General features: G+C 28.9%; 9 protein-coding genes and 1 long non-coding RNA gene across 25 annotated transcripts; 5 read left to right on the forward strand and 5 right to left on the reverse strand.

Moving 5' to 3' along the window:
- Positions 1-9,955: 9,955 nt before the first annotated feature.
- LOC107169516 (uncharacterized) lies at positions 9,956-12,970 on the reverse strand. Its single transcript, XM_089223329.1, has 2 exons — positions 12,961-12,970; positions 9,956-11,222 (listed from the first exon to the last, which is right to left on the reverse strand). Exons 1-2 carry the CDS (start codon positions 12,968-12,970, stop codon positions 10,363-10,365), a joined length of 870 nt encoding a protein of 289 aa, XP_089079455.1. The 3' UTR covers positions 9,956-10,362.
- A 1,608-nt stretch (positions 12,971-14,578) lies between these two features.
- LOC107169520 (Wnk kinase) lies at positions 14,579-23,491 on the reverse strand. Of its 3 annotated transcripts, none has more exons than XM_015519276.2 (24): positions 23,201-23,491; positions 22,781-22,992; positions 22,598-22,718; positions 22,227-22,543; positions 22,053-22,155; positions 21,593-21,986; positions 21,371-21,528; positions 21,187-21,275; positions 20,901-21,114; positions 20,693-20,822; positions 20,524-20,609; positions 19,539-20,395; positions 18,249-18,450; positions 18,047-18,178; positions 17,500-17,622; positions 17,322-17,381; positions 17,042-17,256; positions 16,769-16,979; positions 16,372-16,692; positions 16,198-16,290; positions 15,420-15,569; positions 15,211-15,320; positions 15,006-15,136; positions 14,579-14,947 (listed from the first exon to the last, which is right to left on the reverse strand). In XM_015519276.2, exons 2-24 carry the CDS (start codon positions 22,984-22,986, stop codon positions 14,781-14,783), a joined length of 4,590 nt encoding a protein of 1,529 aa, XP_015374762.2. In that variant the 5' UTR covers positions 22,987-22,992; positions 23,201-23,491; the 3' UTR covers positions 14,579-14,780. The 3 variants fall into 3 exon arrangements, with proteins under 3 accessions (XP_015374762.2, XP_089080995.1, XP_015374765.2); XM_089224869.1 differs by lacking the exon at positions 23,201-23,491 and adding an exon at positions 23,072-23,191; XM_015519279.2 differs by lacking the exons at positions 22,781-22,992; positions 23,201-23,491 and having other exon boundaries at positions 22,615-22,718.
- Positions 23,492-24,774: 1,283 nt separating this feature from the next.
- Vps39 (vacuolar protein sorting 39) lies at positions 24,775-31,730 on the forward strand. Of its 5 annotated transcripts, none has more exons than XM_015519280.2 (17): positions 24,775-25,440; positions 25,503-25,594; positions 26,020-26,175; positions 26,235-26,341; positions 26,405-26,611; positions 27,863-28,043; positions 28,106-28,359; positions 28,814-28,943; positions 29,010-29,134; positions 29,195-29,320; positions 29,384-29,606; positions 29,713-30,096; positions 30,169-30,317; positions 30,387-30,665; positions 30,733-30,827; positions 30,883-30,948; positions 31,028-31,730. In XM_015519280.2, the coding sequence occupies exons 2-17, from the start codon at positions 25,525-25,527 to the stop codon at positions 31,068-31,070; spliced, it is 2,595 nt and encodes an 864-aa protein (XP_015374766.2). In that variant the 5' UTR covers positions 24,775-25,440; positions 25,503-25,524; the 3' UTR covers positions 31,071-31,730. The 5 variants fall into 5 exon arrangements, with proteins under 5 accessions (XP_015374766.2, XP_015374768.2, XP_015374767.2 ...); XM_015519282.2 differs by having other exon boundaries at positions 25,509-25,594; XM_015519281.2 differs by having other exon boundaries at positions 24,775-25,352; positions 25,421-25,594.
- On the reverse strand, positions 30,814-36,517 carry APC7 (anaphase-promoting complex subunit 7). The gene is made up of 10 exons (XM_015519284.2): positions 35,974-36,517; positions 35,677-35,899; positions 35,376-35,557; positions 34,822-34,931; positions 34,572-34,758; positions 34,302-34,508; positions 34,124-34,234; positions 33,697-33,828; positions 32,440-32,714; positions 30,814-31,267 (listed from the first exon to the last, which is right to left on the reverse strand). Exons 1-10 carry the CDS (start codon positions 36,040-36,042, stop codon positions 31,024-31,026), a joined length of 1,740 nt encoding a protein of 579 aa, XP_015374770.1. The 5' UTR covers positions 36,043-36,517; the 3' UTR covers positions 30,814-31,023.
- Positions 36,518-47,612: 11,095 nt separating this feature from the next.
- LOC107169524 (uncharacterized) lies at positions 47,613-61,499 on the forward strand. 2 transcript variants are annotated; one of them, XM_015519286.2, is made up of 21 exons: positions 47,617-47,876; positions 47,940-48,084; positions 48,171-48,431; positions 50,522-50,653; positions 51,572-51,737; positions 51,858-51,982; positions 52,050-52,174; positions 52,294-52,512; positions 52,830-53,032; positions 55,036-55,224; positions 55,879-56,067; positions 56,160-56,295; positions 56,376-56,511; positions 57,856-58,057; positions 58,829-59,105; positions 59,232-59,344; positions 59,414-59,721; positions 60,441-60,685; positions 60,767-61,000; positions 61,072-61,230; positions 61,298-61,499. In XM_015519286.2, exons 1-21 carry the CDS (start codon positions 47,751-47,753, stop codon positions 61,439-61,441), a joined length of 3,834 nt encoding a protein of 1,277 aa, XP_015374772.2. In that variant the 5' UTR covers positions 47,617-47,750; the 3' UTR covers positions 61,442-61,499. The 2 variants fall into 2 exon arrangements, with proteins under 2 accessions (XP_089079851.1, XP_015374772.2); XM_089223725.1 differs by lacking the exon at positions 61,298-61,499 and having other exon boundaries at positions 47,613-47,876; positions 61,082-61,230.
- Positions 61,500-63,724: 2,225 nt separating this feature from the next.
- On the forward strand, positions 63,725-81,797 carry LOC107169526 (microtubule-associated protein Jupiter-like). Of its 4 annotated transcripts, XM_015519287.2 has the most exons (4): positions 77,483-77,553; positions 77,913-77,990; positions 79,091-79,272; positions 81,365-81,797. In XM_015519287.2, the coding sequence occupies exons 1-4, from the start codon at positions 77,543-77,545 to the stop codon at positions 81,511-81,513; spliced, it is 420 nt and encodes a 139-aa protein (XP_015374773.1). In that variant the 5' UTR covers positions 77,483-77,542; the 3' UTR covers positions 81,514-81,797. The 4 variants fall into 4 exon arrangements, with proteins under 4 accessions (XP_015374775.1, XP_015374774.1, XP_015374773.1 ...); XM_015519289.2 differs by lacking the exons at positions 77,483-77,553; positions 77,913-77,990 and adding an exon at positions 63,725-63,916; XM_015519288.2 differs by lacking the exons at positions 77,483-77,553; positions 77,913-77,990 and adding an exon at positions 72,059-72,213.
- A 268-nt stretch (positions 81,798-82,065) lies between these two features.
- LOC107169517 (beta-1,3-galactosyltransferase 5-like) lies at positions 82,066-83,774 on the reverse strand. Its single transcript, XM_015519270.2, has one exon. It carries the CDS (start codon positions 83,772-83,774, stop codon positions 82,671-82,673), a length of 1,104 nt encoding a protein of 367 aa, XP_015374756.2. The 3' UTR covers positions 82,066-82,670.
- A 355-nt stretch (positions 83,775-84,129) lies between these two features.
- Positions 84,130-86,556, forward strand: LOC149057157 (uncharacterized). The gene is made up of 2 exons (XR_016190788.1): positions 84,130-86,310; positions 86,384-86,556. It is a non-coding gene; the product is annotated as an uncharacterized LOC149057157 (long non-coding RNA).
- Positions 86,557-91,512: 4,956 nt separating this feature from the next.
- On the forward strand, positions 91,513-110,717 carry cic (Putative transcription factor capicua). 5 transcript variants are annotated; one of them, XM_015519272.2, is made up of 19 exons: positions 91,513-92,259; positions 93,598-94,222; positions 97,837-98,242; positions 98,831-99,164; positions 99,230-99,363; positions 99,488-99,737; positions 100,250-100,541; positions 100,612-100,770; positions 100,836-101,043; positions 101,127-101,839; positions 101,913-102,097; positions 104,028-104,713; positions 104,780-104,873; positions 105,126-105,163; positions 105,257-105,390; positions 105,461-105,560; positions 106,096-106,664; positions 106,722-106,872; positions 108,299-110,717. In XM_015519272.2, the coding sequence occupies exons 2-19, from the start codon at positions 93,608-93,610 to the stop codon at positions 108,352-108,354; spliced, it is 5,124 nt and encodes a 1,707-aa protein (XP_015374758.1). In that variant the 5' UTR covers positions 91,513-92,259; positions 93,598-93,607; the 3' UTR covers positions 108,355-110,717. The 5 variants fall into 5 exon arrangements, with proteins under 5 accessions (XP_015374758.1, XP_015374761.1, XP_015374757.1 ...); XM_015519275.2 differs by having other exon boundaries at positions 91,513-92,149; positions 106,722-106,954; XM_015519271.2 differs by having other exon boundaries at positions 91,513-92,149.
- Positions 110,718-112,456: 1,739 nt separating this feature from the next.
- Positions 112,457-120,695, reverse strand: LOC107169515 (spermatogenesis-associated protein 20). Of its 2 annotated transcripts, none has more exons than XM_089223759.1 (12): positions 120,327-120,695; positions 120,155-120,271; positions 119,552-119,771; positions 116,987-117,130; positions 116,578-116,922; positions 116,344-116,523; positions 115,820-116,029; positions 115,014-115,206; positions 113,418-113,586; positions 113,146-113,354; positions 112,892-113,091; positions 112,457-112,835 (listed from the first exon to the last, which is right to left on the reverse strand). In XM_089223759.1, the coding sequence occupies exons 1-12, from the start codon at positions 120,437-120,439 to the stop codon at positions 112,575-112,577; spliced, it is 2,361 nt and encodes a 786-aa protein (XP_089079885.1). In that variant the 5' UTR covers positions 120,440-120,695; the 3' UTR covers positions 112,457-112,574. The 2 variants fall into 2 exon arrangements, with proteins under 2 accessions (XP_089079885.1, XP_089079886.1); XM_089223760.1 differs by having other exon boundaries at positions 120,155-120,261; positions 120,327-120,694.
- Positions 120,696-121,896: the final 1,201 nt, after the last annotated feature.

Genomic DNA, 121,896 nt, shown 5'->3' on the forward strand with positions numbered 1-121,896 from the left:
GGCCTGCTAATTGGACATTCGGACGGGTCGAAAACGTTCGGTAAAAAAATATTACATACACGAGTGAGCGCGAGAATACGACAAGAAACGGTATATTCGGTAAATTTTCAACAGAAGAATAGGACATCATTTGCCAGCTGGTAGTAGGAAATTTTAAAATAATACTTGGTCTTGGATTAAAAACGAACTGTTTTTTTTGTTCTAAAAAGATAGTGTATACGCTTTCATTAAAACACTTATAGGACTAGGACATAGGCACCTACACTAATTGATCTAATAACGCTTTAAAGATTTTGAAAATAAGGTTGGATTCCTTATTTTTATTTACATCCCACAAAAAAATTACAAACCAATTTATTTATCAAAAATTTATTTTCAACATTTTAAATCGAAGACCCAATCTATTCTTAATTGTATATGGCTGTTTAGCCGTATATGTATTATCGAGTGTACCTACTTCGTCATTGAGTAGGTCACGCTCACGATGAATGGATGTGTATTAAATTTGAATTCAATGCACATGAATCATCGCAATTTGCAATGCAATAAAAACGATTCCGAACAGAAACAGTCTGTCGATTGTCAGTCTATTATCTATAATCTATATTCTATATATTACGATAAGTTTATACTGTATACATCATATTTGATTGATTTGACTTTTGAGCCTGGAGATTGAGTCAATACCAATATTCGCCAAATAAAAAGTGGTGTAAATATAGTATAGTTTAAAATTGATTGATTCTTTTATTTGCTTTTAACTACAAATAGTAGTTACTATAGTTCAACGATAACACTTAAATCTTAAAGAATACATATAGCTCATAGATTTTAATATTATTATACAAAATAATACTTAAAGATAATAATAATGAAATACTGTTTTAAAATAATCGATATTATAGTATAACATAAATTAACGGTCAATTAAAATGAACAAGAAAACTTATAACCTTATTTAATGTGTGGATATAATATGCCATTATTATAATAATTTAACTTACTGAGATATTTACCAAGAGCTATAATAATGCATGTGTCGTGATGAGAAGGGAAATGAGGGGATTACATTTAATGCAGAAAGGTTTGAAATAAATTTAATTATCGATACGTCGTTTATAAAATTAATGAATAACAAGGATTATTAATTGGTCACCGACGGTGGCATAAGAAAGTTTAGCCTGAGAAAGAAAATGGTCATGAAGATATGACGTGTGATTTTTACTTGGAATGTGATGATTTGGCTGAATGGATTTATGGCACTTGAGAAGGGATACACCTTTTAGTTGGACGTATATCATTTCCCGCGACGGATACCACACGATTGCGTACGATGTTTCTTTTTGAGAACACGATTGCGTACGTTAAACCATTAACTTTAATATTTACCCCAAAAGTCTAACGATTGCGTACGATTTACTGTGCAACGTTGCCAAATTTATGTTTTTATTTTTGATCAGTAAAATTTAAATTTTGGAAAAATGACTTAAGTTATGATACCACTTAAAAATCTCACTTTTCGATAAATACCTATGTCATAATATAGTATACAAAATAAAATAATAAAAAATAATTAAATATTAAAATAATATAATAAAAAATAGTTATTCAATAATAATAAAAAAAAATTATGGAAGTAACCCCTGTTCTATAAGTTCAAAGCAAATGACAACAGTGCTTCAAAGCTGCAGATAAAGACCGTACGCAATCGTGTTTCACCGTCCCGCGACTCCCTCATAGGGAAAAATTGGTAGTTGGCAAAACTTCTTAAATTAATATAAATATTCTTATAAAATGTCATCATTACGTTTATAATAAAATATACCTTCGTAAAGATGTCAAGTCCTCTCAAATATTGTTTAAATACAGTAAATTAACTAAAATCATTATTCTTTGTTTAAATGTACAATTTTATCGAAATTGTAATAAAAATTAACGTACGACGTACTTACATATAATACTTATAGATTTAATAATTACATTTTTAGGTATCATCATAAGAAGTATTTATAGGTACCTCGTATTATATTTTCAAGCGAAATTAAATTATCAAAATTAAAAATGTTATATTATGTGTACTAAAAAATATTTTGAAAATTATTAAACTGTTTAAAGAAAAGATAATTTAAGTCAGTGGTGCCAATGTGCATTCTGGAGCTTACGGAGTTTCAATATGGGGTTACCAATAGATTATCATCAAATTAAAAAGTATTGTATTTCAACTTGTACAGTGTTGGTTGAGTTCGCCTCATTGAAATTAATAAGTTTAGGATGAAAATATAGGTTGAGCACCACTGATTTAAGTGATAGCTTGAAATGTTTCAAGTTTCTATGCGAATAATATTTTTTGATGGCTTACAAAATAAATATATAAATATATATATTATATACTTAAAATATCTATTATCGTCTATTTTAACGGCAAATGGTTATGAAAAATGTATGAGGCTTTTGATTGATTTTTAAAAAAAAGGGGTAAAGTAGGTGCCGAGGGTACTCCGTCATTGAAAAGTAAGTCACACTGTATTTTATCGTATATAACGTGTTAAATTGTAATTCAATGATAAATATTTGATTAAAATACGAAGACGGTCTGTTAGACATTAAGTGTATTTAACTGTAGGTATACAAATTTATTATAGACATATATGCATATAGTAATTAGTAGTTTTTAAATTAGTATACGCCAAAAACATTGGATTTGATAATGTCCTTGGATGAATAAAAACTATAAAATATTAAGAAAAACGATAATATACATGCAATACTTTAAAAGTTTCAGTATCAATGAATAAAAATATATCTAAAGTACCTACCTACAAAAAAATTTTAATTATTTGTTTCATATTAAATTTTACTATTCAAATATCAAACTTAAAATGTCTGTATTTCTATAAAAACTGTATTTATACGTAAATTTTTGATTATAATACTTCCGAAAAATCGTTGGATTACATTTTTAATCTACTATTGCTAATTAAAAAATGAATGAAATATAATTTATATTTTTTATGCATAAAAATTTAAAGTTGAATATTTTATAATTTGTATTTGTAAAATTATTTTCAAATGAGTTAAATGTTTTTAAAATTTTTAAACGTATATAGGTGTCTATATAAAATGAAAAAATAGACATTTTAAAAAATGTCCAAAATCCGCCAGTAAGTGGATAAGTATTAAGATAGGTGGATAGATTGGTTTTCTTTTTGAATAAATTACAACAAAATATCAAAAACTGATTGAAGAGAAATGGTTAATAGGTATACGTGTTAATATCGAAGAAATTTGGACTTTTGGAAACTCGTTATAACTTGATGTGAGATGTGACTCCCGTAACTTTATTTTATGAATAAAAAAATGCACGAGGAATCTTATATTAAATTTGCAGGGCCGTGGAAATAAATATACACGATACACCACCCATACACGATCAATAATATTGATCAATATTATTGACAAAATATTGACGAACATTATCAACGACCACTATTCACCATATTTGTCAATTCGAGCAATATTATTGACAGTACGTCAATAAAAATCAAAAATTTTTAATTTGTTCAATATATTGATCAATCCTTCAATATAACCCATACACGATCAATATTATTGTCAATATCAAATATTGATCAATATTATTAAACGCACCATCAATATCCGACTACGTCATTTAAAATATTGTGGAGATATACCAAAAATGTATCGTGTAGATATTATATATATGATTCAATGCAAGTATTACTATACACGATCTGCGGAATCCTGATAATAAATTATAAGTACACTATAATATTGTAGTTCCAATTCACGCATTATTGGAGGCTGGAGACTTGTCATTATATTAGATATTAATAATTATTATATTGCGAATCATACGCTATAATTATTTAACTAGGTTATTCGTTTAAATCATATCGGATGTCCATAAATAGCCGGATGATGGCCGGTATTAAAAATAATTCATTAGACATGATGAAATTCGTTGAACCTACAGGGTCTTAGGGCTACAGTCCTTGTGTCAAATCTCAAATGCCTTTAAATATATAGAACAAAAAACTTCAAAATATTTTTAAAAAATTGTCCAGATCCATTAAAAAAGTTGGTAAAAATATTTGTTAAAATTGTCAAGTACCTATATATTTATGGCTATACCTAATATAGTAATATGGTATATGGTTATTCATTTTTGAGTTACACAAGAAAAACAATATCGATTTTATAAAAAACTGCAAGTTTTACCTAAATGTTTTTTTTATTATCAAGAAAAGTACTTGATTTTTTTTTTTAATCTCTTATTGGACTCCAATGTATCAACTTGATCCAATTTGTTACCAAAAACCACACCCTAAGTCAAAAATAAAAAAATTGTATTTTAATACTGCTTCAAACGGTAATTACTGACACAAACAATTCATCACTGTAAAATCAATAGATTCATTGTTTCATAAAAATGTAGGTAGAAGTACTTTCATAAGCTAAATACAGATTCATACCTCAAAAATGTATTTAGATTTAGAGTATATTTGTATGGTTTTAAGTGCATTTAAATCCGGGCTCTATACTCATTAGCCATAAATTCAATTTATCACAATATTATACAAATTAAAAAAAAATTATATAACATATTTATTCATTGTTTTTATTAATGTAATACTTATAGGTAACATGATAGGTATTATAATAATTAATAATTATGTACATTTATGTAAATAAAAGTATTGAATGAAAAAAATATATAAACGAGTAATAATAAACTACTTACCTATAATAAATTTATAAATGAGGTACCTATCAATTTACCATGGATATTAAGTGAAGATGAATCTAAATGACAACCTATAACAGCGGTGTATTATGTGATCTTATATCTATATTATTATACTTTATAATATAGTTTATATGAAAAATTATAGCGAAGTATTTAGTTACAAATAGGTACCCGGTACCCTTAATAGTTAAGTATAATAACTAATAAGAATAATAAATACTTATCCTGAAAAATATCACTGTTGAAACTTGAAAGTATATTTTAGAATACGAATCTACAAACCTATAAAAAGTTAAAAGTATTGAAATACTTTGGTACCACACAGCGCACTGCACTGAACACATTACATTATTGTATGAAACTCAACCTACTTGTATTATAGTATCTATATATAATAGGTACGGGTTGATCCATTATTATTAAACGAAAGGTACAAATTTGTGACCTAGCTAGTATTTTAGAAAATAAACGTTTTTAAAAATACATCCCTACATAGTTTTAAGTCACTTTAAAAATACATATTCTTAAAATAAATTATATTTTTTACAATTTGTTATCGTTAAAATTTCTTAAATTTTTACACCATTAAATGACAACATACATTTTTAATTTCATTGATAAATAATATAGTATTTTGATCTATAAAATCAAATTTAAGAAAAGTGTATAACTGGTTATAATTTATAGCAAGTAATAAATATTATTTTAAAGATATAAGATATAACTATCCCTATAATACTCTCCGTCCAAAATTAAACTCTTATACATTGAAGTAGTTAGTAGTACCTACTCTTAAAAGTATTCTGCTTTGGAATAAGGAATATAATTAATACATTACCATGATGTCATTAAACGAAAAATAATTAAATTAAATTAAAGAGGATAAAGATAAAAAAAAAATGTTTTTTTCAATGACTTAAAATAATGTAAAAAAAATATTTTCAAAAATATTAGCTTCAGTAACGTATTTTCAATTTTGTCGGACGGCGACGACGCGACAAAAATAATCATAAGTTAAACCCAAGTTATTTATAGAAAGATTGTAATAAAAACATTAAAAACACATAATATAAAATAATCTTTCTCAGTACCCGCGTATCAAGTTATTTATGACTTTTTAACATTTTTTTTTTCTGGGGGAGGTCGGGGACCGACCACCCCTCCCCCAGTAAATACGCCACTTTCGCTGAATGAATCTTCCACTCGTCAGTACATAATATTACAAACTACAAAAATGTTTAATTTTAATTTGTCGATGTTAATAATAATAACTAGATCGAAAGCATGAACTTTTATATTCATCGTTGTAAGCTTCATCCCAAATGTTTTATGTGAATTATTCGTTATTCGTGTAATATTTACAATAATCACAAATGATAACAAAATTAATAATAATAATAATAATTAAAAACAAATAGATTTTTAATATGCGGGTACCCGTTTGAGATGTAGTAATTATTAGTCATTACCGCAGTCTATGCATACATGACACATATTCCTGGAATTATATTAGAGCTAATCAATTTTTGATTGAGGGCCAAGAGTCCAGACCTCCAGACGTCCAGTTCGCCTCAACGATCCATGTTCATATTTTTTGTTATTTTGCTCCGCTAAATTTGCCACCACAGCCGCCGTCTCATACTTACTATAATACCCATAACCATAAGGCTGGGACGATAATAGGAAAAAAACCAAAAGGAACCTTTTTTATACTCTTCACATTAACTTAACACAGAATATTGTGTGAATCGTCAAAAGTATAATATATTACATGGCTATAACTCGTTTGCGCACATTTACCTTTTCACTTTAACAGGCTTAGGACTGTCTGTTTCAAACTTTTAAACAGGCGTGATTAAAAATGTATGTGTGTGTGTGTGTGTGTATGATGTGTGTTATATAAATCGTTATAACATCATTAGTCAATATAAAAATATAAATAAATAATAATAAATAACATAAAATATAAATACAAAAATATACTACAATTAATATGAAAAAGTATCGTCATAATTATTATTATTTCAAATTAAATTTGTATGATGGAATTTATTTCCAATATTTTTGATATAAGTTAAGTGGTCGATAGTTTTATTTTTATATTTATTCCACATATCTTGTAAGTATTCTTCTTTATGTACAGTTTCCTTTCTTTTATAATTCATTACATTGTTTTTTATTGAGTTAATTTTTAAATCTGTTTCACTTTGAATTTGCATGAGTATATCTATGACTTGATGTATGTGTGGATGTGGTGTATAAAATTGGCTATTATAATGTTTATGGAAACTTTCTGCGTTATTCGTCGTTAAACGTGTTGCGCAAACGAGTGATTTATTTTCAGGTAAACGACTGATTTCGTCGTGCGCAAGCGAGTCGTCGATTTTCAGGTAAAAAATTTTGAATGTGCGCAAACGAATTGCAGCGATATTACATATGTACCTACACCCTAAGGCAGCGGCCCTCGCTAGGATTTTAGAAAGGGTCAAATGTAATTTTTGAAAATTACTTGCGGGCCTCATATATTTTTAATGATGATAGTTAAAAGTAAAAAATTACAACTGTTTACTATAAATTTAGCGGAGAATAGTAAAAAGAGTATGGCTCTTCCGTCAAAAAAGGTTGCCGACCACTGGTATAGCATATAGTATAGGGCAGAGGTTCCAATACTTTTTACGGTACGACCCATTTTGGAAAATATTCAAATGTTGACGACCCACAACACCTCCTAATAGTCCTAATGGCATTTTTTATATTATTATTATTGATAATCGCCAACTATATTGAGATAACTTTTAATCCTGCAGCGTAATGGTAATCGTCGAAGATTATGATAAATATGATAAAACTAAATTCAAACATCAATGTATACATTCTATAAGATTTAGTCAGGTACATGGAAAATACTGTATCATATTAATTTTAATTTATCCATTTTATTATAGAATGCCTATTATTTTTATTTTTTTATATTCTCGAATAATCTAATATTAAATATTTAACATTATTGAAATATATAAATATTCAAAAACTTAGTATGACCCACCAAAAACGCGACCCACAATTTGGGAACCTCTTGTATAGAGAATAAAATAAATATCTCAACATCCGATATTATAAACTCATAATAGTCTAAGGAAAAATCATCAACTTATGGCAAAATTAATAGAAAATACCCAATACCAAATTAAATGAAATAAAAACTATGCATCCTTCCATGGTCTGTCATCACATTTATAGGAAAGAAGAAGTAATAGTGACCTCAAACAGGCTCGGAATAGGTCATACCAGATTAATGCGTGTTTCTTTGATGAAGAAAGAAGTCGCCCAGGCCTTTAGCTACAGGGGTGGAAAAGCAAGAGGGGGCGCTGCCCTCCCTAAAACCAACTGTCACCACCTCAAAAAATTTAAAAATTTAAAAATTAATATTCTTTTTATTTATAATGTCCCCTCTAAAATTTGGTCTGTATACGGGCCTGGTTCTGTCCATATATCCAACCTATAACTATCCTTTGACAATCAAACACATCTTAACTGAATGCAGGAAGTATAATCTTACCTACTATCATCTAGCCAAAAGCCATCTAAACGCCAGTATTATATCATTGGACAATGTTCTCAGATTCCACAGATGAGATGCAGAATTTAATAGTAAAATATAAAAATGTGTCCATTAAATGTATTTGAAAATGTATAATGTATTAACCCATTATGGATTACTATATTAATTTTATACATATTCTCTTGTCTATGTTATATAGTTATAAGTTTCTACTTAGTGTGTCCCTAAATTAATAATTATCTAGAATTTATTGTAGCTAATGGCGGCCCCAGTCGCCGAGACAATTGTTATACCAATAAAAATAAATATCGGGATTGATGCGGTGAGAAGCAATGGTAAGAATTCCTAAGTTCGAGTGAATAGTTGAGTAGTGCTGGAGGCAGAGAGCTTAGAAAGTAGAATGTCTAATGCATAGAGTATAATGAAATATTGAAAAATACTTCTTTTAACAACCCTGAATAATTTTCAAACTTGAAATTTATTTCATAATCAATTTAAATCACAAATAATACTACATTTTTAAGATAAACACATATGTTTTATACAAATCTAATATTTTGAAAGAGAAAATTTTTTCTCGTAATATTAAGTTGTAATTACTAATTAGTGGTTGTCAGTTTCTCACTTGTCTTTTAAGAGAACCAAAGAAATCACCCAAACAAAAAATATTCATATCATAAAAATGTAGTGCTTGAAATTCTATAAGAGAAAATCCAAATTCTATGCATGGTGGGGGGAGCATACTTAAAAAATGACACATTCACATTTTACCTGTATAATATACATATAAATAAATATATGAAACACAATTTTACATTATTTAATAAAGAGCTATTTTTAAATAAATCAACTTAAATAGTATTTTCTTTATTAAATATTTGTCTTAACATTAAATGATATGAATTCATAAAAAATAAAAATATAACATACATATTATTATAAAAACATAAATTATAATTATATTGACCAATGTTTGGTTATAATTATTAATTGGACCGTTCAGTCTTACCTTACGAGTAATTTGTTAAATGGGAAACTTTTTTAACCACCATTATAGAAAGGTGAAGTCGCAACCACTTTAACCCTTGACTGTCAGTGTAATTATACTGATTATTATTATTATTTTGCTTTCCTCAGCGTTATGGTTGCAATATTCAGGCATAGACAGGATGGGATGTTGAGATAATACAGAATCCCTTGCCTTAACATATATTGGATCTAATTTGTTTTTTTAATCTAAAATTTTACAATTTTGTTTGAATATTTGTTTTAACTTGGTACCTATTAACGACTTTTACGTATTTTCAATATTGTATACATAATCTACATTATTTTAAATTTGCTCCAAACGTTTTTGTTTTTTGCCCTTTAAATTATGTAGCATCCCGTGCCCTTTTTTACCAGTCCACGCTTGGTAATATTTGTATGCATAATAATATGTTCTTAATTGATACATTTATATAATGTAAGTGTTAACTAAAAGGTTCGATTAAAAAATGTCTAAAAGAATCACTTAATGCCTAACTATGTTCTATAGGTAATGAGAAAGTAATTTGTCGCATCATGTGATTGAGCATTTTAACAACAGTAAATAGTAACTTACGATAATAAACTAATACCATATAGTTCATATACACAGATACATTTATTTATTATAAATAATAAGTAATCATTACTTGTCATTTATGCTGACAATGAGTAATATCTACAAATAAGTTATACATGATACACAACTAATATTAATTTTGGACAAATAGGTTTTTGTAAAGTCAGATTCTATTTTATAATATTATAAATTAACATTAATGGATAAATCACTAGAAATATCAATTTTTAATACATAAAAGTATAATCAACCGTGTACTAATTGAAATACAATTGTTAATGTTAAGTCGATTATATAATTTTTAACATATGCCATAATATTCGATCAAACTTTAAATTTGTAATAATGTCAATATGGATACAATACATAAATTTATGTATTGGCCAATAAAAAAAAATAAATACATTTCAACATTTCGAACAATTATTAAGAAATAGACGGTGCAATTTTTCTGTACTTATAGCTTTTACTAGCTGGATTAGCCCAACACAATTTAACATGTTCCTTCATATCTTTAAAATGTTTGTAACAAAATGAACAGTAGGTTTGACTGACTACTTTGGGAGCAATTTTGGGAACTATAGGACCTTGAACCTGGGATCGAGTCATTGGATATGATTGGCTAATCATAACTGGTGATGTATTGCTGACAGATGTTGGAGACGATTGTAAGAATACTGGTCGTGGCTGTAACATTGTATATTGAACTGGATTGTTCGAGTTCTTTCCATGATCACCCAGAAAAATCTGATAAGCAATTCCAGGCACTTGAGTTGAAGGCATAATTAACTGGTGTTGAGTTGAGGCCTGTTCCAAGTGTGAAGTACTTGCAGAAGCTATTGGCCGGGTCATAGGCAATATAGGTCTAGGTTTACGACCGATCTGTTCTTTAGGCTTTTTCACTGTTTTGAAACCAACTTTTGACATGTTAATTTTTTTCAATCGAATGTCAATTGCTGGTGGTGGTGGTGGTATTGGTTCGCATACAATTGTTGGTTGTAATTTAATCTCCTCTTCTTCTTCTTCTTCGATTTCTTCTATTTCATCTTTAACGTCAATAATGGTTTGGTACTCACATTCTTGAATTTCTTCTTTGATTTGATCCGTAAACAATGCATTTGAAGCTTTTACCCACACTCTTTTATCACCATGAACCGCCAACTCATTCTCTTCATGATTCTTATGTGTTAGTGATTTTACAGCTTCATTTGATTCTTCGAAGTCTTCTGTCACTTCAGTTTCTTCAATTGACTGATGGTCGATGTTATAATTAAAATTGTTGTCATCTTAATTAAAAAATAATAACTATTAGTTATAAATTATAATGATATGATGAATTCAAAACAATATTTGGAAGCATTTATATTATATTATTAGCATACGAAAATAGCAGAGCAGCATTTAACTAAAGAAAAAAATCTGTAAATGAACAATACTACATAATAATAATGGATTAAAAACAAATATTATTAAAGCAACCTTGAAAATATGATAAATTCATTAAGTTTACCATATGCAGTACGGATTTCAAGGGGTAGGAGCAAGGACTATAACATAACACATCACTCATACATTTGACTAATTTCAGTAAATTTAATACATACCATAACTTTAAATTTGTTAAGTAAATACATTATCAATCGGTATTATCACTACAAGCTAACTAACTTAATGACAGTAATTTGTTAGGTACACTTATTTGACATAAATGCGTATTAGTATAATTGATCAGGTAATTGCAAGGAAACAATTACCTTCTCAAGAATATTAATACAAAAATATGTAAATATGGTTCGCAAACAGTAGAATTTCAACAGGCCTAAATTCATGATACAAAAAAATAAAATAACAGTTCAATGATATAATATTATAATACTGTGCATTTACTCGGCACAAGTATTGTATAACTTCTTTCCTGAAACATACTCACTCACAAATTATGGATTTAGCCTTAGAGTACTGACATATTGTCATGCGAATAATAAAAGTTATACTTTACCGTTTCAATGGCTGCCATAATTTAATTTATGTTAACAGTATGCTATTGGCAACTGCTTTATAAGATATAAGTACACTTTTTTTTCGATTTAAATCTCCAAAACATCCACGAAAAATTTAAGATTGTATGCTCAAACCAATAGACCTATTAACTAAAATTTAACTTTTCTAAAACTACTCTGTGGTTAATATTCAATAGGTACATTGAGCCAAATGTTAATCGTAAGTAAAATGTAGATCCAACGATCCAAAACTAAATAGTAGAACACTAGAATCTAAAATTACAACTAAATCTTCTGGATCAGGGACTAAACAGTAAATACAAATCAAACCTTATCTATTATCAACCGAACGTTAGATTACAAATCAGACTGATATTGTTAAGGGAGGTATGATTATTCTATCATAGAATATTCTGGAAACGACACTCGCCCCTCCACTTTAATTGCTTTTATTTCGTGGCGGACTGATTGATGTTGTAAGCTTGGCATGATGTTAGAAACGCTTTTAACACTGAAACGGACCGCTCGAGACCAGCCCGCCAAAGTTTTAAAAAAAAGGTCACTGCTTACTGCCTTAGAATAAATAACCATATGTCCATATATAATAAATTTAGTAAATAACAATATAATAATAATGTTATAATAACTATCTTCCTATATAATTTTATGATGCTTCCGTACATATTATATAAACGTATTTATATTATATTAATAAATGTGTATTATGAACATCCCTGTGAACAATTCCCTCATGAATATTTGTTAAATTTATTTATAAGACTTAGAAATTATACTACGTTAACCAGAACCAATCGAAATTTGCAAATTGTATGTAATTTATAAATATTGTTATGTATATGTGTTTTTATTTGATAATGTAGTTAGTAATTTTGTATAAGAACATGGTCTGCAAATAAAATAATGTAAAAAGTACTGTTATTAACTGGTTATACTATTATGTTAAAATTTGTTGTTAAATTATTTCATTATCTAGTTTGTATTTAATTAAATTGTAATTCTCTACCTTCAACCATAGGACATTAATGTTCTAAGCTTTAACACATGCTTGTCTTATATCTTATACCTTTATGGCTTTATATAAGGTAGATAATTAATATTTAATTGTATATATTAAATAAGTACTATTATAGCCTATAATTTATAGGTACACTAATAAATTAATATCTGAAAAAAAAACTGCTTACAATATTATAGAACAAAAAGCTTTAAAAAATATATTATCCGTGATCCGTCCTATATACTCATATCGTACATTATTAAAAAAAAAATTGATGTAATATTATAATTTATAATGCTCTTGTCGCACAATTATCAATAATAATGACTTGTCTTATAAATTATCAATAGGAATGATGTTGTAAGCTTGGCGGTAAGATAAGAAGTTACGAACAATTTCAAGGTCATGAAATATTCTACTCATTAACATTGGCCGCCCGAGAGCGTCGCTTCCATAATATTCTATGATTCTATGGTGCTCCATAAGCCTTATGGCTTACACAATATAGGTCTGTGGATGTCTCATCCATAGATATTAAACATTTTAGACAAGTGGAGTAGTGGACAAACATTTTGCGGGGTAACCCCGTACCACTCCACTCTGCCAATCAAAACTTTAAATACTTATAACTCATAAACTACTCGCCCTAAATTCGATTTTTATGATACTTAGAAAATTATTCTGCTTTGGAATATGAAATTAAAACTCTATGTCGTCATTCAAAAAAGTAAAAAATTATAAGGATAAAAATATTTTAAAATAATGTTATATAATAAAAACGTTGGTTTTTGAACAACTTGAAACTATGTAAGAAAATATTTTTAAAAGCATTAGTAATTTTTGAAATAATGATAATGTTTAATGATAAAAGAATCACTCGGTATACCATAACTTCTTCTTATTGACACACTATGACCTAACTATATTATTAACATTTCAAAAACACATAAATATTATGCTCTATAGTAACACAGATGTTGAACCAGTTGTCAAAAAGGGTTAGGTCGTTTGAAAAATCTTTAAGAATAACTACCTTAAATAAGTTTTATTTAAGAATTTAACAGTTGTCGATTTCTGAATAAAATAATTAACTAGGACAGCAGTTAGCTTTGGCAATCTAAATAAAAAATATAAAATAAAAGAATTATTCTGACTTTCAGTTATTTTAATATTGGAAAAATAAAATAGGTTGGCAAGATATTTCTTTTAACCATGGCATATCAGACACATCTCAATTGGTACCATTGATTATTATGAATCTTCATAAATTATAATTATAAAAATGTATTTAAAAAATGTATACACTTGTGTTTTTCTAATATTTTAGGCTGTATTAAAAACCTTAAGAGTTATGACTTACAAAATCACTTTAATTAGACTAGACTATGTAAATTACAATCTGTAAGTTGTAACCTACAAAATTATAACAATTATTGAAAAACTAATAATCATAAAAAAAATTGATTAAATATCGCAACAATTTCCATTAAATTATGTTTTAAACATAAAATGAGAGATTGTTAATAAATAATATTTTTAGATTAAAGATGTTAGTATTGGTCTTAAAGTAACACCCAAATATGTTATATTATGCAATCACTTGAATAAATGTGCAAATAAAACATATTAGTAGGTTTATGTATTTATAAATTGAATAATTAAATAATATATTTGATGAATACAATTTTCTAAGGAACTTATACAAAATAAAATAACAATTTAATTATAAGCGTTTTAGATGAACGTTGTGAATAGTGAAAAAAATAAGGAATAACAAAATTTTAAAAGTACGCTTAAGAGATTATTATTTTTTCTTTTGTTGTTGACTAATGATTAGAGCCGTGGTGTTGGGATTCGGCTAAGGTAGGTGATAAAAGTTTAACAGACTCCGGTAAGAAGTATAAGCCAGTTGGCGTAAACTTCATCACTCCATTATCTGGAGTTGGTGAGACCGATCTGGAATTTCCACTAGCTTCACTAGGTATTTTTTTACCTTAAATAATAAACAATTTTAATATTGGTGATCAAAAATGCTTAAAATAAATACTTACTAGAATTAGAAAGTGGCGATAAAGCTTCATATAGTATAGTAGGTTGTATACTTTCTGATCTTAACATTTGCATGCAACTTTTTAGTTCATCAAGATGACGTTTACGTAAACACTCTAATTCAAAATATTGCCTAAAACGAAATCCAAATTTACATAGCAACTCGAAGAATAAATAATAAATATATTTAATTTGATTCAGTTTTACCTTTGTAACAAATTTTGAAAATCAAAAGAAGATACATTTAATTTAATAGCTTGGGATATTTCATTTGTATTAACAATGTTCATATCTTTTTGATCCTTAGTTTCATCATTCTAAAAAAATTCATTAAAATCAATAAATATACAGATTACAGTAAAACTATAAAAAACATTCTACTGTTGGAATATTCTGGTTAAACATTTGTAACGTACTGAGTGTGAAACTGATTGATAATTATCACAAGGAACATCTGTTTCCATAGATTGTATCACATGTTGGTCGGTTGATAAGGGTAATGAATGGAGATTGACTGCATTTGAGGAATATTTTTTGTACGTATTGGTGTGAATACTAGACAACTTCTAAAACAAATAATCAAATATTTATTCTTAAAATATTCTGATAATGAAATTACTGTAATAGAATACTCTAAATATATTCAAAAGGAGAAGGAACCTCAGAAATTTACTACAATACACCATTGGGATAGAGACGACCATAATATATCATCACTTTTCAGACTCAGAATTATTCTGTCAAAAACCCACTAAGGTTCCTTCTCATTCAGACTACAGTAACAATAAATTATTTAAAAATACATTGTAATAAAACTTTTGAATTTAACATGGTTTTATGGTTTCATAGTTTTTATACTATTTATTTTATTTGTTAATATTATCTTACTCATTATCATAACAATATAATTTTATGCTAATTCATTTCTTTCATAATATAAGCAAAGGTCACAGAATATCTAGTTTACAATACTATAGTCTATAACTATATTAAAATGGACTATGTACTCTTGTCACTTATTAATTAATCATATCTTTTTTGAAATAGTAATAATAATAATATGATTTAATATCTTTTATGTTAATAATAAGTTGTATAGTAAAAAAAAAATATATTAATACTTTGATACCTACACAATACTAAATTTATTCATATTATATAACTTTTTGTTTAACTATTACTTTAAAACATTACCTTTTCTAAACTATGCAAATCAACTGACTGAGCACGACTAATTTTTCTCTCTTTAGAATCTTCTTTATGACTATTTGAATTACTTTCAAATTCCTGATAAATATAAGGAAAACAATTTAGTTAGTAATGCAGTTAAAAAATCAAGCTAAAGAAATAATAAATTGCTTGAAATACTTGAGTAGATGAATCTTGGTTGTGCATAAAATTTGATTGAACCATAATAACATGACCAGGTAATGGTTGCACGACCATAGTTTGTTGATCTTTGTTTTCTTCTGGCACTATCACACGTTGGAGTGTTTCATTACCCGTCAAAATAGATTGAGCTTGCACTGCATGTACTAAAATTGGTCCAACTTCATCGCCAATGTGTACTTCATCAATTCCAATGGCTACTGGTTGCATAGGCTTAACAACTTCAATAGCAATAGGTATTTTCAATTTAGATGTTGCAGAACTTATTGCATGTAATGTACTTTGAGGTGAAAGTGGCCCCTAAATAAGTATATATAATTATAAAGACTGGACAGTAAATACATATTTGTTATTTAAGAGTTTGGTCAATATATACAAGTATGTTGCCAGCAGGCATTGAAATGGAAGCCAAACGTTTTTGAAGATTATTCATATACGTCTCATATCCAGTATGTCCATGAGGAGTACTTGGATGAGAACCGATAGGTGGAGTACTACTAGATGATAATTCTGATGGTTGGGCTGTAAGTTGGATTAATTTTTGCTGGAGTTCAGATATAGTGAGAGAACCTCCTTTTTGACATGCTCTGAATATAATTGCAATTAGTTAATCAATAGTTTTAGTTTATTGACATAATTTAATACTTACGAATCAGATGGAACTTGGGAATGTAGTTTAGAATCAGCTGTTAAACTAGTATTTGTTTCGGGATTTAAAATATCTTCATTTGTAGTTGAAGAACAAACTGGTAAATTTTTATTATTATTACTTGCCAATGTTATCATTTCAGTCAAAATATTCTTTTGAAGTGATTCTGGACTAAGTAATTCATTTTGTTTTGGTATGTTCTTATCAATGTTATACTATAAAGTAATAACAATTTAAAATATATATATATATAAATTCAACTATAAAATATAATACTTACTTCTTCTAATGTTTGTTCATTAATGACAGGGCTTACTAAAAACCTTGATATTTTCCTAGCCTAAGTAAACGATAATTGAGATTAAAACCAATAAACATAGGTTTTGTAAGCTAATTAAATAAAATTATAAAATTTGGTACCATTTAAAAATATAAATGAGCAATTTTTAAGTACATACTGGTTTTTTCTTCTCGGGCTCTGTTTTTTCATCAACTTCTTTAACGGATTCAGTAACAGTGACATTAAGCTGATTTGTATTTATTGTACTTTCTGAGTCTCCAGTAATTGGAAATCCTTCAGTCTAAAGATTTCAAAGAATATCAATTAAAAAAAAAAAATAGAATACATTCATTAGTTTTAAAATATTTACAATGAGAAAAACTTTGTGAGTAACACCTATGTAAAAATTGCAATAAATAAGTTTATTTTATTAACGCAAATACATTATATTATTAAATTAGATAAATATTACAATTCACTAATTCTTTAATATTACGTTTATTGTTAAACAATTATTGTCAAACTGCATTGTGTAAGTTCATAATTGATATGAAGATAGTAAAATTATCTATTAAAATATTTAATTTTCAAACGTATAAAAATAAGAACATTTCTTTATTTTCCATAACATTTTTTATTTGTAAACATGTTCCCTCTACATTTTCTGTTTATCACCCCTAATAACTAATATTAAATTATATTTTGTTATATAAAAAAAATATTACCTCTTGTTTTAATAAAGAAGGATCAATGTTATTAGACACAGGTTCCATGTCCAATTTCAGTTTATTTACCAAGTCTTTCATCATTTCGGCCACTAAATCTACATGGGATACTTCTAACAAATCTTCTGTGACCTTAAAATAAAATCGTAACCAATATTATTTTATTTGTTTTTATCTTAAGATTTTTAAACGATAAATTTACCAATTTGTTTGCTACATCATAAGGCACAACATCATCTATATTAAACCTGAAAGTCACAGTTTTGTGTTTATTACTTTCTAATTGGCATTCTGCTTGGCGATTATCATACACAGTCAAAAGGTTTAATGATGGACCAGAACTTCGACTCTTTTTTCTAGTTGCAGCTTCTTTTATCACAGATGATTCTTCTAAATTATCAACCCTAAAATTAAAAATAATATATATAATTCAACATGATTATTATTTTATGAAATCTTATTAAAAGTTTTAATAATCCCTCACATATAATTAATTCTTAAATGGAAATAAGTTGTTACCTAATTATGGTCGTTGTAAATATTAAGAGTACACGGAAGATCTATCAAAAAAAGATTGACGGTCGTTGTGAAATTTAAATTATAGTAAAAATTATATAGATAATAAATAATTGAAGACATATACTCATGTTAAAAAATTCTAAATAAATATTTAAAATAATAAACTATTTTACTTAGATTAATTTTTTTATCATATACATTTTTCTTATAGTTAAAAGTATGAATAGGCTATTTTAAATTTTTCCAAAACAATTGGAATCAAATAATTAAAATTTTTATTTTCAGTTTTAAAAAATAAAAGTAGTATTTATGTATGACACATAAACAATTCATTGCTTCAGCTGCGTGCATGAAAATAAACAATAATCTGTTCATTTGTACGTACGTTTTGACCATTTAATAAATCGACCAAATAATATGATAATATTTCAGAAAATTGATTGTATTTGTTATAACATCTATTTGAGATTGATCAGTTCATATTTTAAGACTATTGTTTTTAATTCCAATTAATAAATGTCTGAAAAATCCAAAATATTCAAACCAAGTTAAGAGATGTTGGAGAGGGGGTGTAATTGGGAAAAATGGACTGATCGATTTGATGAATACTCTGTTCCACGACAAAATAATCAGTTTGCAGACAGATTCTCATCAGTGCTGCAATCTTAAATCAACTTTCCGGTGTTAGATTAGATTCTCATATGGTTCTCAATACACCAATCGAATCATTTTGTGAGAAAAGTAATTATTCTCTCGTGAAATAGAAACAAACAATTATTATAACAACAAATTCAAACAGCATTCAAAAGTATTATCACATTATTAGATCGATCAGTATAATGGACAAAAGATTAGTATGTATTGGCTAAAATCGCAAATCACCAATCTCATTAAAAGATGAAATACAGTTAGCAACCTTGTCCCTTAAATCAATATAAACAAATGACACTCAACTCAAAGAACATAATTTTACCTCAAATTTTGTTTAACATCTGGCTCAACAGCATTAATTGATGATTCAATTGTAGATTCTAAAGATTTTACTTCTCCTGGAATGATTTCTTCAGGAGGGATGATTTGATTATTATAATTTGGACATACTTGATTCTCTTGATAAGATTGGATATTTGATAAATATGATTCATTGGATGGAGATTGTGTATTACAATAATTTAAATTATCACATTGGCTAACATTTATTCCTTCTTGACTTCTAACATAAACATTTTGATTATTTTGTATTGCATTTTCTTCATGTATAATAGCATGAAGCTGGATATCTTGTAGGACAAGCCCTTGAACAGAATCTGATGATAATGAAGAAAGATTAGAAACAGTTGATACTGTGGATATTTTTCTTTGTAACTCTTCATCAACTGTTGAAGGCAATTGATTCTGAACAGTATTAATTTGGTAGTTCCATTGTGGATTTTGAATATAAGTGGAAGTATCTTGGTTTATTGCAGGATCAACATTTTGATACATGGTTGAATCTTGATGATAAATATTGTCATTTCCATTTGAAACATAGTTTTCTGGTACAACTTCCACCATATTTTGCATTTGATTAATATCAGAAAGCTGTTTATAAGTCATATTGCTATCTGATGTATAAGCCGAATCTGTAGATGCATTAGATATATTTGATATTTTTCTATAATTATCTTGCTGACTTATTGTATCAACTGATCGAAGTGGTAAACTTTTAGATGGGGACGTCTGTATAAATAATTGGTCTTGATTAATAAGTTCTGTTACATTAATCTCACTGGAGGGTTTAAGTAGATTTTCGGGCAGGGCTGATATGTTATCAAACTTAACTTCTTCTTCCTATAATAAAAACATTGAGTATCAAAATCAATTTTGGTCAATAACAAAAAATTTCAATTTTATCAACAATATTTTATGATTTTAATGAAGAAAAAAAATACATACAACATAAATAATTGTGTAGGTACCTGATTAATATATTTCGGGGGTTGGTACATAACGACAGTCTCTGGTTGTCGAAACTGCAATCCATTAATATCTGAATTTATATCATCTAAATAAAAATAATGTCCATATGTAGTTTCAAAACAAATTTTAACCGTTATTCCAAAAATTAAATAATCAGTCCATATGTACCCTTATATAGTTCTTCGTCAACTGGCACATCTCTTTTGTCATTTTGTTCTTTGTTTAGATTATAAACTTGATTAGTTAACATCTTAGCAATGGTTTTACTATCTTCTTCCAAAATTAATCCAGATTTAGCCTAAAGTAATTAATATTAGTATATTATAATAAATAATTTACAGATAGCTTAACTATTATTCAAAACATTTAATCATACCATTTCAGATGCTACATCATCTGCATTATCATTATTGATATCAAAATCAAATTGAATCGCTTCATTTTCTCTATGTTTGTTGCTACAACGTTTTTTTGGATCAAGAATACGTAAACGAAATTCAATTCGACTGTCTGTCCGGCTAACCATTTCTAATTTAATTCCTGGATCTTCCGTGAAAAAATCATGAGCCAATAATTCTTTGATTGATGGTCTATAAAATTAATATAATTCATAATATACACATTAATTTTCGTTGTAATAAGTTAATAGATGTTTAATCTACCTTTCATCTTTTTTCAATTTAATACATGATTCTATTATATCTTTGATTTCTGGATTTTCAATCTTATCAAAACTTAAAGGTTTAACACCCTAAAAGTTTAAAAAAAGGATTTCATAAATACTTAATATTATGCAATAATATATACATCTATAGTTGTATAAAACTAATAAAACTATTTTCTTACACTTATCACTTTTTTATAAATTTGAGCAGGTCCTGTGCATTCAGTATAAGGATACTCAGAAGTAGCCATTTCCAGCATGCACATTCCAAAGGCGTATACATCAACACTCTCATCATAATGTTCTTCATACATTTCTGGAGCCATGAATTCAGGAGTACCTAAAATGTGCAATTTAAAATTAATATCTTCAAATAAACTAGATACCATATGGTTTCAAATTACCAATAACAGATTTAGCAAACGATCGATTTTTTAAAGTAGCTAGCCCTAAATCTCCAATTTTCACACATCCAGTTGTACCAGTAATAAAAATATTATCACATTTAAGATCTCTGTGTATAATTGGAGGTGTTCGAGAATGCAAGAAACTTAATCCTTTGACAATTTGTCGACACCAAGACTTGAGTACTTTAGGATTAATTTTTTTGAAACGTCGTAAATATGTTTTTAATGTTCCTGATGTCATAAGTTCAGTAACAAGAACTATATATTTTCGTTTAGTCAAAGAAACTTCCCAATAGTCATAAAACCGAACTATGTTAGGATGCTGCAAGCCTTTGAGCATTTCAGCTTCTTCACGAAACCGAGCGCGTTCAGTCTTCGTTAATTTATTTTCCTATAAATTATAAAAAATAAAATTAATCAATCAATCAAAATGCAATATTAATAATTTTTAATTTACCTGGAGCTCACACCAAGCAACTGCAACCCCAGTTTGAGTATCTAAACCTCGGAAGACTGTTTTAAAAGAACCATGCCCAAGCTCCTCATCAAACTTGAGAAACCTAATATTTATTTAGGTTAAATAAATGTAAATATTAAAACTTCAAAAAAATAATTATTAATTATAAATTACCTCCCATCTGGAGAAATTCCAGTAGCTTTTTCTTCGTCGTCATCTGAACGATTGAGTATAGCTGATTTTGTATTCAATATTTCCGTTGGTATCGGTAATGTAATTTGAGGGGAACATGTCTCTTCGATTATTTCTACAGAACAAGAACCTGTGTCATAATAATTTTGGTTGAATAGATATGATTGTTTGGACGGCATATTTGCAGATGATGATTGGCATTCCTTATCAGGTTTGTTATCCACAGTTTTCTTTTGAATAGTTGTTTCACGTCTGAAACGAGGAGATGGTGTTGCAGCTCCTCTGCCTCTCGCTGACACCTATAGAAAAAAAGTATTGAAATAACAATATGAAAATAAATTTAAGATATAAACCTTTCTTAGTGGAGTACTTGGGGAACTCAGACTGGCACGATTTATTGGGGTTTTTGTAAGAGTTCTGTTTGGAGTTCTACAGCTAGCTGCACAACTCGATTCGCCTGTCAATTGGTTTAATCTGTAATTGTTAGTGATCGTTTTATAACTCGATTTCACTACTCCGTGGTTAATCCTAACTACCTAGGAATTCTGTTAACACTCAACACTCTATCTACAGAAGTAGCATTTCTGTGAGCTTCGTGATTGCCATTAATACGATCGTGTTCAACACTGCTTGCTCGCAACTTAGTGGCACTGCAACAGTCGTGTCTGGTGGTGGTTTTGTTCCTCGATGGTGTTTCGTTGTTGTTTTTGGCGACGCGGGACAGCCGATTCCGAAAACTCATGGCTCACTGTGTTAACGAGAAATAAAACGTAATGAAAAAACGTACGTAAGCAATGGTCGACAGTCGGAAAAATCAAACAATTTACGCTAAGAATTGCAAGCGGAAAAAACAAAAACGAACGGTGTGAAATCCGAATGGAGAACGAGAAAATGCCCGTGCTGCAGTCGTCGCTGCAGTGGTTTTCTCGTAACAGGCTAAACACAACAAAGCTTACCTTATATTCACATATTACTACGGTCGCTCATTGAGCCAAACACGTACGGCGCACTAACAAAACCGATGCACAAAAACAGTCGTGTCTCTATTGCGTCGAGTATATTTAGTGACTAGGTATGTTATATATATATATATATATATTTTTCTTTAAATTGAGTTAAATTTTCTCGGCTCTGGCCTATCCCCACAATGTCGCGGAGGCAGATCGGAACTCCACTGCTGAGGACGTGATAATAAACGAAACCTCAAGAGCAGGCCGATTAGGCCGACCGGGACGGCGGAACTGTAGCGGGACGGAACCTCGCGCGGTGAGATACGGCCTACTGGTGCTTAGGCGGGGATGACGGCGGCGGGGCGCGGCGATGAAGTAGCGCCGCCCAAAACAACCTTGGTACAAGTGCTGCCACCACCCGTCGACGGAGTCAATGAACGTGAAATCTCTATGGGAGCCAATTTAATTAATAATAATAATAATAAAAATTGCATATTACACACTTGCAGGCACAGTAACACACGTATGCACTCACACACAAATGTTCACACGCACACACATATACGCGTCATATTATATACAATATGCACACGTCCATCCGCTGCAGTGTAAATGTTAGCGTTTTTTTTTTTTTTTGTATCGATTTTGTTTTTTTCAATTATTTTATTATCTGCAGGCCTGCAGCGGAACGGAAATTTCGGTATAATATAATATTGTATGCTTGAATGTGTAATAATATATGGTTCACGCCCGTCGTCGTATAATATAATATTTTAATATTATATGCGGAAAGAAAACGAACGGCCGCAGAACAAACGGCGCGCACAACGCATTCAACGCAATATTATATTTCCATCGATATATATTATATATAGTCTGTACAAAATAATATAATTGTCTGCGTCGAATTTTTTATTTTTTTATTTACTAGCGCGTTACAATACAAACGCTGTTTTGTCATAGAATTTTTTTTATTTTGTAGGTACAAAGCGCACAAGAATGTCACGGTTCTTGCGCCGTTATCGTCGTCGATGATGTCACCGACTACGCCCACTTTTAGTTTTATCTCTCGGAACTTCGTCTGGCGACGGGACGGTGTCGGTGTAAAAGTGTTATCTGCAGATTTTCCACAATATTATAGTAATATAGTCTAGTCAGTGAATGTTCTGGTCGACGACGTCATACTGAATATTTCCGTATTTAACGACGTCGACGAGAAAATAATGTGCCGTGTCATGACGTGTGCGGTGTGACTGGTGTGAGCAATGAGCATACAACTGTGTAGGCAGTAGGCACAACAGATGTATGGGCACATACCATAGCCAGGATGCATTTTTTTTAAATTTTTTCCTTGGTTGTAGGTATAGCACGAGAAAGCTCATCAATATTCGTAATCTTTCTTGGTTTACCACAGAGTTTACATGACAATAACTTGCTATGTATTATAAATAACACTGCGTCACTTGCAGCAGTGTAGATAATAATTAATGTAATATTATTATATTCGTTTGATTTCGCCAACTTTTATATTGCGTAGGTATGTATTATGTACATAAAATGTTTAGAAAGTTTGTTTATTGTAAAGTCGAGTCCTGCGGTAAATACCTATTTAAATAGAACCATTAAAATTTTTAAATTACATAGTTTTATTATAGATTAGACGCATTAAGTTTTATTATTTAATCTGTTTATCATACATTTACGAACGATATTATGAGTCAATAGTCTGCCATTCTATATTTATATCATTACCATATTCAATATTGGCATAATGTACACACACGCGGGCCATCCGTCATCTAAAAATTAAAAATATGTTTATGGAAAAACCGCGAAAATCGTAAATTTATATATGGAAGAACAAAATAAAAAAATTTTGCTATCCATGGAGTGATGTAACTCCGTTGCTCGCCGACTTTTATCAACGTTATCGTAAATTGATTCACAAGAATTAAATAAATATAAATTATATTATAATTATTAATACAATATCGTCAATATCTCATTATTCTCATTTAGATTTCTCATGTTAGAAATTAGAATGATAATGATAGAATGTTGAGTTTAATATTAGAATTTAGGAAACTGAATAATAGTTAATACCCTATATTATTATTAACTTAAAAGAATTTAGTCGATTTATATTTATATTTATACGGTCAGTAGTTGATTTTTACAATTATAAATATGTCGTTCTAAGTCCAATTCATATTTGATAAATTATAGGTGACCTACAGGTATTCTAGGTATGGTAATCTTTGTTAGATAATGTCTACAAATTATTAATCCTGTGATTTACGAATGCTAGTGATAGTGATTTACAGTTCAAAATGCACGACGTATATGAAGTTGTTAAACTGTTGAAGTATTCTGTTCAAATCGAAAGCATCACTGCTTATGGTAATTGTTTTCATCACAAGTTTTAATTTTTGAAAATAAATCTATTACTTCCATTGAATATTATTCCATCTTTATTATGATTTTTGGATATGTGTTCATCTTTTCATATTTGATGATTTACATAAATCTGCATTATATTTTAGTCTTTTTGTTTTCACACTTGTTAAAAATATTACATTATTACATTATTTGCTTGAATAAACTCTTGCCTTTAATTTTTCCTATAAAAGTTGTTCTTACACAAATGTATAAATATTTCTTCCAATTGTAATCCTAACTATTCATAATTTATGAACTTATACTAATAGGTAACCTCACAACAGACAATATGAATGCTGTGACCATACTATTATATATATATATTATAAATATATTTTATTATATTATATATTTAATTATAATTAACTATATTATTTTGTTTTTAGATAATTATTTGCTGGTTGGTAATCGTTTAGGCCACATATTTTTGTATACTACCAGTCCTAGAGTACAACTAGTTGACTGTAATAAAACATTTAGCAAAAGACCTATTTTACAATTAACTGCAATATCAGAATGTCAAATAGTTATTTGTTTATCAGGTACTTAACTTTTGAATTATAAACCTTTTTTTAACTTTAAATTTTTAATTAAATTTTAGATGAAAGAGTTAGTGTACTTGATGTATCTCGAGATAAAGTAATACATTTGAAGACAACCGGCTTACAAAAAACGAAAGGTGCTAGTTCTTTTACTGTAAATGTGAAGGTAAATAATTTAAATTTAATAAATGACATATGTACACAAAAAAAAAATTAAATATATTTATAGACTCCTGATGGATTGCAAAGTAATCCCAGCAACACAGTAGTTCGCCTCTGTGTAGCTGTTAAGAGACAATTGCAAGTTTACTATTGGAAAGGAAAAGATTTTTTGGAGCATTCTGAAAATATTGACTTACCAGATATACCTCGTACATTAGTATGGTGTGATCAAACAGTAGTTATTGGCTGTAAAAATGAATACTACTTATTTGATGTAAGTTTACTTATACTAATAACTGTACTAATACATATTTTTTATCAGTCGTTAACAGTTCAACACTAAGTTATTAAACTAAGGTACAAATAAGAAAAATTCTGTTTTGTAAAATATTAATATACATAAAGTTTTGTTCAAAATAAAATCTTACATAAAATTATATGAATTAAATATTAATTATCAGTTGGTAAATAATTATTAATGCAAATATTTGATAGTTAAAATCATATAATCATAGGACCTTGCTTAATAAATGTATTATTATTTTATAATTAAACATTAAAACATACATATACTAAAATTGTCCAAAAAAGTTTCACATAAATTCGTAAATTGCATATATATATATACATATATATACTATAAAATATGTTACAGTAAGTTTGAGTAAGAATAACTCAAAAGAAAAGATACAAATGAAATAACTTTTCTGATATTTTACTTCACTATTAATAAATATTTTTGTAGCTTGAAAAAATAATTTTTGATTATTTAGGAAAGCTAATTATATTTCTTTATACAAAAAGATCATAGAAAAATAACAATAAGCTTCACCGAGATTGTAATTGGAAATTTAAACATTCTAAAACTATACATTATCAGTTAAGCTAACAAAACTAATAAATTAATAAATTCCTAAAAGTGTATTATAATTATTAAAAACTTAATTGTATCATTCAAATATAAATAAAAACTCTTATAAGCACCTATTTCATAGAATTAGAACATTCATTTAATATTAATGGAAGAGTAAATTTAGATAGATATATTTATATTTTAAAGTAGATACAAAGTAGACAGTAGGCAAACTATAAAAATTAATAAAAAATCTTTTAAATTTTAGAACATATAATTTATTATTGGCTTGCCAGTTACTATATTTTATATTCTATAGGCGTTAATGTGTTATTTATGTAGGTCTAAAGAATTTAATTTAACAAATAGCAATAAAAAAGATAATAATCATATCTCTTTCAGTATACATTTTATTTATCGCTAATTATACATATATAAATTATAGTTAAATTTTCAATTGTTATCAGTGAATATGATTTATTATTTAAAAATAAGATCCTTTAGTGGCTCAGTATATTATATAAAAATAATATGAGTGACATGTCATATAACCGGTTTGAGCAACACTGGAGAATTTAATTTTAAAATAAAAAGTGGTACTTGATGTTTTCTGATTATGTTAAACTCAGTAGTGTAAAAATATTTGAACCTTACTAATTGTATTTATTTTAGGTTACTATGGAACAAGTAAAACCTTTGTTCCTAACTGGAAAAAATCAAGAACCTATTATAACTAAAATATCTGACACAATGTTTGGTGTTGTCAAAGATTCCCATTTTATTGTTATGAGTACAACAAATGATGTAGCTGAACAGCAATTTATTAAATGGGTAGACACACCATCTATTATTTGTGAGTAAAAGTTAAATATTTAAGAATATGAATATTATTTTTTTAATACAATTTTATTTCAGTATATGATGAACCTTACTTAATCGCAAGTATAAATGATAAGTTGTATGTACAAACTATAGAATCCATTGAAAGTTCAGTGTCACGTCAAGTAATATCAGTTGCTTCTAAAACAATGAATATGTTTTCTTGTCAAAATGGTTTGATTTATGTTTCATCTATGTTGGATGTCTGCTGTTTAAAAGCAGTTCCATTTGCTAAACAAATCAAACGACTTCTTGAAGACAAAGATTTTCAACTTGCGTTAAAATTGGCTGTAAGTATTAACTATAAAGATTACTGAAATATGTTCTTCATAGAATAATACATTTTATATGAAATTTATTTCCTTACAAATTTGGTGCATTTTTCTTGACTTGTGATAAATACCTAATACTAGTCAACACAAGTGACTCTATATTATGTTGTATTAAAAGTTCTGTTAATAGTTATGAGTTATGACATATTTAATTTTTAAATGATGAATATCTATTAACCCTTTGACTACTGTTGTTGTGTATACTCTTTCTTCTAATTAATAATAATAAACTATATTTCAAATTAAATAATTTCATAACATATTGGTAGTCAGTCATGAATCATGATATAGTAATTTTATTACAGCACATAAAAACTATGTTAATATTTTTTTGACTAAGTAATAATTTAAATTGTTGTCAATAAATCATATTTTCATATTTATATTTTTAACATATTATAATGAAATATAGAATATATCTGATGAATCAGTTGATGATAAAGAAAAAAATGTATCTCAAATTAGAACCTTATATGCCAATGATTTATTTGAAAAAAAGAAATATCAAGAATCCATGAGAGAGTTTTTGAAGTTAAATACTGGTATGAAAGTCATATAGTTCTTATCTTAAACTTCATCATAGTGCAATATTAATTTAAATTCTACAGATCCTTATGATGTTATCAGATTATTTCCAAATTTATTACCACAAAGTGATTCATATTATGGAGAAGAAATACTTGAAAAAGAAATGGAAATAAAAATTGTCGCATTGATTGAATACTTAACCGAAGTAATTACATGAATATAAAATTAAATTAATTATATTTCAAGACTTAAACTTAACTTTTAGGTACGATTCAAACTTTTAAAAGAACCCAATGTTAAAAATCAATCAGATATTCTTGAAATAAATAGTAATCACCAAGAACAGTTACTTCAGATAATAGACACTACGCTTCTAAAATGTTATTTACAAGTAAGTTATATAGCTACAAAATATAATGACCAAACTAATAATTTATACATTTTTATGTTGTAGACTAATGATGCTTTAATAGCGCCTCTTTTAAGACTTAATCATTGTCATTTATTAGAAACTGAAACAACATTAAAAAAGTATAAAAAATACAGTGAATTAATAATTTTGTATCAAACCAAAGGATTACATAGTAAAGCATTGGAACTCCTACAAAAGCAGTCAGATGACTCAGATTCTAATCTCAAAGGACCTGAAAGAACTATTCAATACCTACAAAACATTGGTGATTACTGATTAACTACCATAAATGTTTATTAGTTATTATTAACTATTATATTATCAGCTGTTTTTTAAATACATTTTATAATTTTCAAATATTTGCATAATAGGTTCAAATAATATTGATATCATTCTACAGTTTTCTGATTGGGTATTAAATAAATATCCAGAAGAAGGACTTACTATATTTACAGAAGATGTTGCTGAAGTAGAAAACTTACCTAGACCTAAAATATTGGATTTTTTAATTAGAAATCACAAAAATCTGATTATACCTTATCTGGAACATGTAATACACATTTGGAATGATACCAATGCTATATGCCATAATGCTTTAATACATCAATATAGAGAAAAGCTTCAAAAATACAACACCATGTCAATGCAGGTTGATGAACAAACTGCACATAACACTAAAATAAAACTTTTGGAATTTTTAGAACAATCAAAGTATTATACTCCTGAAACAGTATTGGTACATTTTCCTTTAGATGGTAATGTTAAAATTGTTTTGATAGTATTTTACGATTATAGATCTCTAACTATTATAAAATATAATGTAACAGGATTTTTTGAAGAACGTGCTATAGTATTGGGTAAACTAGGTCGCCATGAACAAGTCTTGTCTATGTATGTCACTGTGTTGAATGATGTTAATCGAGCGATTGAGTACTGTGATAAAGTTTATAAATCAAAAAATGAAAACTGTGATCAAGTAATTTTAGTGAAACAACTAAAAATTATAATACATTATTTGTTTTTACATTCAAAAAATTATTTATAGATTTACGTAATATTGTTGAGACTGCTTATTGACCCTCCAGATAGTTGGTTAGCTGGATTAGGGGGTGCATCAAAACCAGCACCTAATTTAGAGAAAGTTATAGAAATTTTAAATAAAAATGCTGCTGATATCGCTACTCCAGATGTATTAAAAGTGTTACCAAATGAAATACCTATTCATCGTATTAGTAATTTTCTAGTAATTGCTCTGGACAAAGCAATTGGCGATAGAAGACTTTATCAAGTCAATCGTGGACTACTTTATGCTAAGCTTTTAAAAGTAAAAATTATTTTTTTTATTTAATAACTATGTACTTGAAATTTTAATATTTAATATTACCTGTTAGATTCAACAACAGAGAATATTTTACGAGTCACAAAATATTACCTTGACGGAATTCAATATCTGTAGAGTATGCAAAAAACGATTTGGAAATCAAAGGTACTTTAATTAATTAAATAATAAAAACAAAATATACATTATCTTTATGTTTCAGTGCGTTTGTTAGATGCCCAAACGGTGAGATAGTCCACTATTCATGTCATAATCACAAGGCAGATCAGTAAGACAATAAGTAATAACTTAACTTAGTTATAATATCTGAGTTAATTTGCATAACTTAAATTGCCATAAACAATTAGATGGATGCGTCCGATCCAGACCCTTCATGATCTGAATCCATAAATGTATCTTCTTCGTGTACAGCATTATTGAATGGCGTTGATTCATTTTCAGCATTATTAACACCACTAAATGTCGCATCTAGGAGTGACCCATTTAAAACGGGTCCAGTCGAATCTGCAGATGTAGCTGTTGAAGTATTACACGGTTTTCCTAAACTCTCTAAACTCTCCATAACTCGTTTATTATTAGGATCGAGACTAAAAAAAAACAAATAAAAAATTATTATGTGAATTTTATTTTCTAAAATAAGTTTTTTATTTAATAAAATCTAAATAAAAATATGTATTTTAAAAAGTGAATATGTTTATATAACATCAATCTTAGAAAATAATTAATAAAAAGAAACCCTATTGTTATCTGATGAAATATTCTAATTAACTATGTTTTTATATTTATACATTAAGTATTCAATATCTATTTAAATTATTAATAGAATTAAAAATTAGTTATACTTTTTTAAAAGAATGTCATATTATTAAAATTTATTAAAACATAATATTTAATGTAAAAACTAATAGAATATTGAATAACTGTAAAAAATATGTGAGCGACTAGCAATACTGTGGTTTAATTAAGTGCAGCTCGCTCTATAAGGTGCAAACTGCAAATAATTTTCCTGACCAATAAAAATAAATTAGGTTACTTATTTTTCCATCAAAATTATTTTTAATTTCATAAATATTTGAAGAAAATAATATCAATGTATCTAATATCTATACATTGAGGATTTTGTGTATGTTAGCATAATAATAATAAAATAACTTGATCATTGCATAAATACAAAAGCAGACTGGGGCATGATATAACTAACTTTATTAATAAATCATGAGCAGGTGAAAATAATTACTACATTAACCGATAAACCATTTGTGGCACATAAGATTTAAGAGATTGACATAACTAAACAAGTTATTTTGTTGTAAATCGAACCCAGTGGTTCTTAAGCATTTTTGGTTCACGGCACATCATTATACATCACAAGTTTTTGCGGCAAACTCAACACAAATGTAATGAAATAAATTACTGTTTTCAATATTTTTACCAGCATAATTAAAAATATCAAAAACTTCTAACGTCACACCTAGTCGATCTCTCGGCACAGTCTTGTGCCGCGTCACACCAGTTGAGAACCACTGCTCTGACCTATCTTGTCATGATAATATTTATATTAAGCTTATGGATGCAACATTGCATAAAAATCTTAAAGCCAACATAACTGATACCATTATTACATCTCTTTTTCAATGTAAGTTTCTTTTATAGTAAGAACAATTATTTCTCTATCAATTATGTTGACCTAAAAATGTATGTTTTATGAGGAGGATTGTCAAATGTTTGAAATTAAACGCATACAAATCAAATTAATTACTTGAGTGCAGAATAATAGAAGTCAAATGCTTTTTCTAATTGATTTTGTTTGACACTTAAGTCACCTAGCATTTGATATAATCTACAAGTCGGTTGATCTAATGCTTGCTTATGCAATACAGCAACAGCTGGACTGAAATTTCCTTCTTGTTCAAATATCTGAGCAATCATATATATTGCTGGGAGATAGTATTCATCAACATTCAATGCTCTTTCCAAAAGTATTTTTGCTTTGCCAACTGTCATTGGATCTTTCATGAGTATTGATGCATATAACTAAACAATAAATATGAATTATATGACATATATTAGGATAAATTTATAAATGCAAATAATTCTATAGTGATGTGAGTCTCATAAAATTTTAACAAAAAAGTATATTTACAAAAAAAATGTACGATTTACATTTTTTTTACCATTCAAACAGTTAAGTAACGACTTTATTTGAATGTTTTTGTATTTTTTATCGAGATATTAGGATTATAAGTTATAATTTATAACACAAATCAGGATTTTTATAAAATGATAATGACAGATACATGATACAAATTATTGTGATACTTATAATAACCTTCTTTATACATAGTATAGTGAAAAAATTCAATAGGTACACTAAAAACTGAATTTTAATAAAACTTTACCAATTCTACCATAGGTTTGATAAAATTACTAAATTACCATAAATTTTTTTTATGGAAAATCCACATCACTAGAATTCTATAAATATTTACTTAAGAGGATACTACACGGCATTATTGGTCTCCTTACAAGTGCATAACATACCAAAGTTACACTCAGGAGGTAATGTTTAACTTAGTTGAAAAATTAGAGTGGATAGACCTTGTAGATACAACTTGATAGTAGGAACATTATCTGTGTTGTATTTGGGTTTGTTTTACAATAATTCAGTTTAAATGAGCTATGAGCATTTTATAAATACGCTATATAATATGTGTAAAACATACCTAAAAAATTGAACAGTTGTATAAAACACAAACACAGATAATTTTCTAATCTAATTATCTTTTAGTTTTATAATAGGTTGATTCACTCAACACTAATAAAGTTAAACATGAACTGATGAGTGTTAAATAATAATGAAATTGATATTAATTGAATAAATTTTCAACCTCTGAGTAAAATAAAATATGAAAGAAAATTGATATGAAAATGAAATTTTTTTTAATGTTCATTTAAATATTTTTTATTTTTTAACTAAATAAAATTATATTTAATAGGTAAATAAATTAATACTTACTGTTAGTGCTTTTGGGTGGTTGTTCATTTGTTTACAACAATTACTAGCAGCAGTTACAGCATTTCTCATTTTATGCAATGCTATATAACAATCTACCATACCTTTATGCGGATCGAAAAGATAAGGAGCAATCTAAGAAATAATAGACACATATTAATTCTAAATAAAAAAAGAAATCCGAATGCCGCATATACGAAACGGACAAACGGGAAGCAGGTGTATCCAACATTTTATCAGAAGTCCTACACCCAAACAATATTAATCATTTGATAACATTTATAATTAAGTCCAAGCTTATAAATTGTATATAACCTGTAAATAATTGTATATATATTATGTAACCTATTGTAAACTAACGCCAATGGCCTTTGACGCCAAGGCTTAATATAAATAAAAAAAAAAAGAAAAAGAAAATTTAATTACATACATCATTAGCTTTACGGAATTGTAAAATAGCATCAGAATACTTTTTCATACTTGTTAATATCATTCCGTGTAACAAAAGTGCTTCAATATTTTTTGGATCAACAGAACAAGCCTATAAAAACACATAATTCTTGATGTAGGGTAAATTGATATATTTATTTAAAAATCATTATAAATACCTTTTGTGCTAAGCACAGAGCTTTAGAATAATTACTATTACTATAACACACAAAAGCAAGAACTATCCACATATGGGAATCAATCGATGATTCATCTGTATAACTTGTTGGAAGCAATTTTTCTAACTCTCTATTGTGTTTTTCCATGTATAAACACATTGCTAGTGTACAAAGGCCATCTTGCATAAGTGGATTTAACCTGTAAGCCTACAAAATACACTGTAATAAAATATATTTTACAAAATCAAACAAGTAATCACTGTAACTAACTCTTTGTAAGTAAATAAGTGCATTTTTGCGATCTCCATAAAAATAATATGCCCTTCCTATAGCTACTAATAATCTATTACTGTTGCATAAAGGTGAGTTATCATCCAACTGTTTTAATGTAGTGATTGCTGCAGGATACTCAGTCTGTTGAAACAGATAAGCATGGGCTTTTATCCAACCGCTAATCCTAAAAAATATATACACATACAATAGGTGATATAGTTCCAAATATTAATTATTAAATACTAACCATTCAAGTCCATTAATTCCAACCATTTCTAACATCATAGCATTCACTTCTGTTCCTTTAACACCTAAGCTCAAAAGTCCTTCAGCTGCTTCAATTGCCAATGGACATTCCTTGAAAATTAAAACTGAATTAAACTATGTATATAATATTAGCTAATGATTCTAAGCAAAACAATATAATAATATACTCTATTCAGAAAATAATGTACCAGTAGGTTAACTTAAACACATGGCTTTACCATGCAAGCCAGAGTTGGTGAGAAAAGCATTAGACCAGTGTACTGTTGCGAAAACAGGTCGCCTTTCTTATTCTGAATAGAGTATAGTTATTGATTTTAAAATTTGATTTGAATTTAGTCATACAACTACTGTGTGGATAAAATACAAAATAAGACATATTATATTTAGGACATTTTTCAGAATACCTATAGCCAACATCTTAAGTTTGGAAACATTTTCTACTGGGGTTAAAATGACTAGAAATTGGTAATCATGTAACTTCTAGTTTATAGAATACTTACAACATAACTATTACAAGATATTTCAGATACTTACTTTTAAAACTTTGTTATAAGCAGTAACAGCTTGAACAATATTGCCCATTTGATGATTAAGTTTTGCTATAGCCATGTTAATTTTAGTTTTTCTCTGTTTGGACGGTATCGATTGTAAGACAGTTAATGCCTGTTTATTATCTTTTAATTTTACCAAACATAAATGCAGTTGATATTTAATATCTGAAAAACAGTTTTTTTATTTTTTTAAATTAACAATACACTCACTCATAAATTAAATACCTACAAAATACAAACTTATGTATAGGTATATATAATAATTTATAGTTAAACATATTAACCTAAAACAGGCATAGGATCTTTTGCGCCATCATATGGAGTTTGTGGAGGGTTTGCCGAAAGCCAGGCTTCTTTAAATGTCAATGCTGTTATATATGCAGCTTCTGCTTGACGATAATTGCCTAAAGAGTAATGTGAATCGCCCTGATATGCTATTACACGGAATTTGTGTGGCGCTGTTAAGATATCAGTTGTGTGTTCACTAACTTTTAAAACCATTTCTGCCTAAAATTTAAGTAAAATGTGTTACCAAACAATATGTTGAAAATTAATAATACAACAGATAATTTAAAATTTACCACTTTTATGACATTGGAGTGTAATTTTTGGCTGTGTAACAATTTTATTTGATCAAATAACATACTCATTTTGAAAAATAATATAAAACTCTGTATTGGATTGCCTTAATCAATAAAAACTATTTGCAGGATTAAACTTAATTATGTGTACAATGATTATTACAGTTACCGGTTAGAAGTAAAAATCCAAAAAAAAAAACAAATATAAATACAATATTTAAGACGTATTATAAAATAAACAATAAGTAGGTACAATATGATAAATTTACAATAAAAAATCTGAGGAAAAGGTAATTCTGGAAAAAAAAACAACTTTGGTAAACTACTAAACTATTTAACTATAGTAGAATAATAGTTTAACGTAACAAACAGTTAATAAACTATTCAATATAAATGAAATAATAACAATTAACGGCTTAATACGGCATTTACATATTATAATGTGACATGCTGTTAAGCTGTTATCTGTATGACTACTGTTATCACTATATAATAATAAAAATGAAATCTTATTATATTATGTTCAAAACGAAACAAATTTAAAGTCCAATACTTAGATCATATACCATAATATTATAGTTTATTATGATCTAAGGTCCAATAATTGTTAACGAGGACGTTTATGAATTTGAGAATTTGTAGCGCTCCCCGTGGTAATCATTCAATTAATATAGTATAATATGAATTCCCGCGTAAATCAAATTTCAACATAATTGCAAACAATTACTTACCTTACTCAAAGGCTTAAACTGGCCAGCTCAACGTAAGATAATTATAACAATCGTTCGAGAATAAATAAAATGTACAAATAATATAAAATACTAATTAGATCTATATAATATATGAACTAACAATATGTTATGTAAAATTACAATAAAATATTTTAAATGAATCAACATTTATGTGAATAACAAATAAATTGATTTTTCAATAATTAATATTATTCTCACAACTATACTTGAGTGGTGGGGTATTGCTTGCATGATTAGTTATATTCCAATGTTAAGATTAAATGTATTTTTAGACCTTATTAGTACGAGTCTTAAGAGTATGGAATGAAAAATGACTTAAAAGTGTGAGACAATCAATATTTCCGGTGAAAAGCTAGTACGAAAAGCATCCATCTAAATGCAAACAATAAACATCGTTGCTAAGATTCGAAAAAATCATAATACTTTAATACCAGTGGAATCTCTTTTACTCATTCTATCTTCCATATGATTTGAAAAAAATAATATAATGGCCAATTAATCGATATTATGTATAATATGTGAAATCAATCGATTAACTAGTATGATGACAATTTTTTTTATTTATTTTATTATTTTTTCATCGATAGTTAATTGACATCAAATCTTAAATCGTTTATATTATGACATGCCCATTAGTCATTAATTTTCATTAAATTTTAAAATTATTGAATTTTGTCTATTATCATAATGACCAGCCGTTTTTGATTTATATTGTCAGTAAAGGTTTTGATATATGCACATGTAAAAAATTTGAGGATGCTAATACCCCCTAGCACCTCTCCTTAATTGCTTCGATGCATTAATTATATACACATAGGAGTGTCTACGGGTCATACCTGTCATACACACTGCACAAGCATGACTTTAGTTGGATCAAATTTCGTAAAATTTTATCCAACTAAAGTATACATTTTTGTAGGTACTAGGTAGGTCGATATATTATAATATAACTTTGTATGGACTCCAGATTTGTAGTGACTATTGAGTACCTAATTCTTTTTTATACAGTACAGTTTTTTACATAGCAACAAGCCACTCTTCACAACTAGGAAATACTAAAAAGAGTGTCATCATCATGTCCCTCAATATAATATTGTATAATACAGCTACAACAGGTGTTTATATTATAATTAACATCTGTGCCATTCTGTGGTCATATATTGTTATGTCCTTTTATACAAAATCCGTTCTATATGTGCTCGGACGATACCCTTCGACCATCGGCCAGATATGTATAATACAACGACACTCTCCCTTGGAGACAGACATACGCGGTGAGTCGTTCAATATATTTTAAATGTAATTTTTCTGTGTCTTAAATAATAAATGCTCTTTTTAGATATCTCTAAATATTAACAGCTGTGTTGGCATATAATATTTAATTATAAATTAATTAGTGTTGAACCTACTTCTCCTTCCTTCGTCTATAAAACACTTAGAAAGTCTTTAGTCGAAATAGGGTAAGTTAATTTTTAATGTATTAATAATCAAGCCCTTATATGCATATATATATTTGCATGATGTTTATACATACATACATACATATAAGCATTGGTAGTAATCTGGAGTGTGTACGCGATACACATACAAAAGAGGTAAATACATATATATTGCAAGTTCACCTCTTTTTTACATTACTACAACACCTTAGAGATTTTTTTCCTATTGACTTGCTCGTACACACAACACACGCTTCCATGTTTAATACAAATTATTATAATATTCACATATATATTCTGCTTACTACTTACATTATGTATTTTAATATTCATTTCGATACTCATTTTTTATTTTTGGCACAGACACACACACACATATCCGTATAATACGTTATAGTACATGATTTATTTCGCAGTGCTCTTCGTGTCTTATAGTGTTTGATGATTTAAATATTTCCTTGAATACAATATAATAATCTGATAATCGTGAAGGGTTATACTGAACGTCGACGGATTTATAAACTCTCAACTCTGTATAAACAACAAACAAGGTTTTTGTTGAAAATATACCTTTTAATGATTTTTTAGTCATTAACATATTTTGATTTACACACTTAACAATACGAAAAAAAGAAGAAACTAAAATTGCTTGTGTATACAACAATTATCTTTTATTAATTTAACAAATTTATAATCAATTACAAAATTCAAATATTATAACAATTTAACGAACAGTTACAAATGTATAAATTTACATAGGTACATGTTTCAAATAAAAAAAAATGAACATACAGTTTTGAAAAAATATTTTATAACTGGCAAAAAATAGAGCAAAGTTGCTATTATCATAGGGAAAACATTTTTGAAGATATAATATGTACAATTTTTTATGAATTAGCACAAAATGGCTATATTATTAAATTTTTACAAGTAAAAGATTTTCAAAGTCGAAAAAATAGCACAAAATGACTATAGTTTAAATGTTGCGAGTACAAGATTTAGCCGATTGGGAGGGGGGGGGACAAACAACATAAAAGAAGGAGATAAACAACAACAAAATATACACAAAAAAAAAGTTATAAAATTAAATGAAAAAAAAAAAATACGTCAGTCAGGAGACACAAAAACAAGGAGGGGAGGATACGAGATGGCGATTGGGTGCGGATTTGTAACAGTTTTGGCCACTGGTCACCTCCACAACATTTCACGACCGTTCCCACGGGTAGACGAGTGTCACGGGCGCGTTTGCTCGGACGCGTGACGACCTTGCCCAGCCGGCGAGGCCAGACCGAGACGGCCGCGGGATCGATGGTCGGCGACAAGCAACGGCGGCTAGTGCGCGATGTTAGCGCTTTGATGGTCGACGACGAGACGACTCTAGCGACAGACTTGCGGCGGATACCGTTGGACACGAAGCGAGAGAATCGAGATTTGGCGCATGCGGAATGGACGGTGATCGCTATACGGACAACCGACCCGGCCGATGTGGGTTTACCGCGGGACGAAAAGGCGAGAGCCATCGGACCGCCGCACGAGCGACGTGCCGCGATCCTCGACAATCGGTAATTTTCGTCCTGGCGTCGTCCCTTCAGCCGCGTCTTTGTCCTGCAATGACCGTCGCCACGAAGTCGCACGCCACCGGACCCTGAAACGTTCATAGTTTCCTCGGGTCCGGTGCCGCTGACGTCCGTGTTCCTAGCGCATAAATCTCTATACCACTTACCCCGTGCCAAAGTGTCCGCCACTGCCATCGTAACGAGTCGCCATCGCCGTCGTCATCATCGTAGGTACGGTCGGGGCGGAATCGTTGCCCTCGCCGTTGCCTCAACTGACCACCGTGCCGTCGACATCGTCGTCCGTCGATCCACGCGACCGTAACTGCCGGGCGCTCGCCGAGCCGCCAGAGGGTCTCGCGCGTCAACGACGACCGAGCGCGCTACGCTCGTGAACCCGTCGCTACGCGGGTGATGGTCGGGAAACGCGTTCGGGTGACTTACCGCCGTGCACCTTCCGTGCTCTTTCTCGTATCCTCCCCTCCTATACGTCGCCGTCTTCCTGACGACATCTTCGGCCCTTAGGGGACCGCCAGACTAACGTGGGTCGCGGACGGTTTCTCTTCGCCAGCAACATAGACGTCGGAAAATCCGCCTGACGCCTAACGATAACCTTAGATCTAAGCCTATAAATGTACAAGGTAGCCACCTTCCTGATCATACTTTACCTAGTCAACCACCACCTCTAACAAAAACATATGCTCAGGCTACGCACAATTTGCACACCAATAATAGTATACCAACTGCTCCAGAAACCAATGCTCCTGACATAAATAAAACGTTGTCATCGTTTCTTGATGAATTTAAATCTCTCATCCATCCTATGTTATCTCTTCTCACAAAATTAATCTCCAGCTTAATAGATAAAAACAATGCCTAATTCTAACAATAAAAATTCTGTCACTGACAACTCACTCTTAATACTACAATTCAATGCAAATGGACTTAAAAATCACGCCCTTGAACTAGAAACTGTTTTAAATAATAAGCGCATCGATATTGCGCTCATAACAGAAACTCACTTCACTAAATATTCTTATGTTCGTATCCCTGGGTATACATTAATCAAAACTAACCATCCAGATAACACTGCGCATGGGGGCGTTGCTATATTTGTAAAATCCACACTTGCTTTTCAACCTTTACCAAACTTTTGTCAAGATTTTCTCCAATCTTGTGCTATCAGTCTTATTGTAAATAACACTTCACTCACTGTTGCAGCAATATACTCTCCTCCAAAACACAATGTCACTAACACACAATTCACGGAGTACTTTAACACAATTAAAAATAACTTTATTATAGGCGGCGACTACAATGCAAAACATCAGTCTTGGGGCTGCCGAGTGAATAATCCGCGTGGTCTTACATTATATAATTTTATAAACACTAAAGGATTTTAAGTACTAGCTCCACCGGGACCAACGTATTGGCCATCCTCCTCCTCAAAAAATCCAGATATATTAGATATCTTTGTGTCCAAAATCCCAAATAATTTATATTGCACCACTAAAAATATCCTTGATTTGAGTTCAGATCACTCCTCTGTTCTTCTAACCCTTAATACAACTCCTACTAAAAAAGAAACACCACAACTTTTTAATAAATTTACAAATCTCCATCAATTTCACGATTTTGTAAATGCAGAAATTCAATTAAATATTAAACTAAAAACACCCGAAGACATAGATTTAGCGATAAATAATCTAACTAATATCATTCAAAGTGCTGCCTGGTCGGCTACAAACACAAATCCACCCCCTTCTATCCTAGACTCGCTTCCGATGTATATACGTACAAAAATTTCTGAAAAGCGAAGAGCCAGAGCCCTCTATCAACGCACTCGTCTTCCTTCCCACCGTCAAAATTATAACCATTTATCCAATTCCCTGAAAAAAATTCTTGTCAAATTTAAATCTACAGCCTTGCAAAACCATCTATCTAATCTTTCTCCAAAGGAAGGTACTCTTTGGAAAACAACAAAACAAATATTACGTTATAAAGCACCAAATCTCCCAATCAAAAAATCTGATGGCAGTTTAGCGTGCTCGGACACCGAAAAGGCTGATCTTTTTAAGCTTCATCTATTTAACACATTTCAGCCACACTCTAATATAAGTGATGATGCGCATTTGAATAAGGTCGATGAGTTTCTTAATTCTCCACTTCCCGTCTCTTTACCAGTCAAACCATTCACTCCAAGCAATATTAAATATACCATTCAAAAAAGCTCTCTGAATAAATCACCTGGCTTCGATCTTATAACTGCTGAAGTAGCTAGAAGTCTCCCAAAAAGAGCCATCGTCCACATCTCACACATATACAATGCAATTCTTAGACTTTCGTATTTTCCACTTCTCTGGAAATTTTCAACTATAATATTAGTCCCTAAACCAAATAAACCTCCTGATCTTCCATCATCCTATCGTCCAATTAGTCTCTTACCATTCTTTGCTAAAATACTTGAAAGGTTAATTCTAAAACGTATACTACCCATTATTATTGAAAATAATGTACTACCTGATACCCAATTCGGATTTCGTGCTTCTCATTCGACTATACACCAAGTGCACAGATTAGTTGACGCTATTTCCTATGCACTGGAACAAAAATTATATTGTACGTGTGTGTTCTTAGACATCTCTCAAGCATTTGACAGAGTCTGGCATGATGGCCTACTGTATAAGCTTAAAAAATTCCTTCCACCTGCTTACTATCTAATTATAAAATCGTACCTCATAGAACGTCATTTTCAAATTCGCTACGGTTCTGCCTTCTCGGATATAGCAGTTATAAACGCTGGTGTTCCACAAGGTGGCATATTATCGCCTATCCTGTACAACATTTATGCTTCAGACCAACCAACCACTCCTTTTACGTCAGTAGCCGACTATGCAGATGACAAAGCGATAATTTCTATCAACAACGATCCCCTCATTGCCTCTTCAAATCTACAAAATCATCTTACCTACATGGAAAACTGGTTTACCATATGGCGTTTCAAAGTTAATCAAAGTAAATCTATCCACACTACCTTCACCCTCAGACAGGCTCCGTGTCCAAATGTTTCTCTATATGGCACACCCATTCCTACCTCTCCTACTGTTAAATACCTTGGTCTAACACTTGATCAAAGACTTACTTGGGCCCACCACATAAGAACCAAAAGACTAGCTCTAAATAATCGCCTACGCATGTTAAAAACGGTATTATGCAATAATAAATATACCTCCACGTCCACCAAACTTCTTATATATAAAAGTCTACTCAAACCAATGTGGACGTACGGTCTGCAGTTATGGGGTAGTGCAAAAAAAACAAACGTTAACAAAATTCAAGCATTCCAAAACATTGCCCTAAGGAAACTAACAAATGCACCTCCCTACGTCTCAAATTTTTCCCTTCATTCAGACCTAAAACTAAAAACAATAGCAGAGGAATCCAAATGTTTCTATAAAAGATTCTACAACCACCTAAGCACTCATGCGAATCCACTTATTAAAAAATTGGCCTCCGCTACTATACCAGGTAATCCCCCAAGACGCCTAAAGCGCAAGTGGTGTCGTGATTTGTTATAGTTATAATAATAATATAAAAAAAAAAAAATTAGTAAATAATTAAGAATTCACAGAAAGTGTCATCAATGGGTGGCTCCTTTCATCAAATTATTTTCCTGTCATATTACTCTTAGCATATATTCTTATTGTATTATGTATTAATGATACAGATTGTATATTACTTGTAAAAAAAAAAAAAAAAAAAATATAGTATAAGGTACTTTTTTACGGTTGGTCGGTGTAAATTATGTGTGTTCGGCGAGTTTTGTTCAGTTGGAATTGAAATTTGATTCTCATTACATCCGCTTCCTAAACGAACGTTATAAAATAATGTTAAAGACTATTGTAACTACATTTTAAATTGCGGTAATGCGGTACATAATAATATAAACTTTTTTGTAAGTTGTTGATTTCGCATGGGCGTCCCCAGACATTTTTCTAGGGGGGGGGGAATTAATTTTAAAAATAAATGAAAATTTTTTATTCATATTATTCATAGTAAATTATTATGTTTCGTCATTATTACAATTATGAATTAAAACATTACAATTAGGTAGGTATTATTATTACAATTAAAACATTAAAAAACATTATTACACCAGAATTTTATATCAATTGCTGTGGAAATAACATTATTCCAGGGGGGGTAGTGCCCTGTCTTGCCCCCCCCTGGGGACGTCCATGCGATTTCGTATTAAGTTTTTTGATTTTCATCCCGTGGACTGCTTGATAATTATACTTCCCTTGTTACCAATTTACCATTGATAATGAAGTACATTATAAACAAAACAACGGTTATAATAATTATAATAATATATTAATGTACATTAAGAAAATGTGTAGTTATAAAAATAAACATTTGTAAAAAGTATTATTAGTAATAAAATTATATTTTAAAATATTAAATACAATGTCGTATAACATACTTAGGTATAGTTATTTATTTATTTGATAAAAGGAATGTCGTTTTTATTCCTAGCAAAAAACGTACAACTTATTTAATTATTATCAGACGATAAAGCTTATTTTGTTAATACGGGGGTCATATTCTCCAACCTTAATTTAATTTTTTTTTGTGGGGTGGTGCAGTAACCCCTCCCATAGATATGCCAACTGTTGTGCATGACCTGCGGATGAAGTCTGGACACGCCTATGTATATTATATACATCTGGAAGCCGTAAGTCCAATAATAGTTAATACATACTCGTAATTATAAATGATATATTATATCATTAATCATTATAATATTATTATTATAATGTGTATATGACGATGCGACCGATCTGCAGTTAATATTATTATTCGACAGCAAAGATTATATTATTACCGAATCTAGAAAAAAAAGCTTGGAAAAAAAATTATCGCTGTGCTTTAAATAAGTCTATAATAACATTTACAATAATGATAATGACAACACATACATATTTATTAATTAGGTACATAACATATTTAATACAGTGTTTTATAATTGTTTAGCATCACATCATATTGCTCAAAAAACTAGTACTTAAAAGTCAGGGACATATTTAGGGTTGTAAAATAGGGTGGGGGGGGGGCTAAAACCCTATAAAAATTACAAACAAAATTCTTACTTTTAGTTATAACCTATATTTGTTTTATATATATATATTTTATATAAGATATTATATTATAGATATCTTTTTGGTTTTTTAATTATTACAATATTAACAAAAAATATTATATAAAGCTCGGTCTAGACCAAGGAACATTTGGCGGGAACATATATTGCTGACACTGTCGTTGACAAATATTTATGTTACCACTTATGACGGGAAATCAGAGACATTGTCGACGACATGTCGGAAACACTCGTTTTCGACAAATTTTTCTTTGGTCTGGACGAGGCTTAAGCTATCTTATCTATCTCAGTGAGGCCAGTTAAGATTTTTATACATGCCAAATCGTGGAATAGTAGTAGTAGTAGTACGTGCGCAGCTCGGAACGCAAATGCGTTTTAGTAAGAACATACCTATAAATACTTAGCCATCGTTTTAGGTAACTGGTAATATTTTATTCTATTTTATTCTCTTTAATTAAAATATTATTGTATTGGCTACAACTGGAGTTATTACACTAGTTAAAATGTGCAGAATATAAGTACATTTTTTGGTATAACTAAAATTGGTTGGGGGGCTATTCTAGCAACTTGGGGGGGGGGGGGGCTGAGCTCCCCTAGTCCCCTTAATACGCCCCAGTTAAAGCTTAATGTTAATTGCATTTCTATTATTATTTGATATCTAATCCCTATTTATAGGCAAGCCTCCCCCCAAGATGTCCACTTATGAAGCTATGATTGATAAATGATGATCAAATTTAGTTTACTACGAAATATACTTTATCTTGTGCCTTTTTTCGAGATTGAACGTAAAAATAAAAATTTTTGAAAATTTAATAATCGTAGCCTGTAATAGGTACTTAAATTGTCGCTGTTCACACAAGAAATAAACAATGTATGTACATGTGTTTTATTATGATAATGCATTTTGATATAGCATATAGCTATCTACACAAAATGTTGTAGGTATTTGTAATCAATTTATTATTAGAGACGACTGGTTTATAATGAAATTAATATTTATTAGACAACAAAAATTTTATACTTTTTACGCGCCAAAAGTATTTTTTTAGATCACTATTCGTCGTCGATGTAAAGATATCTTTTGACTAAACATTAGGTAAACAATAAATAAGTTCTGCGAAAGCTAATAGCGACTGATAATAGGACTCAGGGGCGAACGCAGGGGGGGTTTAGGGGTTTAAACACCCCCCGAAATAGTAGGTACAAAAAATAAATTATCTGACCTACAAATGTATTAGTGTATTACTAAATACTAATAGCATTTCAAAAAAATAAATTATTTGTTATTAAAAAGTTTCCCTTCTCCCGTGGTTTGTAAATTAAAGGATACAGTAAAATCACCAATAAAATGTATGATAATGCAGTTTCGAAGTGAGTATGACAGTATGTTATAACTTATATTAATAACTGATCGACATCGAAGGCCGCCAATCCGATGATGTACGTAATGTAGACAGACGACGTGTGTAATTGCCGTCTACCGGAAATTCCTACAACTAACCTACAAATTGTAATAATATTAGTTATTAATTATTATCTATGATATTATATTATTATGTAATATGTATATTATATATGTATTATGTATTTATGTATATAGTATAAGTAACTAAAATAAAATATAGAAAAGTGTAATACAGTATGCATAATATGGTATTTATGAATACTTACTTTAAATTTTTTCAACCCCCCCCCCCGCGAATTTTTTTCCTGCGTTCGACCCTGATATTACTATATAAAGGAGTGAAACTAAGTGATGTCAGGGATGAGTTAGATTAGAACCCCCAGCCCTCATATGAAATTTTCTTTCCAATAAATGTTAAGTTCCATCCAATAAATGTTTGGTCGAAATGCTTGAAAATGTAATACAATGTTCCTCATAAATTATTTTAATAACAGTTTAGGAATATTAAAGTTACGTAGGTAGCACGATTTTTTTCACAAGCACCTGTTTGAATTTCAAATTTTGACAAAATTCATCGAAATCTCAACAATATTTACAAGTTATTTTAAAGTTAAAAATGTATAAGACGTTTGATTTTTATAGCTGTGAGTTGAAAATTGAAATCAAGATTTCTCATAAAAAATTTATTGTAACCAAATTTCTAATAATTTTATAAACACAGTTTTTCATAATTAGTTGAAATTAGATTATATACTTAAACGAAGAAAAACAATTTCAGTTAATGTGTTGTGGTTTAAAAATTTTATTCGTGAGCACTTTTATTGTGTATAGATACACTCAATGCCATTTTCAAATGTATTTTTTTTGTAAAAACGAATTCACTAACCTACACTATTACACTATTACTAATAAATAATAATGTATCTAAATAAATTACCTACCACTTATATAACAATAATATCATAAAATATACTTAATAATATTATAAGCTGATAGACCATCTTCGCTCAGGATCGTACTTTGTATACAATGATTTTATATCATTGGATTCAAATTTAACACAATATATAGGTACCTCTATATATTACAGCGGCCTCTCTACGGGCTCTTGATAATGTACGTTAGAACGGTATTATACTATTATAAATAAAGATAACGAACCAAATCACGCCACTTTGTTGTACATCGGCATACATATTAATTCCATATTAATTGGTTATAGATAAAAATATTATCATACGGTAAATATGTGTTACAGGATTATTAATAAGTTTAGCCGTTTATAGGTGCAGTAAGCCTGTATATTATATGCATTTGTTGTATTGGTACCTAAGTAGTTGAGAGTTTCTTATGCTATGTTTATTTCATTCGATACCCTTAATTATATTTAACGTTGAATTTAAATTTTAATGTAAATTTATTATTATTATTATTACATTTATTTATTAAAATAAAACTTTATATTTTAAAATGTCAAAAGTTCCATCAGTAGATATGTCTAATTATGACAAACAAGGGTGTCTCGACGAGATGTTTAAAATTCAAGCAAATGCTACCCCAAATGCAGTTGCTGTAGTTAATATCGATGGCTCAATGGTTAGTTAAGTTGTTTATATGAAGTTAAAATATAATATGTTTGAATTGTTATTTTCATTTAAGGTGACTTTTAGAGAATTAGATGAAATGACAGATGTATTGGCTGCAAAACTGAGGAGCATTGGTATTGGAAAAAACTCTATGGTTGGTATCATGATGGAACGTTGTCTTGAGTATACCATTAGTTACATTGCTATTCATAAAGCTGGTACCTACGTCATTATTATTTGTTAATTATTTACTATCAAAGTTTTGGTTTTCAACAAATTATATTCTAATATCATAACTATATAGGAGGTGCATGTTTAATCCTGGAAGTATCATATCCATTACCACTACTTCGTTCGGTTTTAGAGGATTCTACCCCCAAAGTAATTCTTACTAAAGAATTCTTTGAAAGTCGATTTAAAGAACAGGAATTAATATACTTAGATAACGGTTGGTACGATAGTTTGAAAAAATCAGTGGATAAATCACTACTCAAAAAAGAACCAAATGGACTCGACGACTTAGCGATTGTAGTATTCTCATCTGGTACCACGGGAAAACCAAAAGGTATGTTTTTATGTAAATTATAATTATATTCATACGAATCCGGAGTCTTAAATAGTGTTAGTATAAAAATAATGTGTTCTCAAAGTTTTTTGCATTTACCATTCAGAGGCAAAATTATTTAAGTTGAATTAAATATAATTAATACCAAAATTAATTTGATAGAAATTAGAAATTCAGAAGTGTATATATTATAAAAAAATATCATGTATGATATATTTAGTACACACGTCACATCGTGATCTTGTCCTGATCCAATTAATGTAAGACACTATCATCAATATTGAAAACTATTAACGTTTTTTTAAAATATTTTTTACCTATTTTTATGTGATTACAAAATAATAATTGTCTAAACTTCATATATTAAATTCTGAGCAGAGCGATGAATGTATTGATTTTACAATGATGTGTTTCTTTTTGTGTATGTACATAATCAGTTGTCGAAATAATGCTTCGATTTTCAAACCTAGTAGCTAGTAGCTATTCTGGTTTTAAAGTGAATCTAGTTGGTGCATTGGGCAGGTAAAATTTTAAAATTCCGAGTAGCTTTCAAAAGCGTCCGGAAAAAAATTAAAGAAAAACAGGAATTTTTACACAAAATCGGGTTTTTAAGAAATTAATTTTAGATATTGATTTAACTCTAAAATAAATTACCGTTGATACATGAAGTTTTCACTGAATGCTTATATTGGTTTTTTCTATACTTGATAAAATTTTCAAAATATTTCAAACACTTTTAAGTTATTTATAGACATTTTCAATTTTTTTTTATCAATGTTAATATAATAGCAGTTGAAAATTATAAAAAATACAGTTTTAACTGTTTTAAGTTTATTAATTTTGACAAAATGTATTTAATTGAATATTTTTAGTTGTTAAAAATTTATAAAATGTTTAACTTTTGTAGTTAAAGATTAAAAATTTTAAATGAGGTTCCACGTAAGTATATAGTTAATTCTTTGACAAAAAAAAGTCTATAAACTATATATGAAACACAGTTTTTATGGTTATTTTAAGTTCAATTTTGGTAAAAATTACATATTAAATAACCAAAAATGACAATTTTAGTTATATTGTTGTAATTTAAAAAGTATATTATCTGTGGGTAGGTATTTGAAATTTATAAACTCTAGAGTATAGGTATATACTTTTTATTCCTGTTTTAATAGTTTATGTCATTGATGACTTATATTATTACTTTATAGTAAACTGTGTATACCCTGAATGACTGATTGAGTCGGATACATAATGAATCTGATTAATTTGGAATTTATTTTATAGATAGATACCTAGACTGACAAACAGTCTCCGCTCAGAATCGTTTTCCGTATAGTACAATGATATTATATCAATGAATTCAAATTTAATGCCATCTAACACAGTAACATACTATATACAGCAGAGCGACGTCCACTTAACGGCTTATTATCTTTTTAATGGCATAAAAAAAATATTTTTTCAAAAACGTTAGTGTCTTACATTTAATGAACTGCCTGGTTTTTATTATGTATAATAATATATGTTTTTCAATATTCAGTTTAGACTTTAGACATCAATTATAATATGTATATCACTGTATTAAAACAACTATTTTTATTAACTAATTAATAACTTTGATTAATTGCCGACTTTAAAAATCGTGGAGAACTATACTAGATTACATTTACTAGTTTACTACTAAGTAATTAATGTGGTAATAGGTTATGTTTACCTAATTTTTTTCGAGAAAGTTTGACTACGAAATGAAAATATAGTGAGCTATTTGGTTGTAATAGATTTCACTTAGTACCTACAAAGTTTTTTTTTTTATTTACTTATTTTTTTTTTTTTATTATCCCGCGGCAACTAAGGCCATTGGGAGGGGGGTAGTACTGTAGGTTCTTATGGAACTGTAGGTTGGTTTAACACGTGGGTGAGAGTTTTGGCAGAATTTCTATTAGGGCACCCGTAGGTTTCTGCCATGCCCCGGACTACTAAGTATTATTTACTATTTTATTCATATAGCTATATAAAATAAAAACATATATAAAATATAATATATCAATTATCAAATATTCAAATGAGTAAAATCTCAAAATTAAATTGTAAAGGTATTCAATGCCCTCATCGCGGAGCTGTGTATTCATTTACATGGAGACATAAAGCGTATCCTTACGTGGACGATGACAGAGAAGCCTGTAACGTATTTTTCATATGGGAAATGATAAGACCATTGCTTAAAGGTAGGTAAATACAGTTTTATACTAATTAAATAGTATATAGATAGGTGGTATTTTTAAAAAACAATATTTCCATCAGAATACGATAATCACTATTATAATAACTTATTATAGTAGGTTTTTATAATTATTACATTATAAGTATAGTACTATAGAAACAAATATAGAACACACCACAGTGATATCAAGTACTTCAGTTAAAGTATTCAAGTACTTTTTAAATACCTACTCTCAAGTCTCAAATACGTATAGGTACTTCAAATATTTTTGAAAAACGTAGGTACTACAACATTGTATTTTAAATACTTTCTTTTAAATCCTTTTTTTCAAATCTAATTTTTAATTACTATAATAATTCTTTTTAGTTTATATACATTTTCTATTTTAACTTTATAAAATTAAAAACTTAGAATATACCTACGTATTAAATTATATACATATTTTTTACTGTAAATTAAACTTAAATGATTACTAAATATTTTTACGTAGAGCACAGAACACAATTGGCTATTGAGTATCTAATATGAAAGATTAAAGTTCCGCTAAATGGTGTGGTGTAAAATACTCGTATATGATAGGTATTAGGTAAATAAAATTAACGTAAGACATGCAAATTTGGTTCAGTTGATTTATAAATTAAAAAAGTATTTTCTAAAAATTGTTGAAAGTATTTAAAAATATCTATGGATAATTTTGGGTCTATAGTATAAATTATATAAGTAGATATAGATTAGTTATAGTGTATATAGATATAATAATACGTTTTTAAACACGTATGTTAATAAAATAATACTAAATTCAATAATAAATAATATATATCTCATATTTGTTTTTAATTGTATATGTTGATTGTTGAGTATATATACATGTAAGTACTATGTTTTATATTGTCCACTTTAAAATATATGCATATAATTATAGGACTTCCAATGTTTATAATTCCTGATGATGCTATTTATGATCCGCCAAGATTATTGGAGTTTCTGCGGAAAAATAAAATAACAAGAATGTTATTCACACCATCTCTTTTACAATCAGTTCTAGATTACAAGGGTATAAACATATCTGAAGGATTCAAAACACTTAAGTAAAATATTTAATACAATATTAATAGACCATACTATTTAATACTCATTGTATTTGAATGGTTTTTTACATAAATTATTTGTAAATTAAAAATGGTATTCTTTTGTTGGATATTTATCAGACAAATTTGGATATGTGGGGAAGTAATGACATTCTCTTTAAGAGACAGAATGGAAAATATCGCTCCGTGGGTTAGAATGTTTAATTTTTATAGTGTGTCTGAATGTCATGACGTAACTTGTGCTGGTAAATATTAAATTAATTGTTTTTTTTTTTTATTCATGACCTATTAAACATTTATTAAACATAATAGATGTTTCAAAAGCAAGTGACTTAGAACAAAGCAAATTTGCTCCCGTTGGATCACCTTTGCCTGGTGTTCATATATTAATAATGGACAACGAATACAATGTAAAAAATGTAGGAATATCAGGCGAGGTAAGATTATATTTAATTGGGTTGAATAATGTTTTCCATTAATCTCACTAAGTACACCCAGACAAATAATAACCAATTCAATGTTATTCATCTTATTTATAATATTATATACTAATAAGATTTACGTCGGAGGACCAACACTTGCAATTGGATATTTAAATCGCCCCGAATTGACCGCTTTAAGATTCATTAAACGACCCGGTACGGTACCAAAAGAATGTGGTGATCGGTTAATCAAAACCGGCGATTGGGGTTACTTAAGAACTGATGGAAGTTTAGAGATTTGTGGACGTTGTGATACCATGGTTAAAATTAGAGGCTATACTGTTGAACTACAGGTTAGTATAAAGCATATAATATTATTAAAAATTATAAAATGTAAATATGCATTTAACGAATATACCTATAGAATATGTACGTACATAAAAAATATAAAACATTAAAATAAAAAATAAGTGAATTGAAGTTCTTTCTCTAAAAAATTGTAATGGATAATAATTATGGTCCAACAATTATAGTTATCTATAATAGCTGCATCTATATAGTCAATAATATCTAAATAAATAGATGACTATTTTTATTTTATAACACTTTAATATGATGTATTAATAATATCAGTACCTATATTATATATATACATAATTTATTTTTATAGGCTATCGAAGCTACTATTTTAAATGAACCTGAAGTAAATTCCGCGTGTGTTTTATCTATTGGAGAAGAAGGCACTGACAAGTATTTAATAGGATACGTTGTATTAGAAGCTGAAGCAAAGTTATCAGCATTATCTTTAAAACAAAGATTGAAGCTTAAACTACCATTTTACATGGTTCCGCCATTTTTCTTCTTCTTAGATAGGTTTGTATAAAACATATAGGGTAAAAGGGTAAGGGTAACTCGTGTCTATTTGTATTATTTTTATAACAAATAAGCAATAGATCACAAATTATTTAGTTTGATGATTTATAATCTAGTTTGGTAATTTTACCATGTATTTTTTTTAGTGAACACATTTATGTGGGTCTTAAACTCTTTGGTAATAGTAAAATTAAGTTCCAAATGTTTCAAGCAACAATTCATGTGCAGTAAATATGGTATTATCATAGGCGTAAATATAGTGTTTGAGATTTGGGGAACCCAACTTTAATAATATTTAAAAGCTTAATACAACATTTAGGAAATGGTTGGGGGGCTTAGCCCCTAAATCCCCCCTCCATTTGCGCGTATGATTATTATCTATAAGTACTATTTTCAAGTATTGATTTTGATTTTTTCAGTTAGGTAGGTACCTAATTCTTTGCATTTGCCCCCCGGCTTTTAGGATTTTTAAAATTAAAAAATTCATAAGTACACGTGAGCATACCTTCATCCAGGTACAGGCTACCTATACTACAATTCTATTTGATATAAATGACATAGTTCGCTAAAAAAAAGCCACTCACATGGGGCATGGTCCGCACAAAAACAAAATTCTTCAACATAAGAGTAGGTATAAGACTGTTAAACCTCCGAGACTTTTTCATACATCGGACAACATAGGTACTTGTATACTATAACCTATAAGCTTATTCTAAAAAATCAAATCATCTATCTAATGATTACCTATACGGCTATACCTATAGCATTCAATTATGGTAGGTATAACCATGGCCAACAGGTCGATCGCAACTTAAACTTTCGCTTTTACTTGATTTTTTTCTTATGTAAAAATCACATTTTTTTATACCTCTATTGACGGAATTATGAATTTATTATGAATTAAAAAGTAATATTGCAGATGAATGATGATTTTTTTTTAAATTTAATTTTTATATTACAATCTGTTACATAATAAAATTGAATAAAAAGTAAAAGGGGTGAATGAATAAAAGGTGGCTTGAAGAAACAACAGATTTAAGAAGCCTTCCAAGTTCCAGTGAAGACACTTTGTCAGTTATTTATATAAATTTTTAAGAGTTTAGAATAAAATTATAAATACAACTAGGCGATTAGCTAAATTAATAGGTCCCGACACACGTGATATGATTGCATAATATGAACTGTAGGTAGGTATTATGATAAGTAATATCATTGATTATAAATACCTACCGCAGACTTCAGGCTATGGCCGTGTTTCTATTATACTAGTATAATATTATAGAACATAGAAATCTCTGATAAATACCTACTAATAGAAATGAGAATAGGTACTCTTTTAATTGATTAATAAAATCATTAAAAATTTAAAAATTGAACTACTCATAATCATATTATGTAATCAATAATCATATTAGTATCCATTATTCATTCATCACTTATTATGGCGTGTATCATTAGGACATTATTACCTATTTACCGATGATTAAATGATTTTAATCATTTCAATTTTTCTTTAAAACCGAGTTTTAACATTTTAAGTTTTACATTGGTTATATTTTTAACTCAATCAACGTCTTCGGACTTTTTACATCGGGAATAACTGTCATGAGTACACAAACTCCCAATTATTACTCATCAGTCATCACAATGTCAACACTTACACACTGACAATGGAGTACGTGCAATAAAAATGTAATATTATGTGGGTTGTTTAAATCTTACTTTGTAGTTTTACATTACACGTTATGCCTATTAGGCTATTCAATAAATTACAGTGAAATTTGTTCACTTCAGTCACTTCTCTATAACAGTTTTCAATAGTATTCTGGTGTATAAGTTTAATTTTGACTGCATGTTTTTACTATTTAATATTGTAGACTTACCTATATATTTTATATTCTATACGCTCTATGTTGTTTTGTAATCATAAATAATTATTAGTTATATATGTTATAACAAAATCAAATGGTGTTAAGTGATTTTTGATTATAACTTAAATGTAGATTGCCTGTTGTGGAAGCTTCTGGTAAATTGGATAAGTCAGCATTACCAAAAATGATCTTGGATAAATCAAATGGTATTTTAGTTGAAAACTGGACAACACAAACTGAAAAAACTGTGTCTACCATATTTTGTAAAGCTCTAAAAACCTACAGTCTCGATGTTGAAGATAATTTTTTCGAGAATGGCGGGTAAGTGGAAAATAATCTATTAGAGTAATACTATTTAAATTGAATATATTTTGTACACTGCATTTAAGACTATGACTACTGTGCAAGAATATAGTTTGAAAATCTATAAATCTATAATATCAAAATTGAAGTTTTAAAGATGTTAATTTTGTAGTACTGCTATCATATTTTTTTTAATTTCTCAACAAACGCATGATTTTTCTATGTTCCTAGATGCCAGGTTTCTTTTTGTCGATTGAGTACTATACAATTAGACCTAAATACAATACTTGAAATTTACAATTTATCTAAAATTTTGACAGGCTAGGAACTAGGAAGTAAATTTTTGAATACCTATGTAAATATCTATTTTTAATTACATAGAGATATAATCCAGTGGCACAATATGAAGGGAGTATTGGCCTATATATGGCTTATTTTAAATTATAGACTAGGTATATGAATTATAAGCTACTATAATAATTTCAGAATACTGGAAATAATGTAGTCATATAAGTACTTCATATACTATTCATAGAAAACAGATTATTAGTACCTAGGTATTAGGCTCTACATTTATCATTTTTTTCCTACAATAAAACTATATTTTAATTTTGTGATAATTAGACTTATTATGTTATATTGTTTTTTATTAATTGTTATTTTTAATTTTAGGCATTCATTATTAGCAGCTAGTGTAATTGGTGAATTAAATATTACATTTGGAACTCAATTCCGTGTACACGATCTATTTCTAAATCCCAATGTTAAAGCAATGGCGGCATTATTAGATCAAAACATATCTGCATCAAATGAAATTAACTTGATGGAAGAACTGAATAATCTTGTTGATGATTCTATCATGTAATAGATGTAGATTCTTGATTAAATATAGTCCATACAAAAATACCTATAAAGTAATAATATTTCATAACAAATATTGTATTCATTTCTAGTTCAGATAAAATGATTAAATGGTTTTGGAGAGCTGTAAATTTAAATAAAAATAAATTTACTAATGGTAATGTACTCCTTACTGGGGTAACAGGATTTGTTGGTGCGTTTATTTTACAAAAGTTATTACAAACTCAAGTAATTATCATCTTTATATTAATATATATTTATTTCCCTATTTTTAAAACTACCTATTACATAAAATATGTTTTGTCTAGGTAAACATATTCTGTTTGATAAGAGATTCTGCTGAATACAAACCTTTGGAAAAGCTCGAACAGACAATGAAACGGTATAATATAAATGTTGGTTCTTCAAGTGGCCCATTTTATTCTAAAGTCGTTGTTTTAAAAGGTACCCACCAATATAATTCTAATTTTGAGATTTTTTAAAAATACAATAAGTACATACATAGTCCTCCCCTAAGGATAGGTAGTGTAGATGAACCTAGAGTATAGGGACTTGGCTATTTTAGAGGCCCTCTGTATAATTAATTTTTAATTTATAGCATTTATATAAATGTGCATTGTTTTATATTAAATAATATTTTATGATATTAATTATTATTAAGTAATTTTGCCAAACAACTGTGATAGTTGGTGGCAGCATCATAGTCGCAAATTGAGGGGGTCTTGGTGGGTCTTAGCCCCCTAAAAACATAGCCATATCCCCTTCCCAAAAAAGTTGTGGCACAATCCGCTACTGGTATGTACCCAAGTGGCCAAGGTCCACATATTAAATTTTAGCCAAATGTACTAAATGTTCTTGTAGGCTCTATATAAAACATACAATAATATAATCCATGTAATTAGTAATTCAGGTATTCCAAGGTAATTTATAGGTAACCAATGATTAATTTTCAGCTTAAAATTCAAAGATAAAATAATAATTATAATTATAATTATTATTATAAAATTATAAAATGCCCATAGTAAGTATATCTAAAACTAAATTTATAGTTATAATATACCTGATCATTATGTAGATATCATTTGAGTTAGTATCTAACATTAATAATTATCAATTAATTGATGAAGCATTTAAATTGTTTTATTATTTTATTGAGCAATTCATTTTAATATCAAGGATTTTAAAATTTTTTGATCAATATAGATATTAAACATATTATCAAGCAATGTTGGAATCAGATAGTGGCGTGGCAAACTTAATTAAGTTATGAGGCACAGTTATATTGCCAGACCAACCACCCACTCCAACCTTCACAAAAAACATTAAAACATTTTTTTATGATAAAATATATTTATTCATTTAAATAATAATGTTTTTTTTAAACACATTAGATGATCTTTGAGGACACCCACCACCCCTCAAACTGAGGCACGTGCCTCAAATATAGTCCTTCGTCATGCCACTGATATCAGAAATATTTTCCCCAACACCTATATTATCCACACTAATTAATACCTCTAAATTATGTTATAAAATATAAATGCAAATTTTATATAATATACATACAGTATAACTAGTATAAGTAAATAAACAATGTACAACAATTAACAATAAACATATGCCTATCATACATGAATAGGCTTTGTAGGTATATACATATCAAATAATACCTATAAATTATAATATACATTATACAATACACAAATATATAATATATATATATATATAAACCATTACTACCTATGTATAGTAAGTTCTACTTTAAGTTAAAAATATAATATATTTTAGGTGATGTGTCTTTAGTAAAATTTGGAATGTCAGATGACAACTATGAAGCAATATGTTTTGAAATTGATTATGTTATACACGCAGCTGCTCAAGTTAATTTATCATATCCATTTGGTGCATTGTATAAAAATAATGTCATGGGTACCAAAAATATAATACAATTTTGTATGGATGGAAAAATTAAACCACTACATCATATTAGGTTAGTAAAACATGGTCAATATTAAAGATATTTTAAAATAATTTTCAGTTGATAAATAGGATGAATTGTATTATTTGTTTATTCTAAATTTCCCTCTGAGAAAAGTAAAATTTAAATAAAAATTTAAACAGGTCATATTTTATTATTTTGTATTATATCCAGAACATTATACAGTAATATTGTAAATTTATATTACAACTTTTACTCTATAGGTTACTCTTACTATGTCATTCTAGCTATGCTTTGCGACTTAAAATTACCTAACTGGCTAACTATCCCACTTAAATTAACATAAGCCTTTGAGAAACTCCTGTCTTATATGAAAAAAGTGGGTAGTAAAATTATTAAAGTGTATTTATAATTAATGTCATAAACACGTTTTTATGTATACAATAAAACATTTAAAAAAAAACAATAGTACAATGGTACAAAAACTTAACACATTACAATAAGACATATACAAATAACCACAATACTTATATTAAATGTTATAAGTATTGTTTATGTCTAATGTTAAAAATTATATTATAATATTAAACATCAAAAAATGTTTTCATACAAATCATAAAATTGTGGGGCAACCAGAATTGCTCATAGGGGGGATCTGATAAAATTAATCTTAATTTGTATAAACAATAATTATATGTTTTTACTAACAAAGTAACAATACTATTATAATACTAAGGGGAGGGGGTCTAGACCCAGAGTCCACACCTCTGGTTGTGCCACTGTCATAAAAGAATCAAAAACCTTATTTGTCACATTTTTCAGCTCATCTGCTGTTTTTCCTCAAGGACTTAAAGATATTTCAGAGAATGATAACTCTGAAAACTGGGCACCATTACTCAAAAGTGGTTATGGGCAAACTAAGTGGCTGGCTGAACAGCTGATTTTGAATGCTATTAGAAAAGGATTACCAGCATCAATATTTAGATGTGGAAACATAAGTGGAAGTAGATTGGTTTCTAGCTGGAATTTGGCAGATTTTACTTTATTTATAATACAAGGTGTACTATTTACGAATACATATCCTGACATTAGCTGGGAGGTAAGTATTATAATAAGTATAGAAACCATAGGGTATATTGTATCAAGATATTATTATCTTAATATAAGAGGATAAATGATAAAACAAATAAGTAATAATATAATAGATATGCAAAATTATTTACAGATAGAACTAACACCTGTTGATTTTGTTGCAAATACTATTGTGGAACTAGCACAGAACTTAAGTGACTCATCAGGAAAAATCTACCATTTAGTTAATGACACATTGAATTCAAAGTTGGTATCTATTTTGTTTTCAAATAGTATTTATATAAATAATAATATATTATTGGTATTTTTTCGTAGACATTTATGGGAAGTAATGAAGGACATAGGATACAGTTTAGAATGTGTATCTTTCAAAAAATGGTTGGAATTAATTGAAAAAAATTCAATTCTTCACCCACAATTAGTGCCAATTACTTATTTATTAAATTCTACTGAGGGAGATTATAATTATTTAGAGAATCAATCAACAGTGAAAAAAAGAAACGTTGAATCGTATCTAGCTTCTGCCAATTTAATATATCCGAATTTAGACAGTATTGAATGTTATAGAATATTGAAAACTTTAGCCAATTTGAATTTGATTCCCCAAATGGCTGTAACCAGAGGTAATTTAAATTTATATTATTAATGATGGAGGATGATTTCATATAAACAAATGTTTTAAGCATTTTATCTGAATTAAAAAAAATATTTATTTTTATTTAAATTATACATTTTTTACGTAAAATATGTTTAAAAGTAAAGTAAACATGTTTCATTTGGATATCACTACTACTATTTTTATTTTTATTTTAAATTTAAATGTTTTCTCAATATTTCTCATGTTATACATAAATATGTAGTATTTCAAATTCAAATTAAATTGATTCATATTTTAAACATTATATTATATTAAATATTTATATGTTGAATTAAAATTTCATGATAAGTAAAAAAAAAAAAAAATATTTAAATTAATTTTAGTATTTTAACATGACTTAAAATCATTGAGTTGTATACAATTTACTAGAAACTTCATGTTAAGTGAATTAAGTAGAAGAAGCCTCTTAGAAATCAAGGTAGAAATGTAGTAAGTTAAATTGTACAGTATAGCTTCATGCTATTCATCATATATCTAGTAATTTGTTAGCTAAGTATGCTTGTAGGTATCTGATATACTTTCCTCCTTAATACACCATACACATTACACATAATACATATCTTGTTGATGAATTTCAAGTATTCCGCTGTTAAGCTCTAGTTTCCCCTCTATTCTATTTTAGTCCATGCTAAAAACCTAATGTATTACCTATATAATTAACATATCTGATTTTTTTTTTTTTAGATTCAGAGAAATCATTAAAAACACAGTTATTGCCTTTAAATTCAAAAGTTGTATTTATTACTGGAGCTTCTTCAGGAATTGGTTATGAAATAACCAAAAGCCTAGCGGTAGCTGGAGCTATAGTGATTCCTACTGGAAGACGAATCAAACGTCTGCTGGAATTAAAAAATAAGATCCTTTCACTTGATGTGACTAATAAAAACATTGTTTTTCCATATGAAATGGATGTTACTGATCCAATTAATGTAAATTTAATTATTTAGTTTATGCATTGCTTTACAAACTGATGTTATAGCTGTTATGTATTAATGTATTTTACTATATAGGTAAGAACAGTGGTTAAAAATGTTGAAGAATCAATTGGCCCAATTGATATAATGATTATAAATGCAGGAGTAATGTTTTATACAACATTTGATAAATGTAAAATAGAAGAATGGGATGAAATGGTACGAGTGAATTGCAATGGTATGTTAAATTGCCTTGGAGCTGTTCTTCCTACCATGACATTAAGAAATTCTGGTCATATTGTAAACATAACATCAAACGCTGGTCGAAGAGTAAGTAGTGAACTGAGAACTTATAGGTAGAACTATGCATAAAAAAATAAAAAAATAATGACGATTTTAAGTCATTTCCAGGTTTAGGGGTGTACTCAGGAACAAAATTTTTCATGGAAGGCATATCAAGTGCACTAAGAACTGAAATGACTGAACATAACATAAAAGTCACCTGCATTCAACCTGGAGACGTTAAAACTGAATTATTACAGAAGACTAGTGATTATGAGGTAAAAATAGTTTCATGAATTTTGATACAATAATGATATTATATTACAAATTATTTTTTAAATCTAGGCTTTAAAGCGATATGACTGCAGCACTAATAATGAAATTCTTGAGCCATCAAATATCGCAGAAGCTGTTTTATTTGCAGTTACACAACCATCATTTTGTGCTGTCAATGAAATTCTAATAGAACCAAAAATGCTACCAATTTAAGTATTTAATATCATAATCCCATATTGTACAAAAAGGAAATAAATTTATTCTTATTTTATATTTTTATTGTTTTTGATATATATTTTTGTATTTTAATGAAATAAATTAAACATATTGAAAATTTAAAAGTTGCCAATATAATGCATATTTTACAATTTTTTATTGCATACAAATCATAGCCCTGATTATCATTTATCTTTATAAAAAATGAAAAACTGTAGTATACTACTGCCACCATAAGAATGCTACTTGTTTGTATACCCAAATGAGACACAACAGAGATCTGCAGTTTTGTAACAATTGAAATTTGTTTCACTCTACCAGTGTCCCTGCTGTTAAGTGGTAACGACATAGATAGGTAGATGTCACCCTAGCTATTTCATACGATAATTGTCTTAAAAGGATATTAATAAGTTTTATATATAAATAATAGATAATAGATAAATTATTTTACCACGATAATTAAACCAAACATTTTGTCAACATAACATATTGAAAATATAAGTCTCAAAGTCTAAAATACTAAAATCTAGTTCACATTATTCAGGACTCATTTTGCTCTATTTGTTATAATCAGGCCTGTAGCTAGACTACATTTTCAGGTGGGGAAAACCAAATTTTAGGGGAGCATTATACATAAAAACAATATTAATTTCTAATATTTCTATTATTTTTAAAAGGGCAACAATTGGATTTAGGGAGGACGAAGGCAACACCTCCTGTTGCCCTCGCCCCATATTATAATTTAATATTGTTGCCATCTTGCCTAGTTTATATTAGCTAATTAAAAGTTTTTTTTTATTAAAAGAAACTTTGTAAACAAGATTAAAAGTTTAATGATGTAATTTATTGGGAATGAAAATAATTTATCAGATTTTACAGAAGGAAATAGGTATGTGTGCTACAACTAACTGATATACTATAGTTTAATCACGCTTTGGCTGAACTGATTGTGAAATTTGATTGTTTGGATATATATACATATACATCAAATTATGAATAATTAATTAATGTTTATATGAAATGAATGTAAAATCATAGGTGTAACAAAATAGTCTTCATAGGGATAAATAGTTTTTAACAGGTTTTAAAATAACTATAACTGTTTTTTACATTCTAAGGTAATATTGTATTTACCTATTTAAGTTTTTAACATTACCTATTTTTTTATTTCAAATATTCAAACAATAAAAAAAAATGATAAGATATTAATTTTAAAATTGATACCTACACTATTCAAATAGTTAATATATAATTGATTCTTCAGATATTATAATATACAAAATTATAGAAAAAACTTATGACAATAGTGAATATATTTATTACTTACTTGAATAACTTGATCTTTTGCCACATTAGTATGGGGTTGCATAAAATTGATTTAATTACAATAACCAACTATGAGATTACATAACATAATTAGCTATTTTGTAAGCACTTGAAAATATTCCTTTAAAGTTTTTTTTGTAACCTGTGTAAAAGTTACACGACAAAACTTATTGTAGTTATTTTGACTAAGGAACAAAAAATGAAAAAAACGTTATACCTACATCGTGCATAGAAAAAAGAATAAGTTTTCAACAGAGGTGTTAATATGGCCTATCTGTAACGCCGCACAATCCTAATATTATCTTTGAAATTTATTTAAAATAAATTACATTCATTTTAATCACGACGCATCTGTATAAATATTGACTAACTATTATAAATTCGTACGTTCAGCAATAGAAATAACGCAGCGTTAAAAATCTTTTTTTATTTGCCAAATTATCAACAAAAGTACTGGGATTTTTTTATTAGTTTACCACTTACATAACCCAAATACGCTAAAAAATTAGCTCTTCAATGGGAAGGCATTGAAAAATTCACCTTTAAAATGTCCGTTTCGTGAAACGAATCATGTTCATAGAAATTGGAACGGTCCTGACTCTTGGAGCACTTATAAAATAATGCAGTTTACGTTGAAATCCCGATCTATTGCGCGAATAACAGATTGCCGCCATATGAAGTATTTGAATTTGTATTTTTCAAAGACATTGTAATAGTTGTAGTATTTTTTTTTTTGTTAATTTGGACATGTTAATAATTATTTTTATTTAATTTTGTTGAGGAAGTATTACCTATTAATCATCGTTTATAATTTAAAAATTATATATACCGTATATCTAAAAAATAATAAATAATACACTGATCCGTAAGTTACTCACCGATGGTACTTTTATCAACGTGGTGACGAAAGAAGGCGAATTATGCCGATGGGCGATGGCCAATGGTCGTTCAGTTGATACTATTCGTTAATTTCCGTTCGTTGCCCTGCTAGTTCGACGTCCGGTCACAGTTGTAAATTATTATTTAACGAAAAGTTTTTTTGACTTAAATTTTTACCGCATTTCTTTGAAAATCCCAAAAAGAACTTAAAATGACTTCCACAAATTTCAATGTTGGCATTGGTGACATAAGAAGAAACACGAGCAAGTAAGTTAGCGCTAAATCACGTCGTTTTGTTCATAGGTACTCGTTTACGTATGATATTATCCTTTATTCATGAAAAACATGAGCTTTATGAATACTTTGATGTTATAATAATATAATTGTATATTTTAAATTTACCACAATATAATGCAAAGTAAACTTTTTTAGCCCTTAGTCATCACTCATTAGGTTTGTCTAATGTCTTTACGCTTTGTTAGGGCGGTGTTTTCCCGCTAAAAAGTAGAACAAAGAATGTGTACAAAGTAATTTATAAATAAGTATATATTTGCGATCGATGTCTAGAACGGTAACACATTAATATTTTAATTACATCACTACCAACTAAATACACGTAAAATTTGTTATTTTTATTTCATATAAGTATAAAACTAGATGTTCGACGATTATTATGCATGTAATCCACCAACGATTTTGCCAATTAAACTATAGATAATAATATTTATTATTTTTATGGGCTAATGGTATTTTTATCATTTTATAATTCTCAAACGATCTGTTTTTGGTTCCAAATTATTTTTGGAATTAATTAAGTAGTTCAAATTTGATAATGATCATGAATTGAAGGAGTATTAAGTGTATACCTAACAGATAAGATGTTCTTTAAATATCTAAAATTCCAATCATTGATTGACTATTTATCTTTGTTCTGTGTATTTCTACATGTTATTAAAACAACTAAATTATTCTTAAACGGCTCTTGATGGTGATCGGAACTACCAATTCAAAAAGTAAAACCGACCAAATTTCTAATTCCTATTTTATTCCTATAAATAATTGTAACAATTAAAAATAATTAATATTTTGAATTCAATTTACCAATATGATGTGGATATTAACGTTGATCTTAAAAAAATCAATGATATCACTTTAAAATTTAAAAATTTCTGATATTTTATTATGGTATTTCACTTTTTAATCAAATTTAATTTGTAATGTTATTTTATATTACTGATTAATTCTTATATCTTTATTAGTTATTACCTTCAATAACTCTTCCATACAATACCCAATACCTAATTCAGAATCAGAATTATTTCAAAGACAATTTTAGATTACTTTCCAATAGAATAATTAAAAAAATCTGGAGTAAAGCAAATAGTCAACTTAGGGCCCTAGCTTACTTATCCAAATGTTGTACAAAATACTCTAAATTTGTTATAATGTAGAAATATAATTACGTATTTTAAGTAATTCTTAACATGTTCATACGTCCCGCTTTCGAGATAAGTGTCCCACTGTCTCCAAAGAACCTAAAAATGTCCAGCTTTAAAAAAATTCAACTTGTGGTAGGTATTTATTGATCATATATCTCAATCATACATTTATATTGTACCTATAGGTACAGTTAACAATATATATATACCTACATATTTTATATATAGGTACTATAAAACACTAAAATCCATAGTCCATAGCAGTGGCGTGATGAAGGACTATATTTGAGGCACGTGCCTCAGTTTGAGGGGTGGTGGGTGTCCTCAAAGATCATCTGATGTGTTAAAAAAAACATTATTATTTAAATGAATAAATATATTTTATCTTAAAAAAAAAATTTAATGTTTTTTGTGATGGGTGGGGTGGGTGGTGGGTCTGGCAATATAACTGTGCCTCATAACTTAATAAAGTTCGCCACGCCACTGGTCCATAGATTGTTGGGAGTCTATTATGATTAATATATTATCTGCGTTTTTATGTTATCATTTTTTATATAGGTAAAGAATTAATGTTTTTTTTTCATTGAAAGAGATTGTTATTTTACACAACATTAAATGGTTTTCTTATTAAAAAAATACAGGTGTCCCACTTTGAAGGAAAAACATTATGGTTACGTTAGTCATACACCTAACACCAATGCTCTTAGATAAAAAATGTTTTGCTCTTTCCGTTAATTTGAAAGCCTTTTCTTTGATAAATTTTTTTCCTTAAATTCTCATCAATTCTCATCTTTATTTTCTATTGAATTAGTTTGTTTTTTCTATGTACCAAAAATAAATTAAATTTTATTAAATCAATGATATTAGTTGAAGCTTATATAAATATATATAAGTAGGTTTATTATTAACATAAATTTTATGTTTTAATTTGTGTGACAATTGATAAGTGGTTACTATGGTTACCTGACATTACTTGGTATTTTAATATTAATTTGAAACAAAAGAGTTTAATAGTATGTTTTTGGCTGTATGTAGCTTAATATTTTCACATCTATTCTCATTACTGAGTACAGGCTTAAAAATTCTATAAATACAGGTGATAAAATAATCGCTACCTGTTCGATATTGATTTATTAAATATAAATATTGAATCTTAATAGGTTACAGATAATTTGATAAAAATATTAGTATAGATGGTTATAAGTTAACAAATGATTATTACTATTTCAAAAAATAAATAAATTAAATAGATAAATAGATAAATTAAATATTTAAAAAATACGTATGTACCTACAAAGTAAACGTTTTTATTATTTATTTCACAGTTAAAAAAATGGAATTTACCATACCGATACTATAATTTTAATAATTTGTGTAATAGTATTTTGTAACCATTGGTGATTACGACTAACTCCAGTATACATCATGTGTGTGCTGTATCTATAACGCACAGATTGTTATATTTATATAAATTATAAATTTTATAGAAATAAATATAAAATACATATGTATAAATATATAGTCCTCTGGTAATTTGAGTTTGAGACAACTGGGTTAGATAAAATTATGTTTGTTGGAAACTTAACTCTAAAGTACTCATTTAAACAAGGTATAGATATGAATACTCAAATGTTATAGTGTTATAGACTTGATTTAATTTATTTGTACATCTTTAGAGCATAATTTTATATTTTTTATAATTACCTATATAATATAACTTAGAATATTTGTATAACTACCACAAAAAATTGAAATAAAATACTATTTTTAATTTTTTAATTATTTTTATCTGATGTAATAATTTTCAAGATTTTTATAACCCCCCCCCCCCACACTATTCTAAAATAATCAGTTTAAAATTGTTTTTTAAGTATTAAATAATTCTCTTATGTTAAAATCAAGAATAAAATAGTTTCAAGTCACTTATAAAACATTTAATTAAAAAAAAACTAGCATTATGATGTTTTATAATGCTGTGTATTCAAAATTTAAATAACTACTGATAGGTACTCCTGTACATACTAAAGACGGATTCGTATAATTATTTTTATATTAGCTTCAATTTATAATCAAATGTATTCTATTGGCAACAACGCCCTTCCTGAGTATCTATTGTATCTAATCACTTACCCTTAAGTGCTCATTGTTTAAAACACTATATTAACAAATAATAATTGAAGATTGTAAGGAGTGGTATCATAGAAGTTACATTTAATAAGCTGTTTTTTTTGTTAGAAATATAATTGTAACACAATATGTTTCATGAATTGTCTATTAAAATGAAATAAACCTAATTCAAAATATCTTAAATAAAATTAATAATAATTAAAATTTTAATACAATTATGTTATTTTAATACTTGGATTTTCATAATAGTAAAATATCTTCAATATGATTGTCAAAAAAATATATTACAGTTATTGTAGACTAAGATATTATTTGTTATTATTATCATTTAATGATTACATAGATTAAAAGGCTCTGAAGTAGTTACACTGTACCTATGTATTTTTGTGTTATGACATTTATTGCTAATTAAGCTTGAAATTAATTTCACGGTACAACTCAAAAAAATTAAAACCGAAAAGTTTAAAGTGCATATTTTTGCATATTTAGTGATTTTGTAGTTTTAAGATTATATATCTCAATTTTACAATTTATTCACAAAATAATATTTTTATAATATAACTTGAAAATTTAACAAAAAAAAAAAATTCTTTATGGCTAATATCATTGATTCAAAAATATATAATATATCTTATAATTAATAGTAATATGTACCTATGTTTTTCTCTGACAGTTTTCTCTATTTATTTATTTTATTGTTGCGTATTATTGTATTGTGTTTTTCAATTGTTCAGTACAAATTATAAAATACAAAAATATTTTCATTTGTATACATTTTGAGATTAAAAAGAAAAAGTGCATATTTGTATTATTTTAAATAAATAAGAACATTCAATTCCGAGTCCTTAATTAATGTGTTTACATGAATCAGTGAAATATTGTTTATGATTACTAAAATATTCATTGCAAATTATCATTTTTTTTTTTAATGAAAAATTATAAATAAATAGGTATATAATTATAGAATTGATTAACTTTTATTTCGTTTAAATTATACTTAGCTTATGATGTATTTTAGAGTATATATGATAAATTGGTTAAGTCTCAAATAATTGATTTACATTTTATGCTGATAACGATTGATTACCTATTTATTTATTTTGTTTACTTGAAAACTAAAATAACTATTCTAATTATTCAAGTACTCAACATTTTCAAAAAGAAAATTTCAATAAGTATCTGTGCGACTGTGCGTGCGATGCTATATCACTCGTCATATAACTCGAATACTTGATATTGTACTGAATTATACTAAAATATAAAAATCTTAATAATTCATTTTATTTCAATACATAAATTAGTATATTCAATGATTATTTATGTATAAAACTATTTTACGCATAAAAAATAAGAAATGCATGAATGAATGTATCAGTTATTTTTAAAGTTCCTTAATTCATATTATGTCTTCCAATAAATTGCTTGTGTACTGCGGGCCATCGATTGAACAAAAATAAATAAATCCTCAGTTGTATTACTTATTTTAGTATGTATAAAAAATGGTTAGCATATTATACAATAAATTAATAAAAATATTCTTTTTTTTAAATATTAACACGTAAATAATAAACAGTAGTATATTTTATATTTGTATCATAGACTATAGTTTACGTATTTGCAATGTATTTACTGTCAGAACAAAATGTAATATTAGTAAAATACTTTTTTGTGTTCCAGTTTTAATGTTTATCGCAGATAAAAGTTACAATTTTATAACATGTTAATACTAAGTTACCACAATCGGGTTAATGTCCTTAATACTGGTATCGTAAACTAAAAATGACCATTCATAGATTCAGTGTAGTGATATTTGTTGTTCTTTGTATAATGAAAACCGTTACCCGTCACTAGTCAGAGTAGGTAGTAATATAAGGCACATTGTGTACCATTAAAAATAGATAATGAAAATGCACTCATCATCATGGGAAACATTATGAACCATGGATAATGGTCTGTTGTCCAGGCAAAAGGATTTCGTAATGATCATGCTGGAGCCTGGACATGGTATGCGCAGTAGTTTTCCGTTGGGCGTATAAAGTAATTTTTAAAAAGAAAATAACTTTCGAAACTCGAGAGTTCAATGTTTACAGCAGTTTTTTTCATCCTATTTACTACTTCAACCTTAAAAGTACTTGATAACAATACAAATTAAAATAATTCTTACGAATCACTTAAAAATGTTCGTTGTAAATATAATATGATTGTTGATGTTTTAACTTTTGAAGTGTGTTTGTGTTATGTACGTAGTTTTATAATCTTGAATAGTTGTAGCTTTAAAGTTGTATCAAGCTTCATATTTTCGAGACTGTTAAAAATATTTTGTACTTACATTATTTTAGTAACATAAAAATAAATAAAATAACATTATAGTCAATACATATTAAAAATTTCAAGAAATGCATTATTTGTACATTTAAAATCTTTATTTATCCCCACCAAATTTAGAGGCCGATGGCATTGTATTTTAATATGTGCACTGGGTGTTGAGGACAAAAGAGTAAATATGATGACCGTTCCGGTTTCGATTTGATTGTTCCGCTGTGGTTTTGTGTTATATAATAATGTTCTATTAAAACGAACAGAAGACGCGTCTAACGAAAAATTTTAGACAAAATTAAAACAATCAACAGAATCATCGAACTGTGATGTTAATCGCGGTGATTATAAATGTAAGATTAAGCTGCATAAAGAAGTATTTAGAAATGCAGCTAATTATAAAAAAAAAGTAGACCATTCTCAAAGATCGGATCGTGAAGCACGTATTCATTAGAACTTAGAAAGTCAAAGGATTTTAAACTGTTGGCACGCGATAAGATAAGATTACAGTTGTCTAACGCTTAACTACTGTATTTGATTTCGAGGGTTAGGTATTTACAGATACTTTTTAATTGGATTTACATTTTAAATTGCTGTTGTGTACTTGTAATCGTATCGCAATCGTATATAAATAGCGTTTTTAAATTGTTGAATAATTTGCTTTAGACAATGTCAAAAGAGTTAGTTTCCTTTTTCAGTTACTTTTGATTTTGAAGTAGTGTTTTACTGTAATTTATTAATATACCGTTAACTGCAATACACGTAGAAAATAGCCAATCAATAAGTAAGAACAATGGCCGCAGTCAAGGCTATAAAACATAACATCTTAAAAAGTGTCGAATCGTTTTAAGGAAATCCGGATATAACCTATATAATATTATCATTAATAATAAGTGCAAGATCTTTTCTATAATCTTGGGTAAACTGTCGTCCATTCACTAGTAATTATTTTCATTTCTGAAAGAACTTTTAATCGTGTAATATATTAATTTAACAATAACAATTTAAACAATTAAAGTTCAAATTGATATATTCAATACATTAATCTCACTCAACTTACGCATAAAAATAACTGATAGTAGCAGGTGACTTGTTGGTTTGTTTCAAATAGTCGGCGGACCGTAACTTGATTACGGAGGGCTTGTCATCCATTGATAATATATAATTTTTTAGATAGGTTGAATATATATTGTATTGTAGGATAGATCTGGAACCCATGAATACAATATTAAGTATTTGACCGCAGACCTTGATTTAGTTGTCATCTTCCGAAAAAAATACAATTATTTTTAAAGGTTACGAGTTTTAATGATCTTAAACAAATAATTATTAAAAGTTTTAAATATATTAAACAATACGTTTTGCCGAAAAGAATGCATAAATTATTTTTTAAAATAGAAACCTCATTAATTAGTTTTATACTCTCTTAAACTTATAATCTTACTCATTTATTCGCATCTCTATTTATTCTAAGAATTCTGAAATGTGGTGGTATTATTTGTATTTTAAATATTTACATGTTAAACAAAATATATAATCGAATGACTTGTGAGAAAAAGTAAACAATTATTAGAGTATTTGATCAATTGATTCGATTTTCATTTTTAAAATAATGTATGCTTCCCTTTTTTAAGATTCTAATTGTTCAATACGTTTAAAACTTGTAATAACCATTTTTCTTGTTGATTTTAAATTTAAACTTCAAAATATATTAGTTAATAGTTATTAATGAAGATAGAATATGATTATAAATACCCATTTTCCAGCTTATATAATATTTTTGTAGTTTAAATTTTAAATAGTAAAAACCCATGTTTTAATATTTTATTTAAGACACAATATTTTAAATTTTATATAAAGGTTTAGCAGACAGATAAAATGAATAATATACTTTAAATATAAACAGTTGAATAGTTGATTAAACTTATTAAAGTATCATCACCGTCTATATTTAGATGGTATCTATATATTTTCTAATATATATGATTTATAATATTATAATTCCAAATTTAATCAAAAACATGACTTAACGTATTTAAACCAGTATTTTGATTTTATGTGTCAAAATATTTCATTATTTATAACTAAATTTATAAAAACTTAAAATAATATAGATAGTAGTAAAATATTCAATTTAACTTTTGCTCGACGAATCGGTGGTGTGTCTTAAGTTGAAAAACAAACCTTAAAACTGTTATGTGTGTAGGTACAATAATTGTCAAAAGTGCTTAAATTACGTGAAACTGTTTTTTGATTCTTCACAGACATTTCCGTCTCATATTGCTATTTTGACAGTTATACTGATTCTTTTAGTGAATACTAAAACAGTGTAAATCCGGTGTGGCGTGTATAGTGTTTATTGTATCGTAGCCTTTCAATAAGGAGAATGAGGAGTGGGTTTGTGCGAGGAAGTGTTGGATCCGTCTTTTTTGGTCGATGGGTCCGCGTCCGCCATAAAAGTGTATCGTTGCATGCAGTTTGTCAGCGATTTACCCGTAACCACGATACGGCAGCACACTAGGAAAACAAGAGTGCCTTACACCAGCGCAGTCGTGCATTGTCAGTATACCTCGTTTGACGTGTCCCTTGTGTTTTGTTCAAGTCTCTCACTAACTGGACCATGGCTACTTATGCGTCTTACAGACATATTGAATTGGATAATATAGGCTGTGGAAAAAAAAAGTAATTATATACTTCAAAGTAAATTAATATTTTTATTTATTTATTTTAAACTAGCTATTTTTTTTATAGTTAGTCAGTTACACAAATAACAAGTATTTAGTTTATACTTCTTTTAATTTTTATAAATTCTTTTTTGAGTAATCTATTATTATTAAATTATTTCATGGCATTTATTTATTTATGGGCTGAGCCTTTTAATAGTTTAAAACATATCATGGCATTATGATGTAGTTCTATTATTATTCAACATGTTTTTATATTTTTTTTTTAAATTTAAATTTATATAGGTAAACAGAAACTATTAATAATACTTCTTATGTCTACAAACATTTCTTAAAAATATATCTTATTCAAAAGCATCGCGTTCATTGTTTTAAGTTATAGCCATTGAAAAGTATTTTTTCTAATTTGTGGTAACACGTCGACAAAATACCAATATTTTTAGTGGGAATTTATATAAAAGTCTTGTTTATCATTTATCATCGTTAATTATTATTTAGTATTTAATAACGTGTTAGTAAAAAATAATATTTATATACATATAATTAATATATATTTAATTTATAAATACTTAATAAAAGTTCATATTATAAAATTTATATGGTTTTTAATTCAAAATTATTTTATAATTCTAATTATAAAAAAATAAAATTGCATTAAAGAAAAAATTATGTATTCATAACTAACAGGTAAATTTTTTAGTTATAATTTACGATAAAAACTTGTAATACCAAAAAAAAAAAATCCACTTAATATTATTATTATTACTTAATTGAGCAAAATTACGTGTTAAATTTAACAATTATATAGAATTTAATTGCGGTTATTAAATTTTTGTAAATTAAAATTTTATTTGAGTTAGGCATTCTTTTAAGTATGAGTTCATTAACTTAAATATACCTAATGAACTTACTGTTATTATTCATTACTTAAGTTTATTTTTCTATGATTAATGATTTCTGATATGGTGTACTATACTATCATTTTATGAACATTGTAAGCTTACTAGATACTTGTTATTTAAAAATACTTCAACGGAACGATAGACATGATAAATGAAAAAAAAAATGTATTTTAATTAAATAAAATACTTCAATATTTATTTATATTAGGTACTGATATCTATGTATTTTTAATTTTTTCTTAATTGTAAAATATAAATAAATGTTAATCGATAAATATTATGTAAAGTGATAGAGGACAAAATATTGTAAACGCGTGACTTAGAAAAATAAGATATTCATTATTGATATTTAAATTGTTTATATTATATTATGCAATGTTTATCTATATACAATTTTATATAGGTGTCTCAAATATTATAATTTGTATGATGAATAATTTTTCTTTATGATTGATGATACTTAAAAAGTAATATGTCTGGGATTAAAATTATGTAAATTTGTGAGAGTTAGATTTTGAGGTTTTCTTTCCCGTACGTAAACAGTAGATTATCATACTCGGAAGAGTTGTCTTAAAATTTATCAATGTTAACTATGAAGTAATTTAATTTAATTTGCTTTGTTTTCATTCAGTGTATGTTCAGAAAGAATATATATATATATATTTCTTTATTTCTTGAATTTTGACTATTTAGTTTTCCATCTAACTATAAAAGTATTACAATGTGCGTCATAAAAACGTAGTTTACGTTGGTATGGTGAGGTGTACATAGTATTGTGCATGCGAATAAAAACGCACGGAAAATATACATCAATTTAGTAAACGACGACTACATAAGTAGTGAGTTGGTGTCTGGTACAGATATAAAATGTCAATGTGTACCTATTACATTTTTATTCGCTTTTCTGAAATATATTCATATTATTTCGGTACCTGGCAATTACAGCATTCAACTATAAATTAAACGGGTTATTATTATTTATGTTATGTTCATGTTATATCCGAAATGATAATCCCAGGGGAAGAAAGGTGTGCTAGTTACGGTATTGTAACTCGTTTGAATTTCCTATGTGCACGGTCCACCGAACGTCATAGATGTTCACTGTAATCATCATTCTACATAGTGGCACGTGACTTCCTACGGGAATATTTTCGGATAAAATAAAAACGGTTCATTGAGTTTTTGAAATTATTTTTAAACAATGTTGTGTTACACTTTTACAGAGTAAATGTTTGATCTATTGTAGGTTGTCATCCGTTACTCATGAATCATGATATTATACTATTCTAAAATCAACGTTAGTATTCTGCTTTATTATTATCATGACTACCCTATGTGTTATTACCTCATAGGATATACCAAAATAAATCGTAATAGGGGGAAAGTACATATTTATATTCCTATGTATTTTATTCATCATAACCTTCACTGCGAAATCATATTTAGCCATTTAATCAATATTGAACACTTTTGAACGATAATATTAATCATAGACTTCAAATAACATATCCAAGAACCAAAATGTAATTGAGCATAATTGTTTTTAGATAATTAAACTTTCCCTATTTGTTTGTGACCCCGATAATCCATTAAGAAATTATTAAAGTAAATATTATCTGCATTTTCTCATTTTAAATTACGTTGCGTACCACGTTTTTTTTTTTTTAATTAACATAATTGGGTTAACAAAAACATTATTGAGGTAAGATAAAATATATAGTAAATTTATAAGTATTTTGTATGTCAGTATTACGTCTACATTTTAGTATACTTTGAAATGAAGAGTTCGTGTTTGATCGAATTTTTATAGGACCACCAGGTTAATAATATAATAACTAGTAAACCATTTTATGTTATGAAATTTTATACGCAAATAGAAAAACGAGTTCATAATCATAATGTCTAATGGTTTTTATTTTTATTTTTAAATTACTACTTATAAAGACTAGAGACCAATAATGTATATAGACCTCACTGTTACCCTCTTATCGTTTTGTATTTTTCCTCATTCAGTATCCGTTACTACGTAATCGCTTTAGAATCTAAAATAGTTTCATTGTACTAATGTACTCAACTACTCAAGTCAAGTTCTATTCCGTCTTGAACCATGGCTTCAGTAGTACAGTGTAATATGCTAACCGAACGTTGACCCTTGTCCCGTTGTATAGTAAATACATAACAAATTACCCTCGCAATAGCCAACTCCTGGCTTTTACTATGTTAATGTCTGTTTAAAACACGCATCAAGTATTAAAAATATAAATTAACTATGTTGTTTGAAAATTCGTGTTTGATATTTATATCTGCTTTTACTTATTAAGATTATAGACTAAAAATTTAAATACATAATATTAATAATTGTGCGTTCAGCAATATAACAAATAACATCTTAGCCAATTATTTGTATGATAAGTTTAATATTTAATATTTATCATATAATAATAAATATACAAATGTTAGTTATTTTGTTTCGTAATAATTGTATGCCGGCGTGTAATCCGTTTTACGGTTGGAACTCTGTATCAACTGTTGAAATATGTTCATCGATAATTTTATTTTATCAAAAGTAAAACAGCTTTAAACATTAAAAAAATAATTTTATTGAAAAATAGTTAGTAGTTACTCATTACTCTTTGTATAGGGTGAGTCATATAGTCTGAAATGTGATTACAATGTGTATAATATATTATATAATTTAGGGAGAACTCTTAATACGAGGGTGAAAAAATGACTGTCTGCATCAAAACCCAATTTTATTCTGTGCAAGATTTTATGGGGTCTGAAGTTATTAAGTATTTTAATGTGTGTGACGGCTGTAGAGGAAGGAAATAGAATGACAAAGAAAATATTGGACATGCAATAAATTTCGATACTGTTATAACTTATATTGCATTTTTAACATTGACAGTGTCAATGAACGTAAACCAAACATAACCGATCTATTATAGCAGCGTTTATTATTCTATAGTTGTTCTCAAACTTTTCGATGCCAATGAATAGAGAATCCCTCTAGCTATATTTGTAATCGGATGTACTGTCCGTTGTCGTATACATACTGTATTTATTAAAACTATTAATTCGGGTTATAAAATAATTGAAACGTGCTTAAAATCAATCTTTCTTTAAACTTCTGCTAAAAATAACGGTTATTACGAAATGAATCTTTTGAACACGGCCGTTTGGATTATTCGTTGATCCTCATACTAACAAAATAATTTTAAAGTCAATCGAATTTGATTGTTAACGATTACACCTTAAGATATATATATATCTTATCATATATGTACAGTGGCGTGGCGATGGGGGTAATCGAGAGGCAGCCGCCTGTCAGTTTTTTTTTGGTGGGTGATGGGTGACACTGGGCGGATAGGAAATAATTTAAATTCATAATAACGAATTTAGGAAAATAACACAAAATGATATTTTAATATTGTCTAATATAGATATTATAAACGAAAGCTAGTATCCAGTAGGCAGTGGTTACTAACCATTAGTTGGAAATAATACCTACCTAATAAGTACAATTGTCTGTGAAAAGCAATCACTCCCCCCCCCAACTCTATTTCCAATTGAGAGACAAAATTATGGTTGATGAATGATGGGTGGGTATCGCAAAATATACTTGCCTCTGAAAATATTCGAGTTCGCCACGCCACTGTATATGTATATATAAGAAAATTAATATTAAATGTATTTTTTTATTTCGTTATAAGAAAAAAATAATTAAAAAATGAATATAATTAGATTATTGTTTACTACATTCATAAATAAAACATATCAAATTATAAAATGTAATATTAATATCTATTTATATAATAATTAATATAGGTACACCTATTAATACGTTTAAAACATGTAAAGAAACGTCCCTGCCTTTAATATTTTATGAATCTAAATTTATTTAAGTGTCAGCTAATGTTGTAGCTATTCCTACTACATTAATTTTTTTCTTGTGTACTTGCATAATATGCTCAAATTTTATAATTTATATTCAATTGTACTTCTATATTACTCCATATTACTCCTTAAATCAAAAAAAAATAACATTGTTTTAACTATCACTGAGTTTAGGACTCTAATGTGCCTTATATATTATTTATAAAAATTGTAATTTTATAGTTAATAATTAATATCGATTTACAACTCAGTTAAAACAATTTAATCTTATTTAGTTTATTCTATTGATCGCTGCGAGTCCTTATTTTATTAAAACATTAAAAATAAAATAAAAGAGCACATTTTATATTTCCATTGTGGCTGTACTGGTTTATTTCACAATTCAGCCTACACATACAATTCAAGGTAGATTTTTATTTAATATTTTAATATAAAACTATCGGTACTTAAAACGAGTTCTTCATTTTACGTAAAGCGCTAGCCAAGACTTAGTTAGTCGTTTCTTCTGTTTGTTGATATTCGTTGGAGATGAGTTTAAGGTATATTATTTTACTTTTGATTTAATATATTATCATATTATATACTCTTTTTATAAATTCTTAAAATATTTAAATATTATATTTTTATTAGGATATTTATAAAAATTTAAAAAAAAAAACGTAATTTTATTTATCATTTTCATTTTAATTTTGTAAATAAAGAAATTTGTGTAGGATGATCACTTTTAGATATGCCAAATAAGGCGAGGTCATTCAAATATCGTCCAGTTTTCTTTATCTGCTCACTTGTATTAGTTATTTAGTTATTAAAATCGTCGTTATTTTCCATCAGGGCAATCGGGTTTCTTAAACTTATTTTTTCACACAAATAAAAATAATATGTCTAAATTATCTATTAGAGAAAATAGAACACCTCCTGGAGGAGTTTGTCATGATCTTTGGGGCGCCGAGTTCGTAGGATCTCCGTGTCATAATAGGCAAGTAAAACACTTGAAAAGCGTACACAATATTCTAAATTATTAGTCTTAGTACTTACTTAAAATTTAACAATATTAAATAATCAAAGTTAATCCTCATATTATAAAAACTTATTAGTCGTTGACGTTAAAGTTCATATAAATTAAAAACATTAAAATTAATGTTAAATGTTAATAACTATTAACTTAATTTAAAAATTGCTTTAAAGTTTAAACTAATTTAATACTAGCTTATTTCTTTATTTATAACACTGCTTTTGAGGTTTCAACTTTCTTAAACAATGTTTTTTTTATACACGAACATCATTGTTTTTGTATGCTTAATAAGTATTAATACATATTTACTAATTTCTTTAACATAGGCTAATAAATAAATATTTTTATATAGTGTATAATGTATATTGCATGATATTTATGTAATATGCATGCATCAAGTGACCAAAAACCGTACCCTGAACTTTTTTTGATTGTTAGTTATTGTTAATAATTTTTTTATCTTAGATTATATTTTAAAAATATTAATAACTTACTAACTACTACTTACTTACTTATAACTTTTATTATACTTAGAGCCGTCAAAGGTAGGTGTTAAGAATTCTTAAAAATAATTTGTTTTAAATCAATATCAAAACTTTTTACTTCTTAACTGGGAGTTAAAATTAAAGCATAATTTAGCGGTATATACTAATTTAATTTCACACTGTCGCTACACAAATATGCTTCCTACATAAAAATATCCACATTTTGATCTGCATATATTACTACCATATGGTAAAATCCTTTCTGAATCCTTGAACATAGTTGAGTGGTGACCTGTTATTATGGTAAATAATGAAGAAATAATTTTATAACAATAAATTATTTATTATTATTTTTATATCTATGAAAGTTAACAATATTTATTTTAATTAAATTACTAGATTACTAGAAGTTGTCACCAAAATTAACAAAAGTAGTAAAATATAATCAACTATAAATGTCTTAAATATTCAAAAATGTTATAATGGTGTTTTAATTTTTAGAATAGTTTTAAATGCATTTCTAAATATAAATATGTAATTTGTATATACAATAAATTAATAAAAAATATTTTTTTTAAGGGTCTTGAAACCACCAGGCGGAGGAAGTAGTGACATATTTGGAACGACATCATGTGATGAAGTTAATCCCCATAAACGTGGTACAAATCAGAAGAATCTTCAAAGCTCTATTATTTTGGGTGGTCAATCACCAAAACATAGTAATGGTACAGTTGCTGCTAACGGAAACTCTGATAAACCTGGTAATTTCAATATTAAAAAAATTTTTTTTTTTTTACAAGTAGTCTAAAAATATTTAAATTAAATATTACTTATAGTTAATGATATTAATGTTGAATCTCAAATTACTAATGATAATAAGGTTGTGTCTAATTTTGCTAATGATACTAATGTTATATCTCAAATTGTAAATGAAAATATTGAAAAAACTGTGTCTGAAACTCCGAGTAATGAAGGTAAGATTAATGTGTGATTATCTACGTATTGTTATTCTAGTAAGTTATACCTTAAATACATTATAATATACCTTGCGAATAGTTACATAATATTTTAATTTATAGCTTTATCATTTTTTTTTTTTTTTTTTACTTAAATTTGTATTTCAATCACAGGAAGACCTGATAAAAAAATAAAAAAAAACTACTTAACTTATATAAATGTTTTTACCATCAAAATTGTTCTTATAATCAGATTTATGAATTTTATGTTTCAAATCTTAGGAAATAAATATTTTTTTAAATATATTATACTTGTAGGTAGTACATATGTCAAGTGACTATAAATTGTATATTAATAAAAAAAAAAATAATTAAAAATATTGATAGGAACAAGATTATTTTATCTGTCAGGTCTTCCCGTTACATTCTGTATTTCTTCAGTTATTAAAATGTAAAATATTTTATGTTTAACTTCTAAATGATTTAATTGATAAAAATTGAAATTAAATTTTATTAATAATCAGTTATAACATATTATACTATTATGGGTATAACATAATAAGAAGCTTTTATTTTATTTAGTTGTAAGATTGTAATGATATGCACACATATCTTGTTTATAAGTTATTTAAATATTCTATAAAATAAATAACGGTCAAGTTGTCGTACGCAGATAACCATTAAAACCCAATAAATACTATTAATCACTGAAGAAAGAAACAATTTGCATTGACTGGTCACGTAGGAACTCATATGTAGTTGTGACAATGTGGCACCACATGTGTGATCTATTTTGTGTACCACCGGAGAGAAGGGATGGTCCAATGGGGGTCTCTGCCACCAAGGTTAATGGCAAATTTTTGGAAAGGTTGAGGCCTTTGATGGAACTGCCTGCGACTCAGGCTGGCTTGACTACATTGTCTCCTCTCATCAGTGCATGAGCACCAACTACCAGTACCAGCCAAATCAACCAAATCGAATCCTGCGAGCAACAACTGACCGTTATTTATTTTATTGAATATTTGAATAATTTATAAATATGATATGTGAGCATATCATTACAAAATAAAGTTAAGGTATCCTATTAACCACAGTTCACAAAAATCTTTAGAATCCATTATGAACTTCATACAGTTATATTACAAAAAGCTCAGCTTAAATTTTTTATTTAAATCCTATTATTAAATTAATTTTATTACATATATGTCGTTTTTAAATTATAATATAAGATAAACATCATGTCTTATGGTTCAAATTATTTTATCTATGTATTTTGTGTATGTATGTTTTTAATAATTAATAATTATTAATAATGCACTTTTAAATATCCTGAATCTTATTTACATAATATAACTGTGTTTAACTATAAAAATTGCTTACCCGACTCCTTTTAAGTATACTATGGTGAACACCCTTTCCTGCATACTTAATAATTCGATTCTGCTTGCTACTTTTATGTTTGTCTAATGGATATTTGCTTGAAGCTTTTAACTTTGAATCTGCTACTACCAATAAAATTAATTGTCAAAGATGGGCTTATAAGAAAAAAGGTATGTTTTAAATTTATAAAAATATAAAAAAACAAATAAAATGAATAATAATAATAATAATAATAACTGTTGTAATTAAATATTATGGACATATGCTGGTAATATACCATATATAAAAATTAGAAAATGTTTTTTATGATTTTATAAATTTGTATTCTATGTTTTTGTTCTGTTTTAAGCATTTATAATTTCTCGTATGATAATTTATCTGAATATTATGTAATTGATTATTATATTATGTCTGTTAATAATATTGTATGTATAATAGTGTTTAATTGGTTAACTATACGTTGCATAGGTATTGGGTTTTGTACACAGTGTTAATTTGATGTGTATTTATATTTTAGATGGTAATCCAGTGACTGGAGAAGGTTATGAAGCTCCTAAAGTAGCAGCTACACCAGCTCAGCATGTTTCTGCTCAATCTGAACCAGCACCAGAACAAAAGAAGGCAAGCCGTGTGCCACCAGGTGGATACAGTTCTGGGTTATGGTAATTGCTAGGCCAAGAAGACCATCCAAAATTTTGTCACAATTTATACATCGCTTTGTATTTCTATGATATATTGATGACCTTTGATCACTTTTCATCAATAAAATACTTATTTATGATATATAAGAAAATGACTTTCAATGCATAATATTACAATTGTCATTGTTTTAAAACTACCTTACATTTTATCATTCTCAAATTGTTTGATTATTGTTTTGTAATGTTTGTGAATTGATTTATTCCTAAAAAATTCTTTTTTATACACAATAAAGTACTATATTTATTAATGATTTTAGTATGCGATATTAGTTGATTAAAACTAACATAACCTAAGTGTCTTAAATGAATAAATTATTTACCTCTCCTAATAATTGTATATTTATTTATAAATATTTAAAAAAAATATATTGCTAGGTATAGTAGACACTATTTCTATAAACTAGAACAAACTTTAGATTTTAGAATAATGAACAAATTATTTTTATCAAAATAAAACTTAACAACAAAAAAGGAACTTAATTTGAGTCTACTATATAAATTAAGAAAAAAAAAAGACTTTATCATCAAGATCAGTTTTGTAATAAATACATTATTAGATATTCTCACATAATGCAAAATAATATGATATTATAACATTACTTGATTTGTACCATAAAACAGTGAATTACTTTCAACATACATTATACAGGGTGATTCTTTTATCAAACAACACTTATATGGTGTTTGTGTGTAAATACCACCTAACATACACCTATAACACACAAACACCACCCAAAACCGCCCAACTTTGGGAGGCTATATCTTGTAAACGGATTAACGAAAAATGAAAATTTAAACGTGAAAATTCATTGAAAAAATAGCCTTTTTAGTTTATGAAATTTTAAGTATAGGTTGTCATTTGAAAATCAAAAGTTGATAATGGTTAACCTGATAAATATAAGGGTGAATATATTTAAAAAAATATATAGTTCTAGAACAAGATGGTTCTAAAATTTTGGAAAAAAAAAATTTGAAAAAAGTCAATAGTTTTTGAAATAATGAGTGTTGTTTGATAAAAGAATCACCCTGTATAAAATGAATAGTTTTTAATTTGTATCGGATAATAATATAAAAATTTGAAATCCATACAAGAAAAAAATATGTTATAAGTCTTATTTATTGTCAGTTCCAATTCAATATTTCTATTGACGGTTTTCCCATTCCCGGGTCTGGTGTTTTTTTTTTCCATAAATCCAGACAGTTGTGATGGAGTTTGGATTTGCGGAACACATCGCAGGACGTCGAGGAGTTGGTAGCCTTACAGCGTGTCAGCTGTTTGGCGTATCGCTGGAGCAAGCTGTCGTCGTCGCCGGTGGGCGCTGCCAGAAAGTCGCACCGCTGTCGCTTGTGTACGCAACAGTGTATCGGTCCCGGGTCGGTCTCGAAGTCGGGTCTCAGGTCGGTGAACGCGAGTCCTGCGCGCTCGGCGAGTATGCCTGTCACGTACAGGTCGTCGATCCAAAAGTATTTTTCGCGGGCACCGATCGCCCGCAGCAAGCGCGGCACGGCCGCCGCCCTGGCCGCGTACAGCCAACCGGACAGGAACGGCGGGTACGCGTCGCCCGCAAACTCTGCGCGGCTCACGTACCACTTGTTGCCCTCGTCCCGTATCGGTTTCGCGGCGATCACGCACCCGGCCAGGTCGCGGTTGCCAGCACGTCCCAGCACGGCGTTCAGCTTGAACACGTTCACCGCTATGTCGTCGTCCATCTTGACCATGTAGTCCGACCGCGGGCACCGTTCCGCGAACCACGTCAGGCCCATCGTGTGCTTGTACGTCAGGTTCCTGTACGCTTCGCGGAAGTTGCCCTGCACCACGTCGCCGTGCCGGTACGACTCCCGGAGCAGTCGGGCCTGCAGGTCGCCGTCGCGGTCGCCCGACGACGGCAAGCCGACCATGAACACGTGACGGAATCCCAGCCGGTCGAGCACCGTTCGCGGATAGGACTGGCGGATGGCCCGGCGGCGCTCGAAGTGGCCCACGTGGCTGTGCACCACGATTGGCGTGTGACTTCGAGGCCCGCCGCACACGTCGCTATCGACGACGTACTCGAAGTCTTCGAGGTCCAACAACAGGCGCCGCCGGCCGCCGGTGCGCATCGGCGGCGCGGTCCGACGGGTGATGTCGCGGTCGGCGGAAAACGCGTCGAACAGCACCAGAAATGACGTGTTGACGGCGAGAAACAAGAAGATTTCGTACCTCCACGACGACGGTCGCTGTGCCATCGCCTGCCGTCACCGTCGATGCAGCTGCAACTGTTGCTGCTACGGGTCGGTGCACCGGTGCCCGCGGTCTGCCATCGACGCACTGGTCCGTTTGACGCGACGCTCCTCGTCGATGAAGATTATAATTATTTTTTGTTTTTCGCGTTGCGTGAACGATTATGATATGACATCATGACAATAATATAGTTGTACTGTATGTCGCACTTCCGAGCGAGCGCGTCGCTTCCGCTCGACGCCTATTCGGTAGATTTTCTATATGGTCGTCCGCGTTCGAGCGGCGTGTTAACTTCGCGCGTCCTTGGAATCGACCCGTGAACGGTCGAGTGTTGGTTTTCTGCGACATATTAGACATTTAAAACAGCTTTCACTTAGCTAAAGAATAGCAACTCCTCCTCCCTGCCCCCCCCCCCACACACACACACACACAACCTACGCCGTTCGTTGTGTTGTTCCTATATTGTAGAGGGGGGAAAGGGGCTGGTACATAGCGGCTGTGGACTACAATAATCTCGAACCGTTTCTCGTTCACTAAAACATTCAAAATGATTCATTCGACTTCAAATGCTTTCATTATATTTTTGGTTTTAAGGTTATATGAGTAATATAATAATACATGTGGTAGGTACGCATATTATGCACATTAATTAAAAGAATAATATTTCAAACGTAATTAGCAATGTGTTGCTTATGATCGCCTATTTATAGTAATAATGTTATATGTGGCTTCTCTTGCAGGTGAAACGAATAACATCTATGGCTGGAATTCAAACATGCGTATCGACTGTTAATTTTTAGTTCCTCTGTGTGGTCGACGATAACTGTCCTGTGTACTTGCGTGCGTTGCCCACAATGATATAATATGTTTAACATAATATTATATAGCCCAAAAATAAAGTCATGTCTCATGTGGCGTATATGTATCAGGTGTCCATTATAGAAGCCAGATGCAAAGCTTCGGATGATTGATTTTGAATTATCTCTTCTATCGAAAATAATAGGTTCAGCAGACCGCTGCTATACTGAGACAATGAAAACGAAGCCGACTGCAAAAACTTGCGAAATCGTCTCATATTATAGACACCCACTGCAACGGGTAATCTAGCGTACCGTAGGCGTATATGGTGTGCGGAAAACTTGACATACTTCTTTTGTAACACCGGTGTAGTGAACGTGTGGCAGTTAGGTCATCATTTTATCAATGTAGTTAATTTTTGAAATTCAATTACTAACCTTTTAAAAAAAAAAATAATACTACAGCTGTAATAAATATCAAAGATTTACTGTAAAAATAATGTGGTTCTCATTTGGTAGAAATAATATGATTGAAACGCCTATTATATTTGAATAAATATAGGTATGATACCTTCTTTATAGTCCTTATTAGAGTTTAGACAGTTTCATATCTTTAACAATTCGAAATATAGTGAGGGAAGTTCTCATTTGAAAAAGAAAAAGTTTGTAATCGCTTCAGCCCCCAACTACCACTCAGTACCAATGTCAAAGGCTAGTTACTTAATAGTACAATGGATGATACGAGATTTGTGGGATTTTTGGGATGGCATGAACTATGAACAGTATGTATTTGACATAATTGTCATTTGCCCTGGACAAAATAAAAATTGAGTTCGGCGACACTGTCCACGATGCATATACATAAGAGCCGCTGGTATAACCCCGTGGGAAACTTAGTATTAATTTTTACTATGTCCGTACGCCTATATGTATACGCGGTGATCATATTATTACGACTCGTTCTTAACTATTATATTATACAAGTATTTTTTTTTCTATAATTGCCAAGGTTTAGCTCTTTAGTTCTCATTTTCACAAATTGTTATTATAATAATAATTTATTTTTTTATTATTATTATTTAACGTTTTTCCGACATTTATCATCTAAACTTAGATATATATAGAATTACATTTTTTAACATTTTATAAGTTAGATCACAAATGGTATAACTTATACCATATAAGTAAGAAATAATTACAATTAGGACTACAGGTTTAAAATGTAAAAAAAGAAGAACAATTTTTACAATAGAAAACAGTTTAACAGATGATTATAATATGTCAATTCAACTAAATCAACAACTAAATATTTTTTGTTTTAATCATTATCAAAACTATTCCATTCTATTTTTTTGTCTTTTAAATATTGAAATTATAATACATTTATGAATATTGAATAGAGTAGGCAGGTATTATTTTTCTGGCAAATAAAAAATAAACAAAAATATTGTTGCTATAGTAACAATTTGATTTGTATGAAATATTTTTGTCACTGGACATTTATGAGCGATGCGCCTCCATGCCCAACATCCATGTGGTACGTTCGTGGTCGCCGATGTTGACCTTGATACCCACAACTCGGAACAGGATACCTATGGACTATGATGGTAGCCGTTACGAAACAAGACAAGCTGCCTTGGCCGGAGACATCGACATGCAGCCCAAACGACGACGTAAATCCATTTGGAGCAGTACAAAGCGATTCGTGCGGCGTCTATTTTGTTTTGCCGAGTGAGACGTGGGGGTAATCTCGAATCTTGTCTTTTTTATCGTCTTATATATTGGATAAATCAATTCAATTTTATATGTTTTTCTAGCCACACCGCCAATCACCAGCATGCCACGAACTTATTCGCTAAGACTTAAAGTGATGTTCATTTACGCTCCGTGTTACCTATATTATTTACGTTTGTGCCTGATTAATATGTCTGTATCTGTTTACGTTTGTACCTATTATGTACTCACCAATAAAAATCGTTAGTTGCATTCACTCCAAATGTAGTTAATGTCCAATTGTGTGGTTGACTTTTACTTGGGAGTCAATAAGTGTTGATTTTACTACTATTAAACATAGGTTAAATGACTATAGATATTTTGCTATGAGTGCTACCTATGACATTTACATTGTAATGTTATGTTATTATTATTCTATGATTAAGATATCATAACGTAGTGAGATTGACTTTGATAATTTGCAAATTGAGATTTTGTAGTTGATGTTAAATAAATATATGCATTGAAGAAATTCCATTAAATTTCAGTGGGTGCAAAACTTTTATCGGTCCAATAATCGTATGAATCACATGGATTTAGAATTTAATAGCATTACCTCAACATTATAAATCAGTTAAAAAGATAAAATACATTTTATTGCAATTTGCAACTGCAAAATTAAAAAAAAATTTAGATGACTATTTACACAAGGTTAGTATAAAAATAATTATAACCATATACATTATTAAATCAGCAATGAAAAACGTGATGATAAAATACAGACATTTACGAACAAAATAATTATATTTACAAATATTTGCAAACGATTTACAAATGTATGCTATACAGTATACACATACAGTATACATTCATGATTGTATAACGTTGACCAAATTTCAATAGCCCTTTCGTGGTTTTTGCCCGCATCACCGACTGCGTTGCGCAATCGCGGACCAATCCAAATTCTGCAGTCACCTGTTGTATCTGATAATTATCATTATGTGTACCACCTATTCATTTTCTGCCTGGAACTGCGATATTTCAGTAAGGTTCTACTCCGAGGTACATGAATTGATGAAATTTTCTGAAAGTAAGACTATCTTCACACACTGACCATCTTCGACATAATCATAATTCTTGTAGTGATACGCAGAATTAAATCGTCAAATAGTAAGTGTTTCATGTAAACGAAAAGCTGCTGAAAATCTTTACATACAGCCAAAAAAAAATAATTTTAAAAGGGTTATCAGAAAACACTCAACTTACTGATGTTTTAACTTCAAATGATTTTAATATGATTAGAAAATCAATTTACTGATGTAGGCGTAAAGTTTTTCCTTTTATTCCGACTAGCATAACTGAAGCATATATATGGCTCTAAATACACCCGAAACCACTGTAACTACAAACCATTTATTGTGTTGGTAAATGATGAAATAAAAAATATAATAATTTTTTCGTGTAAAACTAACCTTAAATTTTATGTAATGCTGTGGAAACAATTTATATGGACAGCACGTTCCAATTTTGTGCTAAGGTTTTAGAGCAAATGTTTTGTATATATCATGGTTTTAAATACGACCATTACATACCATTAATATTTATTTTACTTCTGGACAAAAAATATGAAACATATGTGTATACGTTTAAATCAATACAAAATAAATGCAAAGAATTAGGACTAGTTCTTATACCAAAATGTGTTACTATAGACTTCGAAAAAGCAATTCATTTAGCAGTCAATGAATTTTGGTCTTCATTGCAAATAATAGGTTGCCGTTTTCACCTGACGCAAGCATGGTATAGGAACGTTCAAAAATATGGTTTAGCAACTGAATATCAAAATAATAGGAGTATTGGTAAATAGATTCAACATACTTTTGGCTTAATATTTTTAGAACCAACCCAAGTATATCCGATTGCCTTACTCAAGATTTAATGGCTGAATGTCCATGTAAAATTCGTTAATTTTTGCGATTATTTAGTAGAAAATTATATTTCTGAGAACAGTGTTTTTAATCCAACATTATGGGCATGCAATTCAGCGAGCATCCCAGCTCACAACAAATGCGTGTGAATAATTTCATTCATATTTTAATGAAAACTTTTATTCTACCTCTCCATCAATCATAAGTTGGTTAAATATTATACGTACGCAATGACATCTAGATAGAAACGTATATCAAAATGAATAGTGTTGAAATTCCCGAAAAAAACAAGACAGAAAAACGATGGAAAGACAAGAATAGAACGAAAAAAGTATACTTTTATATAGATCTGGCGAAATTACCATAGGTGCGAATTTGTAAAAAGCATGTGTAGACATTTTAAAAATAATAGTTTTTGTAAATGTATTTTGATATAACTTAAATTAATTTTTATAAAAATGTCTGTATTGTATGTAAAATAATTAAATAATTGATTATTGAATATAACTTACTTTTAGTAGAAAGTATAGTAACATAATATTATATTGTGTAATACTTTCTTTTTTTTTAAATAGTTAATAATAATTTATAATATATAATATTATATGGTATACCTACTATATACTTACTATATTATTTAAAAATCATTGCCAACTTAATTTGAAAACGACTAAAATGGCTTTGGTCGAAAAGGGTGTCTGGACGAAACGGGAAAGGTTGATTTTGGGCAAAACGGGTGTCGCTCTTCTGAACCACTATAAAAAAGGTCATGTTCTCCTTTTTTAGGGATCCCTTATTTAGCCATCTAACTTCTTTGGGCGCTAATTATGTATTTTGTAAGATTTAGTCACATTCAGGACACATTGCAGTGCTCCTGGTCCTGCTTTATTCAAGGTTCTTAAATTCTATGATTCCAATTTCATTCCATTTCTAAGTTCCAGTCATTTATCCATATTTTTTATACGATTCTGAGGCATAGTTTGTGATGGTTTCATAACCAAAAAGTTTTTTACACCAGATGGGTGGTTGTCCCATCGCGATAACCCCCCCCCCCCCCAGATTGGGGGACTAGATCCTCTCAACCAGTTAAGACCAGGAGGATGGCTATTGCAATATCCAATGAGGGGTGTTGGGCGATGGTGACGCCACTTTTCCAACGCCTGTAAGATAGACATATTGTTCGTGTAATGTTCCATGTGATCACTTTATCGTTAAGATTACGGATAGGTTTGTATTATCGGCAACTGCCACGATATCGAGTACGAATAAAATATTTAAGTGTAGTTTTGTAATGATATTGTTATACACATAAATGCAATTTTATATAAATTTGAGCATCATGCTGTATTAATTTACTTTGCCCACTTGAATTTGAGCAGGGTACACATTGTCCGGGCAATCTATTACAATGCCCGGCCAATGTATGAACAATTACGTATTAAAATTATGATTCTTACAATGTCCAAAATATTTGGGCATTGTGCAGTGTCCAAGCATTGTTATTTGCTATACAATGACCAGATCTCCTACTTTGCCCATACCATATATATATATTGGTATAAAAATACACGGGACGCAATAATTTACATATACCGAAAAAAAAACTCGAGACTCAATTTACACCTAAACAATTCCTACATTGGGACGTAACTTACAGTTAACCATTTATATACGGAATAAAGTCCCATCATGCGTTTCCTTTTAAAAAAGAAGTAAGGGGTACGCTTGAGTACCCTACAAGTTAGTTGAGGTACTCAGTCTCTCAGTCTCCCCCCTCCAAGTCAATCATTGCTTTTAAGGTGTACGAAAATACACGCGGGTATCGTGTTCTCTTAATAATATGGTCGTAACGTTACAGGGTCTCTGCAGGAATTGTGCAGTATTTTAATGGCGATTATTATATATATTGTACCACTTCGACGAATCATCAGTATATATATATATATATAGTATAATTTATTCGACCAAACGCTTTACCTAGGTACTCAAGATTCTACTAATATTCATCAGCAGTGATATTACAGTATACACGATATACGTGATTCATCGTTCTGCCCTGCTAAAAACCTAGGTCACCGTCATACATCATATATTGCAGGATCATCGGCAGGGGGCCAGTGTGACATACATGGCCACAAAAATATTATGTGCGTGGCGGTGCGTACGAGGGTGAGTTTGAGTGATAATATCGCACACAGGTGCGTATCGACGTCGCGATTATACAGTACATTATTGTGTACACTGCTGCGACTGAAACCAGCAGCAATACGGCGGTGTAGGAACTTTGGCGAAATTGGGTCAGTCGGCCATCGATCGGTTTCGGCGGCGGCCTAGTGGCGTACATCATAATATGCCTGTAATAAATAATAGTGTGTGCTACATTGGGACGCGCTTTAGGCACCTTAGAGACACACTATTTAATGCTTGTAGACAACAGGAAATAATATTAGTAGGTAAGACGAGCATGTGTCGTTGAAAACGTGGGGATAGTAAATATGTCGTCGACCCCCTAGCAACAGAATAGGGAAAATAGAGAAAAAGGAATTTCATTTATTGGCTAGTGTCCTACAGCTGCTGCCGTCGATATGATCGAAAAAGACTCGGCGGGGGGGGCCTCCTCGCATACTTCGTTAGAGTCAAAAACTGCGCTTAACATTAAACCGGCTCGGCGGCGTCGTCCCTGCGCGCGTCAACAATGCGACCACCGACACCGACCATCATCCTTCTCGCACGACAAAGAGCGAAAGAGCCATGCAGCAGTGCGTACGACGCGTAGCACAGCGGCTACAGTTCGGTCGGCTCGTAGCGGTAACACTGTCGTGTGCGCGCGCTACGAGATCGTACCGTCGACGGGATGCGCGTATTACTATAATAACAACAGTACAACACACACACATACACACACTACACTTGTATGCAGTACATTACACCGTACTATATAGTTGTACTACTACAACAACCATATACTATAGTACTACGCGCATACTACGGCCGGCGTTTACGTTACCACCACGCACGGTCTACGGCGGTTGGTGGGCGGGTGGCAGGTGTCGGGCCGGTGGGAGCGTGAGAGAGCGAGCGAGACGGACCGACACTGCGGTCCACGTTCTCGGATCTATCCGTCCTTCGCACACACCGCTCTCGCCGCTTTGTGTTGCGGCCGTCGCCGTTCCAATCAATTGTGAAACAACAGCGCCCCGCGCACCACCTTTCACCGTCCGCGAGAGTGCCGCGGTACGCGCGCGCGCGCGCCTCACACACACGCACGCACACATGTATCGTAAACGACGACGACCGCGGCCGGGCCCCGTCTCGAGTTTTTAGTACCGCTGCCGTGGAGACTTCACGTACGCGTATAGGCTCCGTGCGCGTTTGACAGCGACACCACCGCCGCCGCAGACGTAGCGCGCGCGCGCTCTCGATCCGTTTTACCCTCAGAGTGTATTTCTTCTTCACCCGTTTCTCCTGTATTATCATCGCCGTTGTTGTTTCTCGGCGCTTTATCCGTTCTGCCGCCGAGTGGGTTTTCATTATATTATCATTTTTCGTTTCTCCGCCGCCGTCGTTTTCGGAACTCGTGCGCAGTTCTCCGTGTTTGATTATTAAATAATATTTAATCGCGTTATTATAATAAAATTTCGTTGGCGAAAACAATACCATGTAAATCCGACGCCGTCGATCGTTTTCCCACCAAATCGTTTTCGTCGGCGCACTATCAACACAATCATTAAGCATAATCGCCGCGATAGTTGGCGCCTAGCCGTACATGCCAATCGTAACGCCGCCGCCACACGGATCTTCTCTCGGTATGCTGCCGGTACGGGGTTGCTGCGACCGGACAACAGCGAACCACCGTCTCGTCGTCGCCGACGGCGGCTGCCCGTCCGCCGTCATTCCGGCCGACGGACAGCGATCGTAGATTCTTCGCGGCTGCCACATCGGGTAATTAACGACGCTCCTAGACGAGCGATTGCGATGACGACGGCTGACGCGCTCGCCCGTTCACGAATCCCTCGCCGCGGTTTGTCGTCCGGCAAGCAACCAAGCTGTTGGTAATTACCGATGGCACCGATTATTATAATTACTAATCATCTGGCGCGTGTGCGTGTGAGCGCATAGTATTCGAGATTCATTCATCCTTTGTTCCCAGAGGCCAATACACCTCGACTTCTAATCATCTGTTGCGCTAGTGCGGCGCGTTCAGTGATAACACATTTTTCGCTACTCGGGAGCTGCAGGCTGCAGGCTGCTGCTGGTGATTAACGACCGAGCTGCAGTCTCGTAGTCGTCCGTGTCGAGTTCCGTAATAACTAAATAATTGATCATCGTGGGACGTTGTTATTTGAAATTATTATTACGCTATCCTATTTCGGTGCGTCATACTATGCCGTTACGATTTCGTGTGAATTTTCTCTCGGAATGTCTCGACGATCCATCGCAGGGGCTGCAATCATACCGCTCGACACCATTTTCCTCCAAAGCATATTCCCCCATCCCCATCGCTGTGACGCCGACCACATATTTTCTTACGGTTGGGTTATTTTGACGGATCAATTTTGTGATTGGTGATTTTCCTCTAAGATTGCTCAAAAACTAAAAAAAAATAATTCTGCGTCTGAGAGAGAAAACGAATAGTGCACTGACGTCCTCTTAAATATTGGTACATGTTAAATTTTACACCTATGTTTTATAAATTATCTTAGTCGCAGATTCAGCTTAAAGATAATAATTTAAACAAATTTATTGAGTATAGGTACTAAATTAGATAGTTTTTAACTTTTACAATGTTGTTTGGAATTGTTGCAAGGTCAATTTATTTTTATTTATTTCTATAGTTTACCACTTATCTGTCTTATCCTATCCAGTTAATAAAAACAATCAAATAGTCGATAAAATAAAAAATAGGTATCAAGTTTTTTATGGATATGTAAATTAATTTTAAATTACAGATTTTTAAATATGTTTATTATAAGAATACCTATTTACATTGATTTTTTTCTTTTATATTAGCACAAAGGTATACAATATATTGTATACAATTTTTTTACGTTATCACTCCTATTAAAAATATTTGTGTAAACCACTGCTATAAGCTATTTAAAGTGCTGTCTCTTATATTCAATGAATCTTAATTTGTACCTTTGGGTTTCTAATTGTTTATTTAGGTATAATCTAATACATTTATTCAATTAATGAGTAATAATAACATATTTTTGTACTACAAAAATAGTTCTTGTATTATTTACTCTCTCTTATCTTAGTAAGATATATTATTGTGTTGTGTATGAATTTGTTTTTCAATGAATATATTGGTATTAATTGGGGTATTAATCATACATTTTTACCTAACTATTTATTATTTTTTAATTCTTATTGTTTTATTTTTACAGATTTGGAGAGATGAGAAATTGCGAACAGACATATCCTAATATAAACCCATTGATGAATCCTCACGACAACATGGACCTAGTCAACTGCCATTCCAATATCACAGTCAATGTTAACAACAACAATAACCAAACTACTGTTAAAAAATTACCTAAGAAACGGAAATTTGATTTGTCTCAACTTGAAGAATGTGATCCTGTGTCTGATCCGCTTTTACCCGTTCAAAAACAATGCAACACCAGTTGTGTAGCCAGTGTTGTTGTTGTACCCCCTCAGTCTATGGCTGTTGATTATTCTAGACTTGATGGATTTGACCGACCTAACTATGCTGATGTGCCAGTAATTGTTGAAGATAATTCTGAACGAAATGAGGAGGCTACATATACAAACGGGCATGATGAAACATCTAGACTTGGTGTTGACTTACAAGAATGGACTGATCATAGAGTATTGGCTAAAAGAGATGGAGTTTATTTACCAGGTCTAATCAGACAAGCGACTTCAAATGGTGATGTTTGGATAGAATTTGACTATTCTGACGAAGGACAACGATATGTTTCATTTAAAGATGTTATAAATGCTAGCAAATATGATGTTATCAGTGATGCCAGTCCATCTTTAAGTCAAGTATGTTATACATTAGTACCTACTTATATAACTCAATTTTAAGTGGAAGTTTTGAGCATAGACCTTTTACTTATAGACTGAAACTGACAATTACAGCATCTTTGTAAGAATCATGTTTATGTGTACTTGGTGATATAACCCATCTTAACAATAATTGTGCATGATTACAATAATAATTGTACTCTACTATATACTGATAGGCTAACTTTATAATTTTAATGAAATTTAAATTTGAATTATAAATTCTATAAATGGTATATGTTAATGATATATAAAATTATAGCATAGGTATATGATTGAAAATGATTATTCATTTTCAGTATTAGCTCTGACTGAAAAAAAAAAAATTCATGTAAATGATTTAATTTTGAGTATTATAATTTAATTTTTACTACATAGTTAGGTACATATTACTTATTATACAGAGTTTTACAAAAAGAAAATGAACACTGGTTAAACGTGTGAAAAAATTGTGAAAATTATATTGATAATAATAATAAAAAAATATGAAATACCTAAAACTCGTGTCAGGATATTCTCAAAAATAACAATTTGAAAAAAGTAATTATGTTTTAAATTAATTTACTCCAAAAACATTTTGAGATTTAAAAAGAAATCTAAAAAATTAACTACTTGCCTTAGGTAAATGTTTTTACCTTCTAAACTATTCTAATAAGTAATAATCATATGAACAAATTGTCTATTTTGAATTTATCGAAATAGTTTTGAATTAAATTTTAAAATTTTAATTTTCTATCTCAAGGAAAAAAAAATTATACTTTAAGTATCAATAATACAAGTAGTGTTTATAAATTATATAAACTAAAAATATTTTTTAAATATTGTTGATGACAAAAGGTATTAGTTAGTTCTTTTCTGTATCATCCCCTGTATAAGTAAATTTTTAAATTATGTATTGTACTAATATGATATATGATGATACATGTTGGCATATATGATTAAAAATGATTATTCATTTTTGTATTAGCTCTAACTGAAAAATAAAGAATTTAGTTTTAAATATTAGTTTTCTTAAAATTTTGATCTATAAAAATTATATAATTAGAAATTGTAATTCCTAACCCGTTATAAGTATATAATTGTGATGATACATATTGGCATATATGAATAAAAATGATTATTCATTTTTGTATTAGCTCTAACTGAAAAATAAATGAATTTAGTTTTAAATATTATAGTTTTCTTAAGATGTTGATCAATATAAATTATATGGTTGGAAATTTTAATTCAAAACCCTTGATTGTAAATAATTATGATGATACATGTTGGCGTATATGAATAAAAATGATTATTCATTTCTGTATTAGCTCTAACTGAAAAATAAAGAATTTAGCTTTAAATATTAGTTTTCTTAAAATTTTGATCTATAAAAATTATATAATTAGAAATTGTAATTCCTAACCCGTTATAAGTATATAATTGTGATGATACATATTGGCATATATGATTAAAAATGATTATTCATTTTTGTATTAGCTCTAACTGAAAAATAAAGAATTTAGCTTTAAATATTAGTTTTCTTAAAATTTTGATCTATAAAAATTATATAATTAGAAATTTTAATTCCTAACCTGTTATAAGTATATAATTGTGATGATACATGTTGGCATATATGATTAAAAATGATTATTCATTTTTGTATTAGCTCTAACTGAAAAATAAAGAATTTAGTTTTAAATATTATATTTTTCTTAAAATTTTAATTTTTAGAATTTATACAATAAGAAATTTTAATTCTTAACTCTATATAAATTAATAATTGTGATGATACATGTTGGCATATATGATTTAAAAATGATTATTCATTTTTTATTAGCTCTAACTGAAAATAAGTTGTACATATGTAATTTTTTTCATAATTTAGATAAAGAATGAGATTGACCTTTAAGTTATAAGAAAAAAAATTAAACATATTGAATACAAGTCTGCAATGAAGTACCACATTTTGTTGTCCTTGCTATCATATGTAGCACATACGTGTGTGTGCGTCTGTGTGTGTTTGTGGAAGAGTGATGTTCTAGGAGCGCGCGGCATACCATTTACGTCCGATTTTCGCGATATTCACTAAATGCTGAAATGGCCGTAGTAACCTTCGACCATATAAGCTAATAGACGTGACAAACGGTAAATATCTTGACACCAACATCATGTAGCGTGTGAAGTCACGTTTGGGCAATAATGCCGGCTGGCGGCCGGACTATAGATAGTATTCTAGCTATCCCAATAAAATATGATTGATTAATGGCTTACTTACAAATTTTAATTCTTAATTTCTTATTTCCTTACTATAACACTAATTACTATTTATGTATCTATCTGTGTATCTTGGTTCTCCTATTTTACGAGTTATTTATTAATTAAAATATAATTATTAAATTAAATTTACCAAAATGATATATTTAGAACTAGTATATTGTTACCTCATTGTAAACTCTCAGATTAATATACACTTGAAGTCATAAAATAGCAATGTTGGGTAAGTTAACTATTTTTTTTAACTCGTTAAGTTTAAAGTTAAAAGTTACCTCTATTTTTTTTAACTTACAACAGTTACAAGTTAATTAGAAAATAAAAGTAACTTAACTTGGTTAAAAATATATTATAGGTACTTTAATCAATGATGAAATCCAATAAAATAATAAAATAATTGTTATGTATTTGTTAACGTAAATGATCCACAACTATACTAAATATTATTTATTAGAATATAATTACTTGGTTACACAATATATAAATATATTATATAAAATATTATTCAATTAATAGTAAGAATACAATATTTAATCAAACCATTATTGTCTTTTACCATTTTAGTAGACAGTAGTTACCTCATACCTAGTCCTAGTGAGGAGTATTTGCCATTTGGTGTATCATATGAATATCAAAAGTAAAATAATGCAACCAAAAACTAAGCTTTTCAACATTCATACTTAAACTATCATTATAATAAAACCATGATCATTTATCAAACATTTCAAAACACAATACTTTCAAGTTTCAAAGAAAGCAGTTTGAAACTATGAAAGCTAGAATGTGAAAAATAATTTTCGACAACAAGGGACAGACTCGAGACGACAGTAAAAAATGTGTTCCAAATGGCAAACGCTGTGAGCCTGTGAATGAGTGAACACCAAATTAATAATAACTCGAAATTGTTTTGCCCAAGCGTGACGTCATATCATTAAACATGATGGCTACAAGTATATGATATGGCGCATCTATTAGCTTATATGGTCGAAGGTAGTAACAAACACTTCGAGCGTCAAAACAGTCGCACCAATCTATCGTGTGATAGGCATGTAGATCAGGTTTGAATCTTGGGAAAATGATATTTTGCAATTTTTTTTTTTGTAACGTAAAGTTTTTCCATTTCAATTCTATGTACCAAAGCAAAGACATAAAATGTCAAAATTGTATTGAGATTGATCTTCATATGATTAAAAATTGACTGGTTGGTTGTACCCTTTCTAATAAGTTTATTAAAAATTAAATATATTTTTTACAATAGGTTCTTATTTTCAAATTATTATCACTTTTTGAAAATATATTTATTTTGTAATCTATATTTAATGGTTATTGTTTTGTTTCTATAGGTGAATATTGGTGCCAGAGTGTGTGTTCGAATTGCTGGTTCTCAACCAGACGAAGGACATCTGGCTCCTCGTGTATTCATTGAAGGTGTTGTACAAAAGATAATAACTAGCCCTGTGAGATTTGTTGTAAGTGTTGTGTCTGGTAACAAAGAAGAATATGTAGTGAAAAGAGCAGATCTTCGCTTATTATTACCGCCATGGTGGGATGAACTTGAACATGATGTACCTAATGGTCATATTCCATTAATACGAGAGCCTACACCACCTATAATTAATGAGCCAGCCAATTATTATCAAACTTCAATATCTTCTCCTCTACAACCTATAAATAATCGCCATTTTGATGATTTCTGTGAAAGTGATGATGATCTCCGACGAGAAGACATATTATTTATGTCAGATGCTGGTAAGTTAACATACAAAATAAACATTTTTTGAAAATCGGATTAATAGATTTTACTATATGATATGTAATATTCTTTTTCCCTAATAGAATACAATTGAAACATTAACAGTTTATTATTATTATTATTATTGGGAGGTTGAGGCTTCGACAACAAGGGCCATTAGCCTGTGGAAATGTGGGGGAGGAACTATTGGTTTGGAACTCGTGGATGTTTTGGGCTGAATATCGAATGGGCACTTGTAGGTTTCTGCCATGCCTGATTTGGGGGCGGCGGCTTTTCTTTCCAGACAGCTGAGCTGTCTGTAAACTGATGCCGCCCATGACCGGTATTTGAACCGGCAACGGTGTGTGTGTGTCGCAACCGATGCCTTAATCCGCCTGTCCACTACACCCCCTAAAAGTTTTTTGTTTTGTACAGTTCTGTTTGTATATCATAAAATATAGCCTACATAATAATCTCTTTGTAATTTATTTAGATGTGTTGGGTTCATTGTTTCAAATAGCTCTAATAATATAAAACAATTTTAAACTTGAAAAATTAAATTAAATCTAAATGTTTCTAGTTTATCTTTTAATTATTGTTTTCAGATGCTGGGAAATTATCTGGAAGCAGTAAAAGAAGTAGTATGCAAAGCAGAGGTAGCACATGTAGCATATTAGATCATGGAGGTAGCACTACTCCTAGATCCACCCCAGTTACTCCAAGATCTCAGATCACATCCCCACATAAATATAAAAAAGGAGATATTGTCACTACACCTAGTGGAATAAGAAAAAAGTTTAACGGAAAACAATGGCGACGATTATGTTCTAAAGAAGGTTGCTCAAAAGAGTCTCAAAGAAGAGGATACTGTTCTCGACACTTGAGTTTAAAAGGCAGTAGTTTAAGGTCATGTGCTTCTAGTAGTACAAGTTTTACAAGGTATTTAATCATTTAGTTATTTATATTTAATTGACTAAATAAGTTTAATTTGTAAACAATTTTAGAGGAAATCGAAGTACCATAGATGGAGATGAAACTTCACGAGAATCTCAAACTTCTCCTAGTTTTTCTGAACGGCGATTGGCTGGACGCTTTGACCCTGATGAAACGGAGGCTGCCAACATGCTTGGTATACAACGTAATAATTAATCTAGCATTTTCGAATTGTATAATTTCATAGTAGTTACTATTTTATAGTATTTTTTATACATATACTCAATATTATATTAAATTGTTTATTAATCTAAATGTTTGTTTTACAGTTTCGTTAGGAAGTTCAAGATCTGGAACTCCATTATATTCTTCCCCTTGTCCATTAGGTGGTAATAATAATACACAGTCACCACTCACAGTTGGATCCCGTCAAAATATGTTCCTACCCATTATTTTGCCAGCAAATCAAAATTATCCTTCGACAACACCTACTGGAAATGGACTAGCTACTCCACCTGCCATAAACAGTAATTCTGTTAACCACTTTAGACAACAACAACAACAACAGCAACTCGTAAAGTATGAGAATCAGTATATCTATATTTTTAAATTGTATTTTAAGGTGTAATCAATCTTTTTAAATTTTGTATTATCTGAATTAAGATTAAAAGTAAAAAGAACTATTAAAGTAGCATTTTCAAATGTATTTTATATACTCATAACTCACTATAAATTAAAATATAAAAGCATGATAAATGTTCTTACAGTTTGATAGTTGGCCAATTTACTCTAATATTAAGCTTATAGCATAAAATTGAAACTGCTGACGTACATTTTGATACTTTATACTTTAGTGAGACAGAGGCGACACTGGTTACAACATCTTCTTATTAGTCATTAGTTATTACTGATATTTATTATTTAGCATATATTGGAAAATGTTTTTCTAGTTTAATTTGTAATTTACCATTTATTTATCAAGACTAGTCTAAATCCTAGACAAAATATACAAGATTGATTTAATTTTATAATTGATGATTTAATGAACAATAATTTATTTACAAATGTCAAACAATTAATATTATTTACAGGCCGGAATTGTTAAGACCAAAAACACAACATGGCTTACATGAGTCTATGCCAACTTCAAGTCAAACTAGTGTAATCAGAATTTCACCACATACAATACAACCTAAATCGAGTAGTGCTGTAAATTCTCAAGCACAAGTGTGTTGGAAAGGACTCTTAACTTCACCTCATCTACAACCAAAACTCACAAATCAACCTGCCGCTCAGTGGCAAGTTGAAAGACATCCAAGTGTTGTAGTATCATCTCAACAACATGGTCATATATTAGAAAAAGCTTTAACCACAGTTGAAATGGTTAGCAAAATAAATATTTATATTATTTAACAACTAAAAAATAAATCTATATTTATTGTTTAATAAATAGAATACAGTTAGTGATGCATACGGTCGAATTTGTGAAAATAATGAAGTTTTTAATAGAGACAATAATAATGTTTTTCAAGAATCTGTGATAAAGAAAGAACCTGCAGTAAATAATGTATCATTTACACAACATTTGTTACATACTACTGGATATAATCAAGTAAGGGTCATAGTTTATTTTAATTTTTTATTATTCAATTAAATTATAACAAATTTTTAATTTAGCGAGCGCAAAACATTCCAAATGTTATCACCACATCCTCTGTAGTTACTAAACATAACTACACCACTCTACAGAGTGAATATCAGGGTTATCGAAATAAGAATTCAGTACTTCAACAAGTAATTGTTCATCCTACTGAACTATTACCGGTTTTACCTATTGTGGATGACAGAAAAGAAGATCCACCTGAACCTAACTCCACACTGACTAGTAATTATATTTTGATAGTTAAATTTTATTTGTATAATCTGTGTGTATTAATGTTACTTTTAAATATTAATGTTCTATTATAGACAATGAAAATGGAAATTTAACTGTTTATTCTTGGGATACATTATTGCCAATACTAAATTCAGAAGAAGTAGTTCAAACAAATATCTCTTCAATTCCAAAATCTCTCTCTCCTCCCTTATCAGCTCCTCCCATTTTAACTCCACCACCAGCAGAATCTCCTGATGTTGATGATGATGATGTATTTGAGCAAGAACCTTGCGACACTGATGATCAAAACCCTAATACTGCAGCTGGCAAACGTAGAACTCAATCACTTAGTGCTTTACAGAATACTAAAGAACCACAAAGTCCATTAACAAAAGCTAAAGATCGAATAAGACGGCCGATGAATGCTTTTATGATATTTAGTAAAAGACATAGAGCTTTGGTTCACCAACGACACCCAAATCAAGATAATAGAACTGTATCAAAGATTCTTGGAGAGTGGTGGTATGCATTAGACCCAGATCAGAAACAAAAGTATCATGAATTAGCTTCTGAAGTTAAAGAAGCTCATTTTAAAGCCCATCCAGAGTGGAAGTGGTGTAGTAAAGATAGAAGAAAATCAAGTGGTAGTGGACGATCTAAATTAGGGTCTACTGATGAACATACACCATTAGATCATGATCCTATGGTTGAAGTAACTATAGAAATGGCTGAGGAACCAAAAGTTCAAGAAAAAAAAGATCCCCCTGATGTTGAAATGAAAAATGATTCTGAAGATGAACAAATGGTTTGTGTAAAAGTTTTTTTTTATAAAAAATTGCTTACTTTATTAAAAATGTTTTTTTATATAATATATATAGGTAGTTGTTGAAAGTTCTGAAATTGATTTAAAATGTAAAGAAAAAGTAACAGATTCTGATACTGAATCACAAAGTGATGCTGAACCTTTACACGAGAATAAAACGTTTCCTCAACAAAGGTTTAGTCCTGTCAAATCAACTAGTTCCAGTGATGTGACTTGTCGGCCAAAACCTATAAAAGCTAGGTAAATGAAATAGAATCATATACAAATAAAATAAAATATTATAATATTAAATTAAAATTTATTTTTTTTGTTAATTTAAAAAAATTTATTTTTTTAAATTTTACTGAACTAAACTTTAAATTTAAAAAATACCACTGTGATAATTATAAATTATCTTGAAATCATTAATTACGTTTTTTAGATTCTGAACAAAGTGATGCATGTATTGGTTTTACAATGATGTGTTTTTTTTTTTGTGTCTGTGTACAGCATAACTAGTCGAAATAATGCTTCAATTATTTCAAACTTTGGGGGTGGTTTCCGTTGTAAAAGTGAATATCCTTGGTGCATTATAAAGGTCAAAAGTAAACATTTTCCAACAGATTCAAAAAAATCGAAAAAAACAAAAAAAAAAAAATGACAGAAGAACCAGTTTTCGACCAAATCAATTTTTTTTTATGGTTGTAATTCAAAAACTAAACACTGTTAATACTTTAAAATTTTCACCAAATGTTTATGTTAGTGTTATCTATATACAGTTAAATTTTCAAAAATGTTTTACTTTTTTTGACTTATTTAAAGACCATTGAAATTTTCTATTTTTATGAGAAGTGTCGGTAAAAAAATTTTGGATCACCAAAAAAACTTGAAGATTTAATACAAGGTTCCTTATGAGTTGTTCTTATTGTAGCTAAAAAAAATTAAAAATCGTTACTTACAATTTTTTTTTATAAGCGTTTATAGTTCAAATTTTTACGAAATCTGTCGAAAACACGAAAATTTGCAAGTAATTTTAAAGTTGAAAAATCATAAGATTTATTGTGTTTATAGGATTAAAGGATTAAAAATACAACCAACACTAAGTTTTCCATGAATTTTGCTTCAAGTAGCTACAGAGAAAACTCAAAGCATCATTATGGGAAAAATTTTAAGTGTGTTTGAATTTTAAATTTTTACGAAATAGCATAACGATAACGATTTATCCTCTAACGATTTTAAATTTTTGTTATTATTCAAAAAGCATAAGTTTTAGATACTTGAAAATTTTACCAGTTATTTAGATTGGCATTTTATTTACATGATTTAATTTTCAAAATATTTTGACTTTTTTTGAGATATTTATAGACAACTGAAATTTTCAATTTTTCTGAAAATTTCTTTTGAAGTGTCGATAAAATTTTTTTGGCCCAATCAAAATACTTGAAAATTTAATACAAAGTTTCTTATAAGTTATTCTTATAGTGATTAAAAAATTATAAGAATACATCGGCACAATTTTTTTTATTAGCATTTGAATTTCAAATATTGACAAAAATTTGTCAAAACCATGAATATTATGAATATTTGCAAATTATTTCATAGTTCAAAATTCATAAAATTGTTTGTATTTATATCTAAGGTTAAAAAATTCAACACTAAATTTTACCTAAGTTTTCCTTCAAATAGCTATAGAGAAAATTTGAAGCGTCGTTATAGGAAAAATGTTTTGAGCGTTTGAGTTTTAAATTTTTATGAAATTAGCTAGGTATATGTTTATCTATGATAATATAAGGTATTATGAATTATGATAACTACATGCAATGTTTTTGGAAAAATTGATTAACCATGCCTTATTCAAAATGCGTCCTAATTCAAAAATAATATTTGTTTCAAAATAGAATATATGACAATATTTAAATATAATATATCCTAGACTGACAAATCATCTCCGTTCAGAATCATTTTTCGTATATAATATACCTAACCTATCATTGCATTCAAATCTAACCTATCCTAGTCAGAGGTCCACCCCACCACCTAATGTACAGCAGAGTGACATCCACTTAACCGCTTTTTTTTTAATTTTGATTTTATGTTTTTTGTTTATTAATTTTTTCATTTTTTATTATATATTTTATTGTATTTAATGTTATTGTAAAGTGTTAACTATATTTGAGTATTTTATTTTTAGATTGGTATCCTCGGGCTCAACAGATTCTAAGTATCAACCAAAAACTGTTAATTCACGAGAACCAACAACTCCAATTGTTTATCCATATCATTCCCCAATTAATCCTGTGGGAGTTTCTCCATTTCAACCTACTGGTGGTGCTTTTAAATTGATGCCAGCTTCACCAAAAATTAAAAATCCTTCTGATCAATATCCCCAACAAACTCCTGAACCAACTGTGTGGACATCATCTGGATCTGAAACTTGGAATCAAACAAAATTAATCAACACAAATGCTTGGGCAGCATCAACTGCTGAATGGAACAATAACAAACCAACAACTACAACAACTGTTAACTCAAAAATTGTTGTAACACCCTTATCACAACAAAATATATTTCATTATACATCTTCACCAAACAAAGAAACTGAACAAAAACCAACATGTTCTGTTAGACAAGTGATAGGGGGTCGACCAGTATTAATACAAACTGCTGGTAAACAGTCATCAGGGTTTCAACAACCATCTTTAACATTGGCGTTTTTGAATTCTGGTGATTCTTCCACTTCTCTTGTCACTAATTTATTAGTTGCCAAAGGTAGTGATAATGGAAATCCACAAACAAAGAATAATGAAACAACCACTGTACAATATTTGATACCCAGTCGATTACCGAACATATATTTGCCACAACAAACATTCACAAGTAAAATATATATAGTATAATATATAATGTATGTATTAATTTTGATACATAATTTATTATCCACAGATACATCACTAAATCAACCACAGCCTGTAAAATCAACACAAGCTTCCACTGTTATTGTCAGTACTCAAAATAATCCATTGATTATTAATACAAAGTAAGTATTTAAGTAAATAATTAAAGCAATTAAATTCAAATTATTGTTCAAAAAATATAATTAATTCAATTGCTTGTAGTAAAATTATAAAAAATTTTAATTATTAAAACATGTTTTCGATTTTATACATTTTATTTAAAATAATTATATATTTACTATACATTTTTTTTTTTATAAGTCAATCCACTAAAACTTCAGTTATAACTTAATATTTTTTCTCATAAATTAATCATATTTTGTCCATTATTTTAGTAAAACTGGGACTACAGCAAATAATTCCGATATTTCAGGTAATTTATTAATTGCAAATATATGTTAAACTTCAATAATAATTTGTATAAATTATCATTTTGTATTAAAACCAAGTTATTAAATTTATATAGAAAAACGAGATCCAGATATTGTTATAAGAGCTGATAATAACGAAAATTTAATGTCTTTTGAGAAGTCACAATATGCAAATTCTAAAGAAAATAGTTCACCAATTATATTTGATTTTAAGGATGATAGTGCCAAGGTTTGTTGATATTGTTATGAGTTATTAATAACAATGAAATATTAATTGATTTTTGGTAAATTAATTCTAGGAAGAAACGTCGAAAAACAACATAGAAGAAAAGCCATTTGTTCTTGCTCCTACTCCAGCACAATTAGGCAAAGCCCCCTTACAAAGAAGACAATCTATGGGTTAGTACTATAACTAAACATATAAGTATATTCCAGTAGAACTGATAGTCTAAATAAATTCTTACCAGGGTTCTCCATAACTATTGTAATTTTTAATTAAATATAATAATATAGTAGGATGTTATGTATAAGGTTTCCTTAATAGGCAAAGTTAATTTAATTTAATTATTTATTAGTGTAAAAATCAGTATTTTTTTTATGGTTTTGACTTCCATTCACTAAATATTCAAAATTTTACTCCCATGAAAGGGTGTCCCAAAAATAAGTGTTTTGAGTTCTAAGATTTTACATTTTTTACTGTTATGTACTGTCTGGTCTACCACATTGTAGTATTAACTAATATTATTTAGAAATATAAACTAAGCAAATTGTGTATTTTTTGTGAAATAGATAAAAATTAACTTCATTAGGTACATTCAATTTTATAAAAAGTAATTTTTCATTTCATAATGATATTGCATAATTTGAACAGATGATTTATATGACTAATGTAAAGTGTAAAAATATCTGGTAAATTTTTAATATATATTTTCAGTATCTTCAAGTCAAGATTCGTTGCCGAATTCACTACCTGATAAAGATTCTGATATGGTTGAAGATGCAACTGATGAAGTTCCAGTTTCACCATCAGCAAAGCGTAGCTTTTTCAAAAAAAATATTGAAGACGGTATGGACCGTGTCTTAGAACAAGTAAACTTTGAAATGAAGTTTTCTTCATTACCACAATTCAAACCAGATGAATGTAATTCACCAAGTGCAATATCAGTACCATCCAGTCCCCATGTATTCAATGCTCAAACATTCCGCAAAAAGCAGTTACCTGACTGTGATTCTCAAGCAGAAACACCTAAATCATCAGGGAAACTTGTTGGAAATACATTTTTCGGTCCGGATTTTAATCCAGAAGCATATAGAGGAGTTTTAGAACAGGAAGATACAGTGGCAGCTTCACCTAGAACACCTAAAACACCTAGTGGACGAAATGATAGTTCTGCCGCAGAAAAAGGACACCGAAAGATGTTGGAACAGAGAAGACAATTAGTTATGAATTTATTTCAAGAACAAGGCATGTTTCCTTCTACTCAAGCAACTTCAATATTTCAGGTAAATAATAATCATAAAATTTATTTGATGATTTAATTAATAACTTTTTTTTTACAGGCTAACCACTCAGATATTTTCCCTAATAAATCATCATTACAACTTAAAATACGAGAGGTGCGTCAGAAGCTTATGGCACACAACACATTGACTCCAAGTAGTGCTAGTGCTTTAAATAGTCCTAGTGAATCTTCTGCGACCAATACTCCAAGTAAGAATTTACGTTTCCACAAGGAGCTCTTGTACTAGACTGAATTTCAACAAAAATACCTAGAACAGTAACTACTAATGAGGTGATTATATATATAAAAAAAAGGGGCATGGTCTAACATTTTAAACGATATATTTTTCAAAAATTATACTACCATATTTCTGAAATCAAAAAACTTGCTGGATTAACGCAGTCTGTAATTTTATACTTTAGATACAGTCAGAAAAAAAAAACCTTTGAAATAAATTATGTCATTCAACTTTTTTTTAAATATTAATATTTGTTTACACATTTTTTTTAAATCTAAAATACAATCTATTGATTTTAAGTATTTTGATGATTAGTTAAAAAAATTGTAATGCTAACTACCTTACATTTTAGATTCTGAGCGGAGCGAGGAATGTATTGGTTTTACATGATGTTTATTTCTTTTTCTTTTTCTTTTTCTTTTTTATTTTGTAAACACTTTCTCCCTCTAAACTTGCTCAAAAGTATCAAGTATAGCATCTTTTCTGAAAGGTAATGTTCTTGAGCTGGTACTCTAGAGAGGTCATTTTTCGATTTTCGAAATGATACTCAAAATAAAAGTGGTTAAAGGAGAAAAACATACGGTTTCACGATTTTTTAATATTAAATAATTATGGATGACGTTTTTTACTAGAAATATTGCTTCAAATTAAAAATGACAAGATATTTTTTGTTGTATTTTGGATTTTGTTGCTTACGATTTAAAGTTCGGAAAATTTTAGCCATTTTTTAAGCACATTTTAATTTTGGAAGTTTTTTTGTTGCAATTCGGTTAATAACATTTGTAAAAACTTGAAATTTGGGTTCTTAACTTATATTATCCTTATGTAGACATGATAAAATTTTCAAAACACGAGCCACTTTTGAGCTTTTTCTTTTACCTTATAGTTTTTTATGATATTTCCTAATTATAAATTATAATTATGATTGTATAAATTACCTGTTTACATAAATTGTTCTTAGGCTGTTCTTATAACGTTTTGTTATCTAACGAAAAAAATTAAATAAAAAAGATTCCCTCGTCCGCTCAGAATCGTTTTTATCGAATGTCAATTATAGCATTCAAATTAAGTACCGTTAAATTACACTATCCTGTCCAAGGGGCGATGGACAAACATTCACCACCGAAATGTTGACCTACTTTTTTAGTTATAATTTATTAACATTCTTGATACATATATGGACATATGGTTGTTAATTTATTATTTAATATTTACGTTTTTTTTATTTATAATAAAATTACTTTATGATTTTTAAGTGTTTACCTACCACAATAATTGGTGATAATATCAATAAAAATTTAAAATAACTTACAAGTTTGCCGTTACTCCAGAAAGATCCAAAATCATTAATGAAAAAAAAAAATCTTAACAAGGACATTTTTTGTTTATTATTTTAGACTCTTCAACGTTGCCACCTCCTCAACAAACTCATGGTGTTATGACATCAAGCTAACATCACTGTATCATAGTGCTTAACTTCAAGTCACATTGAACCTCTAAGACATATTCTGCTACAAATAATAAAGTAACTGGTTTATTACTAAATATTATTATTTAAGATATTATTATCTATAAATATACCATCATTTATAGATTATTTTTATAACCAAAATCTTATTTTTACTTGATTTTGTACAATAATGTTATTATTTTAATAAGTTTCATAAAGAATTAATGAAAATACTAAACAGTTTTTTTTACCAATAGACTGAGGTTAAGGACATTCATTTTTAAATGCTGATTAATAGTACTTGATTGACATCTGTTATAGCACTGACATTTAATAAATCTTACCTCAACTGTTTTATTATTATTATTATAATTATTATAGTTGTGTAACATAACATGTATATTAATTAATTTTAATAATAATATTGATCTCTAAACTCAATAGAAAAATCCACCACCATAAAAGTCTTTCAGAACTTATTGTAATTGCTCTTAATGTAGTTCGCTCTTGTTTGTTATTATTATTATTATTATTATTATCATTATATATATATATTATTTTTTACTTAGTGTATACTTATAATGCTTGATTATTAATTATATTTGTGCCATAGATTTGAGTGGTTATTCATTTTTAAATTAACTTATATTATTCAGAATACTTCAATTCCATTTAATTGTATGAATATTTTAAGTAAAATTAACAGATTTATGTTTAAGTTTGAAATGTATTAATGTATTTTTCTCATTATATTTTATTACAAAATGGTCAATGCCAACATTTTGCTTAAGTTTTGTTTAATGTTTATTATGACTTATAAATACAATGTAAATTATATATTTAAAAGCTGTACAACACACTATACTTTAAAATAGTTTTAGTTGTTCACAGTGTGTTGTGAAAATCAAAGCATCAATATTAACATCTAAAAATGTATGCTAACAAGTAACAACTTATTATTTCGGTTTTTATTCGATGAATTTCTAACTTGTATCATTCTTAATTTGTGTTCATAAAATTATAATATTATATTCTGTATCCATTGGATATAACTGTAAAATTATAAAGAAAAAAATATTTCAAAAATTGTTTGGCTAATGTAAAAGAAAATTATATTTTTTATAGACAAAATTTGATCAAATAAGCAGTTATTTTATTTTTAAAGCATAAGTGCCATTATTAAAAAAAAATTTAAAATATAATCTATTTGTAAAATGCGGGTCTGCTCAACAAAAATGCATTTGTTTTTAATTCTCACTGGTATTTTATGCATTAATACAATAAATTAAGCCAATTATTTCTTTTTTCTTTTTTTAAGTACAAAAAACAGTTTTATTAGTTGTTTAAAAAAAATATTGTATTGTATACTCGTATACTGTGTTGAATTATTTATAAATTATTTTAAGTTGTAAGTATAAATAGTCTATGTTGCAGGTTAGTCCATTTAATGTTTAATATCTCATCAGTAAAAAAATACTGATCATTTAAATTACATACTTAACTGTGTATTATACTGAACGATTGACAATTTAAAATAAAATCAATCCTGTCAATTTAGTGTACCACTGTGTATCCAAACATATTGTACTGTTTTATTATAATAATGAGTGTAATTACGAATTTGATGTAATTTTTAACAATTTGTTTCACTCTAAATTACATTGTTTATTAATTTATTTGTTTCGGAATACTGAGTATGCTAAAAATTCTGGACGGTACAGAGGTATAAATATTCTTAATTCAAAATTCACATATTTATTTCTTATTGATCTAACGTTTTTTTTAAAAATTAAATTGCATTATTAGTTAAACATTGCACCAGTCGTCCTCAGAATTTTTTAGTTTTGATTAAAATGTTTGTGTTTACCTATATTGCTTGTCATATTTTACGCTTTCATCAAAATTTAAATTTAAAATAGAAATATGTATATTCATAGTACAGTGGGTAAACAATTTAATTAAGGGGACCACCTGTTGTATGTGACAATTTAAATTACCTAATGTATTGTGAAATTGTGTTGTTAAATATTAACCCATGCTATATGATTAGAATTAAATCAACTCTGTTAAATGTTTTATTTATTTTAACGTTATATATTATTATATATCAATGTCTGATTTATTATTATTATTATTATTATTATTATTTTCTTCATTTAATGAAATTGACTGTTTCTATTATTATTAGTTCTTTTTTTACGTTACTAGTTATTATTTTGAATTACAATATTAATATATATTTTTAAACAAAACAAATATTATTATAAGTTGTTGTTAGTCGAAAAAAAATATTATATAGTTTTAATTTATCAATTATTATATTGATACAATTATGAAATTACTAATTAAAAGTAATATTATTATTATGTTAGTGTGTGTAATTTCTTTAACTCAATTTATGATAAAAATAAAATTTGTTGTTTACTGCAATAGTGGAGCAAAATTCTTTTCAGCATGACAAAAAATGTCAATTGCATCGCCAATGCGGTGAATTTGGTTTAAAAAGCAATTATTCACTCAGTATAGTCTGATACCCTTTTCGCACCTCATGCTCAACATCAGATGATTTTACGAAAAATTTATTCTATAATAGATTTTTATTATAATACAATAAAAATTATTTCTTATTTTTACATCTTTATAAAATAAACTAATATTATTAAATTCCTAATCATTATCAACAAATAAGTTCAAATTATGAATATATTTATAGTTCTTAAGTATTAACAATAACTCTGGCTCATTCAAGGCCATTAATTATAGATCACTTGTCGCTTCCACAATCTTCCTCCTGTTTCTTCATGCATCACCATCTCTTCTCCATTCAATACTCCCATTAGCCTCAGGTCTCTTTTAAATCAATCTTTTCCTCATTGGTTTGGTCTTACACTTGTGGCTTGGTTAGCTCTTAACTTTTATAATTAATGTCGAAATTCAAAACTAGGATTAGTCAGGCAAAATAGCTTTCAGAGGGTATTACATAAAATGTATTTTATGTATTCTTTTTTCTTATACAGTTGAGTTGTTGTTATCTTAATCAAAATTTTGAAAATATTGTCACTTAGATTTTGTTAACAGAAAAGTATCAAGAATTTTTTTAATAAATAAACAAATGTTAAAAGTCGTCTTCGAGACCATGTACACATCAGGTTATTTAACTTCAAAGGTCACAAATATGATCATTTATTGTATATCTTGATATTTATTGGTGTTACGATTAAAAACTTTAAACAAAAATTATAGAGGAGGTAATTATTTACAAAAAAAGGTAGTGTGATGTTTAACGTAAAAGTTATTATTATTGTGCTACTAGGCTATACTTAAAAAAAATAAGATTTTTTCACTTAAAACTATTAACCTTATCATTTATATTTCACTCTATACTGGTATGAAAAAATTGATAGGTATGTTAAAGATTAGGGACGTCAGGGTGGTACCTACTCATAAATATTATTTTTTTTTTTTTAAGGTATTAATTATCATAATGAGATATACTATTCATCTATATTACATGAATGTGCATTTGTTAGTTTGTTGCTATGTATATGTTGCATCTACATAGTGGAACATTCATTTCATGAACTGGATATCCAGATTGAGATATTTGTCTTGCTTATATAACTGTGAGTTGAGATAACCAGTGGTGTGGCAAACTTTATTAAGTTATGAGGCACAGTTATATTGTTAGACCCACTACCCACCCCACCCATCACAAAAAACATTAAAAAATGTTTTTAAGATTAAATATATTTATTCATTTAAATAATAATGCTTTTTTTAACACATCAGATGATCTTTGAGGACACCCACCACCCCTCAAACTGAGGAATGTGCCTCAAATATATTCCTTTGTCACACCACTGGAGATAACTAGTGATTTTTTACATATAAGCAACCTGACCTGTGAATTATTATTGATACTGGCTAACATTCATACTTGAGATGATGGCTAATATTAAATATAAGTTATCTTCATTTGTCAATATAATGAGTATGATGTGTAACGTTATTGTGATTGTTGACATATTATGTCCCCAAATAATGAACTTGTTTAAAAAAAATACTCTAGGGTAAACATTATAAAACTTTAAAAATGCAATTAAAATTTTAAATAATACAAATTCATATTATATTGATACGTATACATAAAATAATAATAAATAATAAATAAATACATTTGAAATGTTATGAAACTAAAATTATATTCTTACTAAGCAACTAAGCTAGTTGCTAGCTGAGCTTTCCACTTTCCCATCTAATAAGGCAATTAACGCTTCTGTGCTATACACTGGTAAATTACAAGTATTGTTCTTGCATACATACGCCGCAACTTTACCATTTTCTGCAATCCCTAAGCCTTTTGCCAGTTCTGATAAAGAGTTTTCATCAGCTAGACCTAATACAAGATTAGGCATATAGCGCTGTCTAATTGCAGATAAAAGCGTTTCTAACTCAGGATTATCCAAATCACCGGTAACATAAACCTAAACAGAGCAGTTGTTCTTAAAAATTATCATAAAATAGTAAAAGTTATACTTACAGAAGTGATTGAATCACAATGTAGAGTAAGCGCAGACACTAATGCTGGTAAAGCACTTGAATTGCTAGACAAACGGCCAGCAAATGTCAAGAATAAAGGATCAATCTTAGAACGATATTCAATCTTTTCAGTTAAAATTGATAGTCTTAATAGATTCAATGCCGATATTGAATTACCAGAAGGTTCAGCTCCATCATGATCTAGAAAAAAGGTTTTACATTAAAACATTCATGTTTAATACATTATTATCTTACCACTCTTGAACCTCAAAATGATACTTGGATCCTTGTCAGATGAAGAATAGTATCCAAATTTTTCCTTATCCCAGAACAATTCATCTTGCTGTTTCTGCAGATCATCAGCCCATTTTAACCATTTAGACTGTAATGTACATTCATACAAATCTAAAAGACCACGTATGAGAAAAGCGTAGTCATTAAGGAACCCAGCAATGGGGTTTTCTCTAAAAAAAAAAGATAAAAAATGATAAATATTTAAAACATCACAAAATTCCATGGTAAATTACATGTTCGCGATATCTTCATTATCATTTACATAACACGATCGTAATAAAACACTATTTTTAGAATCCCATGCATGTGTTCTAAGAAATTCGGCAGCTTTAACAGCTCTTTGTTTATATTCTTCTACATTTAATGCTGATGCTGCTTTTGCATATGCTGTTATCATTAGTCCTGTAAAATACATAAAATACAATATAATAGAGTTAAATTTCTATCTTGGAGTCTAATAGACAAAAATAAATTGTGATACATAATTTTTTTAAATATAATGAAATAAATTTGGTTTTCGAAAAAAAAGGTGGTTTGATGAAAGTTTCACTGTATGTATTTGATAATAGAATATATTATATTATAGTAAATTTGATTGTGTTTAAAAACTACTGATATATTTATATATTTATTAAATTGGGGATTAGTAAATAATTCATAAACTAATATCATCTATAAGACAATGTCATTTGAAAGAAAAAATTATGAAAAATATGTTCAGTCACAAGTATTAATATAGGCATCTTTAGAGGAAAGTGCACAACTAAAAATACAGTTTTCACAAACTGACAAAAATTTTATTTTGGCAACTATTTAAAAAAAAATATTTAATTGGAATGAATTGTATTTCTTCAGTTTTTACTTCAAACTTATTATTGTAAAATAGTTATTGTTTTATATTTTACAGCATTAGAGAATATATATCATATATGTCACATCCACATGGCGAAATCACTCATTTCCTGAACTGGATATCCAGATTGTGAATTTTGACAAAAATACATTATATAGACATCCATTTCATGAAATGGACTGCAATGTCTAATTATTATGAAACAATATTGTTATGTTTTTTTGCAATAAATAATTTTGTTTTTTTTTTTTTATAAAGTGTATCTGACATACAAGGTCATCACACTTATTGATAATAAATAGAAAATATAACATATATAATTGGTCAGCATAAAATATTTACAAAAAATTACAGTAATTTTCATCGATTAATAAATAAATAATAATACAAGAAAGAATAATTAATTAAACTAGCTGTAGTATTTTCCTTTTTTTTTTTATTGATATTATTGGTGTTCAAAAAAGGCACATGAGAAAGTCCATGCTTTAGACATCGGAAGGCGGGTTTATCATTGAGTATGAAATGTTTTGTGCTTTTGGAGTTGTTTAGTTGGCCGAAAAATTTTATCGTGAGATTATGTATATATAAGTTTTAATTGTTGGGAGTTTGAAGTCGGTATGAAGTGCTTCGTTTCTGATAAACTATGGCAAGTTGGAAATTATATGTGCAATAAATAATGATATTATATATAATAATTAATATATTATTCTAGTTATCATACTAGATATTATTATATTATATAAAGCATAATAAAAATGTGGCACTTGTTAATTAACTTTTGTTCATGGTCTTATTTCTATCCAGCTATTTTACTGAAATACTTAAAATTCTAATGAAGAGTCTAATTATGAAAATGTGCTTGTATATAAATTTATGATTCATCATCTCTATTGATGATTGTTTTAATAAACAGACTCTAGTTTTACATATATTAATAAGTCTAGTCTATGATACAAATGGAGATACCAACTCTTACCATTCCAAGAAGTTATTATTTTATTATCTAAATGTGGCCGAGGTCTTTTTTTTCGTGCTTCAAATAATATGCTTTTAGCAATTTTAATTTCTTTTTCTACGTTTTCCACAGTTATTTGAAACTTTTTAGCAGTACTTTCCTTGCTTCTGAACTCTATTAACACATTTTGATTCAATAACTCTCCATGAGGATCCTACAAAATTAATTATAAATGTTTTTACAGGTATAGGTAGTTATAGGTATGTACAGGTTCAGAAAATATTGTATTCTATGGATCTGGAAGGTATTTTATACCTAGTGGAGCCAGCAAGTAATTATTTAAAAATCTTATATAAAAAGGATAATTTTAAAGATATTGAACATAGTAAAATATGAATTTGAAGTTGGTCAAATGAAAAATGAAAAAATGATATATTCATACGAGAAGTCTACAAATAAATACTAAATGCACATGCAGACACAACCATATACCTCATTATATTTTACAGATGATAATCATTCATTCAGCATAGCGATACCACATAATATATGAAATGTATAAATTTATTTCATATATTCTGTGGCAATACAGTCTACATCAATAGATCGCTATAACCTATTTCATATTTTTTGGTATATGTTAATATTATACAATATTATATTACTCAATTAAATAATTGAATAATATACCATACTATAAAATATTTTAACTTCATTCATATTATACTCGTATAATAACGAGGGAAATAATTGGGTTGCTGCAATAGACACAAAATCTTATGCACATTCATAATTTATATTTATTGAACACATCACTATATACTTACAGAGTCTGGTCGAACATTACCATTAGGTAAAACACTAAAATGCCAACAAAATAGTTCAGATAGCATAATATCAGGTTTTAAATCAAGAGGTTTGTCTAAGAGTGTTTTTACTTCTTCTTGTGTCCAGGTACAAAAAGCTCCTTCACGTTTTTTAGTAGAATCAACTGTAGGCAGTGAATCTGCATCTTCAGCACTATAAAATCCACCTAGCTAAAAAACATTATTATTTTTAATTATTTAAATAAATTCAATGAATAGAAATAACAATATTTAATATAATGCTATTAATATCTAGAACAGTTATACACTAACCACATTAAATTAATTTATAGCAAATTACTAGATATTTTTATATTTTAAAATTATAAACACATTTTAAACATTGAAAAAAAAAATATTTGTAAGGCGTTATTGTTTAATAAAAATTATAACTAATTCACTAACTAATTTTTCTATTTAGCTAGTGCATAATGTTACAGATAAATATATTAATGAATATATTATAATGAGGCAAATACTTATACCTTATGACTTAAATCTCTACTGACATATTGCAAGATATCATGAACAACATCTGAATACTGCTCATGTTTGGTTATTTGGAAGGCTGTGGTATATGACACAGCTAACTGAGCTTGATCATACAACATTTTTTCAAAATGTGGTACATGCCATTTTTCATCTGTAGAATATCTAGCAAAACCCTAAAAGCAATGATTGTAAGTTCAAATTTATTTTTACCTACACAAATTTCTCACTTGGCCGATGTGATCATGAATACCACCCATGGCCATTTTTTGTAAAGTTGTCAATGCCATTTCTAAGCTCTGTTTTCCCTCAGACGATTTTGACATTTTACTTGATACGTGAAATAGAAAATCTAATATTGCTGGCTGAGGGAATTTAGGTGGCATACCAAAACCACCCCATTCATCATCATAAATTCTCTTAATTTGTGAGTAACATGTTATCCATGTCTTGGGATTGGGTTTCATAATATTCGAAAGTTCAGTTCCAAGTTGTATATCAAAAACTGTAGTATCATTAAGTATTTTCATCATTTTTGAACTATTTTCCAACATGGAGTTTGAATCACTTTTCCACTAATAAAAAAAATTGTTTATTAATCCATAATGTTATTATAAATATATATTATGATTAACTTACTCTTTTAGCCATGTGTAAAAGAATAGTTTTAAATCCAGGACGTCCATATGCATCTTCAGGTGGATAATATGTTCCACCACCAATTGGTTTCAAATCAGGTGTTAAAAATACACTCATAGGCCAACCTCCTTGACCAGATGCCGCCTAATCAATACAGGAAAGATAGTTTGTAAGCTAAATTGCTAAAGAAACACTACCATCAATAATCATTGATAGTTAATAGCCTATCTAAGTATATAATTTAGTCTATAAGTGTGCAGTAAATCTATAAGACAAATTGATTTAAAAAATGTATCGCTTATCCATACAGGATTTAGCTGCCAACTGGTGCTTAACTATTAAAAATATCCAGAGAAAAGTACCTAAACAGCATAATAGGAAATATTTTATCAGGCTTAAAAGTATTAATTTTTTTTTTTTTATTAAGAAAAAGACAATCTATACACATAATCTGTACAATAAGTCATTATGATAACAATTAGAAATGAACATAACATGATTCACATGATAGGGGAAGTCACCCACTGGTAATACCCCTCACACAAATATTTTGGATTTTAGGAGAGGCCGAAAAAGGTGGAGTCTGCTATTCGCTATTTTTATTTTAGTTTTTAGGTGAGGGCCCCAAGTTAGGCGTTTGTCAAGTATAATACCGAGATATTTGGTTTCATTATTGACAGGAATATTCACGTTATTTAATTTAATTAAGGGACAGTTGCCATGGCGAAGGGTAAAAGTAACTTGAGTTGACTTGCTTTCATTTATTTTAATCAACCAGTTTTTACACCAGGCTTCAATTAGCTAGTATGATGTTGTAGATTGTGTGCAGCTATAGAAATATCATCGCTTGTGGACAATAACGCTGTGTCGTCGGCAAAGGTGGCTAATAGTGTGTTGGGAGTTTGTGGAATATCGGCAGTGTAAATATTATAAAGATCAGGCGCTAGATCGCTACCTTGGGGAACTCCTGCAGTGATGTTGAATCGGGACGAAAAGATGTTTCCTTGTTTAACAGTGAAACTTCGATTTTCTAGAAAAGATTTGATAACTAAGAATAATTGAGCTGGCCTGAATTTTTTCAATTTAAATAGTAGCCCGTCGTGCCAGACCTTATCAAAGGCCTGGGCAACATCCAGGAAGAGTTCAGCACAATATTGCCTTCTTTCTAAGGCAGAGGCAATTGAGTCAGTGAGCCGATGAACTTGGTGTATAATGGAATGTCCTGGCCAAAAACCAAATTGGGTGGTAGGTATGATTTGATACTTGTGTAGGATAGGTCGGATTCGGAGAAGAATCAATTTTTCGAACAATTTGCCAAGCGTTAGTAAGAGACTGATGGGTCTATATGATGAGGCTAAGTATTTTGTTTCCCTGTTTTTGGTATAACGATTATGACCGCATGTTTCCAGATGGTGGGAAAATAGGAAAGCCGCAGCATTGAGTAGTAAATATGTGTTGATGAGAGGATACATTTTTTTGACAGGTTTTTTAAAAATTTTTTTGTGATTAGATCATAACTTGATAAGATAAAATATTTCGTTGGGTGAAATTGATTTTGTAGGAGGAGACATTGGTAAGGGGGGGGAAGAGATAAACTCATTAACTTGGTTCAAGTGTTCAGGATTCGGATAAATGTCTTGGTGGGGCTTGAATGTATTAGCTAGATGTTCGGCAAAAATAAGGGATTTTTCTTCGTCTGTTGACGCTAGCAAATTATTACTTGTGAGGAGAGGTGGAATGATTTTTCAGATTTTAGTTAATTTTTTTGTGGCTCTCCATTAAGAATTGGGAATGGGTTCTAAAGAGTTGATATAACTCTCGTACTGTATGGCTTTCTGCTTGATAAGTTCTTTTTTTAGAAGATTTGATAGGTGATTGAATATTTTTTTGTCGCTGGGGAGACGAGAATTTTGCCATGTAGATCTCGCATTTCTTTTTTTGTTTAAAAGGAGTCGTAAGTTGAATGGGAGAGTGTTTTGGGGTTGTGAATTAATGGGGGTAGGGGTTTAGTTGAAGAAATAGCTGCTTTTTTTATAATTTCAACCAAGTTTTGTGCTGCATTTTTGACTTGATCTTGTGTTGTAAGTGAAACTTTAAGATCTATTAAATTGTCAAGATTTGTTTTGAATAAATCCCAGGCGATGGGTCCTTTGGATGAGAGAGGGCCGATCATTTTGTTTAGGTGATCCACCAATTGAGAGAATTACGGGGTGTGGTCACTGGAAATATGACAGATATTACTGATATCTGTATTAAGATGGTTTGGGATATTTTTAATGAAGAAGTCGAGTATATCTGGGTTACGATTTGAATGTGAGGGCCAGTAGGTGGGTCCAAGTGGGGACACAAACGACAGATTACAATTATTAAGGACAGAGTGGCTTAAAAGTATAAAAACAAAATATATTTGTGGTATAAGACATACAGTACTTTAAATTTTTGTTCAATATGCACTAAAGATATTTTAAACAACTTTAAAAAAAATTTTAATTCAAAATTAAAATCTTCCACAAAAGTAGATTTATTTTTGTTAATTTAAGAAGGAAGAAAATTTTGTTTAGATACCTGAACAAAGGTCATGTACAGTTGATCTACATCTGGCCGTTCTTCACGGTCCACTTTAATATTCACGTAATGTTCATTCATGACAGCTGCAACATCATGGTTTTCAAATGACTCATGTTCCATAACATGGCACCAATGACAAGTAGAATAACCTACTGATAGAAAGATAAGTTTTTTCTCTGAACGGGCTTTTTCAAATGCTTCATCACCCCATGGATACCTTAATAAAACATGGTACTAGTTTAGTTATGATTATCAAATAACTTAAATATTAATAGAAATATATTTTTTTATGTTATTATTTTGGAAACATTTTTCAAATCTAATATACTAGGAATACATTTATGTGTTATTTTTTTTTTAACCTAAAAATATTTTATATGATTAGCAAAACAAAACTCTCAGCTAACAAGGTCGTATAAAAATAACAACTTATATATGGAAAAAAATAATAAAAGTTGAAAAAACATCACAAGAATTAAGTGATTCCATATTATGTTATATTTAATGAGTTTCACTATTTAATTTGAAACTCATAAAATTGATGATTTAGATATTAAAAAGACAAAGAAATGATATAATATTATTGCCTAAAATACAAACCATTGCACTGGATTTTCGGCGTGTTGTAAAAGGTAAGGTGATCTTTCCTGAGCCAAACGATTTTTGATTTTTTCCATACTTCTTGAGGTTAAATTCACAGTTGAACTCTGAAAATGTCTAAGAAGATTTTAACAGTAAAAAGAAAAAAGATACAAATTAAATGAAGCTTTACCTATAATAATAATTGTTGTTGGGATATATTGTTAATTGGGTTTTTGGTAATGTTGTTTGTGTAATATGCCATAAGCGATTAACACGATTTTTTAAGTTTCTAAGACCCAGCATAACAGTTACTAGAAGAAAAAAATTTAACGTTTCTAAAGGTTTCTAAGATCGATACAAAGATTTATTGGCATCAAATTGTGTTGTTTTAAAATAATAAAAGTTATGGATAGGTTAGAAAGCAATGATTATACTTATGATAGAAAACGATTTATGTGTAATAAATTATAGTAATATTAGTAATAATTAGAAATATAATAAAAACAAATAAAGGTAAGAAACTGAAAAATAAGAATTCAGTGTAGGTATTACACTATTACAGTTTTAATTTTAATTTTAATTTTTTTATCACTATTTGTATATTATTCTGTGATAATACCAAAATTTAATTATCAATCAAAACACTGTTATCAGTACTACTAATATTGAATCACAATGTACACAATTTTATATGGAATCTTTAATCCCAGAAATTATAGATTCGAGATTTGATCGAGGATTACTTATAAGATCTGGGTTACCGGAACCATAATATTTGTATATAATATATATATATATATTTTTGATATACCGGGTGATTCTTTTATCATTGAACACTCATTATTTCAAAAATTATTAATGTTTTTGAAAATATTTTTTTACATAGTTTCAAGTTGTTAAAAACCAACGTTTTTATTAAAAAACTATATTTTTAAATATTTTTTATCCTTGTAATTTTTTAAGTTTTTTACTTTTTTGAATGACAACATAGAGTTTTGATTTAATATTCCAAAGCAGAATATTTTTCTAAGTATGTTGATTCATAAACATCAAATTTAGGACGAGTAGTTTATCAGTTATAAGTATTTAAAGTTTAGATTGGCAGAGTGGAGTGGTACGGGGTTACCCCGCAAAATATTTGTTCGCTACTCCGCTTGTCAAAACTTTAAATACTTATAACTCATAAACTACTAGCCCCAAATTCGATGTATATGTATCAAAATACTTAGAAAAATATTCTACTTTGGAATATGAAATTAAAACTCTATGTTGTCATTCAAAAAAGTAAAAAACTTAAAAAATGATAAGGATAAAAAATATTTAAAAATATAATTTTTTTAATAAAAACGTTGGTTTTTTAATAACTTGAAACCATATAAAAAAATATTTTGAAAAAAGTCAATACTTTTTATTAGTCAATACTTAACTCCTTTAATATACACCACCACCGATCCCCTTAAGAGTATTTAATAAATACTATTTATCGCCGTTTATGTAAGGGTGACAACTGCCAATGATTTCATATTATGTCATTATGTGACTGCAGTCACTGACATGTCAGTGTGGGTATACAATTTTGTACATGAATGACGTTATAATCATTAATAATGGTGAATAAATTATGTTAAAGCTTGATATTAATCTGCTGTATAATAGTATAATATTCAAAAATTAATTTAATATGTTAATAGATACAATTGATATGCGGTGGTGTTGTGCATGCGACGTTAGTAGTCAGTGTGTTCAATTCAGGGCTTAGA

This window comes from Diuraphis noxia, unplaced genomic scaffold, assembly GCF_037042655.1.
Source record: "Diuraphis noxia isolate RWA-SAM2 unplaced genomic scaffold, SU_Dnox_SAM2 contig0003, whole genome shotgun sequence".
In the NCBI taxonomy this organism is placed as follows: domain Eukaryota; kingdom Metazoa; phylum Arthropoda; class Insecta; order Hemiptera; family Aphididae; genus Diuraphis; species Diuraphis noxia.

Bases quoted from the DNA above. Each gene is read 5' to 3' on its own strand.
- LOC107169520 (XM_015519276.2), bottom strand. From the start codon at position 22,986: ATGAGTTTTCGGAATCGGCTGTCCCGCGTCGCCAAAAACAACAACGAA. The intron at 21,276-21,370 runs GTAAGAAAATAG...TTAAACTTTTAG, and splicing joins TTTATAAAAAAGTGATAAGT to GGTGTTAAACCTTTAAGTTT. The intron at 17,623-18,046 runs GTAATATTTTTT...TGAAATCTTTAG, and splicing joins CTTCTTTATTAAAACAAGAG to ACTGAAGGATTTCCAATTAC.
- Vps39 (XM_015519280.2), top strand. From the start codon at position 25,525: ATGCACGACGTATATGAAGTTGTTAAACTGTTGAAGTATTCTGTTCAA. The intron at 25,595-26,019 runs GTAATTGTTTTC...TTTTGTTTTTAG, and splicing joins CGAAAGCATCACTGCTTATG to ATAATTATTTGCTGGTTGGT. The intron at 30,097-30,168 runs GTAATGTTAAAA...ATAATGTAACAG, and splicing joins GGTACATTTTCCTTTAGATG to GATTTTTTGAAGAACGTGCT.
- APC7 (XM_015519284.2), bottom strand. From the start codon at position 36,042: ATGAGTATGTTATTTGATCAAATAAAATTGTTACACAGCCAAAAATTA. The intron at 33,829-34,123 runs GTATGTAATTAA...ATTATTTCTTAG, and splicing joins AATTCCGTAAAGCTAATGAT to ATTGCTCCTTATCTTTTCGA. The intron at 31,268-32,439 runs GTAATTAATTTG...GTTTTTTTTTAG, and splicing joins TTCTATTATTCTGCACTCAA to TCTCGATCCTAATAATAAAC.
- LOC107169524 (XM_015519286.2), top strand. From the start codon at position 47,751: ATGTCAAAAGTTCCATCAGTAGATATGTCTAATTATGACAAACAAGGG. The intron at 55,225-55,878 runs GTAAGTGGAAAA...TTTTAATTTTAG, and splicing joins AATTTTTTCGAGAATGGCGG to GCATTCATTATTAGCAGCTA. The intron at 61,001-61,071 runs GTAAGTAGTGAA...GACGATTTTAAG, and splicing joins CATCAAACGCTGGTCGAAGA to TCATTTCCAGGTTTAGGGGT.
- LOC107169526 (XM_015519287.2), top strand. The intron at 77,991-79,090 runs GCAAGTAAAACA...ATTTTTTTTAAG, and splicing joins GGATCTCCGTGTCATAATAG to GGTCTTGAAACCACCAGGCG. The intron at 79,273-81,364 runs GTAATTTCAATA...TTTATATTTTAG, and splicing joins CGGAAACTCTGATAAACCTG to ATGGTAATCCAGTGACTGGA.
- LOC107169517 (XM_015519270.2), bottom strand. From the start codon at position 83,774: ATGGCACAGCGACCGTCGTCGTGGAGGTACGAAATCTTCTTGTTTCTC.
- cic (XM_015519272.2), top strand. From the start codon at position 93,608: ATGAGAAATTGCGAACAGACATATCCTAATATAAACCCATTGATGAAT. The intron at 102,098-104,027 runs GTAAATGAAATA...TTTTATTTTTAG, and splicing joins CCAAAACCTATAAAAGCTAG to ATTGGTATCCTCGGGCTCAA. The intron at 104,714-104,779 runs GTAAAATATATA...TATTATCCACAG, and splicing joins GCCACAACAAACATTCACAA to ATACATCACTAAATCAACCA.
- LOC107169515 (XM_089223759.1), bottom strand. From the start codon at position 120,439: ATGCTGGGTCTTAGAAACTTAAAAAATCGTGTTAATCGCTTATGGCAT. The intron at 120,272-120,326 runs GTAAAGCTTCAT...AAATCTTCTTAG, and splicing joins AACAACAATTATTATTATAG to ACATTTTCAGAGTTCAACTG. The intron at 116,030-116,343 runs GTATAAGTATTT...AATGTTTTTTAG, and splicing joins GTAGAGATTTAAGTCATAAG to CTAGGTGGATTTTATAGTGC.